The 125,699-nt window shown below is 42.9% G+C and overlaps 3 protein-coding genes and 1 pseudogene across 5 annotated transcripts; 1 reads left to right on the forward strand and 3 right to left on the reverse strand.

Moving 5' to 3' along the window:
- Positions 1-3,673: 3,673 nt before the first annotated feature.
- Positions 3,674-51,318, reverse strand: MAML1 (mastermind like transcriptional coactivator 1). The gene is made up of 5 exons (XM_061190062.1): positions 50,758-51,318; positions 12,856-14,268; positions 10,351-10,590; positions 8,753-8,849; positions 3,674-7,106 (listed from the first exon to the last, which is right to left on the reverse strand). The coding sequence occupies exons 1-5, from the start codon at positions 51,082-51,084 to the stop codon at positions 6,127-6,129; spliced, it is 3,057 nt and encodes a 1,018-aa protein (XP_061046045.1). The 5' UTR covers positions 51,085-51,318; the 3' UTR covers positions 3,674-6,126.
- A 1,738-nt stretch (positions 51,319-53,056) lies between these two features.
- Positions 53,057-85,460, reverse strand: CANX (calnexin). Of its 3 annotated transcripts, none has more exons than XM_061190065.1 (16): positions 85,277-85,460; positions 84,915-84,974; positions 68,019-68,195; positions 67,669-67,742; positions 67,158-67,216; positions 66,547-66,688; positions 66,026-66,107; positions 65,328-65,520; positions 63,706-63,895; positions 61,294-61,407; positions 60,831-60,987; positions 59,476-59,691; positions 58,456-58,575; positions 57,449-57,575; positions 57,187-57,266; positions 53,057-55,393 (listed from the first exon to the last, which is right to left on the reverse strand). In XM_061190065.1, exons 3-16 carry the CDS (start codon positions 68,190-68,192, stop codon positions 55,340-55,342), a joined length of 1,782 nt encoding a protein of 593 aa, XP_061046048.1. In that variant the 5' UTR covers positions 68,193-68,195; positions 84,915-84,974; positions 85,277-85,460; the 3' UTR covers positions 53,057-55,339. The 3 variants fall into 3 exon arrangements, with proteins under 3 accessions (XP_061046048.1, XP_061046047.1, XP_061046046.1); XM_061190064.1 differs by having other exon boundaries at positions 84,883-84,974; XM_061190063.1 differs by lacking the exon at positions 84,915-84,974.
- A 2,360-nt stretch (positions 85,461-87,820) lies between these two features.
- Positions 87,821-90,672, reverse strand: LOC133090619 (large ribosomal subunit protein uL30-like; annotated as a pseudogene).
- An 8,686-nt stretch (positions 90,673-99,358) lies between these two features.
- Positions 99,359-101,362, forward strand: CBY3 (chibby family member 3). Its single transcript, XM_061189009.1, has 2 exons — positions 99,359-99,408; positions 100,675-101,362. The coding sequence occupies exons 1-2, from the start codon at positions 99,359-99,361 to the stop codon at positions 101,360-101,362; spliced, it is 738 nt and encodes a 245-aa protein (XP_061044992.1).
- The last annotated feature ends 24,337 nt before the right edge of the window (positions 101,363-125,699 follow it).

Genomic DNA, 125,699 nt, shown 5'->3' on the forward strand with positions numbered 1-125,699 from the left:
TTGAGGAAAGGGGCTGGGCCTTTGTACCCCCATATTGGCCAGGCTCCAGATGTGGGCTGCCCCTGAGTAGGGGGCATAGCCACAGGCAAGGCAGCTCCTTTCCACTGAAGGCAATTCCCAGGCTCAGCTGAGAGCTGGCAGCAGCCAACATTCCTGGCATTTGGTGGAAGGAGCCCCTCGGTCCTGAAGAGGCAGCTGGGCTCACACCTTGTCTGTAGTGGCAGGATTGGGCTCAGACAAGCCTGTTCTCTTGTTCTAGTCTTCCTATAACACTATGGCAGGGCTAAAAAGTTGGATGGATGGAGAGAGGAGCCAACAGAGGAGGTTGGATAGGTTCAACAGAAAGAATGAGAGGCAGCAGCAGAGTTTAAGCGTCTTGTACTGCACAAGCAAGTATCAAAAAGAAGAAATGGCATGGGGGGGGAGATATAACTAATAAAGCAGATTTGGATTTTTTTTTTTACTACTTGGGTGCAAGGATTCTCTTGGGCCTCCAACTCCAAGGGTAACATGACATAGTAGGAAGGACGGCAACATTTGCAGCTCTGGACTTTGAAGATGACTGTATGTGGTTGGGCTTTGCCCTGCGTTAAAGAAGTGGGTACTTACAGTATACAACCTATCTAGAGCCTTAAAACTCAAGATGAGAGATGGTGGTGGTGTCAGTAGTGATAAATACAAAGGTAGGGCAGCAAGCACTCACCTCAGCTGCGTCAAGCGGAGCTAGATCCTTCACAACTTATTAAGAACATGTAACTCCAGCTTTTCTTCCCCGTAACCTCGAAAAATTCTGCTTTCCAGATACAAAGACAAATGGAGCCTTCTGCTTGGACTCCCGGCGCCGACCACCTAACAGCCCCGGAATGCACGGTGTGCCTGTCTGGCCAGGACCCGCCGTGTCACTTGCAGCAGAGGACTCTTCCCACCCAGCCCCACTAGACAGGAGAGGGAATCTTGAACCCCCTCACCCCACCCTCGGGCAGCTGTTGTATTTGTTGCCGTATCTGTTCTTGCAGCAGATATCTTTTTCTCAGATACCTTCCTATCTTTTTCTTGCACAGGTTACCTCTCTCAGAGTTTGCATTCCAGGACATTGATATCGAGGTGGAGCCGTGTGTTCTGTCCTTGCCATGCTGGATTCCACTTTGAGTGAGGGTCTGAAGCTATTTTTTCCAACTTCCATGAAATGGTCTGCAGGTACTGACTAGGGTCTGCAGCCCAGCTTACTGCAACCATTCAGAAGGCAAATTATCTTTGACACATAAGCAAAGCCTATCTGAAAAGTGGCCAGTGCATCACCAGCTTGAAGAACAAGAAGGAAAGGTCCAGTAAGGCAAATTGATCCCATGTGCAGAAGAGCTGACCTGTTTCCAAGACATCACCTACCATTCTTTGTGCTGGTCCCAGAGTACCTGGAACTTTTAGTTGACTAGCCTTGGACCAAGTTCACAGGCGACCACCATTTTGCATCTTTCAACACCTTTACCACTTCCACGTTGCCACTTACACGCCCTCATCAGCTGACTGGCCTTAAGGTTGACTAATTGATAAAGCTGCTAATGATGGCAGGAGCAGTCCAACCCCAGCGATGAACGTGGGACACCATCTTACCTTCAGCATCTCCTTGGGCTGGGCTGGCAGAGGCCCCCGAGTAGCGCAGGCCTGCACTGCGGATGCTGCAGTGCTGGGGTCACCTGGCAGAGAGGCAAGGGCCCACTCTCCTACTATATGCAACATATGTCCTTTGTGCTTTTAACTGAACATGTGTTGGGCATCTGTTGATTTTACTTTCTCAGCGTTCCTCCCCTCCTGTTAACAGCACCCTCTTCCTTTGGGGTATTTCCTCTCCCGTTCCATGTGGCTGTGAACTGCTCTTCCCCAGAGTTCTGGCCGGCTCCCTTCCAGTACTCGGCTTCAGTTAGGTGTCTCCTTAGAGGGGCCTACTCCGCCCACCACATCTAAAGTCTCTCAGGCCTCCCCTCCCCCACGGCAGCCTCTACCTTATGCACTGCTTTAGTCTCTTCCTGACACCATTTTGAAATCATCTGTCACCTGTTTATGACATCCCCTTCACATGAGACTGAAGGTCCACGGAGCAGGGCCCTGCTCTCCTATACTGCTGCTACTTTCCCTGCTCCTAATACAATGCCTGGACATAGTGGGCGCTCTATAAACATGAGCTGAGGGAGCTGTGCCTCAAGAAGCCTGCCTCCGTCACCACACGAGTCTGGCTTGTAGCTCTCGACAGACTCGGGAAGGTGGCCGGGCAGCAGAGACTGGAACTGCCTGACCCTTGGCACTCCTGAGGCCTGGCTTGTTAAACACCTCCTCTGATTCTGGGAATTAGCTGGTAACCTAAAATACAGACTGGGGGCAGGGAATGTTCAGGGTTTTATTAGCCAGTTTTTCTGTTGGCTCCCAGCAGAAGCCCAACAAAACCAGCATTCCAAGTTGCAATGTTCAAAACCTTCCTAAATATTTAAAGTAACTATATTGTACCTCATCAAGAGGAAGTACTGCAGTTTACTTAACCAATCCCCTCTGACAGCTCTTTAGATTCTCCTAGTTTTCTGCAGTTATAAATAGTGCTACTAGGAACACCACTGTGCTATATAACCTTTTTCTGCACTCAGAATTATTTTCAAGGATGGGTTCTCAGAATTGGAATTTCTGGGGTGGACAGACGGCACGAATATTTTAAGGCGCTTGCTACCTTTTTCAAAATTTCTTCCCACAAAAAAGTTGTACAGCAGCCTGCCTCATCACACTGCAGTCAGCACTGAGGATGACTGAGGTAATCTGACAAGCAGAATCATTTCCCTTTGGTTCTGTTTTGTACTTCCTTCACCACTAATGAGAGCGAGACCCCCACCCCACCCCAAACACCACACACATTCTGTGCATTCTCAGCCAAGACTTCATGAGTCTTGTGTTCTTCCTTTTACTGTGCCTTATATACATGGCTATGTTAGGCTTCATTAGAGTAATTAAACCTTTTAATTCCATCACATGACAGGCTTCCTCCCTGAAGGCTGCTCTTTCGTGCCCTTCTAAGAGCTCCAGCTTCTCTAGGTCTGACCTGCTTCCAGCCTATGGCTGAGCTGAGAGGTCACTGAGAAGACTTGCCTTCCAGGCTCCCGGTGTGGCTTCTGTCATCATTTGATGCCCCTTCACAGTGTGACACTGACAGGAGTGGGTGGGTGAACATGCCAGAGCACACACTTTCTTACAATAAAAAAGAAAACTAAACAAGACCTAGAGAACTGCACTGACGGTAAACCTAAGGGTTTAAGTAAAACATCTGAACTGCTAAGGATCTAAAGTATCCCTGAAGTCCAACTTCCCTCACATTAGACATAAGGGCATGGATGAGGTCTAGAGAGGGGAGAGACCGGTGGCCCTGGGCAATGTCAGTGCTAATTTCCTATCTATCACCAAAAAACAAACCAAACACCCCCACCACCAATGTGCATTAAGAAAGCAGCTAAATCACAAAAGGAAATCAACTACCAAACAAAGCAGCTGTATACTGGTCCACCTCCTACCTTGTGGCACAGCCATGTGAAGTGAAATACATGGGCAGTTTCCATACTAGCAAAATACTTTTATTATTTTATAATGATAAAACAGGAAAGTAAAGATTTCTTTTTGGTGTATACCAGAGTTAAGGGAAGTAGAAGAATACGGGAATAGGACTTTTATGTACTTTGATGACAGTAAAAAGTTAACAATACCAACTGTTTGACATAAAACTTATAGCCCCCAAAACACATATATAAAGGATCATAGTTTTAAAATCTATAAAAGTAAAAAATATACAGTCAGAAGCTCTAACGCTTATTCCATCTTTAATATAAAATTGTAAACATTTATTTACACAAAGCAAGTGTGTATAACAAAAGTCCAAGCACCCTTTTCTTTTGAGTCATGGCTCCTGGAAGATGGGGATTTGCACTGAAGTGGAGTTGTCTCCTTCCCTGACTACCCAAAAACCAGATTCATAAATAAAGCCACAGGCAGCTCCCTGGGGGGACTCCAAGCATCACATTTTATTGCTCTGACACTGCAGCAAGTGAGAAGCCTGCTGTCCGTCTAGGTGGCCCCAGGACTAAGGCAGGGGCAGCCCTCCCCACAAGGGGGAGGCAGAGGCGCGAGCGCCCGGGGATAGAGGTGAGCAGCAGCCAGAGGGAGACCAGGAGAGGAACAAGGACCCACCACCAGCCTTCGGCCTGCTATTTTTGGTAGTAAACCCGCTGAAGTCACCCTCTTCCCCTTCAGATCGGGGAACTCACTCAGAGGGTGGAGTCTTCACTGGCTTTATGATTCATTCCCTTCTTTGAGAGTTATATTCAGTAACTGGGGAAGGCAGGGAGGGTGTTTAAAGGGGAAATGGCCCAAACACCACCCGTGGTGGCAAATGGCTATTAGAGAAGAAGATCTGAGGGTCCAAGTACCCCCATGAAAGGCACTGCTGGTGCAAAATAATTACCAATGTGTGTACAACTCTTTGTCCCCTCAAAGCCACTCAAGCTGGTTGTGTGAATATTTTCCTTGGCTCAATTCTTTACATATGATACTCCTTGAATTATCCATTTTGAGGCTCCAGGGAAATAAAAATGGGGTTGCGGTTTTGCCAGAGACCACTCTGCATATACGCCACTCTTTTCAGTGTACTATTTTCTCTCTGACACCCCATTTAAAAGGGTCTCACCTTGTGCTTACCATATTGCTTTCGTTACATCGAAGTGCTGTCTTCATTTCCCACAAACAGCCCACAGGTTGTTGTGGACTCTTAGCTTAGTCAAGACCTAAAAAGTCATAGACCTTAAAAGAGAAATCCACTTGAATCTTTAGAAAGGATGTATTAGTGTTACAAAGCAATTCTCTTTAAAAAGTGCAAGTCATCTGACAAGGGAGTGGCAGAAGTAGTAAAACAAAGTGGAATTCCTTCCTCTGGCCCGGCCGGCGTCCTCCCTGCCAAACAGGGCACACCTATTTTTCTCCTTCCCACAAACCTTTGCTTTCTGGGTAAGGGATACCCAGCTCCTTACTATGCTAGGCTTCCCTAGGGAATTCTAATGACTCTTTCTTTTCCTCTCCAATCTAGTAAATCAGTGGCTTAAGGAGTTTTTCCATTTGGGCTGGAGAGAGAAAGAAGGGGAGGCAGAAAGAAAGGTTATGGGAAATGAAGACAGGGTGCAGGAAAGACATCTGTGCATAACTCAACAATGATCACCTTCCTAACACATTAAATATGAGTTTTCGGAGAAACTGCAAAAGGAGAAACAACAAAAGAGGACACAGGAATCCCAATTATTTCATTTCAGCATTTGGCCTGGGGGCCGCCTGGGGTCTTGCTACCAACACATGGGAGGAAGGGATTCCTCAGCCCACGTCCAGCCTGGAAGACCAGCATTCTGGGAGAAGGAGGAGCTGCTGGAAAGACCAGATCTGTGTCACTAACTCTGCTGTCTCATGGCATCCTGTTCCTTTTTGGCACATGCAGTCACAGCCTGCACTTACGGAAATGATTTTCCAGTGAGCCTCCCTTTGCCCTGAAAGCTGACAAAGAGCAGGAATAAAAAAGGCTCTTAATCAAAAGGAAACCCTAAGTTCCCAATGCCACTTATCAATTTAAACCACCACCTACCCTAATCTGTTTTAAAACCTTAAAAAAAATTTAAAATCTTTTCTATGCTACAAATTGCAAATAGTTCTGCTATAAAGTTTCAACAAAAATTTGTCCCAAAACTGGGGCAAGTGGAGAAATCTTGGATTAAGTCAACACGATAGCACAGATTTTTATAAGCCTGACATCGTGGGGTTTCACTGTTGGTTTTTTGGTCATTTGGATAGAAAACCACCTGCAGAACCCTGTCCTGCTGTCCCAACACCACATAACGATGCCAGCAGATGGGGTGGGGCCAGCCCAACATACCACAACTGCTGGCTGGGAGCCCTGGGTCCCACAGAGCCTGGGAGGACCAGGCCTCAGCCCCATGGCTCTAGCTCTACCTGCCCAGCTCCCTGGGCTGTGGGCTTTTGGTCCAAAGTAGTTGCTCTTTCTTGAATTTGAGAACAAAAATATAGGCTGTATGAACACTGAAAACACCACAAATCCTCCTGTTACTGAGGTCCTAGAAGGTCGTCCAAATCATTCATCCACTCCTCCGAAGTCCTGTTCTTCAGCAGGGAGTCGATCAGGTCGGCATCTCCGGCCATGCTGGCCAGCCCGCTGCTACCCGGCTGCCCACTGTAGGCAAAGGGCAGTTCTTGGCCTGCGGTCCGCACAGGGTAGGCTTGGGCACAGTGTAGCCCTGCCCGGCCGCTCACTGTTGGGGCGGGGCTCTGGCTGAAGGCCCCCAGCTCAGGCCCAGCTGGGCTCAGGCCCTGCAAGGCCTGCTGTGGGGCTCCCTGGGGAGGTGCTGGGGCAGGGGCACTGGTCCTCTGCTGTGTGCTCACAGGGGGCAGCAAGGACCCCGCTGCAGCTGCTGAGCTCATGGGGGCCATGGGCCTGCTGGGCATCGCCTGGGAGAACTGCGGGCTGGACATCTTCAGGTGGGCCTGCTGCATGTGGAAACCGGAAGCTGCAGTGAAGGGGCTTACGGAGTTGTTCCCTGGGGTTTGGCCACTCAGGTTCGGCATTCCCTGATGTTGCCATGTGGAATTCTGGCCTCCCATGGTTGCCGATACCCTTGGGACCTGTGGCTTAGTTAAACCAGAGTTCAGGGTCCCCTTATTGTGCTGTTGGGAGAGACCCGAGTTCCCCAGAGAGTTCTGCCCATAGGCAGCTGAAACCGAGGTGTTCGGGCCCACACCGGTCTGCCGTGGAATGTGGGCATGTCCATTGGTGGCCTGTGGCGGGGGCTGGGCAACTCTCTGGGTCATACCAGAAGCCATGCCATAGAGGCTGCCCTGTGGCATGCTTTGCGAGCCAGTGAACTGAGCCACACCCCGGTCCTGCTGGCCTGAGCTTGAAGGGAGAGAGGAAACCGAAGTGTGTCCAGGGCCCATTGGCATCAGATTCCCGGCCTGAGGGAACACTCGAGGACAGCTGGAGTTAGATGGACCCAAGTTGTTCATGCCAGGCATGGCAGAAGAGGACCCTAGAAGACAGAGAAAATTCTGTCAACTAAGCTAGCATTTCTTCACCACCACTATGGAGATACCTCCAAGACCCAAGCTGCAGCTGCTATCCCACAGGCCTGAAAGGCAAAATCAGAACACCAGATACCTCATGATCAGTGGAACCTCAAAGAGAGCCCTGGGGGCAAAGGTTTCCCACAGGGTGGAATGGAGGCCGGTCTGGAGCAAAAAGGAGATTAAGACAGGCACAGAGGAAGGGGCAAACTCTATGGCTAGAATGTGGGGAGAGTGTCTAGAGATAAAAGGAAGAGATGGTCCCGGCCAGATTCAGAAGAGCTGCAGCCACCACAGGAGGGGACAGGGTTGCAAAGCCAAAGGGGAGCTGGACTGTGACTCTGGTTTAGACCTAGCTCGGCAGGGACTGTCAGGATCACTTAGATGAGCCCACACAGTGTGGCACTGCAGGGTGGTGAAGGCAGGAAGGAATCTGGACTGAAATCAGAAGATATTTACTGAGCACCTGCTCTGTGGTGGGTTCTGTGTTGGGGAGACAGCACGGAATGGGACAGAGAGGTCCTGTCCTCAGGGAACTTGCTATTTGGGACTCTGTCTTAAGCAGTGGATGCATGGTGACAGCCCTGACTGAGATGTTTTTTTGTGGGTAGGTGAGCGATTGTTCAGAGGTTGGCCATAACTGAGTACACTTTGTTTCTCCTCTTCCTCTCTCCATCAGCACCTAACTAAAAACTGAGCTGAAGACAAAAGGGAAATGTTGAAACAGTCCACTTCTCTCCCACTGATAGCCCACAACAACATCAGATGGGATGAAGGCAGGAAAGCTGGCCAAGACCCAGGCTTCTGAGATGCCCACAGACTTCAACCCCTGGTCCCTGTTAGCACAAGCATAAAACCCCACTTAAGTCTCCTCTGGAATGCACAGCTGTGGTCAACTTCTCTGGGACACTTTATAGCGAGAATCACTGACCAAGAGAAGCACAGGTTTCGAAGATATTCCAAGAGCTAGGAAGGCAGGTATGGCCTAGATTTTACTGCATCTGTCAACTGAAATCTCTCTATATTTCTGGAGCAACAGCCTGAGCAATGGCGGTCAGGTTCCCTCACATATCTGAGACATGACAGCTGAGACCTCAGAATGCTTCCTGCCCCTTTCTGGTCAACTGTCTGCTGCTGATACTGCCATCCGTGACACCAATATGAGCAGACAGGAAGAAAGAAAAGAAGCAAAAGGCCATACAAGTGCATTAAGTCTCTCCTTATCTGGAAAATAGGAGAGGGTCATTTTTTGAACAGACACATAACGGTAGAAGCAAAGAACTTTCTTAAGAATTACAGAAGCCACTTCCTATTGATAAGCTATCTTCCAACTACAGATGATTTTGCCTCAAAAGATTATACAGCCAGGGACCCAGCCAAAGCACTTAGCCAAAGTAGTCTGCCTCTATGACTTTCTTCTCCTGACCTGTAGGGTAACCAGAACGCTAGGTTCCTTATGCAGAATGGAGTTACAGGAGCATATACATCCATTTGGCATCTATAGCATAAAGCTGGGCAGACAGCTGGAACTCAGCATGAGTGGAACAGACTACCTGCTCTGTCCAGTGTCTGCCTTCCCCTGCCCCACTCCACTGCCTCAGACACTCCTCACCTGTGAACTGTCCAACCTGTTGTGGGAAGGTGCTCTGTGTTGGGTCTTGGTACTGGGGTGGCGGGCGGGTCAGATGGCGCTGAAATTGTTGCTTCTCCTAGAAAATGCCAATAACAACAGAAAACAACAAGACCCACATAAAACAAAAACAAAGCAATTAGAGAAAAGTAAACTGTCCAAATTTGTTACTCAGAGGGACTCCTATGGAGATAATGCTCGTAATCTCATTTGGGGGACTCTTAATAAATTGCAGTACGAGACAGAAGGATGGGGCAATGATTTAAAAAAAAAAAAAAAAGGTGCTATATCAGTTAAAAGAAAAAAGAATGGCAGACCAGGGAAATGCAAATCAAAGCCACAATGAGATAGATACCACTTCACACCTACTAGGATGGCTAGAATCAAAAAGACAGATAAGTGTGTCAAGGATGTGGAGAAATTGGCCCCCTCACACACTGCTGTGGGAACGCAAAATGGTGCAGCTGCTTTGGAAAACAGTCTGGCAGTTTCCCAAAAGGTTAAAACTAAAGAGTTACCATATGACCCAACAATTCCATCCCTGGGTATATACTCAAGAGGACTGAAAACCTATGTCCACAAAAAGGGGAAATAACCCAAACGTCTATAAACTGATGAACAGATAAATAAAATGCAGCATATTCATATAATGGAATATTATTCAGCCACAGAAAGGAGTGAAGTACAGATACATGCTACAATATGGTTGAATCTTGAATGCATTTATATGAAATGTCCAGAATAGGTAAATCTATAGAGATAAAAAGTAGATTAGTGGTTCCCTAGGCTTGGGAAGATGGGGGAACAACTTTTAATGGGTACAGGGTTTCTTTTAGGTAATGTTCTAAAAGTGGCTGTGGTGATGGTTTGTATAACTCTGTGAATAAACTAAAAACTATTTGAATTATACACTTTAAATGGGTGGATTGTATGTCATGTGAATTACATCCCAATAAAGCTGTTATTTAAAAAATGGCAGAAACGAGGCAGTAATGTGGGTTTTAAAGTCATCCTCAATCAACTTTATCCTCTGGGTAGCTAGTTCTCTTATGTCTTAAGGATGTAATTTAAAATCCTGAGAACTCCTGTAACCTTGGTACCTGAACACTACATTTGGTGACCAAGTGGGTGAACTGCAGGACTGGGAGGGGGCTTGTCAGTCCTGATTCTTGAACCCCAGGACCTCAGGGATGTCTTCATTTCCCTGCTTTATGTTCTCTCTTATAGCAATCTCTACCTTTACAAAAAAGGTGGATCCCATAGCAAACTGGTGGACCAGTGAGCTCAGTGCTTTGGTAGCTGCTGACAAGGGACATGGAAAAATGTTCCTAACACATACAGTTTTAGCCACAGATTCGGCCTTCATTGATCCCCACTAAGTGACATAAAGCTGCTCTGACACAGGCTACCACTGTCTGAGAAACACCACACTCCTGTTTCCAGGAGTACTCTAATACCGAGCATACAAACAATCACAAATCCACATACATACACACTGGAGCTTGTAGCCACTGCAGTGACTTGGGAGGCAGCCAAACATGGGAAGGGATGGTGGGGTTTTCTTCCACCTTTCTCTTTACCTGTTCTGCCAGAAGGTGCTGTTGTCTTTGCAAAAACTGCTGTTGTTGCAAATGCTTTTGTTGCTGCTCCCTCTGTTTCTGTTGGTCCAAAAGCAACTGATGCTGCTTCATTACAGCTGCCTGCTGCTGGTTACTGAGAAAGGAGGTGCTACTGTGAGTGCTGGCCACGGACACGGCGGGTGGCTGAGTCCCCACACTGGCAGCCTGGGTTGGTACAGGGACGCTGGGAGGGTTCTGGTCCTGTCAACACAGAAAAGGGGGTCTCAAGTCAGGTGGGACACACTGAAGACTATAAGCCCTGATCAGAGAAGATGAGCTGCATCCAGTGAAAGCCTGGCTCAAGGCTCTCTCTTGAAGCCTCTTCTTCCCTGCAGGTGACTCCAGTGAAACCACCCTCTAGGGTGGGGCTGCAGACCAATAGCACTAACACCTGAGTATCCAGGCATGGCAATGAACAGTCACTAGCTGCATGTTAGGTTTGTTTCCTATGATTCACCAGTGGCAAAGGTGTGATTTTACATTTAAGCTCGTATATTTGTATACATAGTTCCAGTGGCTACTGTAGCTTATAAATGCTCCCTTACTGGAATGCATGGGTGTGGATAGGTCCCCAGAGGAGGAACTTCTGAGGGGCTCTGGTCGATGGAGATGCTACGTTCTGAGTGTGCAAACCTTGGGCCCCTGGTGGCAGGGCTGTCCCTGAACCTCCTGAAATTACATGGTTTGTCCACCTGTGTACAGCATTTTCCTGGGAAGAGACTGCTTGACTTTTGTCAGATACTCATGCTCAAAAAATACTGAGTACCAATGAGAACTTTAATGGATATTCTCTATTAATACCTGGACCTAAAGTGAGAGTCATGTCAAAGGTTACCACAATATTACCCCAACATCATTACTTACCTTTAAAAGAAAAGGAGAAATTTTAACTCATACAGGAAAAAGGCAAAAAGCAATTATCATTTAAACAAATTCAACTTTTTGAGCTTTTCCCCAGTCCTTATTTATTTGTATGTATGTATGTATGTATGTATGTATGTATGTATGTATGTATTTGGCTGCACCGGGTCTTAGTTGCGGCATGTGGGATCTAGTTCCCTGACCAGAGATCGAACCTGGGCCCCCTGCATTGGGAGCGTGGAGTCTTAACCAAACTGGACCACCAGGGAAGTCCCTCATTTGTATATTTAATCTTTTTACAAGATTCTAATCTTAGAGCAGACAGATTCTTAAGTAATCTCCTCACCCCAATCACCAGAAGCTTATGGACTACAAGGGTGCCTTGTGAGGTGCAAAGTACTACTGAAATGGCAGACATCACTGTGCAGCTCTTTCTTTAGGATGCTCTCAGTGGCTGTGTAGCAGTTTAGTGGCTGAAATAATTAGAAGTATGAACGTTTACACATGCATTCTTCTGCTGACAGATGCTCAGACTGCCTCCAGTTTTTGGCTATTAGAAATAATCATGCAATGAATATCTTGTATGTAACTTTCTTCTTTTTTTTGGATTATTTCTTGCAGGGGTATATAATGTGTCAATGCTTACGAACATTTTTATGGCTTATGAAAGATATGAAATGTCAAATTACTTTCCAAAAGCATTGTGCCCATTTACACACCCTCACTACTATCTGAACATGTCAATTTCCTCATAGTATTACTAGCATTGAGTTTTTTAATTTTTAATTTTTAAAATTTTAGAGTGTGCTACAAATAGACTGCAGGCTTACAGCAGTGAAAGAAAGGAGGCAATGCAATACACCCAACTACATGTGACACAACTATTGTCACACAAGCGTTAAAAAGTATCAATGGATCTATATATATATGTCTTCTATAGATATAGAAGACAATCCAGGACACACTGTGGCGTAAGAAAAGCAAGTGCTAACTTTGAGGAAGTCCGGGAACACTCTGTGTTTGTTTACTATACAAGCCCTAGCCATGAGAAGGCTTCCAGTGGGGAGACATTTTAGAACATATTTGAATGTGAGTAGAAGTGCAAATAATGATCATCATAGAATGGTACTTGACCATTCTCCACCCTACAAAGCCATGTGATTCTGCCAGGCTTGAATGTCTTGACTAAATAACCTGTTAGGAAGCAGCACTCACCTAAATGTTATAAGCTTACTAAAACTTATGGTATTTTGAAGACACGTCTGAAAAGTGGTATAAAAATAAAAAAGCAGAGCCTCTAAGGACATTAAATGTAATCTTGCCACAAATGACTTAAGTTGTATGGCATGAAAGAGACACCAGACCAAGTGCAGGGGATTCCTCAAACGGGTATACAGTTAAAACCAAGTTACACTAGGGAATTTTACCCTATTTTTGTTTATTAAGAATCAATCCTCATTTGCTTGGTCAATTTTCACTCCCAAGGGAGTCAAAGGACGAAAGTACCAGCTCCCTCCCTCCCTTTGTTCCGCAACTACCTGGGATCTGGTAACCACACTAGGATGGATGTGGATGCAGAGTAACAGAGTAAAGCCCTGTGCTCACCTGGCTAGGTGGAACCAGTGATCGGAAGGGCAAATTTCCTGGCTTTGGTTTCATTAGAAATAAGGAGTTCTGCTCGTTGTTCAGATGAGACAGCTGCTGGGGAAGATAAGCCATCAGGGTCGGCTTGCTCTGGCCAGCCCCAGGGCCGCCTTGCCCACAGTCTGCTTTGTAGTGAGAAAGGGGTTTGGTGTTGCCGTAGTCCAGCACTGATCCTTGGTTAGCCACGGGATTCTGATTCAAGTTACTTGGTGGCTGGTGACTCAGCAGGTTCACATGGCTGGGCTGGAGGTAGGGGCCTCCGGGCCGAGGGGAGCTCTTGTTCACACTGGGCATCATGAGCAGTTTGGAGCTAGTGAAGTCTTGCTTGTAACCGGGAGGGCTGGCAGGTTTTTCCATGGAATAAGGGACATTTAAGGGACTGTGGGAGGGGCCTGTCTGCTGCCACGTGGATATCTGGCCTGGAGCTGGTGCTGGGGCAGCCTGCTGTGGGTTCTGGAGCATCTGCTCACGCTTCTGCTTGGCAGCGATCTGCTGGAGTTGGTGGGCAGAGGAGAGCTCTGAGCTCCCGCCTGGGCCCTGGCTAGGCAACACCACACTGGAGAGGGCTCTTTGTGCATTCTGGGCCTGGGCTGATGCCGACATCAGGTTGGGACTGGGATTGTCCACCCCAGGCTGACCAGAGGTGTGGAACAGGGGCTGAGAGCCCCCTAGGCTGGGTGAATCTGTGCTCACAGGGCCAGATGAAGGCCCCATAAAGGTCTGTCCTGCAGACCCAGCCCTCACTTGAGGAGAGCCTAACTGTTCTTGTTCAAAGGCTGCTGGAGAGAATTCTGTTTTAATATTAATGTCCTGTGCCAAGGGGGTCTGTGTGGCAGAACCAGAAGACTCTGGATCCTTCTTCTCTTCAAAGTCCTCATTAAATAGATCCTTCATGTCTTCATCAGGCACTGACCTGTTCAGCTCCTCGATGAGCTCCTTCCACTCCTGCTCATTAAGGTTGAGGTCAGGCATGAGGTTGCTCTGAGATATGGAGCCTCCGGCCCCTGCGATCATGCAAGGCAGGTCATCCACGGGCTCCTGCTTCAGTTCTTTATTCAGGCTCAGGGGAAATGACTCACTGGGGTTGCTGCCTCCATTCAAGTGGAGGCTAGAGTCTGCCAGACACTTCTTGTTGATGGAGTCCAGCCCCAGTGAGTGCTTCCCGCTGGCCTGTAGGGCCTCTGTGCCAGGCTTGTCAGGCTGACCAAGGGGGGAGGCTGGAGGCAGGCCATTGGAAGAGACGGCAACTCCCAGAGGGGCCTCCCGGCGGGTCTTCTTATGCCCAGGAAAGAAGTCTCCATAGCCATTCTGTTGATCACCATTCTGAGGGGATGTGGCACTATCGAGATTCCTCTTCACTGTATCATGGAGATGCTGAAAAACAAGAAAAAGAGTGACTTATATATACACCACGTATGAGGCCCGTCTGCTTCTAATGGTGACTTAAACCAGGGGCCTGTATCCCTGCAGTGCTCTCCTGCCGATTTAGCTTGCCCAGTTTACAACCCTCACTTCTGGGAACACCTCCCCATTCCCCCTCCAGGGTTGTCTCTGCCTCTTCCTCTCCTGTGGCCTTGCCTGAGTGAAGACTAGCTCAGCTGTGGGAAAGTAATCCGGCTGCAGTCAATGCGTCAGTCCCTGGACTCTTGCAGCTGTTTTTGTAGGACACAAGCCTGATGCAGCCCACAGTCATCTAATCTGAGGGTGTGACTGAGAATGGAGCTAATGAGAAAGAGCCAAAGGATACATATATATTCTTGAGGACATCATTTGCATTCCGGATCTAGGTTATACACGAGACCAGCCATCCCCCTGGACTTTTCACTTATGGGAACCAATAAATTCCTCCTTGTGTTTAAGCTGGTTTAACCTGGATTTCTGTTGCTTTTAGCTAAAGGCGACTTGGCTAGTATAGGCTCTTTTTCGGGCCTTGTTGGGGGCTGATCACAAGCTCCAGGCCTCCATCTTGGTGCACAGGCATTTTCATGCCCTTCCTCATCTTTCTAGGTGCCCTTGCCCAGCTCCACCCCTTCTCTCCAGGTTAGGCTGCTTCCTCATATGCCTTACAGGCCTCTGCCTTTTGGCTTTTGTCCCACTCTGCTCCCCACCAACCGTGAGCATCTTCTAATCCCCTGCACCCAGTCACCAGCCCTCCCAAACCCTACCACTTCTTAACAAGACCATTAATTTGAACACAGTCATGTCTGTCTGGCAGTTACTTACTTCCCCATGTTCTCCTCAATTGGATTTGTTCAACTAACCTTATTAAGAGTCTACTGTGTGTCAGGGACAAGTGCTGTGGGGATATCAAGACAAATGAGGTGGTCCCTGCTCTTCATGGGCTTCCAATCTTCTAGGACATGGGACATACATGGACATGGCTACAGAATAAGACAAACACCATATGCAAGCCATAGAGCAATAAGCACCCTGAGAGTTCAAGGGCAGGAGTTTCATGGAGAGAACATGACAGGGAAGAGAAGAGGTGGTATCTTTCCGTTATTTCCCAGCCTCGTTTTCAGCTACCCGGACACAACTCCTCCACTAAAGAGGCACCTGCACTCAGCCTCTATACATGTCTGCTCCTTTCCTATGTTTACTTCTGTTACATTTTTGTTCTTTATCCCCCACTCTCAATTCCAACCTCCTCCCCAACCACTGGCCCTAAGCATTTATACTGTGCTATTTACAACATTCCAATTAACAGCTTTCATTATCATCTTCAAGCAGATTTCAGAGGAGTCAGAGAGTAGCACAGGACACTCTGTGCTGCTTTCTTCTGCTGCAGAGAAGGGCCACAGTGACTCACCACATCCACCCCAGGAGGCTGAGCACAGAAGTACCTGACCCCCTGGGTGGGGGGTGGAGGGAAGGAGGGGGCCAAGGTCACCAGCTCTCAGCAGCAAACTACCTGTAGACACAAATGTGCAATGAGCAAGAAAACAAGGAGGGCAATTTTATCAGTCTCTGAGTTCCAATTTTAATGTTCCATTCCCTCTCCTTCAAGATTTTCGTATTTCTTTTTTTTTAAATTTATATATATATATTTATTTTTGGCTGTGTTGGGTCTTCATTTCTGTGCGAGGGCTTTCTCCAGTTGCAGCGAGCGGGGGCCACTCTTCATCGCGGTGCGCGGGCCTCTCACCGTCGCGGCCTCTCTCGTTGCGGAGCACAGGCTCCAGACGCGCAGGCTCAGTAGTTGTGGCTCACAGGCTTAGTCGCTCCGCGGCATGTGGGATCTTCCCAGACCAGGGCTTGAACCCGTGTCCCCTGCATTGGCAGGCAGATTCTTAACCACTGCGCCACCAGGGAAGCCCCTATTTCTTAACTGTTAAAGCTGACTGTACAGTGTTCTATAAATCCTGGCTAAGTATTTCTTTAAATGCATATCTGGGTACTTAAGTTAGCTCAGAAAAGGTTAGGAATGCTCAATAAATGGAACTGTAGGGCAGCGGTATAAGCAAAACATGATCCTAGGACTCAAGAACACAGCCCCTACGTATAGAGGGAACATATCTCAAGATAATAAATTTATGACAAACCCACAGCCAATATAATATTCTGCGGTGAAAAGCTGAAAGCCTTCCTGCTAAATTCTGGGACAAGACAAGGATGCTCACTCTCACCTCTTCTATTCAACACAGTACTGGAAGTCCTAGCCACAGAAATCAGACAAGAAAAAGAAATAAAAGGTATTCAAATTGCAAGAGAAAAGGTAAAATTGTCATTATATGCAGATGATATGATACCATACGTAGAAAACCCTAAATACTCCACACAAAAACTACTAGAACTGATACACGAATTCAGCAAGGTAGCAGGATACAAGATTAACATACAGAAATCAGTTGCATTTCTTTACACCAACAATGAAATATCAGAAAAGGAATGTAAAAAAAAAAAAAAACCTTTTAAAATCGCACCCCCCAAAATAAAATACTTAGGAATAAACCTGACCAAGGAGGTGAAAGACTTATACACTGAGAACTATCAAACATTAATAAAGGAAACTGAAGATGATTCAAAGAAATGGAAAGATATCCCATGCTCTTGGATTGGAAGACTTAATACGTTAAAATGGCCATACTACCCAAAGCAATCGACAGATTTAATGCAATCCCTATCAAATTACCCATGACATTTTCCACAGAACTAATCTTTTTTTAAAACATTTTTTAAAAGATTTATTTATTTATTTATTTATTTAATTTATTTTTGGCTTGCGTTGGGTCTTGGTTGCGGCACGTGGGATCTTCATTGCAGCACATGGACTCTTCGTTGCAGCATGTGAGCTTCTATCTAGTTGTGGCATGTGGGTTTTCTCTTCTCTAGTTGTGGCACGTGAGTTCCAGGGCGTGTGGGCTCTGTAGTTTGCAGCATGCAGGCTCTCTAGTTGAGGCGTGTGAGCTCAGTAGTTGTGGCACATGGGCTTAGTTGCCCCGCAGCATGTGGCATCTCAGTTCCCTGACCAGGGATCAAACCCGTGTCCCCTGCATTGTAAGGCAGACGCTTTACCACTGGACCACCAGCGAAGTCCCTAGAACAAATAATCTTAAAATTCATATGGAACCATAAAAGACCCAGAATTGTGAAAGCAACCCTGAGGAAAAAGAACAAAGCTGGAGGCATAACCCTTCCAGACTTCAGACAATACTACAAAGCTAGCTATAGTAATCAAAACAGTGTGGTACTGGCACAAAAACAGACATATGGATCAATGGAACAGAGGGTCCAGAAATAAACCTACACACCTACAATCAATTAATCTTCAACAAAGGAGGTAAGAATATACAATGGGAAAAAGACAGCCTCTTCAGCAACTGGTGTTGGGAAAGTTGGACAGCTGCATGTAAATCAATGAAGTTAGAACACACCCTCTCACCATACACAAAAATAAACTCAAAATGGCTTAAAGACTTAAATGTAAGACATGACACCATAAAAATCCTAGAAGAGATCATAGGCAAAACATTCTCTGACATGAATTGTACCAATGTTTTCTTAGGTCAGTCTCCCAAGGTAATGGAAATATAAACCAAACCAAACAAAAAAACCAAATAGGACCTAATGAAACTTACAAGCTCTTGCACAGCAAAGGAAACCATCGACAAAATGAAAAGACAACCTATGGAATGCGAGAAAATATTTGCAAACGATGAGACTGACAAGGGCTTAATTTCCAAAATATACAGACAGCTCATACAACTCGACAACAAAAAATCAAACAACCCAATCAAAAAATGGGCAGAAGACCTAAATAGACATTTCTCCAAAGAAGACATACAGATGGCCAATAGGCATATGAAAAGATGCTCAACATGGCTAATTATCAGACAAATGCAAATCAAAACTACAGTGAGGTATCTATCACCTTACACCGGTCAGAATGGCCATCATCAAAAAATCTACAAACAATAAATGCTGGAGGGCTTCCCTGGTGGTGCAATGGCTGGGAATCCACCTGCCAATGCAGGGGACACGGGTTCGAGCTCTGGTCCGGGAAGATCCCACATGTTGTGGAGCAACTAAACCTGTGCACAACTACTGAGCCTGCACTCTAGAGCCCGCGAGCCACAAGTACTGAGCCCACATGCCACAACTACTTAAGTCCCTGTGCCTAGAGCCCATGCTCCGAAACAAAGAGAGGCCACTGCAATGAGAGGCTCACGCACCGCAATGAAGAGTAGCCCCCACTCGCTGCAACTAGAGAAAGCCTGTGTGCAGCAACTTAGACCCAACGCAGCCAAAAATAAAATAAATAAATTTATATAAAAATAAACCCTTTAAAAAATAAAATAAAATAAAATAAATGTTGGAGAGGGTGTGGAGAAAAGGGAACCCTCCTATACTGTTGGTGGGGATGTCAGTTAGTGCAGCCACTGTGGAAAACAGTATGGAGGTTCCTCAAGAAACTAAAAATAGAATTACCATATGATCCAGCAATCCCACTCCTGGGTATATATCCAGACAAAACTATAATTCAGAAAGATACATGCACTGCTATGTTCACAGCAGCACTATCCACAACAGCCAAGACCTGAAAACAACCTAAATGTCCATCGACAGATGAATGGATAAAGAAGATGTGGTACATATATACAATGGAATACTACTCAGCCATAGAAAAGAAGGAAATAATGCCATTAGCAGCAACATGGATGCAACTAGAGATTATCATACTAAGTAATGTAAGCCAGAAAGAGAAAGACAAATACCATGATGTATCACTTATATGTGAAATCTAAAATACGACACAAATGAACTTATCTATGAAATAAATAGAATCACGGACATAGAGAACAGACTGGTGGTTGCCAGCAGGGAGGGGTTGGAGTGGGAGGTTGGGGTTAGCAGATGTAAGTTTTTATATACAGAACGGATAAGCAATGTCCTACTGTATAGCGCAGAGAACTATATTTACTATCTTATGATAAACCATAATGGAAAAGAATATTAAAAAAAGAATGTATATATATATATGTATAACTGAATCTCTTTGCTGTACAGCAGTAATTAACACAACATTGTAAATCAACTATACTTCAATTAAAAAAAAAAATACTGGGACTTCCCCGGTGGTCCAATGGCTAAGACACCATGCTCCCAATGCAGGGGGCCCAGGTTGGATCCCTGGTCAGGGAACTAGATCCCACATGCCACAACTAAGAGTTCACGTGCCACAACTAAAGATCCCGCTTGCCGCAACAAAGATCCCGCGTGCTGCAACTAAGACCTGGCACAGCCAAATAAATAAATAAATAAATATTAAAACAAAACAAAACTAAGAACACAGCCCCTACAACACAAGGACATGTGTGCTTTACTTTCATGTAGGTTTTTCTGCTTCCTGCTGCCACCTAGGGGTGAGAGGGGGAAAGGAACCATAATCCTAAAATCGACCCTTTATAAGATCCTTTGTTTTAAAAGTTTCCTTCTGGGAAGGTAAATTCATACCCATTTAATCAGTCAGAAGGAAATAAAAATGAGTTGCTAATTTTCGGGGGGATTATTCTTTCTATTATTTCTTTTTTTTGGAAAATCATTTGTTCCTCAGTGTCAGGTTTGGGCTCTCTGTAAACCTGGGAGCTCAGTTTTCTATTTTCCTAAGGGGGAAGATGGACACCTAAGAGGTCAACGCACCTGATGAGTCAGCTGATTGTCCCAGATTAGAAACAGAATCCTTCTTTGCCATAACAGTTATAAAAGCTACCACGTCCTCTTTCAATATCCACATGTAAACAGCTACAGACAAGTTCCAAAGTAACAACTTAATTTTGCAATGCCAACTGCTTTTAGCCAAAGGAAACGCCAGGTCATTTTCTCAACTGTGCACAAAATTTAACTGGAATGATGTAGGTGGGTTTGGGAAGTGTGGAATACGGTGGCTCTGGCAGATTTCTGAGTCTTGAGCATTTGCAGTAGTGCCTGATATGTGCAGGGCACCGTAGAGGAAGACAAAGATGAGTAAACCATGGAGCCTGATCTCTAGGAATTTATAACAGAGATGGGAAAATGGTCTGAACTGATTATAAATTATTTAAGAACAAACACAGTAAGAGCTATAAAGCATACAAGACTGGCTGCCCTTGTGCTTGCCCTCAGTGTATCTGGTACTTCTGGGTACTCAGCTCAGAGGTTTCTGTTGTAACTACCTAATGGTCTCCTGATGCACAGGGTTTCAGGAGGATTCAGTTCTGGGATAATGTGATCTGGTGCTCATTTCCTCCACAAGGGGTTTTTTTTTTTTTTTTTTTTAAACTTTGGGTTTATTTATTTATTTATTTATTTATGGCTGTGTTGGGTCTTCGTTTCTGTGCGAGGGCTTTCTCTAGTTGTGGCAAGCGGGGGCCACTCTTCATCGCGGTGCGCGGGCCTCTCACTATCGTGGCCTCTCCTGTTGCGGAGCACAGGCTCCAGACGCGCAGGCTCAGCAATTGTGGCTCACGGGCCCAATTGCTCCACGGCATGTGGGATCCTCCCAGACCAGGGCCCGAACCCGTGTCCCCTGCATTGGCAGGCAGATTCTCAACCACTGCGCCACCAGGGAAGCCCCACAAGGGGGTTTTGTTGAAGAATACTTCATGCTTGATGGTAAACTGGAGGCCTTGCATGCTCACCCAGTCAGTCCTGACTCCTACCCTAGCCTGTGCCACCCATCATCTTCTACTCTGGGAGAGGGGCCCCAGGATATCAATGGTGAGTCAAGCTGGAGTTGCCACACCTTATGGACACCAAATCAGTATCCTGTCCCCATCCACCCACTAGTCCTCACTTAGTGAGGACAGTCCCTCACCTAGTCTCTACTTCCACCCTCTTCCACCACCCACCAATGAAATTCCAGTGTGCTTTGTGGTAGAACTCCCCCAAATGAGACTTCTCCCACTCTGAGTTAACAAACAGATGTGGCTGTTCAAGACAGGGGTGGCTCTCTCATCAATGTTCCTTATGCACTGACATGTAGATGAAAGTACAGGTTGACAGGGACTTCCCTGGCGGTCCAGTGGTTGGGACTCTGCACTTCCACTGCAGGGGGCACAGGTTCAATCCCTGGTCAGGGAACTAAGATCCGCATGCTGTGTGGCGCGGCCAAAAGAAGAAGGAAAAAAAAAAAAGTATAGGTTGACAATATAGAGGTTCCTCAAAAAACTAAAAATAGAGTTGTCATATGTTCCAGCAATCCCACTCCTGGGCCTATATCCAGACAATACTATAATTCAAAAAGACAGGGACTTCCCTGGTGGTACAGTGGTTAAGAATCCGCCTGCCAACGCAGGGGACACGGGTTCGAGCCCTGGTCCAGGAAGATCCCACATGCCGCAGAGCAACTAAGCCCGTGAGCCACAACTACTGAGCCGGCACTCTAGAGCCCGCGAGCCACAACTACTGAAGCCCGTGTGCCCTAGAGCCCATGCTCTGCAACAAGAGAAGCCACCGCAATGAGAAGCCCACATACCGCAACAAACAGTAGCCCCCGCTTGCTGCAACTAAAGAAAGCCTGCGCACAGCAACGAAGACCCAACGCAGCCAAAAATAAATAAAAAATAAATTTCTAAAAAATAAAATAAAATAAAATAAAAAAAGATACATGCACCCCTATGTTCACAGCAGCACTATTCACAATCTAAATGTCCATCAACAGATGAATGGATAATGAAGATGTGGTACGTTTATACAATGGAATACTACTCAGCCGTAAAAAAGAAGGAAATAATGCCATTTGCAGCAACATGGATGCAACTAGAGATTATCATACTAAGTAAAGTAATTCAGAAAGAGAAAGACAAATACCATATGATATCACTTATATGTGTAATCTAAAATATGACACAAATGAACCTATCTACAAAACAGAAACAGATTCACAGACATAGAGAACAGACTCGTGGTTGCCAAGGTGGGTGGGGGGTCGGGGAGGGATGGATTGGAAGTTTGGGGTTAGCAGATGCAAACTATTATATACAAAATGGATAAACAACAAGGCCCTACTGTATAGCACAGGGAACTACATTCAATATCCTATGATAAACAATAATGGAAAAGAATTTTTTTTTTTTTTTTTTTGGCCGCAGCACACAGCATGCAGAACTTCTCCGACCAGGGATCGAACCTGTGCCCCCTGCATTGGAAGTGTGGAGTCTTAACCACTGGACCACCAGGGAAGTCCAAAAAGGATTTTATAAAAAAACGTAATATATATGTATAACTGAATCACTGCTGTACAGAAATTAACACAACATTGTAAATCAACTATACTTCAAAAAAAAGTATAGGTTGAAACATATAAAATCATTTAACTCTTTAAGGTAATAGTAGTTAAATATTGGTAATTTCAACCTAATACCATGCTCACCTTTCTTCTCCCCATGAGCTCTTCTAGTACCCTGTATATACAGTGAGGACCCTCAGGAACCCCGACTGTTGTTGGAAAAGATCCTCTAAAGGTAAAGTGGATCTATTTTCATGCAACATTAAAGGTTTCAATGATTTGAGGAAAAATCAGTGAGGTCCAAAGTAGCAACTTTGATAAGGCACTAATTTGAGCCAAATGCTACAAGGACAAGTCATTACTTCCTTAGTGTGCCTCGAAGACCACTCAGCACCTGCACTTACTATTCCCCACTGATTCAGAATCTCACTCAATCTTCAAAGGTACCCTGAAGATGAGTATCACTGTTTCTGTTTTATAGCAGATGAAAGTTAGATTACATGAGGTTTCCTAAAGTTTGAGCATTCAGAGGTCTTGGGAAGGATCTGCAGCAGATCCCCACAGCCCTGCCCCTTCCCTGATCAATCTGAGATCGGTCCCAAATTAATCCCACCTCCACCTGTGAAGCTAAAAGAGTTTGGTAAAAAACAAGCAGCAGGGAGTGAGTCAGAGTTTCAAACTGTAAGGAGAACCTCCCTGAGACCAAGCACAAAGAGCCCTGTTAAGACGTTACCAGAAAAATGGGCTGTGCTGAAAAAAACCTCACACACCAAGGCTACAAAAGATTCTTTGTAAAATATTTAAAGAAAAAAATGTTACAGAACCTTCTATAATTTGCTACTAAAGATTCCCACTCTTAAGACATTATGTCTTAATAGTTTGGTATCATCACTGATTAGAAGCACACTGAGTACTAAGGAGATCTGTAAGCACCACTCCTTGCCACTAAATCTGCCTACAAGGATATACTGAAAATGGCAAGTTCTGAGAAATGTATTTTCCAGAAAACTTTATAGTTTCGTGCCTATTTTTATCATCACCTTAAAAAAAATTTTTTTTTATTTTGAAACAATTATAGATTCATAGGAAGTTGCAAAGAGTACAGAGGGTCCTGTGTACCCTTCACCCAGTTTCCCTCAACAGTTGTATTTTACATAATTATAGCAAAATATCAACCAGGAAGAAGATATGGGTAGAATGTGGGTATACAGTTCTATGTCATTTTAGCAAATGACTATCACCTTTTAAAAAAAAATTTATTTTACATTGGAGTATAGTTGATTAACAACGTTGTGTTAGTTTCAGGTGTACAGCAAAGTGATTCCGTTATACATATACATGTATCTATTCTTTTTAAAATTCTTTTCCCGTTTAGACTATCACCTTTTTTGATAAGAAAACTTTTAAAAAGCTTTTTTATAAAAAGCTATTTAAGAAAGCAAGACTATGTATTTAACACAATGTAGTCTCTTCCTGCAATGGTTATAAAGCAGAAAGTTAAAATTCACACTGTTTACTGAGAATCAAAATTGATAAACAGATTGGTTCTCATGCTTGGCAAGCAGTCCGCACATTGTCTTTGCTATAGAAAAACCTATTTGGGAAGCCACGTGAGGCTCAGAAGGTTGCATGGTGTACATGAAAACAAAGCAGGCTACTGCTAACTGGCTGTGTGATCTTAGTTAAGATGCAATTCTTCTAGGATCTGCTTTCATGCCCTATAAAATTAAGATCCTGGGTAAAATGACCTGAAGTTCCACTCAGCTTTAAAGGTCCACACTGCTGTCCTGTTAATATTGAGCAATGCCCTGTAGAGGGAGATACCCTCACGGGTTCATGCAGCGCTCGATCACCGAGATCCTACTATGTGACAGATAATGCCCTATACAGGCTGTGCACAAAGTAACAGTGAATTCAGATATTCACTAGGTTTTCACTATATGCTAGGCAGAGCACTAGGCACTGGGGATAAAAAGATAAACAAGACATGGGACTTCCCTGGCCGTCCAGTGGTTAAGACTCCGTGCTTCCACTGCAGGGGGCACAGGTTCCACCCCTGGTTGGGGAACTAAGATTCCACATGCAGCAAGGTGCAGCCAAAAAATTAAAAAATAAAAATATTTTCACTTAAAAAAAAAAAGGACAAGACATAGTTCCGGCTCCACCCCCAGAATCTGATGGAGAATCAATGAAGGCAAGCCCGAGTGTTATGGGAGGAAAGAGAACAGAACAGTGTGGGGATGGCATGCTAGACTTTCTGGAGAAGGGGATGCAGAGAAGTCATCCAGAAGAGGGGGAAGGCACTTCGGCTGAGAGGCAAAGGCAAGGATATACAAATGAGCACTGAATGGCAGTAGATGGAGGGAGGCAAGCAGAAAAAAAATGAGTTGTTTTTTTTTTTTAATTTTTATTTATTTATGGCTGTGTTGGGTCTTCGTTTCTGTGCGAGGGCTTTCTCCAGTTGTGGCAAGCGGGGGCCACTCTTCACCGCGGTGCGTGGGCCTCTCACTATCGTGGCCTCTGTTCTTGCGGAGCACAGGCTCCAGACGCGCACGCTCAGTAATTGTGGCTCACGGGCCCAGTTGCTCCGCGGCATGTGGGATCTTCCCAGACCAGGGCTCGAACCCGTGTCCCCTGCATTGGCAGGCAGATTCTCAACCACTGCGCCACCAGGGAAGCCCAAAAATGAGTTGTTTAATGTTGATGAAGCGTGAAGGGCACAACAGGGAGTGCTGAAAGGGAAAGGCTGGAATGGACTATGACTGTCCCAAATGTGATTTAATGGAAAATGTTAAAAAATACACAAAACTAGAGAGAACAGTATAATGAATCCCAAAATGCCCATCACTCAACTTAAACAACCATTAGTATTTGGGCATTTTGTTTCATTTCTATCTCCTTATCTTCCCCACCCACCCCCCCAAAAACTGGATAATTTAAAAAACAAATCCTAGGCATAACATCATTTAATCCACAAATACTTCACTATGTATCTCTAAAAAGTAAGAACTCTTAAACATATATGCATGTGTATAACAACACGATGTCATTATCACACCTACAACATTAATAATTCTTTATCATCACCACCTCAAACCCATTAGGATGGCTACCATCAAAAAGCCAGAAAGTAACAAGTGTTGGCAAGGATACAGAGAAACTGGAACCCTTGTGCACTACTGGTGGGAATGTAAAATGGTGCAGCCACTATGAAAACAGTATGGTGGTTCCTCAAAAAAAAAAAAAAAGACTTACTGTATTAGACAGCAATTTAATTTCTAAAAGAATTCCATTTCCAAAAGAACTGAAACCAAGGATTTGTACATCTATGTTCATAGTAGCGTTATCCACAATAGCCAAAAGGTAGAAGCAGCCCAAGGGTCCATCAATGGATGAATGGATAAACAAAATGTGGTATACCCACAGAAGCCTTAAAAAGGAAGGAAACTTGGATACATGTTATAACATGGATGAAACCTGAGGACATTGTTAAGTGAAATAAGCCAGCCACAAAAGGACAAATACTGTATGATTCTACTCATATGAGACACCTAAAGCAAATTCATTAAAGACAGAAAGTAGAATGGTGGTTACCAGAGGTTGGAGAGAGGAGAAAACGGGGACTTATTGTTTAATGGGTATAGTGTTTTCAGTTTTGCAAGATAAAAGAGTTCTGAAGAGGATGGATGGTGGTGTGGTTGCAGACAATGTGAACATACCTCATGCCACTGAACTGTACACTTAAAAATGGTTAAGATGGTAAATTTTTATGTTATATGTATTTTACCACAATTTAAAAATTTTAATTCTTTATTATTATCCTATATCCCATCAGTGCTCACATTTCCCTGTCTCATCAATATCTTTTGCAAACAAAACAAATAAAACAAAATTAAGCATAATAAATTATGGAAAATTTCAAACATACACTACAGTAGAAAGAAAGTACAATGACCCCCATGTATCCATTGTCCAGTTGAAACAACACATAGCCCATCTTGTCTTATTCACACCCTACCCATGCTCCCTGGGCTAACCTAGGAATCACACCATTTCTCCTTAAATACTTCAGCATGTATTGCTAAAATATAAAAGCTTTTTAAAAGACAATCAGCAAAGAACTCTCCAAGCACTTTAAAAATATGATCTAAAAAATGTTGGGACTTGCCTGGTGGTCCAGTGGTAAAGAATCCGCTTTCCAATGCAGGGGACGTGGGTTTGATCCCTGGTCAGAGAACTAAGATCCCACGTGTCTTGGGGAAACTAAGCCCACGCGCCACAACTACTGAGCTCCCGCACCTCAACTAGAGCCCCCATGCTGCCAACTACACAGCCCACACACTCTGGAACCCGCGTGCCACAACTACAGAGCCCACGCACCCTGGAGCCTGTGTGTCACAACTAGAGAAGAGGAAAAAAACCCCACACACTACAACTAGAGAGAGGCCCACACACCACAACGAAAGATCCCGTGTGCCGCAACTAAGACGCAACGCAGCCAAAAGTAAGTAAAATAAATAAATAATAAAAATCTTAAAAAAATAATAAAAATAAAAACGTTATTAGGGATAATCAAGCCACTTTACAGCTGGGGATATTAAGACTTGGAGAGAGAATGTATGTTGCTGAAGGTTGCACAGCAAAATTAATGGAAGATCTGGACTGCCTGATGTTTCAAAAAAATATGGTCCACACAAGGATGATTCTAGTTAACTGAACCTTAATCACTTGTAAGCAGCATGGTGTTAGATTTTTTAAAAATACAGGCTTTCAAATAATATAGACCTCATTTAAAATCCACCTCGGTCACTAACAAGCTATATGATCTTGGGCAATATGCTTTACCTTTTGAAACTCACTTCTTTCATTTATATGCAGGGACTAATAATACCCATTCCACAGCCTTGTGAAAAATAAAGTATGTTAGAAAAAAATTATGGTTAAGTACTTACCTTAAAATTTATGGCTAACTACCAAAAAAATAGAAATATGGTTTTTAGCTTTAGAACCAGCAATAGAACAAAAGGGATCACAGAAAACACTATCAATCTATCCAAAAGTAGGAAAGAAAAAAGGAAGAATCAAGAAAGGAGACAATAAACCAACAAGTACTGAAAGAACAGAAATAATTTTAAATGTCAGTGATTATATAAATGTAAATGAATTAAATTCTCCAATGAAAAGTTAGAGACAAAAAAAAAAAAGATAACCATAACACCATTACTGAATGTTAAAAAAAAAAATTGTTGCTACAGTTGGTTTATTCAAATCAGTATCCAACACACTGCACTTGGTTGACATGCTCTTAAGACTTTCAAAATGTAACAGTTCTCTCTCCCTTTCTTCCCTTTGTCATTTATTTGTCCAAGACGCTTAGTCACCTGTCCTGTAAAATTTTCCACTTCCATAGTTGGCTGACTGTGGCCCCACGGTGCCCTTTACAAGTTCTATCCTCTGTATTTTCTATAAACTGGCAGTTAGAAGCTCGATCAGATTCGGATTGGGGGGTGGGTGGGGCATAAATACTTATAGGTGATGTGTTGCATGTCATTTTAATAGGACCTTAGCAGATGAGGTCAGATTTGTCTTTTTATAAGCTCTCTATAATGACTGTGTGGTGAATGGATTTCAGGGAGGGAGGCTACAAGCCAGAGTAAACAAGTAGGTAATTGCAGAAATAGTTCATGAAAGAGATGAGGATCTGACCATGGGTATGGGAAAAAAGAAATGATTTCAAATTTAGGGTGGAAGAAAAGTCAGCAGATACTGGAAACCTATTTCATATTGAGGGTGAGGGAGAAAGGAGTTTCTATCTAGCTTGCATACATGGGTAAGATAGAGAACAAAGGAAAAGCAGGGTTTTTGGGGGGAGGGGGGGTTTGTTCAGTTTCAGCCACGAAGAAATGACTGGACCATCCAGGTAATGTCCATGAGGCAGTGAATAATATTGACTATGAGTTCCATGGAAAGACGGTCATCAGCAACACATGCAGCTAAAACCAAGAGCAGATCCATTCACTCAGAAAGAGTGAGAAGCCAGCCAAGGGGCAGATGAAGAGCCCATACTGAAGACAAGGGAGAGTGATGGGTTAAATGTATCCGAAAAGTACATTGGGTCTGGTCACTAAACGATCACCGATTTTGTTGCCCAGAACAGTTCCAGAAGAATGACTGGAGTAAAAACCCTTGACTTGAGACGTGAGTAAGTAGAGAGAATATGGATTGTTCTCTTCCAAGTTTAGTTTAAAAAGGGAGATATAGAGGACTTCCCTGGTGGCGCAGTGGTTGAGAATCCGCCTGCCAATGCAGGGGACACGGGTTCAAGCCCTGGTCCGGGAAGATCCCATATGCCGTGGAGCAACTAAGCCCGCGAGCCACAACTACTGAGCCCGTGTGCTGCAACTACTGAAGCCAGCGTGCCTAGAGCCTGTGCTCCGCAACAAGAGAAGCCACCGCAGTGAGAAGCCTGGGCACCACAACAAAGAGTAGCCCCCACTCGCCGCAATTAGACAAAGCCCGTGGGCAGCAACAAAGACCCAACACAGACAAAAATAAATAAATAAAACAAATAAATTTATTTTAAAAAAAGGGAGATATAGAGACAAATTAGATTAGTGGCTGCCTAGGGCTGGAAAGGAAGGGAGTGGGGGGATTGATAGGATAAGGGATGTATAGGTTTCTTTCTGGGGTGATAAAATGTTCTAAAATTAATTGTGCTGATGGTCACACAACTCTGAATATACTAAAAATGATTGAATTGTACACTTTAAATTTATGGTATGTAAATTGTATCTCATAAATTTGTTTTTAAAAAGTGGAGGGGACCAGTTGGTAGCCAGAGAGGGTTAAAGGAGGGTTATTTTGGAATGATACATGAGCTCACTTAAAGAACAGCAGATAATTACTTATTGATTAGATTAGATCTCTCTGAAATCCTCTGGAATTCTGTTATTCTATGAATGCAATCAGGCATAGGAATATGAATATGAAAAATGTATCATAACAACTACCTAAAGCATAAACACCATGATCTTCCTGTTTATGGGGAAATTCTGACTTAATTAGGGACTGTGTATATAAAAGCAATGCTATGCCCTTCCGAAGCCAAGCCCTCCTCCACTTGGGTTCTCTACCCCATTTGGCCTCCTCAAGGTTCTTGCTCATTCAATTACCACCTTTTTCTCTATTTCCCATTCATCTCCCTCTTTACCAGTTCCTTCCTCCCCTGAGCAATGACACATGCTCCGTACCTCCCATCTTTTAACCTCCATCCTACTCTCCATACCATTTAGCACAGTGTTAAGAGCACAGCTAGGCTGGGTTTGAATCCTGGTTCAGTTGCTTAACTGCTGTCTGCTCACAGAGAAATTGCTAAACATCTACAGAAGCTCTGGCTCCTCATCTAAAAAATAAGGGGTGGCGGTGGTAAGAAGAACCACTTCCAGGGGGTGGGGAGGAGGGGCTGTGAGGCGCATCACTACCACTTATTGAACAGCTAACGTTCTTACCATTCAGCTAATCCTCTTCCTTCGCTTCAGAGCTTCTTCAAAGAGCAGTCTCTACTTTGTCATACTCACCAAGGTGATCTCCTGGTTCTTAAATCCAAGGAACTCGTTTCAAACTGTATCTACTTGACCTTTTTCAGGCACTGAGCTCTGACCTTCTCCAAACGTCTTCCTCCCTTAAGGCCCATGCAACCACACTGGGCCTGCTCCTGCTTCCAAGGCCACTCTTTGCAGGCTGCTCCTTCTCATGCCTGCTCCTTCAGTGATGACACCTGCAGGGCATTCGTCCCTCTTCACTGCTGTCACCTCACCAGGCAACCCCATCCACGGCCTGACAACCTGGCACAGGCACGCACTCAAATATTTACTAAGTGAACATTTCCCAAATCATCACCTTTGGGCCCAGCCCTCTGTCCTGTGCTCTAGACAACTGTAAACTGGTAATCTCTAAGTGGATATCAGACAGGATATCCTCCAAACTCAGCTCTTTGCCTTCCTCCCCAAATCCGTTCCTTCCCCTTTCTCCCTGACTCGGTGCATGGCTCAATCCTTGACCTCTTGGATGATCAGGCATTGATTTCTGCTGATTCTACCTTTTTAATCGCTCTCCATTAAGATCCCTCCACACCACCTCCATCTTAGTTCAACTCTTCATTATTATTATTTTTTTAACCTAGATTACTGAAGTAATTTCATGCTGATCTATTCTCACTCTGTTCTAACCCACTCTTTATAATGCTTTCAACGTGATCTCTAAAAAACACACATATTTGAACCATTTAAAATTACTTACTTCCCCATCACTTACACATGAAGTTCCAATTCCTTAACCTGGCATGTACAGGCCTGTTTGATCTGATCTCAATAAACTCTGCTCAATCCTCTGCTGTTCCCTTGAAGCCTAGACTTAAATGAACTCCTTTCAGGACTGAGAATATATCTCTGGCCTGGCGACCTCCTACTAATCTTTTAAGATTTAGCTCAAACATCAACTCCTCTATAGCATTTTTTCCCTGGCCACTTACCCCAAACCTGGTCAAGTTCCTTATTCCATCCCTTAGTGCTCTAACAAACCTTTGTGCTTGTATTCCATGACCAGAGTCATACTGTAAATACTCACTGATCTATTTCTCTGCATCTCCCTCCATCCGTGGAGGGCAAGAGCCCTGCCCTTTTCACCCCCAGTACCAAGTCCAATGCTCAGCAAGTTACAAGCACCCAATGAACATTTCTAGAATTAACCCTCCCACCTTTCCCATCACTCCCTTTCACAGTCACTCTACTGTTCTTTAGCCCCGTGGATATTTGTCCTTCAGTTTTGTGGGATCTCTGCCCAATAATGGAGGCAGTACTGGTTCACCTAATCTCCACAACTACCTATGGGGTGGGCTTACAGTGAATGGAAAGTGAGTGCTGAACCAGGATATGAACACAGATCTATTTGATTCAGAGTCAATTCCCAAAGTTCAACTTCCGTGATTCCTTCAAATGTACCTCTTTTTCACCTCAAAACTTAATGTCTTTACTTATCAACTCTCTTTTTTCCCTCTTCTCTGAGAAGGAAACATCTCTCCTTGCAAAGATTAACTCCCTTCAGCTGCACCTTCTTATTCCCTCCGGACCTGCCTCATCTGAGACTTTTCCCCTTCAAATTCTTCCCCTCCCCACCTCAAAAAATAACTTCAACCTGTTTTGTTCTAGCGCAGTGGTTCTCAAAGTGTAGTCCCAGACCAGTAGCATCAGCATCACCTGGGAACCTATCAGAAATGCAAATTCTCAGGCATCAACTTGGGTTAATGAGACCCACTGAGTGAGAAACTTGGGGTTCGGCCAAGGAAACAGTTTTAACAAGCCCTCCAGGCGTAGTCACATCAAAAATAAACAGGTGAAGCTAATTTTAATAATTTATTTAACCCAATATATTCCATTTCAAATGTAATATTAAAAAAAGATTTTGCATTCTTTCTTGGTACTCAGTTTCAAAATCCAGTACGTATTTTACACTTTTGGCACAATTCAATTTGGACTAGACACACTTCAAGCACTGAACAGCCCTCCGTGGCTGGTGACTACAGTACTGGACAACGCAGCTCTAGAAATTAGCTGTGAACCTAAGTTTTCAGGACAGCACTAAGACGAAAGGGAGCGCCCCTAAACCTGCTGCCTGCTTCTGGCAGCAGGCTCCTTACTGCACACCAGGCTCCTCGTCACAGCCTGCCCTCCTGTGTCAGGAAAGCTGAACTTCAACATACCAGGACCCTTTGTGCCTCTGCATGGGTGGCTTCCTGGCTGGGAAGCCTCAACCTTGCCCCTTCTCACTTTCTCCCAAACTGCTTCTCATTATCTCATTCAGGGTATTCAACCAAAATCTACTTAGAGCTCATCAAGCCAGCAACTGTCTGGGCCTTGGGGATATAGCAGGGAAGGAAACAGACAAATCCCTTGCTCTCCTGGAGCCTACATTCCTATCAACTTGTGCTCCCAAGGAAATAAAGCACAGAAAGGGAGTTTGTGGGGGCTTATGATTTTTAAAATGTGCTCAGTAAAGGCCTCACTGAGTGTGAGAAGTCTGAGCCAAAATCTGTGAGAGATGAGTGAGAGGTGCCATCTCTGGAAGAGGGTCCAGGCCTAGGGAACAGTGATGCAGAGGCCGAGTGGGAGCGTGCCTAGTGGTGGTGGTGATGGGGAGCCTGAAGTGATGGTGCCAGAGGGGATCCAGGGGGAGGAGAGTGAGCGAGAGAAGGCAGGAAGGACAGGAGTACCAGACTGCACAGGGTCTGTGGGCCCTGGTTAAGGGTTGGTTTTATCCTCAGGTGACATGGAAAACCTGTGGCAGGGTCCAGCAGGGGAACAAGATCATTCTGGCTGCTGGGCAGAGACCAGATCATAGGAAGATTAGGGCAAACAGGAAGACTGATTAGGAGGCAATAATCCAGGTAAAAGAAACAATGGCTTAGACTGGGGTGGTAGTAGCAGAGGTGGTGAGATGTGGCCAATTCTGAATGTATGCTGAAGGCGGAGCTGCTGAGGTTTGCTGATAGGGTTTTGCCCAAGGGTCTCTGGGAAAAGAGTGTCCCTGGCAGGCTAGAGCACAGTGAGTGATGACAGGTGGCAGCAGAGAGGTCAGGTTCACTGGTGCTATTCTGATGGACTCTCAGGCTGGCAGTGGGGAGAGGTCATGGGTGTGTGGCGATAAGGATGGAGGTGAGCAGGCAGAAAAGTGGATGTGCCAGGAGCACAGGGAGCTGTGTGGGCATCCCCCTGCACTCAACAGTAAAGAGCATCTAGTGCCCACCTTAAAGTCTTCCTCAATTCCCAGAGGCGACTGCAGAGTTTGCCACTGGCTTTTCGTGCTACCCTATAATGTGGCACACATAACACAGCACAGTGATGTCCAGTCCAATCCCGCATCTGTCTCTGTCAGCTCCAAAGGCAGGGCCGCTCCCTCATCCACCTCTGTCTTTTCAGCACCAGAACGGGACCTGACTCATTAACACCGCTCAGTAAACAGACCCCTAAATTCTGTCTGTTAGTTGGGATTGGCTAGTTTGCCAAACCAGCTCATACCTGATTTGATGAAAAGAGGTAGGCAGGACATCAAAAACAACAAAATAAAAACAAACATTTAGGGCTTCCCTGGTGGCGCTGTGGTTGAGAATCTGCCTGCCAATGCAGGGGACACGGGTTCGAGCCCTGGTCTGGGAAGATCCCACATGCCGCGGAGCAACTAAGCCCGTGTGCCACAACTACTGAGCCTGCGCGTCTGGAGCCTGTGCTCCGCAACAAGAGAGGCCGCGATAGTGAGAGGTCCGCGCACCGTGGTGAAGAGTGGCCCCCGCTTGCCGCAACTAGAGAAAGCCCTCGCACAGAAACGAAGACCCAACACAGCCATAAATAAATAAGTTTATTAAAAAAAAAAAAAAAGTTAAAAAAAAAAACATTTAAAAAGAAATCTCCTAAACCAGTAAGAGCTACCATTTATTAAGCATCTATTCTGTGCTAGGCAGACCAACTCTGCAAAGCAGGTGTTACCACCATTTCACAGGGAAGGGAATTAAGGTTCGGAGAGGGTAAAGAGAGCAAAGAGGAAGAAGATCAGCAGTAATTGTAGCTCAGAAGCAGTATCAGAGTGTGTGTGTGGAGTGAACATGGGAGTGACAGCTGCTCACATCTTTTTTTTTTAAATTAATTAATTAATTAGTTTGTTTTTGGCTGCGTTGGGTCTTCGTTGCTGTGCGCGGGCTTTCTCTAGTTGCGGCAAGCGGGGGCTACTTACTCTTCGTTGTGGCGCGCAGGCTTCTCCTTGTGGTGGCTTCTCTTGTTGCAGAGCATGGGCTCTAGGTGCGCGATCTTCAGTAGTTGTGGCAGGCGGGCTCAGTAGTTGTGGCTCGCTGGCTGTAGAGCGCAGGCTCAGTAGCTGTAGCACGGGCTTAGTTGCTCCACGGCATGTGGGATCTTCCCGGACCAGGGCTCAAACCCATGTCCCCTGCATTGGCAGGCGGATTCTTAACCACTGCACCACCAGGGAAGTCCCCTGCTCACATCTTAATAATCCTTGAAGGCACAAGAGAGAACACTGGGGAACATGAGCTGCAAACATCCACCTGCAGCTTCATAACTCCCAGACATGGCTCACTGACTGCCATACTAGAGGCTGGTACCATACAGTACACAGAACACACAAATTCTTAACTCTCCACACAACGACTTATACAGACGGCACATGTGTGCTCAAGCTGTACAACAGAATCCAATTAATGACACAGATTGTAGACTTTCTAATAAAAATGTTTAGGACAAAAGTGTAAAAAGGTTATATTCTTTTTGCTTATTTCTTTGGTTTTCCATACATTTGTCAACCCCTGATTCTATGCCAGTGTTCTAGATGTCTCTCGAGATGTGCATTCACATAAGACATTGTCTCTTCATCTTCTGGTGGAGTCTGTCCAGGAGTCCTCTGACAAGCTCTTGTGTGGACTGGCTGCTGTCATCCTAAGGTCCCTCTTATCTCATATCTTCTTCCTTCTTGGTTCATTCCTTTGTTTTATGAAACACACTCTCCCATAGTTTCCTAAGAAAAAGCATGTAGATTAATTTTTCATACGTCTGAAGATGTCTTCCTTCTACATATGCCCTTGACTCGTATTTTGTCTGGACAGATAAGTCCAGTATGGAGATCATTCTTCAGAATTTGGAAGGAACTGTACCATTGTCTTTTAGCTCCCTGTGTTGCTGTTGAGAAATTCTAAGTCATTCAATTTCTTAACATTTGTTCATCAACCTGACTGGGCCATGGGGTGCCCAGATATTTGGTCAAACATTATTGTGGGTGTGGCTATGAAGGTGCTTCTGGATGAAATTAATACTTGCATCAGTAGACCGAATAAAGCAGATTGCCCTCCTGATTTGGATGGATCCAATCAAGTGGGATCCTGAACAGAATAAAAAGGCTAAGCAAGAAGGAACTCCTCCTGCCTGATTGCCTTGAGCTGAGACATCGTTTTCTTTTTTTTCCTGCCTGTGAACTCAAACTGGAACACTGGCTCTTCATGGGGTCTGGGGCATGCCAACATTCTGACTATGGAACTATAGCATTGGTTCTCCTGGGTCTCCAGCTTGCCGACTGCAGATCTTGGGACTTGTCAGCCTCTGTCACTGTGTGAGCCAATTCATTACAATAAAACCAATCAATACTCCCCTCCCCTCCATATGTATATGTCTCCTAATGGTTCTGTTTCTCTGGAGAACACTGACTAATATAATAAAGTAGGCAAGGCTTTTATGATTTGACATATTTACATCTCCAGGATTTTTGCTCAATACATCCTTCTCATATTTTTCCTTTGTAATTAAAACCTTTTTGTTGTGAAAGGTATCACACATACATGCATACATCAAGAGTAACAATAAAATGAACACTGTGCATCAACTGCTCAAATTAAGAAACAACAGTACCAGCACTTTAGAACGTTGGCACTCAAAGTATGGTCCCAGGACAGAACTAGCATCACCTGGAAGGTTTAAAAAATGCTGAATCTCAGCCTCCCCCTGCTCTGGCTTAGGATCTGCATTTTAACAGGGTCTCCAAGTGATTCACATGCACATTAAGTCTGAGAAGCTCTCCTTAGAAGCCCCTGTATCCCTTCTCTTCAACCCCTGACACAGATATCTAATATCTTGATTTTGGGTTAATTGCGTTTAATAATAGTTCTACCACCCTCATTTAATCTATCCCCAAACAACATACCACCTAGTCTTGAAAAGGGAGGGCAAGCAAACACCAGCCATGCAAGGAGAAGGCAGCACTGATCTCACTGGACAGAGGCTCCAGAATGAGGTGAGCAGAGCAGTCTTGGGTCATGGTCTGACTTCCGCTTCTATGGAAGCTGACAAGGTCCCCTCTGAGGAAGTTGCAAGCGAGGTCATGAGTGAGTCTTGGGAAACACAGGTTTCTCCACAGTTGGGCGCATGGCAAGACATGCAGCATGTAGACCAGGCGCTGGACATGCAGCAGAAGTCTGGTCAGTGAGAGTGGGCTGCTCTGTACTTCCGCTTCTGAGCCCAACGTGGCCTACCTCCCACTCTCAGGGAAAAGCTGAAAACTTGCATGAGTGTCCTTGGCAAAGCATGAAAGGAGAGACATGATCAAGACAAGCCATCCTGGTATCACTTATCATCCTCCTCCAAGTGAACCCTTGTCATTTTTTTTTGTTGTTGGGTCTCCTGTTTTCTGTATCTAATGTCTTACTCTTTCTTGATTTATTCTTTCAATATTGATGGAGTATTTCTTGCAGTAGCTTCTTAAAAACGGTGACAGTTAAAAATTTTTAAATCCTTAATTTCTGAAAATGACTTTATTCTATACTCATTCTTGTTGTATACTTTGCCTAGGTATAGAATTCTAGGTTGGTAATCGTTTTACTTCAGAATTTCAGCATTGTACTGTTGTCTTCTTGATTCCTATGGTGCCGCCAAGAAGTCCAAAGATACTCTGATTCTTGATATATGACCTAGTACCCTACCCTCCCCATGCTGGAAGTTTGTATCTCTTCTTTAAACTGAATGTTCAGAATTTATAACTGGCGTGGGTCTATTTTCTTCCCCAGTGCTGGGCACAGTGTGCCCTTTTAATCTGGCAACTCATGCCCTTAAATTCTCAAATTATTATTATTTTTAAAATATTTATTTAATTTATTTATTTTCCTTATTTTTTTGGCTGCGTCAGGTCTTAGTTGCGGCACACGAGATCTTCGTTGAGGCATGTGGGATCTTTTGTTACGGTGCGCAGGCTCTTCATTGCAGGGCTCGGGCTTCTCTCTAGTTGTGGCGCTCAGGTTACTTTCTAGCTGTGGTGTGCAGGTTTTCTCTCTCTAGTTGTGACGTGCAGGCTCCTGGGCACATGGACTCTGTAGTTGTGGTGCATGGGCTCCAGAGCACGTGGGCTCGGTAGTTTGCAGCATTCAGGCTCTCTCGTTGAGGCACGCGAGCTCAATATTGTGGTGTGTGGGCTTAGTTGCCCCACAGCATGTGGGACCTTAGTTCCCCGACCAGGGATGGAACCCACGTCCCCTGCATTGGAACGTGGATTCTTTACCACTGGACAACCAGGGAAGTCCCTCAAATTATTTTTTAAATCATTTCTTTCTTCTAGTAACCTCTGTTTTTCAGATGTTCAACCTCCTACACTGGTCCTCTAATTTTCTTCTCTATTTTCGGTTTTGTCTTCTTTTTCTTTACTTTTTGGGAAAATTACTCATATTTCATATGTATAGTTCACACATATATTTTGTATTTTTATAATATTTCCAAGATTTTGTTTTCTGAATTAAAAAATTATTGTTTCATAAATACAATATATTCTCTTATCCATCTCATTAACATCTCATTGGCCAAAGCAAGTCATATGTCCAAGCTCCAAATCAAGGAATGGGGACGTATTCTCTGACTGCTCTGAAACTATGGCAAGGGTGTAGGTGTATAATATGACCCAAAGAGTGAAGAATTGAGACCAAGCATTTAACCTACCTCCACACAACTAAGGGATATGACATATTCCCATGAATAACAGTGACTCATTTTAGCAGTGATAAGGGATGAAAGTCAGGGGAGAGGTGGAAAAGGGAGGGCATCAGTAGGCAAGAAGATATATAGTTAAAAAGTGCCCCAAGGGGCTTCCCTGGTGGCGCAGTGGTTGAGAGTCTGCCTGCCAATTCAGGGGACATGGGTTCGAGCCCTGGTCTGGGAAGATCCCACATGCCGCGGAGCGACTGGGCCCGTGAGCCACAACTACTGAGCCTGCGCGTCTGGAGCCTGTTCTCCGCAACAACAGAGGCCGCGATAGTGAGAGGCCCACACACCGCGAAGAAGAGTGGCCCCCGCTCGCTGCAACTAGAGAAAGCCCTTGCAGAGAAACGAAGACCCAACACAGCAAAATTCAATAAATTAATTAAAAAAAAAAAAAAGTGCCCCAAGTACAGTAGCTCCCCCTTATCCATGGGGTTGCACCCCCAGTGGATGCCTGAAACCGGGGATAGTACTGAAATCTATACATTTCACTTAAAGGAAGCACTTTACACTTTCTCTTTGGCATCTCTGAATTTCTGGCATCACCACTCCTGTGTTTTGGGGCCATTATTAAGTAAAATGAGGATTAGATGCACTTAAATACCGTGACTACTATCAATCTGATAACCCAGATGGCTACTAAGTGACTAAAGGGTGTGTAGGGTATACAGCGTAGATGTGCTAGACAAAGGGATGATTCATGTCCCCAGGGGGACAGAGCACAAGATTTCATCACACTACTCAGAATGGCACCTAATTTAAAACTTACGAATTATTTCTAAAATTTTCCACTTAATATTTTTGGACAATGGTTGACCTCAGGTAACTGGAACAGTGGAAAGCAAAACTGCAGATAAGTGGGGACTGCTCTAATTCTGATATACATGACACTCTGCCACAGAGTATCTTTTTTTAAATAAATTTATTTATTTATTTATTTGTTTATTTATTTTTGGCTGTGTTGGGTCTTCATTGCTGCGCACGGGCTTTCTCTAGTTGTGGCGAGTGGGGGCTACTCTTCGTTGTGGTGCATAGGCTTCTCATTGTGGTGGCTTCTCTTGTTGTGGAGCACGGGCTCCAGGCGCGCAGGGTTCAGTAGTTGTGGCACACGTGCTCAGTAGTTGTGGCTCACGGGCTCTTGAGCTCAGGCTCAGTAGTTGTGGCACATGGGCTTAGCTGCTCCACAGCATGTGGGATCTTCCTGGACCAGGGCTCAAACCCGTGTCCCCTGCACTGCCAGGTGGATTCTTAACCACTGAGCCTCCAGGGATGTCCCGATATGCCTTTATTAAGAAGCCCTTATTAGGGACTTCCCTGGTGGTCGAGTGGTTAAGACTCTGTGCTTCCAATGCAGGGGGCACTGGTTCGATCCCCGGTCATGGAACTAAGATCCCGCATGCCAGCAAGGTGTGGCCAATAAATAAATAACAAAAGCCCTTATAATTGCTAAAAATTTTCCAGGCATATGGTTTGGAAAAATCATAGTTTTTGTCTTGTAATTAATTTTTAAAAAATTGTGGTCACAAATGAACCTATCTATGAAACAGAAGTAGAATCAGGAACATAGGGAATAGATTGGTGGTTGCCAAGGGGTTGTGGGGAGAGGGTTGGATGGGGAGTTTGGGATTAGCAGATGCAAACTGATATATATAGAATGGATAAACAACAAGGTCCTACTGTACAGCACTGGGAACTATATTCAGTATCCTGTGATAAACCATAATGGAAAAGAATATGAAAAAGAATGTATATATCTATGTACAACTGAGTCACTGTGCAGTACAGCAATAAGTAACACACTAATTCAACTATACTTCAGAAATAATTTGTGGCCAAAAACCATATCATAAAAGTTACCATCTTTTTTATGTGTACAGTACAGTAGTGTTAACTATATGCACACTGTTGTGCAACAAATCTCTAGAACTTTTCATCTGGCAAAACTGAAACTCTACGTCCACTGAACAACTCCCACTCTCCCCTTCCCTCCAGCCCCTGGCAACTACCATTCTGCTTTGTGTTTCTAAGAGTTTCACTATTTTAGATATCTCAGATAAGTGGAATCATGCAGTATTTCTCTTTCTGCAATTGACTTATTTCATTTAGCATAATGTCCACAAGGTTCATCCATGTTTCAACATATGACAAGATTTCCTTCCTTTTTAAGGCTTAATAATAGTCCACTGTATGTATACACCACATTTTCTTCATCCATTCATATCTGTTGATGGAAACTCAGATTGCTTCCACCTCTTGGCTATTATGAACAAGGCTGCAATGAACATGGCAGTACAAATCAGGGCCTACTGTCTTACCTCTGTCAACTCCACCTCTGAAATGATCCCAGCCTAAAAACATACAGCTTCTGACTCCCAATTCAGAGCTCCTTCCACAATATCATTAACATTCGTTCAACAGATGCTTGCTGACTGCCAAATAGGTGGGAGGTACGGTGCTAAACTACTGGTCTTGCTCTCAGATTGCTCACAGTCTAATGCAGAGCGGCAAACATGCTAATTAAAGCTCACTGTGGTTGTTCTGGCAGAGGTTTAAGTACCCAGCCTGGCTAGAGGAGGGACTTAGGAAAGAGGTCCTAGAGGAGATGGCACATGAGCAGAGTTCTGAATGGTGAGCAGGTGTCAGGCATTATGAGACTAGGGAAGGGCATACGCGTAAAGACACCTAGAGAAATAAGGCCATTTTCAAAGAACTGCATTCAAAGTATTTTAGGGACCTTGGAGTGCTGCACATGGGTTTCATTCCCATGGTGCCAGATGCCACCCCAATGACATGCTGCTCCAAATGTTCACCGTATACCACAGTCTCTTCTGTTGCTCTGCTAGGCACAATAGTTCTTCACTGACTTAAGGGCCTTGAGCACTTAAATTGCCGAAGTTTGGCCTCCGAGTTGGGATGCTATGAATTAAGACTACCATAGAGTGGGCAGCAGGAGTAGTGATATTTTTCATTTAAAGACATCATTCTTCCATCCTCAACTAACCAAATAACGTATAGCTCTTCAAAAGAATGCTTAATATGAATAAAATACATGCAGGCAATGCACAGTATTTGATGCAGGCAACAAAACTCATGACGAGGCTCCATGCTCTTGAACTCTCCCTTAGAATTCAAAAGTGAGATGGTACTCACGGGGTTGTACAGTATTATTTGTATTTGAAAAATGACAGAAATGTTGTTTATCCATTCTATTTTTCTGACAGAAAGCTGATTAACTTGAAAATGGAGACTGATTTTGCCAATTAGGTAGACATTTTTCATACATTAAACAAGCTACAGTCACAGCTCTAAGGTTTCGATGAAAATATATCTAAAGCAGATAAAAATATTTTATCAAAAAATACTGTATTGGCAAAGGTGTATTGAAATGAACAGTATTTTGATTTTCCCAACCAATTTTGAGTATATTCGGTTAAACAAGTCCCTTCTAAGTGAAAGAATAACAGGTATAATCAACAATCAATTGATAAAGATTTGGTAAAGCCTTTGTGTTTCATTTCTCTGTAACTGAGAAAGTGAATGACTGATGACTAGATTATCCTTTTATAAGTCAAATGGTTTCTAATTCTCTGCTTTCATTAAAGTTGAAACTGTACCTAACCAAGCTGTCGTCTAATTGGTAAATTAATTTTGATGATACATATCACTGTGTGATTTTTGGCATACCAACTCAAATTTCAAAAACTTGATTAACATTGTATAATTAAATTTCTTCCTTTCTTTTATACTTATGTGAACAAGGATTACTGGAACTTAAATGTATAAAAACAAACAAAAAATAGGAAAAGAATTAAGAACTGTCATTTTGTCAACAAGTAATATTCATCCACAGTTATGTGAACAAATTGAGGTGGGAAAAGCCTCATCCATCTCATTAAGGGAGGCATGTATAATAAACCTGTACTTTTTTTGCTTAATTGTTTATAAAAATTTATAATGTGTTTGTTATTTGTTGTATACTAATTTACTGTAATTCCACTTACTGAAATAAGAAATATATATAACACACAGAACCCCATAAATGCTACATACATTCTTTTGTATAAATCGACTTTCTTTTTGGCCACGCTATGTGGCTTGTGGGATCCTAGTTCCATGACCAGGGATCAAACCCGGGCCCTCAGCAGTGAAAGCGTGGAGTCCCAACCACTGGACTGCCAGGGAAGTCCCTATAAATCAACTTTAAAAAGAGCAAAAAGGGAATTTACTGTATAGTAATAACCTATAAAAGAAAAGAATCTGAAAAAGGATATATATGTGTGTATGGCTGAATCACTTTGCTGTGTGCCTGAAACTAGCATAGCATTGTAAATCAACTATACTCCAATTAAAAAAAAAAAAAAAAAAGAAAGAAAAGGAAAAAGAAATGCAAGTTCCGGGACTTCCCTGGTGGCAGAGTGGTTAAGAATCCGCCTGCCAATGCAGGGGACACGGGTTCAAGCCCTGCTCCGGGAAGATCCCACATGCCGCGGAGCAACTAAGCCCGTGTGCCACAACTACTGAGCCTGCACTCTAGAGCCTGCAAGCCACAACTACTGATCCCACGTGCCACAACTACTGAAGCCCACGTGCCTAGACCCCGTGCTCCGCAACAAGAGAAGCCACTGCAACGAGAAGCCCGCGCACCGCAATGAAGAGTAGCCCCCGCTCACTGCAACTAGAGAAAGCCCGCGCGCAGCAACGAAGACCCAACACAGCCAAAAATAAATAAATTAATTAAAAAAAAAAAAAAAAAAGAAATGCAAGTTCCAAGAAAAAGGAATGTTTTAACATTTCTGTTAGAACTTCCCTGGCGGCACAATGCTTAGGAATCTGCCTGCCAATGCAGGGGACATGAGTTCGAGCCCTGGTCCGGGAAGATCCCACATGCCACGGAGCAACTAAGCCTGTGCGCTACAACTACTGAGCCTGCGTGCCACAACTAGTGAAGCCTGCAAGCCTAGAGCCCGTGCTCCGCAACAAGAGAAGCCACTGCAATGAGAAGCCTGAGCACCACAACGAAGAGTAGCCCCCGCTCACTGCAACTAGAGAAAGCCCTCACGCGCAGCAATGAAGACCCAACGCAGCCAAAAATAATAAATTAAAAAAATAGGGACTTCCCTGGTGGCGCAGTGGTTAAGAAACCGCCTGCCAATGCAGGGGACACGGGTTCGAGCCCTGGTCTGGGAAGATCCCACGTGCCACAGAGCAACTAAGCCCGTGTGCCACAACTACTAAGCCTGCACTCTAGAGCCCGCGAGCCACAACTACTGAGCCCGCGTGCCACAACTACTGAGCCCACGCGCCTAGAGCCAGTGCTCTGCAACAAGAGAAGCCACCGCAATGAGAAGCCCACGCACCGCAACAAAGAGTAGCCCCCGCTTGCCGCAACTAGAGAAAAGCCCGTGAGCAGTAAAATAAATAAATTAATTAAAAAAAATAAACAAACCTTCTTAAAATAAATAAATAAAATTTCTGTTAAAGAAAAGCATTCTTTAAACGGTTGACGAAAGCATATCACTAAGGTATTCAGATTCCACTGGCGACATTTTAAAAAATGATAACCATTTTATTTTTAAATGTTAATATTTATAATTCTCTGGAAGTTATATTCTCCACAACTATAAAGAGCATTTTGCCCTTTTTCTTTTCTCTTTTTAAAATAGTTGATTCACATTAAACATATGTAGCACTTATGTGTTACATAAGTTTCTTATTTCATATATTTCACTTAATAAACTGAGTTACAGTAATTTAATATACAATTGATTAACAACAAATGCATTATAATTTTTCATAAGCTTAAAAACTTAGGATGAAAAGTTCAAAATGTCAACATAAAAATGTGTGAGGCAGGGTTCACAATGTTTCAAAATTATTTAGTCCAAACACCCAGTATCAAACACAAAGCTTTTCGTGATATGACTCCTACCTTTCCAGTTTTATCTTCCAGCCTCTCTGGCACTTTAAGCCTTAAATTCAAAGATTTACTCACTGTCATAATTTTGTGCTTTTGCTTAGTTTTCCAAAGGAATCAAAATCCTATTAGATGCCCCCTGATAAGAGCTCATGTCCACATGCATATTAGCCTATTAAATGTTTGGAAATGTCCTAAATAAAGGAAACTTTAAATTTGTTTATCCCAGTGTCACCCAAATTTGCTCAACTCTAGAACTCTTATAACAGCCCATGAAATTAGCGTTTCATGTAACACCCTTTGGGAAAACATCTGGCAAAATATTAAGACCCATTTTAAAAGTCAGGTCTTTAAAGCTTTCCAAACTTCACCCAAGGGGCATCCCTTTCCTAGTATTCCCACAGGCTTTTCAGCCCTCAACAGGGCTTTGCAATGAACTGTTTACCATCTACTCCCCAACAGACTGCATGACACACAGGTCTGGCACCACCACAATTTCTGGCTCCCAGCAGGAGCTCTATGTTGGTTGAACAAATAACCAACTTAAAGACAGAAATAGAGACTTCCCTGGCGGTCCAAGTGTTTAAGACTCTGCTCTCCCAATGCAGAGGGCACTGGTTCAATCCCTGGTCGGGGAACTAAGATTCCGCTGCAGAGCGTGGCCAAAAAAAAAACAACAAAAAACACAAAAACCAAAAAAACAGGAAATGAAGAAAAGGAGTGGATAATTCCCAAGTTTCTACTTTGAATGACTGGACTAGGGAAAATACTCTGAAGAAACAAGACTGGCAAGAAAAAGGGAGAGTCCCTTTTGGACATGTGGGAAATCAAAGTGGAAATGTCCGGTAGACAGCTGGATCTGAACCTTGGCAGAGATATCTGGAGAATCTCATTATTATAGGTGATAGACGAAGCCATGAAAGAATCAATGACAGGGACTTCCCTGGTGGTCCAGCGGTTAAGAATCCGCCTTCCAATGCAGGGGATGCGGGTTCGATCACTGATCGGGGAACTAAGATCCCATATGCTGCGGGGCAACTAAGCCCGCAAGCCACAACTAGAGAGCCCACGTGCCACAACTACTGAGCTTGGGTGCCCTGGAGTCCACACACCACAACTAGAGAGAAGCCTGCGCACTGCAACGAAGAACCCGAGCGCCACAATGAAAGATCCCGCATGCCGCAACGAATATCCCACGTGCCACAACTAAGACCCGATGCAGCCAAATAAATAAATATTAAAAAAAAAAAAAATCAATGACATTAACCCAGGAAAAGAAAACTGAGTGAAAAAAGTAGAGAATATAGTTGGTTGGGGACCATGAATGTTTAAAAAGTGTGCAAAGAAAGTTTCTCAAGCCAAAAAAATTGGAATTCCCTTCAACTCCTCCCGTTTGCCCCCATCCAATCCATTTAGTCCATCAGCAACCTCTGTCACCTCTGCCTTCAGAAGCTGTCCAGAATCCATCTCCTCCTGTCCATCTGCACTACTACCACTAACCCCAGCTTAGACATTGCAAAAGCTTTAACTGCATCCACTCTTGCCCAGACCAATCCCAGACATCCTCCATCTAGCACCAGAATGGCCTTTAGAAAATGTTAGATCGTGTGATGTTTTTGCGTAAAATCCTGCTATTGCTTCTCACTGCACCTGATCTGATCCTTGCTTACTCATACCAGCTGCATACCTGCTGCTCTGGCCACACTGACCTCCTTTCTGTTCTTCATACAAGCTCAGAAGGTTCCTGCCTCAGAGACTTTGTGCTGGTGGTTCTCTCTAACTGGAATGTTCTTTTCTGAAACTTTCAGCTGATTCATAACCTCCTGTCATTCAGGCCAAATTAAGACAGAGCTGCTACTACCATATCTAAAGCTGCTGCTACAAATCACTCAGTATCATATAACTCTTTAAATTTTTTCTTAGCATTTATTATAACTTAAAATTAATTTAAAAAATTATTGATCTCTCTCCATGAGAGCAGAGTTTCAATCTGTCTTGTTCACTGCTGTATCCCTAGCAACTAAAATATGCTCTGGCCCATAGTAGGCACTCAAATATTTGTTGCATGAATTAATAAGGGAAAGCAGGAAGGAGACAGAAAAAAAGTCAGAAAGCTGGAAAGAAAATCAGAAGAGAGTAGAAGCTAAGAGAAGAGTCTTAGGAAGGAGGAAGTCAAAAAGAATGACTAAGAAGCCACTGAATTTGGTAATTCCATCTTTGGTGTCCTTTAAGGGGGCAGCTTCGGAAAAGTAGAAGAGGTAGAAGGCAGATTACAATGGGGCAATGAGTAAATGGGAAGTGCAGTGGAAAGCGCAAAGGGAAGGAAGGAGATAGAATACTATTTTGAGGGTGAGAAAAGACAAAAGAAAGGAGAATATGTGCTCCTGTTTCAAGCTAAAGGGAAGGACCCAGTGGGAAAGGGGATACTGAAGATAAAAAAGGAAAGATGGTACTATGACAAGGTCGCAAATGCTACAGGAAGAAATGGGATCCTAAAGCCACATTAGTCATCTTTTCTCTAAAATCATCCCACATGATTATAGAACAATGTCTGTTTTATGTTCAGAATATCTACTCCCTGAAAATAACTTGTTATTTACATAATTCCTACACAAGTTCGGTCTACAAAATCATTAAAATTTCTCACATCTTTCTTAACTCTTAGAAGGTACACACTGGGGTGTCTGGAGTAGAGAGCCATGTGTGCAGTGCTCTCACAGGTGGTTCAGAGAACCAAAGTTTTAGGGAGAAAGAGAGGAGAGAAAGAGGTATGTATGCAAATGATAAAGCAAATGGGGCATGATGATGACAATGGGTAGAATCTAAGAGGAGGGTATGCAGATGTTCTTTGTACTATTTGTGTAGTTATGTACAGATAAAAGTTAAAAAGAGAGAGAAGAAAGAAAAAGAGGAAAGAAGAGAGAAAGGAAGGAAATTACAGATTAACATTTTTCATGAACTTAAATGCAAAAAATCCTCGATAAAATATGAACATTTTGAATCTAGAGATGTATAAAAAGAGTTCTTAAACATAACACCAAAACGTAATTCATAAAATAAATGATTATAAACTGGATTTTATCAAAATTAAATTTTTCTGTCCTGTGAAAGATCTTATTAAAAGGATAAAAAGAAAAAGAAAAAAAAAAGAGAGACAGAGAGAGAGAAATACTGCATGCCTAAACTAAGCAGGAAAGGCAACTTCCATGAATGGTTGGCATGCAACCGTCAAATTTCTTGGTAGACTATCGCAATGACTTAAGGAGTAAGCAGCAAAAGTGTGACAATGGTGGATAAGGGGATGTGGCATAAACCTTTATAACATTTTACTAAAAGAGGGATTTCCCTGGTGGTCCAGTGGCTGAGGCTCTGCGCTCCCAATTCAGGGGGGCCAGGGTTCGAGCCCTGGTCAGGGAACTAGATCCCACATGCATGCTGCAACTAAGAAGTCCACATGTCATGGCAAGGATCCCGTGTGCTGCAACTAAGACCCGGTGCAGCCAAAATAAATAAATACTAAAAAAAAAAATTTTACTAAAAGAAAATGTTCAAGCTATTGTAGAAGACTATTTTCATGACAGAATGAATGTATAAAGTGAGTGGATAATTCTCTATTATCTGGCATCCTTAATACAAAGAAGTCAATCAGGACTTCCCTGGTGGCACAGTGGTTAAGAATCCGCCTGCCAATGCAGGGGACATGGGTTTGATCCCTGGTCCAGGAAGATCCCACATGCCGCGGAGCAACTAAGCCTGTGTGCCACAACTACTGAGCCCACGTGTCACAACTACTGAAGCCCGCATGCCTAGAACCCGTGCTCCGCAACAAGAGAAGCCACCGCAACGAGAAGCCCGCGCACCGCAATGAAGAGTAGCCCCCACTCGCCGCAACTAGAGAAAGCCCCCATGCAGCAATGACGACCCAACGCAGCCAAAAATAAATTAATTAAATAAATAAATTTTAAAAAAAAGTCAATCCTGTCATTAGAAAACTACTATTTGGTTTTTAATGAGCACACACAGTATGAAGAAAACCTAATGAGGTAATTCCTTGACAATTAGAGTAGAAAAAAGTCTGAAGCACTGTTTCTGATCCATCTCTAACAGTATCTACAGTAGGAAAATAGTGGTCAAGGTTTTGTTGTGGTGGAATATCCTAAGAAGGGGAAAAACATAAGCAGAAGGTGTACTCTACTATAATTTGACTTGATCCCTTTTCACTTGTACAAATGGTTTACCGATGGTAACTTTGCTATGAAACAACTGCCTAAGAGTACTACTACAGGACATTTGGAAAAAAATAGGAATAATATTCCTTATGTAAGGAATATTAATTAGATCATATACATACACAGAATTGTCAAAAATAACAATGACTAATAGGCACGTTCTCCCCTCCATTTCTCTGGCAAAGCTGTGCTCTCTCTCCAAGCCAAAATCCTACCAAGGCAAGGACTCTCCCCCTCTCTGAACTGAAGGAGCCACTAAAACGGAACAAGCCACTGTGTTCTTAGTGACACTGATCTTCCATTCCTAAAACCCCACTCCAAGGCCAAAGAGCTCACCTAGAATCACTTGGAGACTGATGTGAAAAGGGTCCCTCTTCCTAGTAAGGAGGCTGAAGAGCAATTCCATTCTAAAGTTTAACTCATGAAATCCATGGGTCAAGGTTTAATGTGATAAGACATCAACATAACATGGCACACCTAATCACCCAAAAGAATGACTGACAGGCCAGACTCAAGTTCTAACACACTCAGAATTAATTTCTCTTCAAACAGCATGTCCAATTTCTCTCTAGTAGTTTAGGACTAAAAATATCATAGAGGATCTAAATGCTTAGTCTCTTTAAACAAATTGAATCACTACTAATATACATTCTAGGGGGTGTTCAAGGTAACTATGTGTGTGTAAAATTGAGATTTTTATGAGCTTTCACTATTTACTTACACGGAATTACCACCCACAACTCTTTTTTAAAAATAATTAATTAATTAATTAATTAATTTTTGGCTGTGTTGGGTCTTGTTGCTGCGCGTGGGCTTTCTCTAGTTGCAGTGTGCGGGCTTCTCATTGTGGTGGCTTCTCTTGTTGCGGAGCACGGGCTCTAGGCGCACAGGCTTCAGTAGTTGTGGCACATGGGCTCAGTAGTTGTGGCTCGCAGGCTCTAGAGCTCAGGCTCAGTAGTTGTGGCACACAGGCTTAGTTGCTCCGCGGCATGTGGGATCTTCCCGGACCAGGGCTCCAACCCGTGTCCCCTGCATTGGCAGGCGGATTCTTAACCACTGCGTCACCAGGGAAGCCCACCCCCGTAACTCTTAAAAGTCTTTCCTTTGACTGTGAGCTGCACCCCTCCCTGTCTCCCAGGGCTTACAGTCTGTTTGCAAGACATGTCCTAAACTAGTATGTGACAATGTGCTTAAAATAAATAGCATAGACAATACATTTCGTAAATGTTTTGACAAAGGAGATTCTAACTGCTGTGGGGTAGGGTGGAAACTGGTTTTAAAGTGGAAGATGAGATAGACCTGAAGGATGTCAGGATTCTGAAAGGTGATGGGGGAGGGTCCTGCAGGCAGCCTTTCCATTTATGAAATATTTTTCACATCGACACTCATTTCTTTTGAGTCTTATAAAAATCCTACAGGAAACCAAACACATCCTCGGTTTACAGACAAGAAAAGTGAGGATGAGAAGACTTGACTATATAAGACTTGATAACAATAAGCAATGAGAGGTCCAGCAGCCCAAGCTAGTGTGGGAGAGAATAAGGAAAATAATTCAACCAGAGCATAGGGGCTGTGACAGACCTAGCATTTAAAGGGTGAAAGAGACTGAACACCTGGAGACTAATTAGGGAAGAGTACTGCAACAGCCCAGGTGAGACCTTAACAAAGGCATGAATTTAAAAACACACAGAAATTAAATTGGTAACATTTGTTCTAAACTTTAAATTACCAAGAAAACAACAGCAAGGAACCTTATAATCAGTCTCAGGACACAAAACCTCTAACCAACAAATTTCCCTAATATCTACTGAGAACCCAAAGGGCATAATAATTTACCAACAAACTCTAATATCATCAGAGGTTTTAAACAGGCTTATAATGAAAACTGGCTTTGTCAACAGTATTGCTGGAATCACAAATTCACAAATTTCAGGGTTGCCTAAATAAAGAATACCTTTGTACACCTCAATGAGCAGTACTATGTCTTTACTAAGATTTCCAAAGATTCTTGATTTTCCATGAAGAACAGTTTGGTCAACTAAAGGCCGTTTTATTTCCATATTTAAGCCCTGACCCTGCAAAGAGCAAGGACCCAATGAACACCTGCAGAATAAATGAAGCCACTATCACAGGCAACTTTAATGCCAGTCTGTTCCAAAATAAAGATCTCAAAATTTCGGAATCCAGTCTGGAAGAAAAACCTTTCACCGACAGTTCGCCAGCCTTTCCACCCGGGACCTTAATGTAAGGTCCTTAGGGTCATGTTTTCCCAAAGTAACGCCACAGTGCCATTTCCCGCAGATGACAACCGCTCAATCCCTGCCATGTTAGCCTCCCCCAAGCCAGACCAGAGAAGGTGCGGGCACTGGGGAAGTCTCAAAGGGTCCTGGGCGGCGTCAGGGGCAGCATCTCCCGGGAAGAGGCTGCTCCCCGAGCCCTACTCACCGCGACCGGGAGGCCGTGCTCTGGGCCATCGGCGGCGTCAAGGCGGGGGGCCGGGGCGGGCGCCGGGGCCGGGGCCTGAGCTGGGGCCGGGGCGGGCGGCTGCCGGTGCTTGCCGGCGCGCTTAGCCTTGGCCTGGATGCAGCGCTGGTGGAGGGCGAAGGTGTGCTGGCGCTCGAGCTCCAGGCGCTCGGGCGATACGGCCTCATAGCGGGCCTCGCAGGTGCTGTGGTGGCGCCGGCACAGCTCGATGCGCCGGCGGAGGCGCTCCATGACCGCGCTGTGTCGCGGCAGCGCGAACTCCGCCATGGGGCAGGTGGGCAGCACCATGGGCCGCGGGCTGCACGGGCCGGGCCCGAGGCGGGCCTCTCGGGGTTGGCTGGCACGGCAGGCTCCGCTCCCCGCCGGCTGCCCGGCTGCCTCACGGCCACGCCATGGCCCCGCGAGCTGCGGAGCGGGCTCGCGCGCGGCGGGGGTCTTCCTCTGGCCCCGCTCGGCCTAACCCAGGCAGTCGCTCGCTGCCCACCTCAGGCCTCGGCCTGTCCCCGCCGCCCCGGCCCCATTGTTTTCCGCGCCGCCGCCGCCGCCGCCATCTTAAAATTGTTTTCAGGGCTCTCGGAAAAGGGCGGGGCTCCGGCAGGCGAAAGCGGCGTCACAGCTGATGAACAGGCACTGCGGCCAATCAGAGAAGGAAGAGCGGGCCGCCCGAGGGGCGGGGCCTAGCACGCAAGAGGCGCGCTAGGGCTGCTCCCGTGCGCAGTTTAAAAGGAACTCTCAAGTGAGGCGGAGGGAAGCAGGTGGGCGGGCTTCAGTCCTCCTCACCCATGTTAAGTGACCGACGAGAGCCGGCTCTAAGCGCCGCCTCACGCGGACAGGCCCTTCCGGGTCCGCCGCGGAAAGACGGGCAGTCGGCGCGGCGTAACCCGCCAGATCCAGACGCTCGCCTGGCACCATCGCGCTTCATCACTTTATTCCTCCTGTAGCCTCTTAAATGTGGCTTTGATAAGCTAAAAAGTATCCACGGGTTTTCAGTGTCAGCTGTTTTCGTTCGACCTCACGGCTCACATTCAGCCTCACAATTGGTAAGAATTGTACACGGGTGAGGTGAAGGAAGGTTTCCTCTTGCGCTGTTCTGAATCATCGAGACTATATAATCTTCCCTTATATAAAAGTTTGAACAAATTTCAGAAGTTCAATTACTACAACAACAAAAGCCCTAGCAGACATGAAGAAGAGGATGTGAAGGAGTCTAGCTCCTTTTCTGGGGGTGGGGGTAGAACTGCAAAGGATGATGCCTCAGTAAAAAAACAGGGAGCCTGGCCTGCAAGCTTTACATTTAAAAGGTGGTCTGTTAGGTAAAACTGAGTCTCAACAAAATACAACTAAAGACAATTACACTCTAGTATTATACCTAGTACGCAAAGGGAGTGGGAGACTGTAGGGGAAAAAAACAGGAGCAATGAAACTACAGACCGTCTCTGTTGGGCCAAGAGAAACTAGAGACAGGTATTGGCACCCTAACTGCTAAAAAGTTAAACAGGAGGTGCCAAAAGGCTTCACAATGAGACACCATAAACAGCTCAAACTTTGGTACAGTAACTTATTACTAGGCCAATGAAAATGTTTTATTTTAAAATCAAGAAAAAATTGAGTCCTTATTCAAATAGTACTTTTTATACAAATGCAGTAAAAAATAAGTGGCCCACCAAGGCAAAAGTGCTTAGGGCTCATGAACGCCATAACATAGTCTTGCTTTTACCATTCTTCAAACATAAATTTTACACCAGAATTAAATAAATTTCTTTTCTAATGGGAAATAATCGTAACTAGGAGCAGTACATTTTGTGTACTCTTCAGTAAGCAATTCAAAAGCCTAATAATACTGCATAAAAAATAGTTATGGCCTAATGTTCAAAAATATCCCTGAAATATGTAGGAATATATAAAAGATGGAGTCTGATTCTGAACAAAGATTTATTTTCTAATAAATGTTTAAAAGTCGAATGGTTCCCATAAATCTCAAAGAATAATCTACAAATTACCCTTCCCTTTCTGAGCTGCTATACCTATTATAGAACTGAAACTACTGAACCCCAATCCAGAAGGAAAAGGATGCAAAGCCTACTTTGAATTATATTCAAATCCACGTGGTGAGACGTAGTAATTATTTCACCGTCCATAATAGTTTCTGCATATTAGCAAATTTCATGTAGTAGTCAATTAAAGGAAGATCAACCCAATATTGAACCAGTAAAACACACAAATTGAAGGTTATTATGAAAGAAGGTCAGTCAAAAGCAGATGCTTAACACAGGGCTTTAATGTAATACCATTTAGTAACGCAACAATTTGAGAAAAGTGAAGAGTATTTTATGGATGAGAGAAACTGAGGAACACATCTGATGGAGTGGGCATTTTACAACAATGGGACAAATAACCAGCATGTAAAATCATAATGTAAGTGCCTTTTAAAGAGCTGAATACTGCTGCTGGTCATTCATTAATGTGTCAGACTTCTAATCAGAAGGCTGCACCTTCAACAAAGAGTGAAAAGAAAACCAAGAAATGACTTTTTGTTTTGTCTGTCTTTTTTTGGACAAACGTTGCTAAATTACCCTTGGAAAGGCAAATGAACAGTCTACTGATTTACACTTGTTATTCCACAGCTCAGCTGGAAGAAACCGTAATGTCAATGGAGGGTGAAGAAGGCAGATTTCTGGAAATGCAATGATCCCACACACTTGCTTCAAGGAGAAACCTGCAGACATATTTTCAGGTCTTGCTAAGTAACTGTTTATTTGCACTCAATACATTTGGGAAAGTCTGCTACATAGCTAAGGTCACTGTGACCACAGAACAACAGATGAGAAGGATAAAGCACTCAACAGTAAGAAAAATGCATCCCACCCTCATAAGAATTTAAGTGAACCAGTAAAAAACTGAAGATAAACAAAATAAACAGATACAGCCTTCATCTTTTATGAATATACTTCCTCCCCAATATCTCCCCAATATAAACACTCTGGAGTGTTTATATATTCAGTGCAAGGAACAGTATCATCGGTACATTTGAAACACCTCTGAAGAAACAATAAAGCTAAAAAAAAATCTAATTCTGAATACATTTCAGTGTGGTGTAATAATGATGTTATTACACTATAGTGATGGGGGAGAGGCTCTGATAGCACCCATCTGCATTCCACATGAAAAAACAAACCTAAGATCATTTATTAAAAATTCTACAAGCCACATACTTAAAAAAAAATGTGAACAGGACTGCTTTATCATGTAATCTAAGACAGAACTGTTACATGAACTGCAAATAAAGACTTAAAAGATTTAGCAGCTACAAAAATCAGAAAACTCATGCTAAAAGTCACTCCTCCATAAATACTTTTAGCCTGTGTTCAATTACAGTCAATTCTGAATTGGCTCGCCTCTGGATTAGACTTCTAAAGTCTTTACACGGAGTAAAAGAAATGGTAAAGATGAAGGACACTATTCTATCGTGTACTTTGACCCTGGAAAGGTGTGGGTCTGCTTAATAAAGGAAAAAGAAACATACACATAATCACAGTAAAGCTTATCACTATGCAGAGCTCATAAGCATTTTCAGCAACGGACTGCAAGCTGCGCTGTGAAGACAATGCATAGCAGAGGAGAAAGCTGGGAATTTGGGGAAATTGAGAAGGTAAAAACAGTGTCAACACAGTGGAAGATGTGATGAAAACATCTGCATCTACTCTGGTAGCGTTCCTTAAGAAGCCACCTGCTTGAGAAGGCTGGAGCCCAGACACTCCCAGGGTGTGACGAATGAATGCCCGAGCGCCACATTATGCCACCTCCTCCACTAACTGCAAAGCTGTCTGGGAACTGAACTGTTCCAAAGGCAAAAGAACACACATACTTAATGGCCTAACCAACATCAAGTGAAAAATTTTTTTCTTTTTGTATGTCTATTTTTAATACAATTTTAACAGAACCTTTATATAAATTTGGGCTTCCATCCAATCACTCTCCTCAATTTCCTTAGGAGGAATTGAATAATGGAAGCAAGCAAAACAAGATTATAACCACAAATGACTGCACTTTAAACATGATTATCAATTTTAAGGGACAAAGACACGTGAATGTTTTGTAATACCAAACTTAAAAAACAAAATCAGTTACTTCAAATTCAGCCCCCTAGCATTTTTAAAGGTTGGTGTTATTTCTGCATGGACAGATTAATATATTAAATTAAGCCAAGATTTTTAAAGACTGACAAAGTTCTATCACTCTATTTTAAAAAACAAAGATGTTTAAAAACAAAAAAATACAAGTTAGTTGCTTCATGTTACATTTCACAACCATTATGTTAAATGCTTTCTTTCTACAGAAACAGGGTCCTTTATGTCACAACTGCAATTATTTACTGCTAGATGTTTAAAATTACACGGGCTAGTGTTCAACTGGAACCTGTTGATGGTGACTCTGAAGGTTTTCTGAGTTTCAACCTAAGATGTGCCAGGTCCTCTCCTAGGACCCACACTTTGCAGGGGAAGGGCAGGGAGAGGAAATCACAGATCAAGTTCTTAAGATTGTTTCACTCTCTTCGCGGCTTTCTGTTTCTTGGTGATCTGTTCAAAATTTCATCCTCCTGTTGGTTGAAAAAACAAGAAATTCACTATAATTAGCATATTTTTTAAAAAAGTAAAAGTTCACCAAGTTTTCAAATGGGCCAGGCTGAGTATAACCCATCTGAGGAAAAACAGAAAAAGAAAAATGATTAGATGAAAATGCATCAAAAACAATGTTGGCTCAAAGGTGGTGGGATTGTATAAGTGGGATTGAATTAGTCTTTGTTGTCTAAATCTAACCTATAAGCATTTTCTTTAAAAAGGACCAGACACCAGGCTTTCACATGTTATCCTGCTTAATCCTGAATAATCTACTGGCCTGTGGACACATTAGTCCCACTTTGAGGCTGAGAAAGCAAAGATTCATGAGGACTAAAGGCTATCAAAGCTAAGTCCCATATAAAACTCAAGACTACAAGCCCAGTGCTCTTTCTACTCTACACACACTTATTGTGTGAGGAAGTTTGGGGAATATAAAAATAGTCTGGTCCCTACCTGAAAGAACTCTGCATTCTAGTTGAGACAGAATACATCCACTGAAAATATAAACAGCATTGACCTTTATCAATAGAAGGGCAGAGTAGTGGTAGCTGTAAATGGAAACTGGGTAGTTTCCAGAAAGGATCAGAATGAAACAGCAGTGCTTAGAAAAGGGAGCTTGGTAAGAAAGGTGTGAACTATTCTCTTTCCCTCATACCTCATATCCAATCCACCAGAAAATCCAGATCAGAAGCTCACATCCTTCTCTCCTATCACCCTGCTCTGAGCCACCATATCTTGCCTGGATTATTACAGTAATCTCCTAACTAGGCTCCTTGATTCTCCCTGGTCTGTGAAAAACATAGCAGCCAGAGTAATCAGATCTGATCACTCCTTTGCCCCAAAGCCTGCAATGGCTGCCCATTTCACTAGGAGGAAAAGCCAAGCCCCTACAACAGCCTAGGAGGCCTCACCTAATCTGGAGCCTTCCCCATGTTCCTCTTCTCCACCCTCTTAATCTACTGACCGTACTGGCCATCTAGACTACCACTTCAGGCCCTTGTACCTGCTGTTCTCTCTGCCAGGAATGCTCTTCCCATGGACATCTCCATGGCAAAGTCCTTTATCTCTTTCAAGTCTTTGCTCAAATGTCACCTCTCCACTGAGGCCTACCTACCATCTTTAACATTACATACAACCCACCCCGCCTCCAGCATTTCCAATACCTTTTCCTGTACAACTTTTATTTTTCATAGCCCATTGCTTTTTAACATACTGTTCATTTACTTCGTTGTAACGTCTACTGCTTACTGTCTGTTTCCTTCCACTAGAATTTAAGTTCCCCAGAGGTAGCGTATCTTTGTCTGTCTTGTTCATTAACAATGCCTGGCACACAATGGGTACTCCACAAATGTTTATTGAATGAACGAAAGAATGACTCCATCAGCAAGAGGGACAAAAATTTTAGAATGCAGTGATTTGTCCAATAAATATTTTTAAGGGCACAGTGAGGAGAGGTAGATGATGAGACAGAACTCTAAAATAATAACCTGAAGTTGCCATCTTAGAAAGCATTTTGTTAGTCTTTCCTTACCTTCTGTTTATTACAGAACACCATTTTCAGCACAGAAAATACTTTTGAGATTCAGATGTAATTTGAAATTTAAAAATTTAATTTTCTAGTGCTAAGAATTCCACTTTTACAAAATTGGCTGTAATGGAATTTTTACTGCCACAGCCATTGAAAATTACCCTATGAAAATACTCTCTACTTAAATGTACCTTCACTGAGTTGCTTGAAAACATTAAGATATACTCTCCCCCTTTCTATTACCTCTGCTTTAGGTTTCCTATCTTCCTCCTCTTGACTGACAGTGCCACCATCTTCTTCAACATCACTTTTTTGCTTCTCTTCTAAGACAGAAGACAAAGTAAAACAACTGAGCAAAATCTTATACTTGTTTTTGGTAACTAGAAAATCAGCATTAGAACACACCTCTAGAGTCTGAAACAATCTTGACAGTAACTTGCTTATAAGGGTTTGAAACGTCTTAAGATGTTGGTTTAAAGCAGATATTTTGGGATCTACTTCTTACCAAGTTTCTCTTCACCTTCCTCCTCCTCATCTCCCTTTTCCTTTTCCTCTTCCTTTTCTTCTTCATCCTCCTTCACATCTGGTTGAAGAGCATCAGTCTTCTTGTACTCCACAGGACTGGCCTGTTTCTGAAATATTCCCCCAAAGCATGACAGTTTTGTTCACATTTTATGTATTACGTTACCATATAATTACTGAAGGCCCATGAGCAAAGTTCTGTACAAAGGCTATATGCTGGGGTAGATACAAAGAAATGAGTAAGGTGGAATTCCTGCTTGAGAGCTTCCTCTTCAGTGTATGGTTCAAGGTAGAAGGAACAGTAGAAGCAAAGGGGTCAGGCAGCAATGTGCAAGTCTAACTAGTCAAAGGTGACTGAGGTACAGATACGCAGAATAGTGGTGGGGGATAAGGCTGGAAAGGAAGATTGGGGATCAGGTTACAAAACATCTTGAATGCAAGGTGAAGCATAATCCTCATTTAGTAGCAGTAGAGGGCCTAAACAAAATTATCTTTCTTTTGATTGCATATAACAAAGGCTAAAGAATAAGGCTGTATCAGCCCTACATGTGTTTTGCGGGGGAAGGGAGGGTAGGGATGCTGAGGGAGAAATGGATAATGAGAAATCAAAGACTGAATTATAAAGAATATGAATAGAAACAGCTATGCCAGAAGGAAAAGCTAGTTTGTGCCCAGATGGCTCGGTTTTATATCTCTAAGTTGTTTTTTTCTTTTCTTTCAGAAAGCTTCTGCCAAATGTGAAGGAGAGTAATACAGTAGGCTAATACTATTAGAAACCGAGAGGCTAACAATCCTACTTCCATCTGGGCACAATCAATGGCCACTGAAAGTAGTGAACAAGGTTTCAGAAGTCAACACCAAATGTGGCCCAGTCACTACTGAGCTGCTACAAAGAAGAACCTCAGGCAACGTATCTTAGATATTTTTAACAATGTAAGAGTGAATCAAAATAAAAAAACAAAACAAAAACAAACCAACAACAACTCATACCTTTCCAGAACAGCAGAAGAGGATGACAAGAAATACGGGCAGAGCTACAGTCAAAATGTAGACCACCCAGAGCCATGGGCGCTCCTCGGCTGCCTCAATCATCTGCCCCACTACACCTGGCTGAAAAACAAGACAGGACTCATTTCAAGTTTTGGCTTTTGACCTAAATATAGGCTGTACTGTCCCACTGTTCAATTACCGCATGGCACTACTCAGGCACCTTTTTCAGAGGATTCAAGCCTAGATGTTCACACAATGTAAAAAGGAAATAAGAGAAAAACTTCAATTTTCCTGCTCTCTTTATCATCAAGGGGATTTCCCCTTCCTAGGTGTGAAAGCTGGCTTCTTAATCACCTACAAAGGTTTCCTTAACCTCAGGGACCAGTGAATGGAGAATTTCTTGATCTCAATGTCTCTCCAATTCCCATCTTGGCCTTATGACCAATTATTTGAAAATTCCATTTATTGGGTAAACCAAGATTCAGTATTTAAGAGTGCATTAACATATACCCTAATGGCAAATTTTGTTAAATATCTTTAAAAAAATTTTTTTTTAATTGGAGTATAGTTGATTTACAATGTTGTGTTAGTTTCTGCTGTACAACAAAGTGAGTTAATTATACATATATCCACTCTTTTTAGAGTCTATTCCCATATAGGTCATTACAGAATAGAATTGAATAGAGTTCCCTGTGCAATACAGTAGGTTCTTATTAGATATCTATTTTATACATAGTAGTGTGTATATGTCAATCCCTGTTAAATGTATCTTAACACAATTAAAAAAAAAAACAACCCTACACGTACCACAAATACAGACTCTAAAGCCATTATATTAGCCTAATGAAATCATGTCCAAAGTCCCAGTATTTTGTCTTTAGCAGACAAAGGTCACACTTTCTATCCCAACATCCCCAAATAAGGGAAAAGACAAATCTTAGAAGACAGCTTTTCACAACAGAAGCAATTAGTTACCTGTAATAAAAGACATAAATGCACAAGAAACAAGCAAGCACAAACCTCAGCAGCCCCGTCCGCAGCTTTCTTCAGACCCCATCCATCATTGGCCCAATCGTCAACTACTCTTCGATCACCAGAAATAATAAAGTTGTCAAAAAAAATGTCTGAGGTCATAGACCACAGTTCTAAACCAACAGCACTAAAAGGAGTCATCTTGAAAGGCTCCAGATCTTCAAAGAAATCTGGATTTGGTATTTTCCGGGGTTTCCAGATTCCCTAGAGAAAAATATTTTAAAAAATCATTTCAGATAATGATCACCACAAATTTATGGTGAACCTAAATAAGAATTAAGATGAATTCTGCATTACCTGCGAGTTAAGTGCTGACTTTGTAAAACTTAAGTAACAGGAAGAAAACAATAAATGCTACTGATGCCTCTAAGACATCTGGACTCCAACTACTTTCAATTTCAATCCATGACCTTGATCCAAACACCTTGCTCTACCTGGCACATTCCAACAGCCTCCACTCTTATCAACTAACAGCCTCCACTCTTATCAACTAACTGAGTGGGAGCATAAGTCAGTACAGACTCCTTCAGTGGTGATTTAAAATGTACACAATCTTCAAACAGATATTTCACCTCAGATAACTACCTAGAGAAATAGTTAACACATATACGCAGACATTTACAAGGAAAATTACTGCAGCAAGGACTCTAAAAGCAAAAATGGCAATTCACCTAAATGGCCATCAACAAAACAGCTAAAGGGCAATTTTTAACTTATCTTATTGATTGCACAAGTACATTTAAAAACAGAAAAGTATATACATAGTGGATACATAGAGATACAGACCTACACCTTACATTTTGAAGTGTGACAAAGTAGAAATTAATGATTTTAAATAATTTGACCAGAACAGAAACAGAAGTGAGACCAGGGTCTGAGTTGTTACATGTCCATAGTAAACTTGAAGCTTTAAAATATCACCACCTGTATTACCATCTCATTTGAGCCTCACAGTCTTTTTATAGTTGAAGATACTGAGGTCAAGCAATGAGCTGACTTGTGTTCCCTGACTTGTGGTCAGGGAACCAACTCCCATCATAATCCTCTATCCACCCTACCAGAGATTGCCAAGTTGGATCCACATGGCAGCAGGGTGCCCAAACCACAAGTTTTCCATTTTTTGTTTGCTTTTAAACACAAGTTACAAAGCAATTATGAAAGTTCTTTCCAGTTTCTAGGTTTACCTTTTCAACACTTAACATATAAGTTCTCTCTCAATTTTGAAGTTTACTTTGTTTTCAATTCAATAGGTTGAATACAGGGGATCAACCTGGCAGCCTCACTACAGACAAAACTTCTATCTGAACACAAAGAGATCTATGAAACCACAGAGAGGTACAAACCTGGTAGTTAGGATTGTCAATCATGGGCGGCTTCCATTTGCCCTTATAATTAGGGTTGTCAATCATAGGTCGCTGCCAGACACCACACCCAGGAGCCGACTCACACTTAGGGTTGGCAATCTGAGGAGCCTCCCATTCTCCATCCATATCTTCATCCCTGTGGAGATACAAACAAACTACAAATGGGTTCTGTGATGCAGGACTGTGAAAAGCTGCCCCAGGGCTTCCCTGAAATCCTGCAGAAATACTTTCACAATGTCGTACTACAGAGCATCATGTTATTTCCACATTTCCAGTAGTAAGGGTTTTTCATGACAGATGCGTTTTAAAAAAAGAGATGAAAATGTAATCAATTTAGTTTGTTGAGCTCTACACTTAAGTTTAAGCAGTTAGCTGTATTTAAGTATTAACTTTTACTTCAATAAAAAAGCAGGCAATTTCAAAAGTTAACTAAAGCTCATACCAATCCTCTGGCTTCTCTGCATCTGGATCAGGTACATATTCAGGCTCATCATCTAACCAGCCTTCAGGCTTTGTGGCTTCTTCATCTGGAATCTTAGCAGGGGCATCTTCATCCCTTAAACACAAAAGAAAAAGCCAATTACTGACAACATTGGCCAGAGAATCACAATGTGATCCCACTTTGTGAATCTTAAACAGGGCAATCTAAAAATATGTAGGCCTTACTTAATCAAAAAACTTAAAATAGTTCCTCCTAGAAATATCTAAAATCATATACAAGGGCCTAGTATGCAGAATATATAAAGAACTCTTACAACCTAATAATAAAAAGACAACTCAATTTAAAAACCAGCAAAGGATTTGAATAGACATTTCTTCAGACATAGAAATGCCCAATAAGCACATGAAAATATGTTCAACATCATTAGCCATCAGGGAAATGCAAATCAAAACCACAATAAGATACCACTTCATACTCAGTAGGATGGCTATAATAAAAAAACTGATAAAACTAAGTATTGGCAAGGATGTGGAGAAAATGAAACCCTCATACATTGATTGTGAGAAAGCAAAATGGTACAGCCACTTTGGAAAACAGTTTGGCAGTCCCTCAAAAAGTTAAACATCATTACCATATGACCCAGCAATTCCACTCCTAGGAATATACCCAAGAGAAATGAAAATGTATATTCACCCAAAAACCTATACATGAATGTTCATAGCAGCATTATTCATAACCATAGCCAAAAAAGGGAAACACCCTAAATGTCAATCAAATAAGGAATGGATAAATAAAATGTGGTATTATCCACACAATGGAACAGTCTTCAGTCATAAAAAGGAATGAAGTACTGATCCATGCTTCAACATGGATGAGTCTTAAAAACATTATGCTGAGCAAAAGAAGCTAGACACAAAAGACCACATATTATATTATTCTATATCCAGAATGGGCAAATCCACAGAGACAGAAGGCAGATTAGTGGTTGCCAGGCGCTGGTGGAAGGGAGAAATAGGGAGTAACTGCTTCATGGGTATGGGCTTCTTTTTGGGTGATAAAAATGTTCCGGAATTAGACAGTGGTGATGGCTGCACAACACTGCGAACATACTGTAAAACCACTGAACTGTACACTTTAAAGGGTGGATTTTAGCATGTGAATTATGACTCAAACAGTTACTCTTAAAAGTTCATCAAGAAGTACCTAATTTCAAAGCTTTATGCAGTTACTGTTAGAGCCACTTTAGCTGGTAAGCAGAGACATCTTCTATTCTTGGTCAGGATTATGCTTGTTTTGAACTTTGCTAGTTTAAAATTGTGTGAGAACTTAAACTTGTGTATCATTCAGCTGATCTTTCAAGCTGAACATTCACTTCTCCACCCCCAAAATAAAACAGCTAGTTAAGGAATACAATACTGAACAAGGCTGAGTCCAAATCTAATGTTCACCAAATATACAAATAAACTCACCCATTACACCAGTGCAGCATAAAAGTATCAACTAGAATTTAAGCCTAAGAGGATACTTACAAGTGGAAGATCAGTTTTATCACTTCTCTTTGTTCACTTCCTGACATTTCCAAAAGTCACCATACCAGAGTTCAAAGATGGTCACATACAAGAGTACAACCCACCTGTTTTCTTTTCTTACCACTCTCCAATTTGCACCCTATGTAAAAGGCTACTCAATTTCCCTCACACGTGTTAAGCTCACTCCTATTCCTCTACTTTTGCACATGATATTCTCCTTCAACCAGGGAATACCATTTCCCATCTTCACCAGTTAGTTAACTCTTGCCCACTTTCAGTTCTCAATTTGTTTTGCCCAACTCCAAGAAACTACTGAAGTTAGGTATACCTGGTGCTCTGGTCACAAGTAACACATATTAGACCATTCACCCCATGCATGCCAACTTCAAGTGCCTGTCTCACAACTAGACTGGGAGTTGTGTAGGCAGCTGGTGTGCTTGTGGTTTTGTATTCCAGTGCCCAACACAGAGCAGAGATCTCATGAGTATTGTTTAAATAGGAAAAAGGTTATTTTTCAAATCAAAATTTAAAATTTTAGGACTCCAGCTTTAAATGTGAATTCACAGAAGCATTGGAAAGGCCAGGCCAAAAGACCCGAGGTCTGCCACAAACCAACCGTGTCACCACAGGCTAACTCTATCATCAGTTTCAGCATTTGGTGGCTTGTAAAATGGTATGAGGCAGCCCAGATGATCATGATGGCCCTAGTGATCACTAGGTGGTCACTACTATTTTCAGCTATAGTAGTCTACATTTTTCCTAACATTTAGACTGCATCACAGATTATCCAAATTATCAGATTTCAACCACCATTCAATTGTTCAAGCCAAATGGAATGTATGAAATGCTCCACTGCATTCAAAGACAGGTCCCAAAGACTCACCAGTCATCTGGTTTGACAGCATCAGGATCTGGTATTTTTGGTCTTTCATCCCAATCTTCAGGCTTCTGGTCTTCTGGGTCCTCAATTTCACGTGAAGGATTTACAGGAGGAGTCATGTCATTTAACAGATTCCCACTGTTTACAACAGACTGGTCCACTAATATTTCAAAACTATTATCTGGATTCAAGACTGAAAAAATTAAATGCAATTTAAAAAAGTTAATTAGCCACTCATTCCCAAGCTCTCTTTACCACAACACAAACAATCATATTTCTAACAGAAAGCAGAGCATGGAGTAAAGACCTTGGGCGTTAGAACATGGTCATAGAGCCTTAGGCAAGTTAGTAAGCTTTTTCCTTATCTGTAAGTCGTAAATGTTAGTTCTTCAGGTTTTTAGGAATTAAAACAAATGACAGGTAAAATTTTTACACACCAAAAGATTCCATGTATGAACATGAAAAACATCAAAAAAAAACCAAAGGTACATAATAAACTAATGCAATATTGGTTTGACACAAATGGTTACACACCAGTCAACAGGCAAATAAGTTTATTTATTATAACTGTCCCCCAACAGAAAAGGCCCATTTCCTCATTTTTTGAGTTGGTATTACCACTATGTTGCCAAAATTTCAAATTACACAAAATTTCAATTACATGTGGTTTATTAAACCACGTGTCTACTCAGGTTGTACTTTTGGAATCCAGTGAAGAATGCAAACATAATTTTAAATCCATAAAGGTATCTTAAGTGTGAATTATGCTAAAGCCTGGATCCTGCATCTAAATGCCTAATAGGCAACTGACTAGGTCACAGCACATCCAGAATACTATGGAAAATGACAGAGTACTATGCTGCTATCCTCAATGACAATGAAGGTTATCAATGTTATCAATGGTATCTACTCTCACAGAAAGATTCTCATGCTTTTGTGAAGCGAAAAAGTGAAATATAGCACACTTAACTTTTAATAAAAATTACATGTGTGCCTATACATATATACATGTTTATTCACATATAGTCAAATACATATCACAGTGTTGATATTTCAGATAATTTTAAATGTCTTCTTTTTGCTTATTTTTTCCTTTTAAATTCCTATGCTGAATATATATTACTTTTGTTATAAAGAAGAAAGGTTATTGCACTCTTTAGGAAAACAGGCATGTCTATATGTGATCTCAAAGCAGCAGGAAAAACTTCATTAAATAAAAAGACCCATTCCAATGTCCAAATGATTAAACTCAACTGTCTAGGTGTTGGAGCATCCAAACAAGTTCAACTAGAAGATACTTTGAAAAAGACTGTACACATATTTCTACTGTATGTCCTATAACTTAACATCCCATCAACAATAAACAAAGGGAGGAAATGAAGGGTGAGGATCAAGCAAAGAAGCTCTTTATGGGACATACAAGCTTATTCTTAAAATTGTTGCAAACCCTAGCTCTCAATTCAACCTAAGGAAGAGATGTTTTAGTGCTGAGAAATTAAGTTCTTCTCACTACTAAGATACTAAGTCAACAGAGATTCTTACTTGCAGCCTTACAATCTTTAAATTAAACAGATGATAAATGTGTAGTGCCATAAAACCCAAAATTTATTAATAGTTTTTCTTACTTAATGTATAAAGATGTGTTTTCTTATCAGTAAAATAGGTCTTCAGATCTGCATCTGGCCTCTTAGCATGCTTTTCTTCATATACACCCGTTTTGGGGTTTTTGTGGCGAAAGATGAAGTGCAATTTATAGTCCTCTCCACATTTATCTGGACCAAACATAATCGTGTAAGGGGTCTTGTCGTGGAACTGATCCTTCAGAAACAAAAATGGATTAAGTAACTCAAAGTGTTGAAAAGCAACCTTTCAAAAGTGTGATATGTCCTCTTATAAAATCCCAAATAGTGTCCTATTAAAGGAAAAGTTTATTCATTTATGAGGTTTGTATAGATACCAGTGAAAAGGAATAACCAGAAATTACTGGGAAATTTTACATGAGAATGTATGAAAGTGCTTAAAAACACAAAATAATGCATATACCTAGATAGTTACTGCTTCTTTCATAAAACAAAGAAATAAGTTTGCTAAAACTAAAAATTACACAGGACAGAAACCAAGGATAAAACAAAACAGCTTTGAAATTTACATTTCAAATAAAAAGCACAGAAATGTCAAATTCAGTATTTCCAACCTCCAAAATATTTCAACAGCAGGAGAAACGGCCTTATTTTCACAGGTCTTAGAAAATTTTCTTTCTTTTTCTCTGAGATTCTTAAAAGGTAACTGTGGGTGGCCACATAAAGAAATAGGAAGTACCTACCAGGTTGAGCTCTGGGGTTTTGGAAAGTAGTTTCACATAGGCACCACCACATTCTATTCCATTTTGGAAATTAACCTCATACCTAATTTCAGAGAGAAAGGCAGAGACCATATGGCATTTGAAAGATCAAATTTCTTAATTTATTTCCCTTTCCCCCACTTTGGTCACATGTTTTATCACAGGTCATATGTGAAGATTCCATCTTCTACTGTCATACTTAACCAATCCCCCAAAATTAAATAAGTAAAAGAAAATTAAATCTTAATGCAGATTCCCAGTAAATACTGTTTGCAAAATCCAGAAGTTCATTTGCTATCAGCAGGAAAAATAGCTGATTTATTTCAAAATAATTTACTGAGCATGAAAAAAATGTTACATTACAGGATGCTTAAATACATCCTAAAATTCCTACTGTAGCATGTAATTATTCTCATAATTTTTTTTTACATAGAGTAATAGTTTTATAATATAATGTCTTCACTCTTCCTAGAAAGGGTCTATCAAGCAAGTGTTTCACTCACTGAACAATGAGAGGCTTGGTATCAAAGATGAAGGGCTTGTTCAGTTTAGCAGAGATAGCATGATGCTTGGCTCGAGACATCAATACAAGTCCTTTATCGCCTGGAAGTTTTGTTTCCTTCATTTCATCTACCTCCCATTTTCCTGCAAGACAACAAAAAAGGTCCCACTCCCTAATTACACCTCTGAAGATCCTGACATCGTAACAAACAAAACTCCAAGTTGTGCAAATCCATCATACTGACAAATGTTTAACATGTTCCATTTACCTCTGAGAGCTGGTCTATTAATATTAAACACACATAATTGACAAATATTAGGATATGGTTTTTAAAAACCTATAGCACATTCATTCTACCAATGCCTAGAAAAGACCTTCCATTTCCAAAATACAGCACCATGGGTAATAAATTTTCTTTCCATTTTATGGTGTAAAAATAAACATTAAACTGGTCTAACCCTATAAAATATAATGGGACACACAAAGAAAGCAAACTTCCAATGAAAAATCTTAAAATGTATACATACTCCTTTTAAACTAGTCTTGGGAGATACTATGGAAATACATCAAACCTCAATCTGCTATTATATTTAAATCAAATGCAACTCTTACCATCATATTTGGCAATTTCGTCATCAGTGTCATCTTTCTTGGCTTTGGATAAAATCCACCTGTAATTAAGACATACCCCTAAATTAAGATTCAAATTATAGTTGGCCTGTAAAAAGAAACAATGTAAACAATAATAAAAACAGGAACTATCCAGCTCTTCTTAGCCTACCTAACCACTCTACTTTTAACTTTTAAATGTGTCATTCAAGTAGTGATAATATATTGTACTCAACTCAAAAACCTGTAAGAAAAAGTACCAAACCCATGAAATAATTTCACCTTTTAAGACTCAAGAGAAAACAATTTTCTCAAAGAACAAAACACAGGGTGAAGGGAAAAGAAATGGAAGCAAAAACCACATGTTCTAAAACACTATTTTCCTAAATGGGACAAAGATATAAAATAGTTAGACATTTCACTATATAAAATAATATCCAAAAAGGAATACACTATTCCATCATATTTATATGATGTCTGCCTCTAAGATTTTTTTCCCCTAAGAAACACTTACCCTGACAGAGTTCCTCTGTCAAAGCAATCGGCAAAATACACTTCCCCTGTTGGAACTGGAGCTTTGTAGGTGACCTGTGTTAAATATAAAAATGAATTAAGAATTGAAATATTCAGCAACACTCCTTTCTCAGTAGGATCTATTCTCTTGGTTTGCTTTCAAACTTTCATAGCTGGCCCTTGAATTCAATCCATATAACTTATCTTTGGGACAATATAACAAAGGCTGACAGAGAGATCAATAAAAATTTTAGCAAATTTTGCTTTCCCTGTGATAAGGATCCAAAATTTACCTTCATTCTCTGATTATCTCAAGAGGCAAAATGAATAGATTCAAAGACCACTTCAAACCTTTGGAGATGGAGGAGTGCTGGTATCTGCTTTCGGTTTTGAGTCTTCTACCTCTTCAATGACATCATCAAGGTCATCCTCAATGTCAATCACATCATCGTCATGTCCATCATGAGCCTGAACAAGAGCAGTTCCAAGGACCAGTAACACACACAGCAACCACTTCCCTTCCATGATCTAAATATAAAAAAGGGTACAGTTAAATGTATCACCTCCTTTTAAAAATTTTGTAAGACCACTAACCCCTCTCTTATTTAAAATTAAGGCTTTCAAATCAGAACTTTATTGTATTTCATTTTACAGATAAAGAAAGTGAACCCAGAATGATAAAGCAGTTTTCCTAAAATCAGTTACTTAAAAGATTCAATTTCAATAAAAATTTCAAAATAAAACTCAAACATAAACAGGTGTCCCCATATAGAATATCATGTTGGCTACACAAATTTAGGGTGTTCAGATACAATTTCAAACTAACTTCCTGCATTTGTAAAGAGCTCTATAATGGACAAAGCCCCTTTTACAGGTTTAAATGAGTTAAAACATTACAATGAAGTAACAGAGCAGCTAACTAGCCTCACATTAAACAGTTAATTTAGATGCTGCTGCTCTTGTCCAAAGACCATCAAGTGTAGATATGGTTTTAAATTAGTGTTTTAAGGCTCAACAAAAAAATATATTAAACCACGGACCAGCTATCTTTACCTCTTATTTTCTAAGCCTGTAAGTGCCTTATGTATTGTATTAGACTGTCATGAATGGTAGTCGGTCCTTTTCCCAAAACCGCAGATCTAAAGATATAAAAACTGAGCCACATGGATGCACAAAAAGATTTGGTAGTAGGTAGTATAGTTTCAATTCTCCAAGACGAAAAGAGTTCTCTCTGGAGATGGATGGAGGTGAAAGCTGCACCACAATGAGAATGTACTTAATGCCACTGAACTTAATAATGATTAAGATGGTAAGTCTTCTTTTTAAAATTTTATTTATTTATTTATTTATTTTTGGCTGTGTTGGGTCTTCGTTTCTGTGCGAGGGCTTTCTCCAGTTGCGGCGAGCGGGGGCCACTCTTCATCACGGTGCGCGGGCCTCTCACTGTCGTGGCCTCTCCCGTTGCGGAGCACAGGCTCCAGACGCGCAGGCTCAGTAGTTGTGGCTCACGGGCGTAGTTGCTCCGCGGCATGTGGGATCTTCCCAGATCAGGGCTCGAACCCGTGTGCCCTGCATTGGCAGGCGGATTCTTAACCACTGCACCACCAGGGAAGCCCCGATGGTAAGTCTTATGATAAGCGTTTTTACTACAATAAAAAAGATTTTAGCGGCTTCCCTGGTGGCGCAGCGGTTAAGAATCCGCCTGCCAATGCAGGGGACATGGGTTTGAGCCCTGGTCTAGGAAGATCCCACATGCCGCGGAGCAACTAAGCCTGTGTGCCACAACTACTGAGCCTGCACTCTAGAGCCCGTGAGCCACAACTACTGAAGCCCACGCGTCTAGAGCCCATGTTCTGCAACAAGAGAAGCCACTGCAATGAGAAGCCCACGCACCACAACGAAGAGTAGCCCCTGCTTGCCGCAACTAGAGAAAGCCCGCGCGCAGCAACGAAGACCCAACACAGCCAAAAATAAATAAATAAAATAAATAAATTTTTTAAAAAATTTAAAAAAGAAAATAGCTTAATTTTTTTTTTTTGGTGTCTTGTAAATCAACTTATTCCAATGTTGAATTTGATGCCTAATTCCTTATAAACTCTATAATCCTTTAAAGTGAGTAACAATATGTAGAACTAGATTTTCACATATCATTTGGTGGTATTTCTTTTATTTACATATCTTGGGTACTGTTTTCACAAAATGAAAGAAGGTAAAGTTCACTGGATTCCTAAATGCTTAGCATTTAGGCAGTGCAGAAAGTAAAAGTGCTAAAAAAAAAAGTGCTAAATAAAATCACTGATAACGTTTCCTAGGACTGGTATTAGTTTTTAGGAGAAACTCTCAATGTCAACATTCTGCTCTAGTTTCTAATATATTAGGAATATCAGTAATTTCATTTATTCACTGGAAAGGCCTCTATTCTCTACTATCAAATAATATACAATGGCACAGCAACATTGCTTTGATTTACAACTACAAGGGATTCTCTAAAACTAAACAGGTTGATTCAACATTTTCATCTAAATCAACTCTATACAACTCCCAAGTCCTCACAGAAACAATGCTATAAATGGTAGCTGGGTTCCCAGGGATAAGCTACAAAACCAAATTAGCCCAAAACATAGCTAAAACAATATATGCATACAATTGTTAAAACTTTTTAAAAGACAAAATGTGGTAAGCCTAGTAGTAATTAAATGAAGCACAAAACCAGTGGATTAATCCGGACTAAGTACTGATGCTGGAACACCGTTGCTCAAGGAAAAGCTAATCAGGGAGATGTGCTAACTACTTACCTTTTAAAAAGGGAAGACTGATTTTTTTTTCTCAATAATTTTTAATTTGTTGATATATTGCTGTTGTGGGCTTAACTGTGCCCCCCTCCCCCGATTCACATGTTGAAGCCCTAACTCCCAATGTAATATTTGGAGATAGGACCTTTAGGGAAGTAATAAAGGTTAAAAGAGGTCATAAGGCTGGGGCCCTAATCTGATAGGCCTGCAATCTATATACGATGAAGAGAACCAGGAGTCCGTGTGCACAGAGGTAATAAGTCCATGTGAGAGGACACAACAAGATGGTGGCCCTCTGCAAGCCGAGGAGAAAGTCCACACCAGAAACCAACTCTGCCAATGCCCTGATTATGGACTTCCAGACTCCAGACTCTGAGAAAATAAATTTGTTGTTTAAGCCACCCAGCCTGTGGTACTGTTACGGCAGTCCAAGCAAACTAATACAACTGTCCTTAGGTTAAGCATAATTTTATATAAGGCAGTGCTTCTCAAACTTGAGCATGCATCAGGGGGCTTTTTAAAACAAATCACGGGCTTCCCTGGTGGCGCAGTGGTTAAGAATCTGCCTGCTGGGGGTGGGGTAGTGGGGGTGGTGGTGGTGGGATGAATTGGGAGATTGGGATTGACATATATACACTAATATGTATAAAATGGATAACTAATAAGAACCTGCTGTATAAAAAAATAAATAAAATTCAAAATAAAAAATCCGCCTGCCAATGCAGGGGACACGGGTTTGAGCCTTGGTCCAGGAAGATCCCACATGCCGTGGAGCAACTAAGCCCGTGCGCCACAACTACTGAGCCTGTGCCCTAGAGCCCGCGAGTCACAACTACTGAGCCAGCATACCACAACTACTGAAGCTTGCGCGCCTAGAGCCCTTGCTCCGCAACAAGAGAAGCCACCGCAATGAGAAGCCTGTGCACCGCAACGAAGAGTAGCCCCCGCTCGCTACAACTAGAGAAAGCCTGCACGCAGCGACAGAGACCCAACACCACCAAAAATAAATACAATAAATAAATTTATTTTAAAAATTAAAAATAAATTTAAAAAATTGCTGATTCAGTAGATGTGGGCTGGGACTTCACATTTCTAACAAGTTCCAGGGGATGCAAAGGCTGCTAGCTCAGGAATCACACTTTGAGAACCAATGATTAGGGTTTATGAATAATCAATTTGTGCTTTGTTTTCCAGTTAATAAAAGCACTTTCACACAGGCACACTGTTTCGCATAAACCTCCCTTGAGGTACTACTCTCATTTTACTTTACATATTAATAACTAAGACTTAGTAAAATGAAAATAACCCAATCATTTACTCATTATCACAACCAATAAGAGTCAAAGAATTCATATCCCATATTTCTATTACGCTAGACAAAATGTAGTTGAATACTGAAGAGGTGTGACAGAGACAGGACAGGAAGACTAGTCAGTAAGTGTACTAAAGGGAGTGGTCTGGAATAGGGGATTCAGGTAGGGTTTAGTGAGGGAAAGTGCAACTGCAGAACAGCTAGCCCTGGTTGGTGGACCAAAGATCCTGGGAAAGGAGGCATCTGTGTGGGGGAGGCAGAATGACCCAATGAAAGGAAAACAGTTTTCAGGTAGCAGAAGGCTACCATCCCTGTCAGGAACAACAAAGGGATAGGGAGTCTCCAGCAAACTTCAGGAAATGCACTTCTCTCCACCACCATTTCCCCTACACCCTGAGTTGCAGGACCCAGTTTTTCAGAAGTCTAAGGCACATATCTGTTAACTTTCACATTATCCAGAGGGTTGTTAAAGCTGTGGAGGAACCATTACTGCCAAACCATGGTAAACCGATTCTCATAGCTGTGCACTGATGATCCTAAGCCACTGCTAGTTTTACATATGCTATTTCAACATTTGTAATTTGCCAATACTCCCGAGAAATTGCTACAGCAAACAGGTCTAGTTCCAAGAGCCACTATGAAGCCAGCCCAAACATTTCAAGTTTTGTTAAAGACCTGGTCATACTTACAAATAATTCAAGACAATATATTTTAAGGTGATCTTAATTCTCTGCTTCATTAATGAAAATCCAATATTACCAAGAAACAAAATCCGCCCTCATTTCAATCCTCCTACCCACACTCCTTATATCAAATGGAGTCCAAAAAGAATGTTGCGCTATTACGCTTTCTAGATGAAAACATAGGAGAAATTTTAAGTGATCTTGGGCTTGACAATGAGTTTTCAATACAACATCAAAAGCAAGGTACATTATTTGCACAGTATATCTTTTCCAATTCTTTTACTTTCAACCTTTTTGTACCATTGTTTTGTTTTTTTAATAAATTTTTTAAAATTAAAAAAATAGCAAGATACGTGAAAGAAAAAGTTGGTTAAATTGAACTTTATTAAAATTTAAAACTTCAACTCTATGAAAGAAACTTAAGAGAATTAAAAAACAAAACAAGGTAGGAAAAAATATTTGCAAAATACATATCTAATAATGAACTGGTTTCCAAAATGTACAAAGAACACAACTCAACAATAAGAAAACAGGGACTTCCCTGGTGGTCCAGCGGTTAAGACTCCGCGCTCCCGGACTTCCCTGGTGGCGCAGTGGTTAAGGATCCGCCTGCCAAAGCAGGGGACACAGGTTTGAGCCCTGGTCCGGGAAGATCCCACATGCCGCAGAGCAACTAAGCCAGTGCGCCACAACTACTGAGCCTGCACTCTAGAGCCCGCAAGCCACAAATACTGAAGCCCACACACTTAGAGCCCGTGCTCCTCAACAAGAGAAGCTACCGCAAAGAGAAGGCCGTGCGCCACAACAAAGAGTAGCCCCCCACTCACTGCAACTAGAGAAAGCCCACGTGCAGTAACAAAGATCCAACTCAGCCAAAAAAAAAAAAAAAAAAAAAAAAAAAAAAAAAAGACCCCATGCTCCCAACGCAGGGGGCCTGGGTTCGATCCCTGGTCAGGGGACTAGATCCCACACACCACAACTAGGAGTCCGCATGCCGCAACTAAAGATCCCGCACGCCGCAACTAAAGATCCCGCATGTCACAACTAAGACCCAGCACAGCCAAATAAATTAAAAAATAAATATTTTTTAAAAATCAGAAAACAAACCCCTCAATTATAAAATGGGCAAAAGATCTGAACAGATACCTCACCAAAGAAGATATTCAGATGGCATATGAAAAGATCAAACATCATTTGCCATTAAGTAACTGCAAATTAAAACAACGAGGGCCTTCCCTGGTGGCGCAGTGGTTAAGAGTTTGCCTGCCCATGCAGGGGACAGGGGTTCAATCCCTGGTCCAGGAAGATCCCACATCCTGCAGAGCAACTAAGCCCATGCACCACAACTACTGAGCCTGTGCTCTAGAGCCCTTGAGCCACAGCTACTGAGCCCGCGTGCCACAACTACTGAAGCCCGCGAGCCTAGAGCCCGTGCTCTGCAACAAGAGAAGCCACCGCAATGAGAAGCCCGCACACTGCAACGAAGAATAACCCCCACTCGCCGCAACTAGAGAAAGCCCGCACGCAGCAACAAAGACCCAACACAGCCAAAGATAAATAAATTTAAAAAAATAATAAAATAAAACAAAACAGTGAGATACTAATATACACCTATTAGCATGGCTAAGATTAAAAAAACTGGCAAGGATGTGAAGTAACGGCAACTCTCATTTCACTGCTGGTGAAAATCCAAAATAGTACAGCCACTCTGGAACATAGTTTGGAAATTTCTTACAAAGCTAACTATAGACTTACCACAGGATTCAGCAATCATGCTCACAGGTACTTGCCCAACTGATCTGAAAGCTTACGAATGCACAAAAACTCGCACTCGCAATTAGCAGCTTTATCCATAAGCACCTAAAACTTGAAGAAACCAAAATGTTCTTCAGTAGGGGAATGAATAAACAAACTGTAGTACACCCATAGGATGGAACATTGTTCAGAAATTAAAAGATGAGCTATCTAAAATGAATCTCTTTGCCATACAGCAGAAATTAACAAAACATTGTAAATAAACTATAAACTATACTTCAATTAAAAAAAAAAGAGCTATCAAGCCAAAAATAGACTTGGATGAATCTTTAATGCCTACTGCTAACTGAAAGAAGCCAGTCTGAAAAGGTGACATGCTATAGAATTCCAATTAGATCACATTCTGAAAAAGGCAAAACTCTAGATACCAAAAACAAAAAAAAAAAGTCAGTGGTTGTCAGAGGTTCAGGGGAGGGGGTCAGGTTGAATAGATAAGCACAGGGGACTTTCTTAGGCAGTGAAACCATTCTGTATGATGCTATAATTATGGATACATGACACTATCCATCTTTCAAATCCCATAAAACTTTATAGCACAAAGAATGAATCTTCATGTATGAAAAAAAATTTTTTTTAATATTTTTTTTAAACTTATTTTATTTATTTATTTTTGGCTACATTGGGTCTTCGTTGCTGCGTGCAGGCTTTCTCTAGTTGCAGCGAGGGAGGTTACTCTTTGTTGCAGTGCGCAGGCTTCTCACTGTGGTGGCTTCTCTTGTGTGGAGCATGGGCCCTAGGTGTGCGGGCTTCAGTAATTGTGGCACGCAGGCTCAGTAGTTGTGGCTCGCGGGCTCTAGAGCACAGGCTCAGCAGTTGTGGCACACGGGCTTAGTTGCTCCGTGGCATGTGGGATCTTCCCAGACCAGGGCTCGAACCTGTGTCCCCTGCATTGGCAGGTGGATCCTTAACCACTGCGCCACCAGGGAAGCCCCATGTATGAAAATTTTTAAAAATCATTGAAGAGGTTGAGTGATCCAAGGATAGCACACAGGATGTGACAAAACAATCTAACTGTATTACAAATATACAAAACAACCTCACTGAACGGGGTGGAGGGAAAAGATGTTAACCTAAGTAACGCAGGAAAATGAGTGGAGTCTGTAAAACCAGACTGTACAAAAGCACTGTTCAAGTTGAGTAAGTTGTTTCACATGAATACACAGGTTAACAATTCGGATACTGCTATATATGTATATCAGAATTGAACAACTAAATAAATGGATTGTGGGAGCCACTTTCAGTGTTGGGTGTGTGAATTTTACAGATAAGCAAGGGAAAGAGACTAAAATAATCCTCATTGTAATGGGCGAGAGAGACTATAGTATGAATTCATGTTTATCTTAATATACAGAGGGTTACACAAAAAATTATTTATAGATATGTGCATATATACCAGTTAGTATACACACATATATTTCCTTGCTCTGTCAACTAAGAGGGCATACAAGAAACTGCTACACCCCAGTAGCAATAAATACACCTAGTAGCAAGGATCTTGGTTTCCAATATCATCTCCAATAAAAGGAAACAGTGTTCCTTGGCTGATTCTAGGATTAGGCAGGAAATATACAAGACGAGCCTGGAGCATCTTGTAGTGCCAGAAAGGAAAGTGTTCAAAACAAAAACAAAACACCCACAGTGATGGGGGCTATGTCAAAGGAACACAAGAAAAAGCAATGGCCAAAGCTGGAACAATACAAGCAACAAAGTAAGTGGTACTGGATTATACCTCAAAGTATAAAATAAATGCCCATGAATCTATACAATACAAATATATTACTGAGTAAATAAATAAATGAGGAAGAGACAAATTTCCCATGAAGAAATATTCCAAGTAACGGATGTAGATACTCCACTGTCAAGGAGGTGGAACATAACCCCCCACTCCTTACATGTGGGCTACACATAGTGATATTGATATCCTTCCAAAGAGCACAGTATGGAAAGGGGGAAAAACAAGAACTTTACAGTGGAGAAACCTAGCAAACACTACCTCAGCCAGGTGATCAAGGTCAACATCCAAAGTAATAGGTCATGTTGATAGTATGTACCCTTGATACAATGTGATGAAAACAGTACTTTAACCTCTGTGGTCTTCTTCCCAAAAATCCATATTCCCTCTCATCATGAGAAAAACATCAAAGAAATCCCAATAGAGGGACATGCTACAAAATAATCTGACCAGTAGTCCTCAAAATATGTCAAGGTCATCAAAAAACAAAGAAAATCTAAAAAACTGTCACAGCCAAGAGGAGCTTAAGGAGACATGATGACTAAATGTAATGTGGTATCATGGAACAGAAAAAGGGCAGCAAGTAAAAACAAAGGAAATCTGAATTACATATGAGCTTTAGTTGGTAATTATTTATCAATATTGGTTCATTAATTATAATAAACGTACTATACTAATGTTAAGTTGTTAATAATGGCAGAAACTGGGTATGGGTTATATGGGAATACTCTGTACTATCTTTATAATCTTCTTGTAGATCCAAAACTATTCTGTAAAAATTAGTTTATTTTTTTTTAAAAGATGTTCCATTATTATGCACCAAATGTGATTGATTTGCCAAAAACCAGTTACTGGCAGAATCAGGATCAGAGGCCAAGTTTCCTGTCTCCCAATACCTTACTTGGTAATTCTATACTGCTTTTGTCTTAGAAACACAAAATGATTTTTCACATTTTAGTGTCTAAAAAGATTTCAGAAGCTTTTTTCTCCCTTTAAAACCCTTCATTTGGGGACTTCCTTGGTGGCACATTGGTTAAGACTCCATGCTCCCAATGCAGGGGGCCCAGGTTCGATCCCTGGTCAGGGAACTAGATCCCACATGCATGCCACAACTAAGAGTTTGCATGCCACAACTAAGGAGCCCACCTGCTGCACATAAGACCCGGCACAACCAAATAAAAATAAATTAATATTAAAAAAAAAAAAAAACAAACCTCTTCATTTGTCTTAACATTTACAGACTCCTAAGCAAGGAGCGTATTTCTCTGTTGTCACCCACTATTTCTAAGATTATCAATAGGAAATACGTAACAAGTAGCTCAACAACAAAGCAATAATGCTTTTAAAAAACAAAGAGCACATCTCCCCCACCCCCAACTTGCCCAAAGCCACAGAGCAAGTGATTCCTAGATCCAGAATGCTCAGGAATAAAAGTGAATAAAGAAATTAGGTACCTTTAAACCGAGTAACTTTCCAGCAGTAAATAAACATTTACCACATTTTCTAAGTCTCTTCTACTTCACAGTTCATGCTCACTAAGCTACATTAGCTCTTCTAGTACAAGATTTCTCATATTCCTGAATGCCATTATAGCAGTTTCTCCCATACTTTTACTTTCTGCTTGAAAGCCATCATTTTCTTGGTGCACTTCATTTCCTGGTTTTCTTCCAAGAGCCATTTTCTCGCTCTAATTTTTTTATCACTGCAAGACTGTTACTCTACAGCAGTGCCCCTTTGAGCTAGGGTGCAAATGCTGGGTGGATGTCTAACTCATGACTAAGCTACTTAGTGCCACAAACTGTCTCACAGTAGGCCCATTTAAATTCCTGTCTTGGCCAAATTACAAATTACTTACAGGCATAGACCTCCAGGAGAGCCAGCAATTAAAAATCAAAACCACGAACAAGAAAATCTTTTAATATTTATGAGTCTACTGAAGTGAACTTTTCTTAAAAATACCCTTAAGTTATACGTAAATGTGAGTTTTGTGTGGCTTTATCTTACGATATCCCTTAACTAGAGCAAGGCTAAGTCAATAAAACCAATACTATGAGGGCCAACACTATACAGTCCAAGTTCTGATTTCTGTTGATCCAGAACTTGATCTACAAATACAACTTACAATTTCTAGGTTCTAGAGAAGTGAACAGATTGCACTTCCTTCAAATACTCATTAATAAATCTCTCAACTGGACTTATTTTTTTTGGCCCCACTGCACAACTTGCAGGACCTTTGTTCCCCCACCAGCGATCGAACCCAGGCCCCAGCAGTGAAAGCGCCGAGTCCTAACCACTGGACCACCAGTGAATTCTCTCAACTGGACTTTTAATAAATGCTGGGTGGCAGAGTTCAAGACTGTTTTCTGGCAGTCACGACTAAACTGTCGGAATTCTGCGTTACAAAGGGTTAAAGCAGAATATATCTGATGCCCATCAGAAAACCCAGCACATGTCAGAAACTAAATGAATGTTTGCTGATAGTGGTCAATTCCATGAGTGTCAACTAGTTACCAAGGATTTAAAAAAAAAAAAAAAAAAAGTCTCTAACCTTCAGGATCGATCTATATAGGGTGTCCTTAAAGTCTGGAAACATTGGGCTTCCCTGGTGGTGCAGTGGTTGAGAATCTGCCTGCCAATGCAGGGGACACGGGTTCGAGCCCTGGTCTGGGAAGATCCCAGGTGCCGCGGAGCAGCTGGGCCCGTGAGCCACAATTACTGAGCCTGCGTGTCTGGAGCCTGTGCTCCGCAACAAGAGAGGCCGCGATAGTGATAAGCCCGCGCACCGTGATGAAGAGTGGCCTCCGCTTGCCACAACTACAGAAAGCCCTCGCACAGAAACGAAGACCCAACACAGACATAAATAAATAAATACTTAAAAAAAAAAATCTATTAAAAAAAAAGTCTGGAAACATAAAAAGTATTTGCCCATGTTTTCAGAGTTTATGAATATTCTGTAGTATTAGTTCTATTAATCAAATGTTGGGGGTTTTGGGAGGATAATATCAAAATAAACTCATAACCTTTTATCTAACTAAGAAAAAAAAGTGCATAGGTATGTTAGTACCACTTAACGCTCTAGCTTGAGTATTTTCCTTCTATTAAAAAAGTGTCAAAAAAGTAAAAATTTCAAATATGAATTAGTGTCATGATAAAATTGCACATAACTATGTACACACAAGGGCATATAAAACCTGGAGAAATCTGAATAAGGTCTGTAGACTGTACCAGTGCAATTTTTTCCTAGTTTTGATATTTTACAATAGTTATCTATCTATACTACTATTGGGGGAAGCTGGGTGATGGGTACAAGAGACCTCTCTGTACTATTTTGCAACTTTCTGCGGGTCTATAATTATTTCAAAATTAAAAGCTTCTTTTAAAAAATTTATTACTGGATCAGTATAGATGGTTCTTTAGACTTGATCAAAGTTGTCTAGAAACCAGCTTTAAATTCTAAAGCATAGAAGTACAAAGGAAGACTCAGAAATGAGTTGGATTAGAAATGTGAACCTCTTACTCCCTTCCTTCCAGTTAATAAGTGTTTTGTTTTTAATAATAAAATATAATTATCAACCTATATCCAAGTCAGAGAAGCTCTACCCCCTGGGATCACACAGACAAATGTACACAAAGCCAAGAAAACAGGAGCTAAACATATGCACATTTGTAATATACATTTATAAATAATATAAATGACTTCTGACTTGCTTCTCAGTTTCCCAAGGACAGAGCAAAAAGCCCAGTTCTCAAAATCTGAGTCAGGATTCTTCAAGAGAAACTAATCTACTCACTTTTAATGTTTCAGTTCACTCTTTTAAATTTTCAAAGAGTGAATTTATCTTGAATTCTAGAGATGGAAGTTTTCTATTTTAAAAACTGATGATTCAGAAAATGAACTCCTTATACAAAAGGCAGTATGGTGTATGTGATGGTGTAAACTGTCAAGTCAGAGAAAGCTGGGTTCTAGACTTTCCTGATCCTCTTTGTGGCCTTGGTCAGCTTACTGAATTTCCATGAGTCTTTTTTCCCTATTTTATAATGTAGCTAGTAGTATTAGTGGCTCAAAGGCTTGCTGTGAAAATATAAAAAGATAATACAAAGTCTATCAGAGTCCAGTACCTCATAGGAGTTCCCAAATGGTTTGTTCTTTGACACAAAATTAGCACAACCACAGTGAATACATTTTCAATTCCCAGAATGGGCCAAAAGGTGTAACTGTGCCTGTACACCTCCTGTATTTCAACAAAGCTGAATGATTTTATGTAACAAGAAAAACTAGCTTTGCTCTGATTATATTCTATGATTTCGTCTTTAACTCTTCCTTGCAACGGGTGTATATACAATTATAGCATCTGGACAGAGAAATATCCCTGTTTATCTGTGATTTTCTTTTTTCCTGCTCTGCCACTAATTTTCTTTATGAATTCTCCCAAATTTAACTTATTTTTGGTTAATAATTCTGTTCTCAGCACACATTCTAAAAACAGTCCATATTATTTTACTATACACATTCAATAATGTACAAGACTTCAACTGAACACAAAATATTCTATTTAACAGAAACAGACACATTCTGCATTGAATTTTAACAAATCCAAAACTGATCAACTTTAGGAATGGGCAAATGCTAAAGAAATATTACATTTGTCACCTCTCATTGGCAGAATCTTTATGCTCAGTAAGGGTCCATTCAGAAAGAAAAATCTTTAAAACAAAGGGAGGCTCAAATTATTTTTAAATTAAATTTAAACTTTAATATTTTCAAGTTAGTCTAGTTTTGCATCTATTTTCTTAAAAGATATCGGTCTACGGTTTTATGAAGTCTTTGTCTGGTTTTGGTATCAGGGTAATGTTGGCCTCATAGAATGAGTTGGAAAGTGTTCTCTCTTGTATTTTTGGAAGAGTTTGTGAAGGACTAGTGTTAATTCTTCCCTAAGTATTTGGTAGAATTCACCAGTGAAGCCATTTGGTTCTGGGCTTTTCCTTGTGAGACTTTGTTCCTTAAAAGTAGTTAGGAAATTTCACCTCTAATTCCTTTAATCCATGAGAAATTAGAAAGAGGAACAGAAGGAATCCCACAGAAGGGATTATTTGTCTCTTAAGAGGGCTGAGGAAGTTCCTTTCTATTCCTAGTTTATTGAGTGCTTCTATCATGAAAGGGTGTTGCACTTTATCAACTGCAATGATCATGCGGTTTTTGTCCTTTATTAATGCAGTATATTACATTCTTTATTATAGTTTGGTGAACCAACCTTACAATTCTGGGATAAATCCCACTTGGTGGTGGTGTATAATTCTTTTTTTTTTTTTTTTAATTTTTAAATTTTATTTATTTACTTTTGGCTGCATTGGGTCTTCGTTGCTGCATGCGGGCTTTCTCTAGTTGCAGCAAGTGGAGGCTACTCTTTGTTGCAGTGCGCAGGCTTCTCATTGCAGTGGCTTCTCGTTGCAGAGCACAGGCTCTAGGTGCTCGGGCTTCAGCAGTTGTGGCACTCGGGCTCAGTAGTTGTGGCGCACGGACTTAGTTGCTCCGCGGCATGTGGGATCCTCCCAGACCAGGGCTCGAACCTGTGTCCCCCTGCATTGGCAGGCAGATTCTTAACCACTGCGCCACCAGGGAAGCCCTATAATTCTATATGTTGCTGGATCCCATTTGCTAGCATTTTGAGGATTTTTGCATCTATTTTCTTAAGGGATACTGTTCTATGTTTTTCTTTTCCTGTGAAGTCTGTCTGGTTTTGGTATCATGGTAAGATTGGCTTCATAGAATGAGTTGGGAAGTGTTCCCTCTTCTATTTTTTAGAAGAGTTTGTGAAGGATTGGTGTTAAAACCATTTGGTTCGGGGCTTTCCTTTGTGGAATTTTACCTCTTAAAAGTAGTTAGGAAATTTCACCTTTAATTCCTTTGATCCATGAGAAATTAGAAAGAAGAACAGGAGGAGTGACCTAGCTGGTGTTCTAGGTTTCTGGGGGGAATTTTTTTTTTTTGGCCACGCAGCACAGCTTGTGGGATCTTGGATCCCCAACCAGAGATCAAACCCCGGCCCCCTGCAGTGGAAGCGCTTAGTCCTAACCACTGGACTGCCAAGGAATTCCCAAAAGTGATTTTTTAAAAAAGGCAGTGTGTAATAAAAAATGAGGCAGTCTTTCTTTCATGTAGGCTATCCATTCATCTGTTAATATACCCTTTTTTTTTTTTAATATTTATTTATTTATTTTGGCTGTGCCAGGTCTTAGTTGCAGCACGCAGAATCTTCGCTGCGGCATGCGGGATCTTTTAGTTGCGGCATGCATGTGGGATCTAGTTCCCTGACCAGGGATCAAACCCGGGCTCCCTGCATTGGGAGCACAGAGTCTTAACCACTGGACCACCACAGAAGTCCCAACATACCCTTTAAAAAATGTTAAGTCTTACCTTAGATTGTCTAATTTAACCCTCAGAAGAACCCCGGGAAGTTCTATCATCTCCATGTGACACACGACAAAACTAAGGCTAAGAGAAGTTACATAAGCTGTCCAAGGTCACAGTTAAACACAGAATAGTGTTATGAGCAGGAACTCAGAAGTCACAATCCCTAATCGGCTACTTAATAACTTCAGGGTCTCAGTTTCTTCATCTCTAAAATGAGAATAACAACACTATGTACTTCTTAGGATTGCTATATAAACAAAATGCATGTTTAGTGTTTATGTCAGTACTTGGCTTACAGTAAATGCAACATTAGCAGTGATATCTACTATTACTAGGTATTGCCCAGTGACACCATTTAAGTTTTGATGGTTCTAAAACCCTGAGTTTTAAGGCAATAAGAAATTTGAAGTCTTACATTGAAAAGGAACCACTTAAAAGGAATTTGATTCCAGTCACAGATAACCATTTTAATACTACTACTTTCTGTCCCTCTGATATTACTACATGTGCATCTAGTCAAAATATAGAAGCACTTAAAGGGGGAAAAAAGTACATAAAATTCAAAGTGGTCTTTATTGTAAATGATCATCCACTTAAAAACAGATATATACTACTGCCTAGTTTACAGTTTTGAATTTTGCTTTTCACTGACAGGAACATTAAAATCTATTTTTCCATAGCACTTTCTTTTCTCCTATAAACTAAGTAGGTTGAAGATGTGGATACGCAAAACATTGCTGAAGATTCTAAATTATTTAAAAAACAAAATTCTCCAAATAATTTTCACAGCTCACAGTTAAGCTTAATTTAAAGGCACATCTGTTTTAGTTAACAAAGCATTCAACCTACACTTTACTGACAAAGTTCTACGGTAAGCTATACAGGTTATAACTATGTTCACGCACTTTTATTATTTCCTAGGAGTTGTTATGAGCTGCCAATTCTATTTGCACAGTTCATTATGCCATTCAAAGTAATTTCATGTTCACCATCTTATTTGTCCCTCCTGGTAAGGTATCCAGGGCACTCTTCATTCCCATTTTAAAGAGGTGAAAACCAATGTAGTTCATTAAGCTAGTTACCATGCTGGGCCTGGAATTCAAGTCTCTTGAGCCTGCATTTATGCTTACCAACTGTCACTTCATCCCCTTAAGCTATCTCTCAGGGCAAAGTGAACTCTGTAACTGAAAGGATGCAAGAGCATGACTGCCAAAACTGCAGCAACAACTTCCGTCAAAACGTTTACCCCTCGAGGTCCTTGAAAGATAATGTGCTAGTTGAAACTGCTGAGTTAAGATAGTAAGGTAGGAAGGGATGCTAACACCCATTATCAGATAGGTCAGAAAATTTGTTTGTTGTGCGACACATTTACTCCAATACAAAGTTCATTCTGGCCATCTCATAATCAGTTCCCCCGCTTATTTGCTTGTGTACCCTGGGTGGTGCACAGAACTCCCCACACCATCTTTTACCTCTGCTCTAACTATAGCAAATGTACAATTCAGCAGTGATTTTATTCATGGCCCTTGAACAGCACTGTCAAAAGACTGAGATACAGAATGATTTTAAGATCAATACAGTTCCTCCCTTAAAAAAAACTAAACCAAATCAAATCCTCCCCCCAACCCACCAACTCTACTTATTAATAAATTAAGCAAAATGTTCCATTTCCTAAATTAGACGTAAAGAGCCTAACTGTGGCTCACCTTTGTCCTCCCAACCTTTTAATATTCAGCTCAGTTTAACTTCCTTCAGCCAGCATTCACTTGTGTCATGCCCAGCAGTTAATCCACTAAATCAGTTTCTTCCTCCTATCTCCATAAATGTGACTTTAGGTCCCAGGACTTAACCAACTCAAAAAGTAGGATGCTGGTGTAGTGGACCAACATCATTCAGACGATAACAATTTATTTCAATCGTTTATCAAGCAGTTAAAGTACTTTTTTATACACAATTTAATTCTAACAACTCCACCAGGTATTATATCCATTATTTGGAGAGAACTGGGGCACAAAGGGGAAGTAAATTGTCCAAGTTCACATAGCAACAAATGGCTGATGAAGGACTTGAATCAGGGCTTAGCCTTAACAACTACACCAAATCTGCCTCAACAGTAATTCCAACGTGATCATAAAATTAATCGCATGACCTTGAGCCAATCATTCAGAGCTCTGGGCCTCAGTTTCCTCCACTATAAAACAACCTGCCCACAGAGAGCTTTTGGGAGCTTTCCTACTTTAAAAATCCTGTGAATTTACTAGCTTACTTACACCCCATCCCCGAATAGATGTAAATGTTAGGACTGAAATTTTTCAACCACTGAGTGTTCTAGCACATTCTCCATACTCGTCAGGCTACCAGAGTCCAGTCTTCACTTTGTGGTTTTAATTTTCAAATACTGAAGCTGTAATGCTAATCCTAAACATTCTCTCTCGGCCCACTATCACCCTTCCCCACTACTAGGCATACCAACGAGGCCCGGTCCTATTCCAGACCTTTACCCGGTTACACCAGAACACCTCGCAGCTTCACAAGCAGCCAACAACAGGTTTAAGAAAGCCCTAGAAGGAAAGCCAGAAGGAGCAGTTAGCTTTCCCAGAGGTCAAGAGAGGCTCTAGGGCACCTGCCACGCCTCCCGACCCCGCCGGCGCGGCTTGGGCCTGGCTCCCCAACTCAGGCGGCCCAGGTTCGGGCCTCGCCCCTCACGGCCCGAGCGTCCGCCTGGGCCTGAGCTCTCGAAACCCAGCCGGACCCCTCGGCCCCGGCCACGCCCGCCTCCTCGGGCCCTCGGCCGCGGCGCCGCGTACCCAGGCCCCCAGGGGTCCTCACAGGCCCGAGAACATGAGCAGGCCTCCCGTCTCACCTCGAGCCTCAGGGGGGACAGCCGGCGGCACCCGCGCCTCCTCCCGCCCGCACACCTGGCCCCGCGCTGCAGTAAAGACAACGGCTGAGGCAGCACAACCGTCACGTGCTGCAAAACCAAGAGGCCTTGACTGCCGCGACCGCCGCGACCGCCGCGCGAGCGAGCCTCACTGCACGAAGCCCGGCCCTGCGTCCGCCCCTCGCTCCTGAGTAGCTGCGGCCAGCGCTAAATCCCGCCCCCCCGCGCAAGCTCCGGGATTCGGTTGGTCGATGAGACCATCGCTCTCTGCACTTTCCCATACGCCCCCTAGGGCTATTCTTCGTGGAGTGTGGGGATTGGCTGGGAGTGAGGCAGGAAGTGGCCGTTGGTTGGGCGGGAGGGAAGGGGTCGGGCTGCGGCAGAATGGAGTACCGCCCAGGGCGCGCGCCCTGAGGCGGGGCCGGCCGGGCCGGCGTTCCCGCGCCCTGTTGCCCTTGTTCCTTACTGGGCTCGCTGCCCTGCGTTGCATCCTGGTCGCTGTGGTTCCGACCCCTCCTGGGCCTGGACCCGGGTCTCGGGGTCTGGCATCCCGTTTCCTTCTCTGGAGGGGCAAATGGTAGCTGGCAAGAAGGGGTGGGAAGTCCGGTGAGATATCGGGAAGGGCCTGGTCCCTAATGCAGCGAGTGCGCGGCGCTGACGGAACCCATCACGGCTCCCTAAGTCTGACCAGAGGTCGACTGCACCACGCTGTGTAACCAGGCGCCACTGTTCCTGCAGAGTCACTGCCCTGGGCCCAGCAGCCTGAGGCCACCCTGTTACCCAACATCAAATACAGTCCAGAACACTACCCTCCAAGGTTATTTCAACTTTCAATTTGTGATGTTTCCTTAAGTAACATTAGACATAGAGGGCACAAAAACACACCGACAACAGGATTGAAAGAAAAGGATGGTGCAATGGAAAAATTTCAAACACACCACAATTTTTGTAACTCACTTTTAGCACATCTTCAGTTTTCAGTGTACTGAGAACCTCAGAAAATGGAAGTGGTCTATGGTTTTTCTAGACCTTTATAGGTCCTGGTCTCTGTCTTCCATTTGTTTGGATACCCAAAGGCTGAATGCTAGGCTGGGAAAAACTAGAATCAGTAGGTGTATCAACTACCCCAGGAGCCAGCTTTATTCCCTCCTGCCATCTGGAAGGGAAAATGAAAAGTCAAGAGTTTGGTGTTTGCATGAGTTTAGTATTCTCCAACTCTCATCCCCCAAATTTGTGTTAAGAGCATTTGCTTCCTTTTTACGTGGGGAAGGTGGATATTCGAGGCAAAAGGATGTTCTGGATGTCACAGGTTCCAAACAATGAGCTTAAAATGTAGTTACAGGAACTGTATGTGAGCAAAAGAGCTACTGCAGCAAAGGTAACTGCTAAAAGATGGTGGTACTAAAGAGAATTTAATGGGATTTTGAGTTGGGAAGAACTGCTTTCATCTAGAATGGACAGGGAAATAGGTAAGACTTGAGCTGGGCCTGGTAGGATATGCAGGATTTCTATAGGTGGAGACTTGGAGAAAGGTTTCTTTGGATGAGAGAATGGCATATGCAAAGGCAGGAAAATGGGTATTGTGTTTGGGGACACCATGTACGAGAGTATTTTGGCTGGAGAAAGGTGTTCAAGAAAGTAACAGGAGATCGGTCAGCTCCAGAGTTGGGTTAGGACCTAGCCAAGGAGTCTGTAGGGAGATAGTTTAAATTCTAGGTTTGGGTTATGATTTAGATATTTAGAGAAGCTTTTTTTTTTTGGCCGCACCACGTGGTATGCAGGATCCTAGTTCCCCAATCAGGGATCAAACCCGGCCTGGCAGTGAAAAAGCCAAGTCCTAACCACTGGACCACCAGGGAATTCCCTAGGGAAGCATTATTTTAATATTATTCCAGGGCGCAGTGGATAAGAATCCGCCTGCCAATGCAGGGGACACAGGTTTGATCCCTGGTCCGGGAAGATCCCATATGCCGAGGAGCAACTAAGCCTGCGCACCACAACTACTGAAGCCCGCGTGCCTACAGCCCGTGCTCTGCAACAAGAGAAGCCACCGCGTGGAGAAGCCCGCACGCCGCCACTATGAGGCTGGTTAGGAAGCCACTTCTTGAAGTTGATTAAAGGGCAGAATTAGGGAATGACAGGGTGTATAGAAACAAAAGCATTAAATGTTGATACTGAAGAATGCTCCACTGGATTCAGGAGGCTAGGGAAAGAGAAGAACCAAAGGCAACGATGAGAGTATGAGCCTGAGTGACTGGTGGTAAAGTATAGAGCCCCTTAAAAAAAGGGAATTCAGGTTTAGCTGATCCTGGGAATCCTGGGTCTGGGCCCAAGACAGAGCAGGACTGTAGGACTTGTCCTGCCAAGAATCTTGCTAGGGGTTTTTCTGCTAAAGCATAATGTTCTTAAGAAGAAGTTGAGGACAAATCCCTGCAGAATGAGTTTTTGTTTTTTTATAGTCTGAAATCAGTCACTGTTTATTAACTGACCAGATTACAAAAATAATCATGGTAGACACACCTCAGTTCATCCATCTAATAAGCCTGTTAGATCTGTTGATCTGGGCCCTCCTGGAGAAGATAATTTGAAGGGCCACAGGAAGCTGTATTTTCCAACAGTATGGATCTCATGAATAAGATCCTCCATGTAGATGATGCCATATTTACCAAGGGATGGAGCAAAGTGTTATCTGTCAGGGCAATTCTCTTCTTGTTGATTTTGCCATAACAATAATTGTAGATGCATTCATTTTCTGACTTCAGGTTCAGGTACTCCCATGAAATATGTGGTTCCACAATCCTTAAGTGTTAACTGAAGCCTTGCTGAGCTTAACAAAGGTGCCGTTGATGATCCAGCGAAAACGAAGAAGCTGTAACACCTTTCAGATCTCTGGGCTCACACCATTGATACCTGTGATCCTGATGAGGAATGCCCATTTGGGTCCAGCAGGTACACCAAACTTGCCCGCTTTTCTTGTCAGCCTTGCCATCTGAATCTCAGCTCTATCTGCCTATATCCCTTGTGACAGTGATTAGCTTTTTCATAGATAAGCTTCTTCCTTGCCTTTTGAAGCACCTTTTGGGCAAACTTCTTTCTCAGGTACTCGATCTCAGGCTCTGTAAAATCCCTCCACTTGTTTCTTAAGGCTTTTCCTTCTCTTCTACACCCACCATGGTTCCAGCTGGAAAAAGGCATAAGATCTTTTCTTGATAATGCAAAAGGTACTTTGAGGTATTGGAGTATTTCTTTAAAAGAAATAATCATTTTATAATTCTTAGATGTCGAATGTGTGGGAGATTGGGTTGAATGTATTTTGACCTTATAATCTGCAAGATGATTTTCAAAATAAATTATTTATATTCATTTAAAAATGCACATATGGGGGCTTCCCTGGTGGCACAGTGGTTGAGAGTCTGCCTGCCAATGCAGGGGACACGGGTTCGAGCCCTGGTCTGGGAAGATCCCACATGACGCGGAGCAAATGGGCCCGTGAGCCACAACTACTGAGCCTGCGCGTCTGGAGCCTGTGCTCCGCAACAAGAGAGGCCGCGACAGTGAGAGGCCCGCGCACCGCGATGAAGAGTGGCCCCCGCTCGCCGCAACTAGAGAAAGCCCTCGCACAGAAACGAAGACCCAACGCACCCAAAAATTAAATAAGTAAATAAATTTATTTTTAAAAACATGCACATATGGGGACTTCCCTGGCGGTCCAGTGAGTAAGACTCTGCGCTCCCAATGCAGGGGGCCTGGGTTCGATCCCCGGCCGGGGAACTAGATCCCGCATGCATGCCACAACTAAGAGTTTGTGTGCTGCAACTAAGAGTTCAAATGCTGCAACTAAGAAGCCCACATGCCACAACTAAAGATCCTGCATGCTGCAACTAAGACCCAGAGCAACCAAAATGAATAAATTTTTTTAAAAACTTAAAAAAAAATAAAAATAAAATAAAAATGCACATATGCTTTGGCCCAGCAATTCTACTCCTGGGAATATATCTGTATCTATATCTAGGTTTGATAGAATATTCACATGATGTACTTGTGTTTAAAAATATACACAATGATGTGCATTGCAGCATTGTTTGTAGTATCCAAATCCTAGAAACAACCTAACCACCATCATAGAGAACTGGTTAAATAAAATATAGCTCATCCATATAATGGTTCTGCATTGGAAAGCATTCAGTGAACATCTATGTGTATAGATATGATTGCCAAGATTTAGTGTTATGTGAAAAAGCACTGAGAAAAGTATGTTTCCTTTCATGTTGCAAAGGGAGCTATATTCTCATGGATATAGCTTTCTGGAAAGATGCATGAGAAACTGCTTTCTGGAAAGATGCATGAGAAACTGCTAAGAGTGGTTGATGCCCAAGAGGTGGCTAAGACTTTGGAAATGGAAAGGAGATATTTTTATAATGTGTATGTTATTTTTTCAATAAGTAATCAAATTTCTGCTTTTGTGGTTAGATTTTCAAAAAAGATAGAATATATATTAAAAACCCACCATAGGGCTTCCCTGGTGGCGCAGTGGTTAAGAATCCGCCTGCCAATGCAGGGGACACGGGTTCGAGCCCTGGTCTGGGAAGATCCCACATGCCACAGAGCAACTAAGCCCGTGCACCACAACTACTGAGCCTGTGCTCTAGAGCCTGCGAGCCACAACTACTGAGCCCGCGAGCCTAGAACCCATTCTCCGCAACAAGAGAAGCCACCGCAGTGAGAAGCCTGAGCACCGCAACAAAAAGTAGCCCCCACACAGCCAAAAATAAATAAATAAAATAAATTTAAAAAAAAATAGTAATCTTTTGATCTTCCGACTACGTGGTTTTTGTTGCAAAACCCCCTATATATCTTGACTCCTACCTTACCTCTTTGGAGCAGTCCCTCCGAGCTATCTGAGAGGCTATCCCCTGGGCTTAAGTCCTCAGCAAGCCCACCAAATAAAACATAATTCTCAACTTTTAGGTTGTGCAATTTTTTTTTTTCAGTCAACAGACTGCTCTTCAGCCACTGTCGCTGGACCTCCTTGTACCTCCTCTTGGGTTCAGATCTCCTGTTTCCTCAACTCCTAGACCCCACATTCTAAAAATTCAACTTTATTGTACAGTTCACTGATTTTGGTAATGTACAGCACATACGATGTAACCACTACATAATGAAGATAAAGAACATTTCCATTACCCCATAAGTTTCCTCTGAAGTTCTTTCTTTTCCCCCTACACCAAATACGTGTTCTCTTCTGACACCACTTCTGTCAGTTCAATTCAATTTTGACACTAACTACCCGGTTAGTCTCAGACACCACAGGTTTAGAAGCTAAGACTGCCCCCACATCAGATGCCCAGCTGCAAATGATGTGCACAGGTTACCCACATGTCTGCTTGACCAGCTACAAATTTGGGGGTTCCCAAGACCCCCCCACTTCAGGTTCAGTAATTCAAGAGAATAACTCACAGAACTCAGGAAAGTGCTTTACTTGCTATCACAGGTTTACTAAAAAAGCTACAACTCAGGAACAAATGGAAAAATGCATAGGGCAAGGTATGGGTGTGTATGTGTGTGAATGTGCAGAGCTTCACCCTCTCTGGGCATGCAACCTCCCAGCACCTGCATGTGTTGACCAAGCTGCAAGCTCTCTGAACACCATTATTTAGGGGTTTTTATAGAGGTTCCATTAGTAGGCATGATTGATAAATCGTTGACCATTGGTGATTGTACTCAATCTCCAGTCCCTCTCCCCTTCCTAAAGGTCAGAAGTGGAGCTGAAAATCCTACTCCTCTAAATCACTTGGTTTGGTTTCTCTAGCACCCTTATCCTGAATTGATCAAGGGGCCCAGCAATAATCACCTGATTAGCATAAACTCAGGTGTTGTTGGAAGGGGACATCATCATAATGATATGAATGATATGATATTCATAATGATATGAATAACAAAAGGCACTCATCACTCAGGAAATGCCAAGGGTTTTAGAAGCTCTGTGCCAGGAACCCAGAATAAAGACCAAATGTATTTTTTATTATACTACAGTTTCCTCATATCCATTCCCATTCCGTCCCCACCACCAGCAACAGGCAAAAAATTGATCTGCTTTCTGTTACTATAGAAAAGACTGGTCATTTCTAGAGCTTAATATAAATGTAATTATATAGTATATAGTGTTTTGTATCTGGCTTATTTAACTCATATTGTTTTGAGATCCTCATCTGTGTTGTAAAATGTATCAGTAATTTGTTGCTTTTAATTGCTGAGTAGTAGTCTATTGTACAAGTATGCCACAGTTTGTTTATCCATTAACCAGGTAATAAGACAACTGGGCTGTTCCCAATTTTTGGCTATATGATATAAAACTGCTATGGACATGGTGTACCACTCTTTGTATAGACATATACTTTATTTTTCCCTTAAAACCCAACATTTTCACTTTTTCTTGGTTTACTACCTCAATTAATAGTTACATCTATCCCAAGAAAGACTGTGTAGTAATTTTTTTTGAAATCTTGCACATCTAAAAGTGTCTTTATTCTACCCTCACATAGTTTTTTTAACTTTATTGAAATATAATTTACATACTATAAAGTTTTCCCACTGTAAGTGAATGATTCGTTGATTTTTAGTAAATTTATAGAATTGTGCAACCATTACCACAATCCAATTTTAGAATAACTCCACCACCGGACTTCCCTGGTGGCGCAGTGGTTAAGAATCCGCCTGCCAATGCAGGGGACATGGGTTGGAGCCCTGGTCCGGGAAGATCCCACATGCCGCGGAGCAACTAAGCCCATGGGCCACAACTACTGAGCCTGTGCTCTAGAGCCCGTGAGCCACAACTACTGAGCCCGTGTGCCACAACTACTGAAGCCCACGTGCCTAGAGCCCGTGCTCCGCAACAAGAGAAGCCACTACAATGAGAAGCCCATGCACGGCAACGAAAAGTAGCCCCCGCTTGCCGCAACTAGAGAAAGCCTGAGCGCAGCAATGAATACCCTATGCAGCCAAATTAATTAATTTTTTTTTTTTTTTTAAAAGAGTAACTCCACCACCAAAAAGTTCCTTTGTGCCTATTTGTAGTCAACTCCCAACCAACCCAAGGCAACCATAGAACTGCTTTCTTCCGCTATTGATCTCCCTTTTCTAGCTATTTCACATAAATGGAATCATTATCTGACTTCTTTCACTTAGCATAATGTTTTTGCACTTCATTCATGTTGTAGCATGTATCAAGAATTGATTCTTTTTCCATTATTGAATAATATTACATTGCATAGATATACATTTTGTTTATCCATGGCCACGCCGTGCAGCTTCCAGGGACTGAACCCAGGCCAGGGCAGTGAAAGAGCCGACTCCTAACTACTGGACCATCAGGGAACTCCCTGTATACAAGTCTTCATATGGACATGTTTCCATTTGAGTAGTACATAGGAATAGAATTGCTGACTTGTATGCTAAGTTTATGTTTAACTGTTTGACACTACTAAATTGTTTTACAAATTGGCTGCTGATTTTACATTTCCCATGTAGGAGGATTTCAGTTTCTCCACATCATCACCAATAGCCATTTTAGTAGATATAGAGTAGTATCTCACTGTGGTTTGCTTCAGATTCAGTGAGCCCCCTCTGGCAGTGAAGCTGTTGGTTTGTGCAGCCTCCCCATTTCTGGGACAGCTAAGCTTGCTGACCAAGCTGGGGGAATGTTAGCAGCCTCAGACAAGAATGCCACAGACTCTCACTGTTCTAACCAGAGTTCAGAAGTTTTTCATGGATAAATGCTTCTCAATTTCTCATTTACTTTTGGTCAATTTCCAGAGCCCTAGATCTTTAAAAAAATCTTTTTTTCCAGTTTCATAATTGTTTTCTGGGGAGAAAATTTGCTGACTACTTTTGGTTGAAGATTTTTTTCTCTGTATGTTTTCTCTATTTCCTGTCAGCTGTTTTCTGTTTGCTTGCCTTGGTCTCTATGTTTTACATTGCAAGGGTTTTTTTGTTTTGTTTTGTTTTTGTTGTTTTTGTTTTTTGCCTTGTCCGTACATTGGAATTACCTGGAAAGCTTTTAAAATCCTAGTGCCCAAGCTGTACCCCCAGAACATTACATCAGAATCTCTGGGGGAGGGCCCAGCCATCTGAGAATCAAAATAATTAAATGAACTATAAACCACTGAAAAAGAGAACTGTAAACAAATTTAAAAAAGGAAAAGAAAAATAGAATAAGTCTATACCTGTAAAGAAAAAACTTACACTCCTCCTGTGTTTCTTTTTTTTAATAAATTTATTTATTTTTTATTTATTTATTTTTGGCTGCATTGGGTCTTTGTTGCTGCCCGTGGGCTTTTCTTTAGTTGCAGCGAGTGGGGGCTACTCTTGGTTGCGGTGCGCAGGCTTCTCATTGCAGTGGCTTCTCTTGTTGCAGAGCACGGGCTCTAGGCACGTGGGCTTCAGTAGTTGTGGCTCGCAGGCTCTAGAGCGCAGGCTCAGTAGTTGTGGTGCACGGGCTTAGTTGCTCTGCGGCATGTGGGCTCTTCCCGGACCAGGGCTCGAACCTGTGTGCCCTGTATTGACAGGCGGATTCTTAACCACTGCACCACCAGGGAAGTCCCCCTCCTGTGTTTCTTCTTTACTGTCACACTACTACCACATTCACATCACTTCCTACACCAGATGTGTGGGAGTTTTCCCCATGCCAAGCAATTCTGTGACACCAGCTGGGTGTCCTACAACTTGATTCTGACACTAGCTACCTGGAGATAGCTAGTGTCAGATCCCACAGGTTAAGGGCTTAGTTCTGTAAGACTGACCCCACTTCAGATGCTAATCGCAAGAATTGGATCCTCAGCTTACCCGCAATTTCTGTCCGACTTGGCTATAAATCAGAGGCTTCCATGACTTCCTCCCCCTTGGCTTCGATTATTTGCTAGAACAGCTCACAGAATTCAGAGAAACACTTACATGTATCAGTTTACTAAAGGATATGATAAAGGATACTGATGAGCAGCGAGATGAAGAGATACACAAGGCGAGGTCCGGGAGGGTCCCAAGCACGAACTTCTGTCCCCGTGGAGCTGGATGTGTCACCCTCCCAGTACATGGCTGTGTTCACCGATCTGGAAACTTTCTGAACCCAGTACTTCGGGGATTTTTATGGAAGCAGGATCAATCATTAACTCCATTTCCAACCCCTCTCGCCTTTGGAGAATGGGGGAGGGGAGGAGGGGCTGAAAGTCCCAAGTGTCCAATCATGGCTCTGTCTTTCTGGTGAACAGCTCCTATCCAGGAGCCCACCATGAGTCACTTCATTAGACCAAAAGACACTGCTATAACTCAGGAAATTCTGAGGGATTTAGAAACTGTCAGGAACAGGGGTCAAAGACCAAATATTAGAACAAAAGATGTGCCTAGTGCTCTTAACACCTAGGAAATTACAAGGGTTTTAGGAACTCTGTGCCAGGAACTGGTGGTGGAGATATATATATATATATATATATGTATATATATATATATATATATATATATATATATATATATATATAATTTTTTTTTCTCTATTATCTCACCATACCAGCAGAGGAGAAAGAAGATCTCTTGCTTAGAGTAGAATGCTGAGGGCCGACTGATAAGTATAAAGTGAGTGCTAGTGTTGGAAAAGCATAATTTGGCAATCATAAAGATTGGATCAGGCAAGAGTCACCAGTGGATGCTAACTTTAGGGGGAATTTTGAGGAACAGGACATTTAAATGGTCTTTAAAGTGTCTGCCCACAGTAGGGAAGGTTCCTTTGCAACACTTAAATACAATACCTATCCCTAGATGGGATCCTGTACTAGAGGGAAAAAATGCTATAAAGGACATTCTTAGTAAACTGACAAAACTGAAATATGGATGGTTGTATTATATCAACGTAAATTCATAAGGTTGATAACTGTACTGTGGTTACGTAAGAGAATACACATTGAAGTATTTAGGGCAAAGGACTATGATGTATGTAAAAGGTTCAGAAATGATCAAGGAAATAGGGTAAAATGTTGAGTGTAGGGGAATCTAGATAAAGGGTATACTGGTGTTCCTTGAACAATTTTTATTTAAAAAAAATTATTTTTCCTTGCACAATTTTAAAATTTACAACTTGAAAAAAAAAAAAAAAGCCAGGGGAGTTCCCTGGTGGTCTAGTAGTTAGGATTCGGCGCTTTCACTGCTGTGGCCAGGGTTCAATCCCTGGTCGGGGAACTGAACTGAGATCCTGCAAGCCACGCAGCGAGCGTGGCAAAAAAAAAAAAAAAAGGTCAGGCTCTCACAATTCAAGACAATTGTTCAGAGTTGTTCAGATCCTATAGAGCCTATTTTGGAAGTTAGAAGCCCCCAAATAATTCTGTTTTCTGCAGAAAGCCTCAGATTTTCATTTAAATGATAAAAGGTACCTGTATAAAAAGGAATATTCAGGACAACTATATATGGGCTAATCAAAATATTAGCCCACCACACATTCTTGTTTAAATGTCTATAAACATAAGCCTACCATACATTCATTTATTTACAGCTGTTATACAAATATAAAACCACAATAAATTTATAAATTACCTATAAAGCATTTAAATTAACATTTCAATAGGACAACAAAAAATGTTTTTCTGCTGAAAATAAGTGCTATTTGACCTGTGATCTGCTCCCAGTGCCCTGAGGCAGATGTTTCCAAATTCAGCTGGCACACACTCTGTACTGTGCCATGATGCACATTCTAAGTCCACTTTTCACTCTTCAGAAGACTTTGAAATCTTCCATTCTCAGGGGAACTCAGTGCTCTCATGCCTGTCTGCTTACCTCCCCCTCTGGTTAGCCACCACCACTCAAACCCAGGTGCAGACTCTTAGGTTCCAGGGCGCTTCCTGGTGGTTATCTAGAGCAGATAGAACATCATCAACACTTTTTTTCAGTTATTTTTTAAAACAAAATTTAAACATTTTCTATAGAGTATTGCAGATTCCAAAGAACATGCATATAACTAATTTTAAGGCAAAATGGCTTGGGAGCAGCATGGGTATGAGAGGAAGCAACAGCAACCCTTAGACCACCACTGTGGTCACCCCTCATGCTGCATCCCACCCCTGCTGAAACCACCAAGCCCAAGAGGAAGGCTGAAGGAGAAGCTAAAGAAGAAAAAGTCCAAGGGAAGGATGAACCACATAGGGGATGGGCATCCTTTCATGCATCCTAAAAAGGCACCGTGCAGAAAATGAAGTACCAGGTGAAGCGTGTGCATTTTGTATAACTATGTTCTTCTTGTGTTCCGTACTACTTGAATTACTGTTTTTATCAGGTCTTATACAAATGCAAATATTTGGCTTTTTAAAAAAACTGTATTAGCACAGAGAACCCCTCACTGTTTCAGGGAAGGGTAAATATCACTAACAGATTATCTTAGAAGCGGGATTGAAATGGTCATGAGGGTAAACAAGATTTTGCTTCCTTGGTTTCGGAACTATTCCTCTTGGTTGCCAAGAGAAGAGATCCACTGACATTTACAGCCACTATGGCTGTGAAGAAATGAAAATTCTTTTTTAAGTCCTCTCTCCTTTCCTCTGTGCCATCAGAATGAGCTTTATGTCCTTAAACTCAGACCTGTTGGGACCGGGCACTCCTTTCCTCACAGGCTCCAAATCTGGTCTTTTCAGTGACATTTAAACGGAGTCCCTCAAAGGAGCCAGGAACCATTGTTATTGACTGTGCATTTTAAAATTCTACAGTTTTGGGGGCTTCCCTGGCAGTCCAGTGGTTGGGACTCCGCGCTTCCACTTCAGGGGTCATGGGTTTGATCACTGTTAGGGGAACTGGGATCCCGCATGCTGCACCGTGCAGCAAAAAAAACACAAACTACAGTTTTCATTAAATTTCCTCAAAATCAAGGTCTGTTTGTGAAAGGGGTTAACATGTTAAGTGGGAATTATTCCTCCTCTAAACTTTTCCTTTTCAAATCATCAAAAAAGACTTCCTTGGTTTTTGTAGCTTTTCCTCTTTTGTAGACCATGGAAATAGGGAAATTGAAAGTTGCTGAATACCATTCCTGATGATCACTCAGGACCTTCCTGAAATGTCATGAGTGTTAATGAAAAGTAGCTTTAATAACACAGACACAATTGGGGGGGGGTGGTGGAAGAGGGAGTGAGGGAGAGAAGGCGAATGTGTGATTGGCTGGGTTAAAATATTCCTGGGCTCTGATTCCATGTCCATTAGACAACCTTCTGAGGGCTGATTCAAGCTTATCCTGATGATAAGAGAGAGCTTTGAACAGTGAGCATAAAGGTTTATTTGCGGAAACTGACATTCTAATTCTAAAATTAGGATAGAAATTCAATTACATGGAATTGAAATTATATGAAAATTCCAAGGACCTAGGAAACCAAAGCAGTCTTAAAAAAAATTGTTTGAAGATTTACATTACCAGATAAAGACTTACTGTAAGCTACAATAATTAAGAAAATATGGTATTGGTACAAGAATAAAAAGAACAATAAAGAGAATAGAGAGCCCAGAAACAGTCATACATACACAGTCACATGATGAACAATAAAGACACAACCGCAAATAGTGAGGAAAGGCTAGTCTTTATAAATGGTGCTGGGTCAACTTGACATCCATATGAAAAGAACACTATCAACAAAAATTGACTCAAAATACAACACAAAATGTAAAGCTAAAATGGTGAAACTTTTCGTTTGGCAAAGCGTTCTTTAATATGACATGAAAAGCATGACCTTTTGAGGGTCAGAGTAAAAATTGATAAATTGGACTTTATTAAAAACTTCTGCTTTAATAGGCAAGCCATAGACTGGGAAAAAAATATTTGCAAAACGTATCTGACAAAGGACTTTTATCTAGCATTAAAGAACTTACACTCAACAAGACAAACAATCCAGTTTTAAAAAAAAAGGTCAAAAGACAAGAACAACTTCAGCAACAAGGGTAACAAATAAGCACATGAAAAGACACTCAACATTATTAGCCAACAGAGAAATGAAATCAAAATCACAATTTAGACACACCCACTAGAATAACTAAAATTTTTTTTATTGGCTGCATTGGGTCTTCGTTGCTGTGCGCGGGCTTTCTCTAATTGCAGGAAGTGGGGGCTACTCTTCGTTGCGGTGTGCGCAGTCTTCTCGTTGCGGTGGCTTCGTTTGTTGCAGAGCATGGGCTCTAGGCGCGCGGGCTCAGGAGCACAGGCTCAGTAGTTGTGGCGCACAAGCTTAGTTGCTCTGCTCCAGGGTTCCTTCTCTTTTCACTCTCCATGGGATGTGGGATGTTCCTGGACCAGGGATTGAACCCGTGCCCCCTGCATTGGCAGGCGGATTCTCAACCACTGTGCCACCAGGGAAGCCCCATTTCCTTTCATTTTTATTATCTATTCTCTTCCTCCCTCTTTTATGCTGTTGACATCCTACAAACCCCTTTACTGGGGTGCACCCACCCCACAGGTGCCTTAAGTGTTGGCTGACAACTCACAGTTGCCCCTGACAATGACTGACTGAAATGAAGGCTGGGTGGGGGAGAAGAAGGGCACAAAAGATTGGCTCCCTTGCAGTAAGGAGACCTAACTCTGTGGCACAATTTCTACAGTTCCCCGTGGGATCTGTCTAGAGCTAGTCTCCACTTGAGGCCACATTCCTGCTTAGCTTTAGCTCTTTTCCCTGCCCTGTCCTGCTTCCCTTACTCCCTTCTCCCGAGAACACTTCCCCAGTAAATCCCTCAAAAATTCTCATCTGAGGCTCTGCTTCTAGGAAACCTGACCCATGACACCCTTGGTAAGCTTCATGAGGGACTATTTTGTTCAATCCCCTAGAACAAATTCCTATCTTAGGCTCTGCTTATGACCTTCTCCCCCCTAAGAATGATAGCTTGATGACGGAAGATCTTCGTCACGTTGGAAGAACAGTGTCTGGAACACAGAAGGCACTCAATAAGTGTGCTGAATGAATACAGGGGAGAGCCCAGGGGTCTGTTTTATAGCTTAGCTGATCTGGCCTAGAGGCATTGTGAGTCATAGCCAGTAGACAGCAACTGAGTGGTTCAGAGATGGGGCCAGGCCTGGGACAGCAGCTTGGCACCTCCAACACATCCTCCAGGTGAGGTACAACATGTGAGGATTACCAGGGAAGGATCCTCTGGAAAGATGCAACCTCAAGGGTGGGCCGGGTTCTAGCCTTGGGCTTCCAAGAGACATGTCCCTGAGCCAGATCTAGGGGATACTACTGCCCAGCTATGTGTGAGGAGTATGTGTGTGTTGAATTAATGAAGGCATGACAGAGGGAACCCTGCCCCAGGGTTCCTTCTCTTTTCACTCTCCATAGGGAGAAGAGGAATTCAAAAGAAAGCATACAGTCTTCTTTCTCACACAACAGAATCAGCACGTACAGGAATGGGGGAGAGGGAGTACGAGACATGTCTGTTATCTGGACTTTAGCTTCCTTGAGCATGTAGTCTGCTTGGGATAAACGTCATGTCCAGTCTGCACAACCCCTGTTGGCTCAAGCCCTAAGCATAGGTCCTAGCCCATGGCACATGCCCCTACTGGACTGACCACACCAGACTGTGATCTACACGCACACAACTGGTTCCCAGCTGGACCAGGAGCATCTTGAGGGCAGGCATAGGCTGTGCTGGGACCCTCCACCCAGACCAGGGCCTGGCACAAAGCAGGTGTCAGTCAGTTCAAGGTTGTAAAATAACTGAATGATGAGGGCAGTAATGCTGTTGGGTACGCTAGACATCCACCAGATACTTTTCAGAATGTAGATCCAGCCCTGGCTTTGCAATGCTTCAGTAGCGCCCTCTAACCCACAGAAGGAAGTCTAAACTTTTAAGCCTGCCTGTACAGCACCCTCATATAGTGCCCTGGTCCCCCTTTCCAGCTTCCTCTTCTGCTATTCCCAGCTCAATACCCTACACCAATCCTACCCCAAGCTCTTCCTCACATGTGCAACATTCGAGCCTTGCCTAGCTCTTCACTCTGCCTAGAGGCTCTCCCTTATCCACCCCCAATCTACCTGTCAAATTCCTGTGCATCTTTTAAGTACCTACTTGTCTCTGCTATCATTCCTTCCTCCCTTAAGGGCCTATTAACCCCTTCCAGCAGCCACCCAGCACTCAGAGAGCAAGGTTCTGGTCCTTCACCTGCCTATCTATCCCCAAAGCCTGACAGAGTAGTCTTTGGGGAAGGGGGTTTCAGGGAGACTGCTGCTAGTGCGAGTGTGCAGGGATGGACTCCCCAGTGGCCAGCAGCTGGTTAACCCTGAGCGCCAGCTGCGGGCCTGAGCCCTGCCCACCAGGCCTCGCGGTTTGAGGGGGCAGCTCGTCCAAGCAGGTTGCTCACCCAGATTCTTGCTCCCCAGCAGTGCCCCTGGCTCGCCTTTATCATTCTGGACATCGAGGCTTGCGAGGCAAGGGAGCAGCCTGGGTCGCCCGCGTCCTCGAGCCTCTGCTCCGGGTATCCGTGCGCCCGACGAGGCCCGCCCGGCCCTTGCCCTGGAGGCCTTCGGGTGCCCGGCCTCGGGCCACGCGAGCCGCCTGTGGGAGCAGCTGCGGCAGTTCTGGGCCCACCATTTCTCGCGGCGCTTCTCGCCGCGGCGCCCTCCGCTGCGCCGCATCTCCTCCATGTCCACCTTCTACCTGCTGGACCACAAGACGCGCCAGGCAGAGCTAGGCCTCAGCTACGGCACGCCGCGCACGCGTCTCAGCGACGAGGCCTTCGTGTTCCGCGGCGGCCGGTGGACCGCGGAGGGCCAGCCAGTGCGGTCGCGGCCGCAGCTGCCCTCGCCGACCACCCCGGGCTGGAAGGCGCAGGTGCAGCTGATCAAGAGCCAGGTGCTGCTGGAGGAGAACAACTACCTGAAGCTGCAGCAGGAACTGCTCATGGACATGCTGACGGAGACCACAGCGCGCATGCACCTATTGGAAAAGAAGATAGACCACGAGGCAAGCACTGCCGCTGCGGCGCGCCCCTGGCAGAGGAAGATGCGCAAGCGCGAAGGCGCGGGCGGCGTGCTCCTGATCGAGCCGCGGGCTCCAGAGTCGCGGTGACGCAATAAAACCCGTGCGGCGCATGCGCACCTCGCTCCTCACCTTAGGCCCGGGCGCGTTCCTGTGGCCCCTCGAGGGTCCGGCCAGGACTGGGCTCCGGGTGCGCGGCGGCTCGCTGCGCGCCTTCAGGGACCATCACTCCGGGCCTGGTGTGGAGGGGAGATTCAGCCAGCAACCCGTCTCGGGAGGGTGCGATAGGGCGGTGGAGGAAGATGTTTGCAGCCCGTTGGGAACGCGGAGTAGGAGCCAGGCTTGCAACAGTGCAGCAGGGGGCGGGGATGGCATGCGATGAGAGGTAGTGGCAGCAATGGCTTTCTTGGCCCAAGGGACGGAGGGCAAAGTCCGGGAGGCAGGGAAACCTGGGCCCAGGGATGGAGGGTGCGGTTGGGCGGGCGGGCGGGCGGGGTCGGTGACCTTACAGTTGGCCTTTCCCTCCCTGACGCGCTCCCGGGAGGGGTTTCAGCCTGAGTCCAGGATAGAAGTGTATTTTACGACCTGGAAACTGTTTCCCGAAAGAATCTCTCGAAACTTTGAGCTCTGCCTCCCCCTCCTGGCTGTGTGGCTTTTGGCGAGTCGCTTCTTCGTTACGGGTTTCCTTTTCCTCTCTCTAGAATTATGGGTCGGAGATAGAAACAAGCACTGTCCAGAGCTAATCCAGCGCACAGATAGGATTTGCTCGACCCACTTTATTTTACAGTTTTGCATGAGTTGCCAACATTTAAGAATTTGGAGATTTCACATTAAAAATCCAGATTTCCCGTCTTCTCCTGAAAACCCGGAAGACTCAGCCATGCTGGACCTTGGTTTTGCCCAGCAGCAGTTGCCTGAATTGTGGCTGTCAGCTCCTGCTCAGCTTCACTCCTTTCCTCCTATAGGTGTCTGATTTTGGATCTCCTTCTATATCCGTTCTAGATCGATGTTCTCTCCTGGGGCATGGGGAGCCCTGTGCCCAAGGTATCATATAAAGTGCTTTTGGTGAGGGTGTTGTGAGTGATGTGGCTGCATAACAAAGGTGATGACACTGGTCCTTGCAATCTGCAACCTTTCCTTGGAATGTAGACAGGCCCTTTCAGCACCTAGTGAAACTTAAGTCCGGTAGGATTCCAACACATTTTCCTAGAGCCATGTGAAAACTTTGAGAGAGGTGGGTGTCCTTCTTCAGCCTAACTTGCTTTCAGGAGAAAGACTAGGGATTACTAAACCACTACTTTGTATAAAAATGTGGCCTAATTAAATCAGCAAAACAACACAAAACGTCATTAGACACTATGCTTAAAAACATTTCTTTTGAGCAGTGCTCTTTTGTATTTTAATAATTCTATATTTATATTAACATGGATTAAAATATTTTTAAATAGTTGTAAAATATAATTTCCTTTTAGATTAACTTAGAAAATAAAAAATATACAGAAAAGGAAATGAGAAGGGAATCAAAACAATACCTAGAAAAAAACACAAAATAAGGCACTGATGGAGAAATTATACTAAGTGAAAGAAGTCAGATGCAAACGACCACATATTGTATCATTTTGTTTATATAAAATATCCAGAATAGACAAATCCACAGCTGGGGGATGTGGGGAGGAAGGAGTGACTACTTAACAGGAGCAGGGTTTCCTTTTGGTTTGATGAAAAATGTTTTGGAGCTATAGTGGTAATGGTTGTACAACACTGTGAATGTTCTAAAAGCCACTGAATTGTATACTTTAAAATAGTGAGTTTTATGTGAATTTTACCACAATAAAAAAAGATTTTTTTTTTAAGGAGGAAAGTGCTTTACATTAAAACATGAGATAAAAACTATGTGGTATGGGGAAATAGCAAAAATCATAAAGGTGATCCAAGAGTGCCTAAAGTTCAGGGAATATTGCTTTGGCCAGAGCACTTGCAAACAAATAGTTTATTTTCTAGAACAGAGAAAAGTATCTGCCCTGCCAGATCAGCAGCAGATGGGGAGCCCCATGTTTAGGGACGGGTATCCAAATGGATAAAGGACCCAGATCAAATGGGGCAGAATGATATTTTAAGATATGTGACTTTGTTCTTTCTGCTCTGGAATTTCACCCCCTGACTGAGGCAGCAAGCTCATTGCTCCTGGGGTGGGGTGGGGCTGTGTGTGTGTGACAGAGCAGAAAGTAGGAACAAAGAACTCTTTGTGGCTTTCATCTTCTACAGCTCAGAACCCTCTGGGGAACAGAGCTTTGAAAAAATATTTTTTGGGCTTGAGGAGGGAGGTCAAAAAGGCTATAGAAAAAAAAAAAAAAAAAAAAAAAAAAGGCTATAGATTTGTCTACAGCAAGAGGAAAGATGAAGAGAAATGGAAGTAGAGATCCTGGTAGGTCTTCCATCTTGGAAAAAAGTCCTTTCTTGACCCTACATTACTTTCCAGCTACTGCCCCATTTCTCTGCTTCCCTGTATAACTAAGCTCCAAAAAGTTGCTTATATTCACTGTCTTCAATTCCTCCCCTCCCTCTTTGCTCTTAGTTCCCCTCAGCTTTGGATTTCTCACCTCCGAGTCTCCCCAGCCTGCTGTTGTCAAGGATGAAATTGACTCCAGTGTTAAGTCCTTTGGCTAATTCTCCATCCTCATCTTGGCCCATCAGCAGCATTTCATGCAGTTGACACCTCCTCATCTTCACTTGTCTTCTAGGACACTACACTCTTCTGATTTCTCTCCTACCTCACAGTTGCTCCTTCTCAGTGTCTTGCTGATTTTACTTCCTTCAGGTGTCTACTTAAATGTCACCTTTTCAGTGAAGTTTTCCCTAATGACTTTATTTAAAAGAGCGTGCATTCTCTCCACACCCAACCAAACCAGCACAACTTATCCTCCTTTCCTGCTTTGTTTTCTAGCATCTGTCACCATTGGACATGCTATGTATTTTGTCAGTCTCCCTCCACCCCCTCTGCCCCAACTAGAGTGTAAGTTCCATAGGGTTTTTTTTTTTTTTTTCTGTATCTTAGTTAGAAAAGTGCTTAACACTTACTAGGCTCTCTCCAGATATTTCTAGAATGAACAAAGGTCTATAAGAGACAGGCACCTGAATCCCAGGAGCAGATGGTGTTTGGCCTTTGGTATTGTCATAGGTATCTAATCCTCTAGGAGGCAGGGAAGGTGTACCAGATGCTTTTGGAACTTTTGGTTGCATCTGATAAGTCCACCTCTGATTTTCGCCGCAACTATGGTGGATGGCTCTGCGTATACTGTCAGTGCCTCATTTCAAGTGTCTACTGTGGGTTTCTCTGCCTTTCTGCTTCAGGGCTTTCTCCTAAGCCTCAGGAGCTCTCTCAACCCACAGACATAGCCTGGGAGTGCAGGAGAGTTAATGCCTTCTGGGGCAACCTCCAGTAGAGGACAGAAACCAAAACACACTTTGTTGAATTTTCCTTCTACCATTTTCCTCACTCCGCCTCTCTCAGTTCGTGGAATCATCTACCAGATAAACTGCACCCAAGTTCTAAGCTCAGGCTCTGCTTTTATGGGGATTCAAGCTAAGGCAGTTAGTAGGAAGTAGCACTAGAAGGCAGGCCATAGGGAAAGGAATCTAGAACTAGATCACCCCCCCATTCAGAAGGCAACAAAGACCTCTCACCACTGTTGGTGAGAAGGATGGTAGTAACCCCTAGTGTCCTGAAGCATAAGACTCTTACCTTTGGTGGATTGGAATGAGATAGAAATTGAAGGGAAAGTTTGGCTTATGTAGTAGCTTTGGCACTTGAAAGATATGGAGGCAGCTGTAATTACAAGGATTATGGAGGTGGTTAACTTTTCTAAACTGTCTTAGAAGCTTTGAAGAAAGAATGAAAGGCTCTTCTTAGCCCACTCAACTCAGGGCATGATGTGAAAGCTGGAAAGTCTCCCAAGGCAACATGTAAAGAACTGCTCACTTCTGTGGCCAGGAAGCAGAGTGTGCTGAAAATAAGGCTCAACATTTAATCAAGGGCAGTAGAGCTGCAGAGAAGACCCGTGCATCCTTAACAATTTTCCTGTACTAAAGTCAAGCATTTTAAGGGGAAGGAATGGGACCCCAAGGCCTGGCATGGGGATGTTTGGGTGGATATACCTAAGAACCTTGAGCCCCCAGAGCCCCTGAACCCTTCTGGCCAGCAGCAGCTGCTCCTTCCCTTGATAGAGAAGAACAGCTTTATTTTTCCTGGAGACAATGCAGCGATCTCACCTGAGGTAGATGTCGTAAAATGATGCTAATCTTTCTGAAGCTCCACCTCTCATTGCCTCTAGACCAATAACTAGGATCGAGTCTCAGCATAGCCCAAGCAGTGAAGCACAGTCCCTACTCTAGAAGGAAATAGCTTGATCGTCCAAAAGCCTGCAGGACATGTCTAACCGCAGGACCTCTGGGGGAACAGACGTGGGAGTGGATCTAGAGGGTGGGGGGGTATATAAGAGTGGGTAGGAAGTTGATTGCAATGGAACATTTCCCATGACTCAAGACTAGAGTTCTGCCAAGAACACCCGGAGCTTCTCCTAATGTGCTACCAGATGACTCTGGAAAATTGGACACGATGGTGGCCTAAGGTCAATGAGGTGGAGACGCCAGAATTGCCTTGGCTGAGTTTAAAGAAGGGTCTGAAGGCTACAGGGAAGTGGAAATATTAGAATGGGTTTATTACATGAGACCAGAAGATTCACCATTTGACTCTGTTCTCTGGGAGCTGCCCAGAGGATGCTCCTTTGGCTAAAGCAGTAGGGAATATGACAGTGAGGGGGGGCATTGCATCATTGAGAAGGTGTTGATGGCTGTCCCCGGTAGGCCAGGGTTGACAGCAGGAGATGCTGCCATGGAACTGGGCTCCCTAGTGTCATTGGGGATGATGGGATTCGGGAATGGCATTTAACCATTCTGGATGGTGACATTTACAGATCAGAAGCCAGGAGGGCATTCTTATCGTTACTTTGCAGCAAGAGTGGAATGGCAACTTGGGGGGCCTCGCTTCTCAGAGACCTGTGGTAATGATGATAATAGGCCACAGTGTTCTTAGGGGCAAAGTAAATGGGCAGCCAATGGAGGCAGAGAATAAGTGATAGAAAGGGTTGGGGAACAAGGATGAGAGACATGCCAGCAAAGACAGTCTTGCTATTAAAATGCCTTACTTAGTATTAGGTCAGTATTTAGATACATCCTAGGAAAGGTAGGTGAGGAATGCTCCAAATAGACTGAAGTTAAGTTTCCACCACTGCAGCAGAGTGGCAGGTTTGACATACAAATTGAGTTATTGAAAAGCAGTTAAAAACCATGTTTCTTGAACACCCAAGAACGTGGAGCAACATCTGTACCAGCCACAAATACCAACAAGGAGACAAGGCAGTGTGAGATGCTGATGTATGGCATGCAGAGAAATGAATGTGACAGTGACTAACCAAATTCAGACCTTTTGTGGATGTCTTAGTTCAGGCTGCTGTAACAAAACATCATAGACTGGAGGACTTATAAACAACCGGAATTAGTTCCTCACAGTTTTAGAGGGTGGAAATCTTAGGTCAGGGTGCCAGCATGGTCAAGTCAGGGCCCTCCTGCCGATGGCTAACTTCTTGTGTCCTCACATGGCAGAGAGCAGAGGTGGGAAGCCAGCTCTCTTGTGACTCTTATAAAGGCACTAATCCCATCATGAGGGGTCCATGTCATGATCTCATCTAATCCTAATCATCTCCCAAGGCCCCACCTTCTAATACCATCACATTGCAGGGTAGGGTTTTGACATATGTTATGGACACATTCAGTCCATAACAGGAGGCAAATCCCAGAACTGGAATCAGGCTCAGCAGGCAGCAGGGATGAGACCAGGACCTCTACCTGCAGCCACAGTGCTCTGCACTTAACTCACCCCACCAGTCCAGGTGATAAATGGCAGCTGGGACAGTAACATGGGCCAGTAAAAATGGTCAGTGGTTTCGCTTTTGCAAGATGAAGAGAGTTATGGGGATGGATGGTGGTGATGATTGTACAACAATGTGAATGTGTTTAATACCACTAAACAGTACACTGAAAAATGATTAAGATAGTAAATTTTATGTCATGTGTATTTTACCATAATAAAAAAAAAAAAGAAAAAAATGGTTAGTGGTGACTGTGTAGAGATTGGGGTCTAGAATAGAATATTAGCCAGAGGAGCATAAGAAGCAGCACAGCTCTTAAGAGGAAAAGCAGACTGTATCTGAAAAACAGTATGTGTCCACAAAACAACCTGCAAATCCCAGGACAGAAGTGCTTTCGAAGATACATGTAGGATAAAAGGGGAGAGGAACAGGATGTGACTGCCGAACGGGTGTAGACAATGGTCATGTGTCCAGGAGAGCCAATGCATTGGCCTTGCATTGGTTAGGTTGGGGCTGTGCCCTCCTGCCTTTTGTAGGGGACCCAGCTGTCTGGTGGTAGCTGATGTGGGGTGTCTCCCAGAAAATCACCTGCTTCCCCTGTGTCTGGCCAGGAGGAAAGTGTTCACAGCCTCACCCCATTTCTCTACTTTTCCTTTCCCCATCTAGCTTAGCTCTGAACAGCTTCCTCTTGTCACTTACCATTGCTCCTGCCTCACCCACCAGTTCCAACACATGTGTGTCTCCTCCCTCGTACTCCTGGGGCCACTCCTACCAGGACCGACCTCCTCACCTGGTCAGTCTGGGAGGCTGTCTGTGCATGGCCTTGCCTGCCTTCGATTCTCAGACGTGTCTAGCACAGGGGCCAGATCACTCAGAAGCCTGTGCCCATGGTGTTCCATGTGCATCTGCACACGTGTGGGATGGGATTACCACAGAAGTCCGTGGCGACCAGAGAGGATGGGCAAGGACCAAAGGTCCACAGAGCCTGCTTGGTCACCGGGAACAGTGCTGACAGGGAGGAAGGGGGCCTTGCCTGGGATCCTGGGAGCAGGAGTGGCCTAGGGCTGGGACCAGCACCAGCTGCCTCTGGAGCACAGTTCAGGAGCTTTGGCTCCTGCCCCCTTGGGAGCCAACGCCAGTGGTGTGTCTGCTGCTTTCTGTCCTCTCCTAATATATTGCACCTACAAAAGTTTAATAAAACTGTAGTATCAATATCTTCAAATACTCAGTCTGTTTTAACTGGTCTATGTCCAACCTAGCTCTAATCAGCCAGAGCTGACATGAAGTAAGGGAAGCAGGGTCATGGGGCCTCTGTGCATTCAACAGGGGCTGGGGATGGGTTTGGACTCTTGAGATCCATGTCCTGGGGTCATACCAGCGGTCCCACAGCTCTCCAGAGAGAAAGCACAAGGCCAGTCAATGGCTTGAGGTGCGGCCTGTGTGTAGCCTAAGAAGTGAAAGGCAGGTGGGAGAGTGGAGCCTAACCCTCGAGCCGTGAGCAGACCTATAAAGAGACTTAAGAGATGTATCAGCTAGTTACAATGCATGGACATTATTTGGCTCCTGATTTTCAAGCAAACAAACTACAGACAAAACAACAACAGGACTTTCCTGGTGGTGTAGTGGTTAAGAATCCGCCTGCCAATGCAGGGGACACGGGTTCGAGCCCTGGTCCAGGAAGATACCACATGCCGCGGGACAACTAAGCCCGTGTGCCACAACTACTGAAGCCCGTGCGCCTAAGAGCCTGTGCTCCGAGACAAGAGAAACCACTGCAATGAGAAGCCCGCACACCGCAACGAAGAGTAGCCCCCGCTCGCCGCAACTTAGAGAAAGCCCGTGCGCAGCAACGAAGGCCCAATGCAGCCAAAAATAAATAAAATAAATAAATTTAAAAAAAAGAAAGAAATTTCTAATTAGATAGATGTCCTCCCAAAACTTACAACATCCATTGTTTTTAAATTTTTAAGTATTGTTTATTATCTCATCCATTTTTTGTAAACAATTAATTGCACATATTTAAAGTGTATAATTGGATGAGTTTTGACTTAGGTATATACCCATGAAACCAACAACACAATCAAGTAATGAACATATTCATCACCCCCAAAAGTTCCTTGTGTTCCTTAGTAATTCTTCCCTCCTACCCCTGCCCCAGGACAACACTGATCTACTTTTTGTCATTATAGATTAGTTTTCATTTTTTTAGAAATTTCTGCAAATGGAATTATTCAGTATGTACTAAAAAACAAAAACAAAAACAAAACCCTAGTTTCTTTTGCTCTGCATTATTATTTTGAGATTCATCTATGTTGTTGTATACATCATTTCCATTGTATGGAAACACCACAATTTGTTTATCTACTCACCTTTTGGTAGAAATTTGGGTTGTTCCTAGTTTTTGGCTATTATAAATAAAGCTGCTATGAACATTTGTGTACGAGCCTTTGTGTGGACGTGTGTTTTCATTTCTCTTGGATATGCTAATTCTGTGTTTACATTTTTGAGGAAGTCAGGCTATTTTCCAAAGCAGTCATTTTACATTCCCACCAGTAGTGTATGAGCTCCAATTTCTCCACATTCTCATCAATACTTGTTATTTTCTGTGTTTTTTTTTATACCCACCCTAGTGGAAGAAATCTCAAAAATTACCATCCATACCCCTCTCACGCTATGCTTACTAAGACTGCAGAGAAATCAATTCAACTAACTCTATATTGATTAAACTAAAAAAAAAATTGTGGGGGCTTCCCTGGTGGTGCAGTGGTTGAGAATCTGCCTGCCAATGCAGGGGACACGGGTTCGAGCCCTGGTCTGGGAAGATCCCACATGCCGCGGAGCAAGTAAGCCCGTGAGCCACAGCTACTGAGCCTGTGCGTCTGGAGCCTGTACTCCGCAACAGGAGAGGCCGCAATAGTGAGAGGCCCGCGCACTGCGATGAAGAGTGGCCCCCGCTCGCCGCAACTAGAGAAAGCCCTCGCACAGAAACGAAGACCCAACACAGACAAATATAAAAATAAATAAATAAATAAATAAATAAATAAACTTCTTAAAAAAAAAAATTGTGCACACATTTACGTGTTTCCAGAGAAAAAACCATGAAGCAAGGTGCGTACAGATATGTCTAGCTTCACCCCTGTGCCTTCTACCCTGATCATTCCTCCCCACCTAGGTAAATGTTTATATTAAATTTTTAAATTTAAATTGTTTCTATTGAAAAATATAAAGCACATATATTTGCATTTCCTCCCTTTCTTGGTTACTGCAGCATACAGTAAAACCTGTAAACTCTTTTGTATGGTCAGGCCACTCAAGATGGCTGTTCTCTTGCTCTCTGTACATTCCCTCCTCGACCAGTCCCTGCTTCACATACATCCTACTCACATGACTATCCAATCCGCTTAATCATAGGGCTTCATTAGTAACTGCCTAGTGCTTGCCCCTTGCCCCATCCACTGGTTTCCCTGGTAACTGATGAGCCAACCTAACGTCAACTCCCCCTTATAAATGGTATCCTCCTCCCCCCGCCCAGGAGTGAAGATTGCTGCCCTGTCTTGCCTGCCATCTGCCACCCACAGTGGGGTGCCACTCCAGGACTCTGCTTCAGACTTGTAAGATTCCCTATCCAATAAATTGTTGATGTCTCTGGGCTCTTTCTTTAGTCTCACAGCTGGGCAATTACAAGGCTTGCAGTCCTGTGGGTTACAGTCCAACACCCTTACTTTCTTCACTGAATGACATATCCTGCAGGTCGCACCTCAGCAGGACATAGAGATACTCCTTATTCCTTTTTATAGCTGCAATGTATCCCACTGGGTGAGTGTAGCACAATCTATTTCACTATTCAATGTTTGGATTGTTTCTTGTCCCTTTTAAAATTGTGATGAAATACATGTAAAATTTATCATCTTAACCAATTTTAAGTGTACAATTCAGTGGCATGAAGTACATTCACCTTCTTGTGCAACCGTAACCACCATCCATTTCCAGAACTCTTTTCATCTTGCAAAACTGAAATTCTGTACCCATTAGATGACTTTCCATTTCTCCCTCCCACCGATCCCCAGCCCTTGGTAATTCTACTTTCTGTTTCTATGAATTTGACTAAGTACCTCATATATAGTATTTGTCCTTTCGTGACTGGCTGATTTCACGCAGCACGATATCCTCAAGATTTGTCTATGTTGTAGCACGTGTAAGAATTTCCTTGCTTTTTAAGGTTGAATAATATTCCATTGTATGGCTGCACCACATTTTGTTTATCCATTCATCTGTCAATGGATATGTGGGTTGCTTCCACCTTTCGGCTATTGTGAATAATGCTGCTGTGAACATGGGTGTGCAAATATCTCTTTGAAACTCTGCTTCTAATTCTTTAGGGTGCACACCCAGTGGAATTGCTGGATCATATGGTAATCCCATGCTAAATTTTTAAAGGAACCACCATACTGTTTTTCACAGTGGTTGTATGATTTTACATTCCCACCAACACTGTACAAGGGCTCCAATTTCTCCACATCCTCACCAATACTTGCTATTTTCTGTTTTTGCTTTGTTTAATAGTCGTTATCCTAATGGGTGTGAGGTGATCTCTCATTGTGGTTTTGTATTTCCTGTAATTAGCTAATATAATTAATATTGCAATGAAGAGCCTAGTGCCATGAAAATCCTTGTGCATAAGCTGGGTGCTCAATCTTGCTCATAATAACAGAAATACAAAATGAAAGTGTACTAAGATGTCATTTCTCACCTGTCAGATCAGCAAAAACCCAAGTTTTTCCAACATATTTCGTTGGCAAGGCTGTGGGGAAGCTGGCACTCACATGAATTGTTGGGGAAAATGCAAAAATGGTACAACCTGCTGGGTATGAAGATTTGACATGTAGTAAGATTGCATGTGCCTTTACCCTTTAGCCAGGCAATCCCACTTCCCGGAATCTATTCCAAACTCACACCAACTTCCCCCTAGTATAAAGGGCCCTGAGATGAAGAGCTTGGTAGTTATTGTGAGTGGTTCCCTTAGGGTCTTCTTGCTTCCTTTAGGTCCCTTTCTCAGGTGGGGTTCTGAGCGCATGTGCATCTCTTCAGACTCTCTTACCCTCGCTCACCTTTATTCCAGCCCCCACTGGGAGAACTTCCTGGGCAGGCTTTACACAGGTACAACTGGACAGAAGCTCCCTTTAGACCTGTGCTGGAAGAGGGGGTCAGGAGCCAATGGATAAATTCCTTTTCTCCTTCCCAGCAGGATGGTATGGAGACATTTCATGATGTGCCCCAGAATGTCCTGGGGGACTGAGTGCAGAGACCAGTTTGGTAATGAGGGGTTATTTTGGTGCTCTCTCCTCTACTGCTCACATTCCTTATGGTCACCTGCTAAATCAATACCCCATAGGCTCTGCTTTCAGGGGCACCCAGGCCAAGTCAGATACAGAACATACACTCTATCAAAATGATACAAGCTTATAAATGTGTCAAACAGTATGTTTAGTATTTAAGGAGCAGAGGTCCTTATCCTAACCCAGTGCAATTCCACAATGGTAACCAGGGATAATAGTTTCCAACCATTTTCAATGCACTAACAGGGAAAGGACTTCCCTGGGCTGAATCAAGTCCCCAGGCCCAGCCTAGCTTCAGGCTTTGGGTGGGAGCGTGGGGATGGGGCACCCCCTGCTGGTTACATGGAGTCTGGAGTGGCTTCTGCCTCCTAGAGGGGCGGCACCTTTCCGGCTCTGGGTAGGGCTCTGGATTGGTTTGCACGTTGCTGCTCCTGAAACTTCTTTGAGATTCTGGGAGACTCCTCTTCCTGGGGTCCACCAGAGGCCCGAGACTTCTCCCTCAGAGCAGTCCTGGAGTGTAGTCGCACCTTCTTCACAAGGGCTCACAACTCCTCAAGTATTCCTTTTGGCCAGGTGCCCTTGGCTCTCTCACTGCTTGGAGTGGAGGAAGGGGCACAGGCTTTGGACGTGTCCTGGAGTCTAGTTCCACTCCACCCACTCACTGGATCTCTGACTATGCACATCTCTGAGCCTGTTTCTTGGAGACTTGGGATTGTTGAGAGGCCCAATGAGACAGAGATGGTGAAGTACCCAGCAATGAGGTCTGGCCCTGAAATATTCATTGAACCCAACTGCCTGAACTTTCGTAACCTCCCTCTGGTCTTTCCCAACCGTGGCCCCCCAGCTTGTGACTAGCCCTCGAACATTGGTTCCTCTGCTCAACTGGAAACGCCCGACCCACTCCCTGTCATACCACTCCAAGTGACTTTGTGTAGCCCTTGGGCCTGACCATGGGCTTCGCTTTTCTTTTATAGTAGCCCAGGGTCATAGGGAAGTCTTACATTTCTCAGACTCATGTGACTCAGAAGTAACTCAACACTAAAATAATTATTTATCAAATTCTAGGCCAAAACACTAGAGTCTTATCAGTTGGGAGACTTAGCCCTGAATGGGGAAAACCCAGCGGGGAGGGTATGGAAAGTGAGAAATACAAGGGCTTTAGTGTAATGTGGCTGTTATTGACAAGGCCATGCTCTCTGGGGATGCTGCCTTGTCTCCTGACTGATTGATTGATTGGGACAGGGTATTGACTGAGGTGAATGGTTCAAAGGCTAAATGAAACTTAGCAATGCCACCAAGCACATGCTCTGTTTTTACTGCAAGAGGCATTTCCTCTTCCATGTGTGTTTATAAACACAGACACCCCACCTAGGGTGGTCATACTAATTGTTCACTGATACTTCTGGTTCTTCTCTTTCCAGGCTCATAAGATTTCATTCCTGGTGTCAACCGGGAAAAAAAAAAAAAACCCACCATACAAAAACAGTGAGTTTCAGTTTTATTTAGGGACCCTTACTGAGGACTATAGCCTGGGAGATAGCCTCTCAGACAGCTCTGAGGAACTTCTCAGAAGAGGTAGGGGAGGAACTAGTATATATATGAGATTTTTGACTGGGAAATATAGTCATGCATACATCTTTTTTAAAAAAACTTATTTATTTATTTATTTGGCTGCACCAGGTCTTAGTTGTGGCACACGGGATATTTAGTTGCATCATGCGGGCTCTTAGTTGTGGCATTTGAACTCTTAGTTGCGGCATGCATGTGGGATCTAGTTCCTTGACCAGGGATTGAACCCGGGCCCCCTGCATTGGGAGTGGGGGAGTCTTAACCACTGGACAACCAGGGAAGTTCTCAAGTTAAGAATTTTAGTGCTTTTCTATGTATGGGAAGATGCAAGAATCCGGGGTCATTGAAATTCCTCCTTAGATATGCATCTTAATTGTCTAGGAGTCATATATCCAAGACACAGAATTCTTCACCCTATTTTTCTCCATCCTGAATTCTCCTCAGTGCACACTGTTGGTGGGTGACTGCAGTGGGTTGTGACTTAACCCTTTTTATAAGTGGATGTTGGGCAAGACTCTTTGTTCTTTTATGTTTACATTGGCCTCCTGAGGAAAGGTTTGTCCATGTGACTTATTTGGTTAATGAACTGTTGGTAGAAGTATACGTGTCATTTCTGGGCAGAAGCCTCTAAGGGCCAGAGTGGTGGTTCTGGATGGTGGAGGCTCCCTCAGCCTAAGTCCTTGAAAGAGGCAAAATGGAGCAGAACCCCCGATCTAAGATGGACATGTAGTATGAGCAATGAGAAATCAACTTTTCTGTGTTGAGCCACTGATATTTTGGGTTGTTATTGCAGGATAACCTAGCACGTCTCGACTAATGCATTCTAAATCCTTTCTGAAACAAAACAGTACAAACTAGAAATCCAGCAGATTATTTCCCTTGAGATTGTGAGCCCTGAGAATACAGAATTCATTCTTGAACAATGGATGGCAGGTCAAAGTATCCTCAAATCCAAGCACATCTTTTTCTGAGCCCCATTCCTACTAGAGGGAAACCGAGCAAACTTGCTCTTTAATGGTGACAGTCTCTCTGGATTTAATTTAGTCTTTGGGGTAATTCCTCAGTCGTTCAATTTTTCTTCCTTTCCCCCTTCTCATTCTGTAGCAGACACTGGGTTGCCTGCATTATCTCTATTCCCTGCTTCTTTGCCTACAGAATTGTGACGGTTTGGGTTCCACCCTTGGAGAAGGTGCCCCTTATCCTGGTTCAGGGATAAATCCTGACTTGTCTAAGCCAATTATGGCAGAGCCATTTTCCCGCCCTTGGTTGGTTGGGGCTGAGAATGTGACCAAGTTCTGACTGTGGAGAGAGACAGGGGAGGTTTTGCCTTGGGGCTTGTTTTTAAAAAGAGACATAGGTTAAGAAACTGATTTTGTTATCCAAACATTCTCCCAAAGAAAAATCCAGGCTCAGATGATTTCACTGGTCAATTTTATTAAAGTAGAAATAAACACCAATCTCATACAAACACTTGCAGAAAATAGAGTAGTGAGGAACACTGAAGAAACTCTTTTTCTGAGGCCAGCATTACCTAGGACAGAAACCTATGAAGTCATTACAAAAAGAAAATTGCAGACCAATAGCCCTCATGAATACAGACTTAAATATCCTTATAAAATATTAGCAAATCAAATCCAACATTATATAAAAATATAACACATTATGACCAAGTAGGATTTATCCCAGGGATGCAAGGTTGTTTTAATATTTGAAAATCAGTCAGTGCATGCTTCTTTCACTCTGCATCCTTGCCAGCCCTGGAGATTACAGATCTATAAGCTCTTATTCAAAATCCTCACATATGTTTCAGAATGCAGAATTTTTTGGATTTTAGGAAATTCTATGACACTCCCAGCAGGCTCTGAATCAGTATCTCCCAATCAAACTCATTAATTAATGGTTTTGTAGCAGAATGTAAGAAATATTCTCACCAAGCAAGATGAGTCAATGCTGCAAAGAGCCTCATATTAGCTCAGGTTAAATCTTGCTGCTAAATGAACTGGCCTCAAATTTACCATCTTTCTGGTTTCCAGGACTTTATGAATTTTGGTTTGGGGATAAGGGATTGTGGACACAAATCGCTCTTTAATTTTAGCCAATCCTGCTGCTGCTTTACTTTGCATTTCTCTGACCACTTGTTAGGTTGAACCCCTATTCGTAATCTTTAGACCATTTACATATCCTGCTTTCTTATTGGTCTGTTAGAAATTGTAGGTACTTTTGACTTAGGGCTTTTGAATTTTTGTCTTTCACATATTTTATAAATATTTTCTCAGCCTATCATTTGTTTATATATTTTATCTTCTACTAGGAAAACTAAAAATTTGCGTGCAGTCAAATGTATCTTTTTTTTGGCTTTTTGGTTTCCAGACTTAGGGAGGATTTTCCACCCCAAAGTTTTATAAATATGCTTGTTTTTTTCTTCTGCTATCTGGTTTTATATTTAAATATTTAGTATGAAATCTTTAACACGTCAGAAAAGTATTTTGGTGTTTCGTGTTATTTCAGAGCAAGGTTTCTAAACCACGGCACTACTGACATTTGGAGTCAGATAATTCTTTGGTGTGGGGGACTATCCTGTGCATTGTAGGATGTTTAGCAGCATCCCTGGCCTCTACTCACTACATGCAATAGCACCCTCCAGTTGTGACAACCAAAATGTCACCAGACATTGCCAAATGTCTGTTGGGGGTAAAGTCCCCCCTAGTTGAGAAAGACTGGGTTGCAGCCCAGCTTTTGTTTCTTTTCCCCATAATCATGGCCAATGATGTCAGCACCAGTCATCAAATTAATCACCTCTTTTTCCATTCAACAGTAATGCCGTCTTAGCCATATGTTAATTTCCAACATATAGCTGCAGCTATTTCTGAATTCTTCTTGTCCTTTTCTTGGCCAGTTCCACTCCACTACCATTCTTCTATTCACAGTATTCTGGGATCTACTCAGGCATTTGTTCTTCCAATTGAACTTTAAAATCATTTAAACCAGCTCTAATTGCACAGTATAGCTAGACTCTCCAACACAGTCTTAAGAAGTAGTGGGCATCCTTGTCTTGATCTGGATTTTAGTGGAAACGACTTTGACATTTCCATTTCGTTTACTTTATACTTTTGGGTTTTGATAAATAGTATTTTCATATTTAAGTATTTTACTTCTATTCCTATTTAACTTATGATTTTATTAGGGATAGAGATCTATCCATCAATTCTATCTAGTGAGTGTTTATGGATATTGGTAATCATATGATTTTTCTTCTTAATTTGCAAGAAAATGAACGATCCTTTTTATTTCCTGGACTAAACCCTGTATTAGTTTCCTGATACTGCTATAAAAAATTACCACAAATTTAGTGGCTTAAATCAACACACGTTTATTATATTAGGTTCTAAGAAGTGTAGGCTGGTATTGCATTTGCCCTCAATCTTCTCTGCATTTCTAGTCTTGCTTCCACCCTTTCTGCTCAACCTAAACTGCTCTTGCTAAAGGCACCAGAGACCTAAATTCTGGGGCCTCGGTTCCTCTATCTTCTGAGTCCTCTCACCATAATTTGATGCTGTTGACCACACTGTTTCACCTGAAACCCTGTCCTTTTTTTCCTTTGTTACCCTAATGATTCCCAGGTTTGCCCATCTTTCTGGCCACTCCCTTTCAGCCTCCTTTGCTGTTTTCTCCCATTCATTCACTCATTCTTTCATTGTCACAACCTTCCAATCTGTAATGTGTGTGATACCTTGTGTTGGAATCTCTAAGAGCCTCTTCTCAAAGGTCAGCCCCTTTATTCATTCCTAAGGTTTTAAATATCATCTGTATCCTGTGACATCCAGATTTTATATCCGGCTTAGATTACTCTTTTTAGCTTTAAACTCATAAAACGCCAGCTGTTTATATGACATCTCCACTTGGATATCTTGGAGGCATTTCAAATTTAACATGTTTAAAATGGATCTACTGACATGCCCCTTCCTTTCTGCCTGCCTGCAGCTCTCCCCACCTTCACCCGCTCCAGTGCACTGACCTTCACATGTCCTTCTGCCTCCTCTCCCTAATCCATCTCTCATCCAACACTTACTTGTTCATGCCTACTACACGCCAGGCACTCCATCCAGTGTTAGCAATATAACCAACATTCTAGTGTGGGGAACAGGCAATAAAAAGTAATTACATAGGGCTTCCCTGGTGGCGCAGTGGTTGAGAATCCGCCTGCCATGCAGGGGACACGGGTTCGAGCCCTGGTCTGGGAAGATCCCACATGCCGTGGAGCAACTAGGCCCGTGAATCACAACTACTGAGCCTGCGCGTCTGGAGCTTGTGCTCCGCAACAAGAGAGGCCGCAACAGTGAGAGGCCCGCGCACCGCGATGAAGAGTGGCCCCACTCGCCGCAACTAGAGAAAGCCCTCACACAGAAACGAAGACCCAACACAGCTAAAAATAAATAAATAAATAAATAAAATTAAAAAAAAAAAGTAATTACATAATAAATAAGATAATCACAGAGTGCAGAAACACTGTGAAGGAAATGAATAGAGGAATTTGATAGAGAAAGACCTGAAGAAGGAGCTAGTGAGGATGAGCATTTGGGGAGAGAGCTCCAGGCAGAGGAGACACCATCTGCAAAGGCCTACAGGTGGAAAAGAGCAGAAAGGAGGTCAGTGTGGCTGGGGAGTAAAAAAGGGGGTGGAAAAGTAATGAGGTGCTGGAGAGGTACACAGCATCACATCATGCAGGACCCTGAAGACCACAGCAAAGAAAGGACTTAACTTGAAGTGCAGTGAGAGCCACCGAGGATTTAAAGCAGGGGAGTTACCTGATATGATTTGCAGTTTTGAAAGATGACTCTGGATAATGGTTATGGGGTTTCTTTATGGGGTGATGAAAATGTTCTAAACTTAGAATGTGATGGTTGGACAACTCTGTGAATATACTAAAAAAAAATTGTATGGTATGTGAATTATATCTCAGAAAAGCTGTTGGCAGGAAAAAAAATCATTCTGACTGTGGTGAGGGTGACCAGACAAATGCCAAGAGTATAGCCAGGGAGATCAACTGCATTCATCAGATGACAGAGGGATGATGGAACCCGGGCCAGAGTGGTGCCCATGGGTACAAGGCAGGGTGTGGTGAATGTCATATGGGGTGGGGGGAGGAAGGAGGATTCCTTATGAAACTATTCCCAGCACAGAAGCAAGAATAATCTTTGAAGGATATAAATTGGGTCGTGCCACTGTGCACCTTGACCCTTCAGTGGTTTCCTTCTGCAGGTAGAAGCAACCCCTCCCTGCCCATCTGGCCTTGGGGCTGCCATTCCTGCCTTGGAGTCTCCCAGCCTCAAAGCCTCCCCTCTGCCAAATCACTCTCTTCTAACCAGGCCCTGTCACCTGTCAAATCCCAGTTTAAGTGCCACATTCCAGAAACTTTCTCATCCCCCAAATTACATTAGGGGCTCCTGCACAGCGCTTGCCAAAATCTGTAGTCATGGACTGAATTGCATATTTCTTAATTTTTTGTTCATCTCCCCCTCTAGATTGGAAGTTCCTAGGGCAGGGATATTTTCTCCTGTGACCATGCCTCTAGGGCTCATCCCAGAGCATGGCGTAGGAATTGTACTGGAACATTTGTTGGGTGAGTGAATTCATGAATAGAATGCATATGTGAAAGCTAGTAAGCAGTGGGTAAAGGAAGCTTCCAAAAGGAGAATGAAATTACAAAGACTCAAAAATGTAAGGGGCAACCCACAGAGTGAGAGAAAATATTTGCAAATCATATATCTGATACCCCTATCAGATATATCCAGAGTATATAAAGAACCCCTAAAACTCAACAACAAAAAAACAAACAACCCAATTCAAATATAGATAAAGGACATGAATAGACATTCTCCAAATGAGATATACAAATGGCCAATAAGCACATGAAAAAAAATGCTCAATGTCTCTAATCATTAGGGAAATGCAAATCAAAACCACAGTGAGATACTGCTTCACACTTTTTAGGACAGCTACTGTCAAAAAACAAAAACAAAGCCAGAAAATAGCAAGTGTTGGTGAGGATGAGGAAAGACTTGGAAGCCGCGTGAATTGCTGGGAGGAATGTAAAATAGTTAAGGTACATATCTAGGAATGGAATTGCTGAATCATATGGTAATTCTATGTTTAACTTTTTGAAGAACTGCCAAAACGTTTTCCATACAGGCTGAAAGAATGGAAAGCAGGAAATCAAACAGATAGTTGCACACCAAAGTTCAAAGCAGCACTATTTACAATAGCTAAAAGGTGGAACCAACCCATTAATGAATTAATGGGTAAGCAAAATGTATTATATACATACAACAGAACTTTATTCAGCTTTAAAAGGAAGGAAACTGAGGACATGGATAGACCTTGAAAACATTATGTTAAGTTAAATAAACCATACACAAAAGGACAATTATTGTATGATTCCACTTATATCAGGTACTAGAATAGGCAAATTCCTAGAGACAGATAGTAGAATAGAGGTTACCAGGGTCTGGGGGAGCAGGACTGGGGAGTTAAGTGTTTAAATGGTACAGAGTTTCAGTTGGAGAAGATGAAAAAGTTCTAGAGATGGAGAGTGGAAATATTTGCACAACATTGTAAATGTACTTAATACCACTGAACTGTACGCTTAAAAATGGTTAAAATGGGGCTTCCCTGCTGGCGCAGTGGTTAAGAATCTGCCTGCCAATGCCGGGGACACGGGTTTGATCCCTCCTCCGGGAAGATCCCACATGCCGCGGAGCAACTAAGCCCGCGTGCCACAACTACTGAACCCACATGCCACAACTACTGAAGCCCGCGCGCCTAGAGCCCATGCTCCTCAACAAGAAAAGCCACTGCAATGAGAAGCCCGCGCACCTCAACAAAGAGTAGCCCCGGCTCGACGCAACTAGAGAAAGCCCACGCGCAGCAACGAACACCCAACAGATCCAAAAATAAATAAATAAAACATTTTAAAAGGTAAGTAATGACATTAGTCATCAGTACATTTTGAACACATGGCCGAAGGATTCAACCACAGTGAGTGTACCAGCTGAAGCTTTGGGAAATCAGGGCCAATACCTTGAAGGTTCAAAACCAATGGTTGTCACACTCTGCCTAAAGGAGATGCGCTGAGAGAACCGAAGAGGGCGTGCTAGGATCCCCTTTCCAGGCCACCCCAGCAGCTGACCTCACTCCATCAGGAGCGCCAGCCCCTCCCCTCAGCCGCGACGCTGGGCTGGCTGCGGGGACGCCTTTGTTTTTCTATCGCACTTAGGAAAAGTACGTATCAGAATTCACACTGAGCGGTTTAAATGGTTTCGGAGCCCTCAGCAGGCGTCGGAGGAGCTCTTATTTAAGACAACCATGACTATGTAGCTGAAAGGGCCGAGCCATGCTGCACCGGGTTGGGATGGGTTTGGGACTCTGTACCCAGGTTCTAACCACTGAGCCACCGTCGCTATGCTTCCAGTCTCCAGCTTCAAAGTGGGGTTCCCCGGTCCTCAGCACGATCCGGAGGCAGCTGATGCCGCGGTGCTAGGATGATGGGAGGAAACTCACATTCAAACGTTCTCAATCCTTACTACTCAGAAAATTTTAAAGTTTTATAGCTACAAGTAATGTGTTCAGCATTAAAACAATTTAAAATACAGAGAAGAGTGAGTTCCCTGGCAGTCCAGGGCTTAAGAGCCCGCGCTTCCACTGCAGGGCACAGGGGCCCAATCCCTGGCTGGGGAACTAAGATCCCGCGAGTGGTGTATGGCCAAAAAAAAAAGAAGAAAGAAAAAGAAGAAAGAGAAAATACAGAGAAGAAAAAAAAATTTTTTTTTATATATGTATAAGATTATACATATATCTTTTCCATATATGTATTTTTCTTTATGCATGTGTGTAATTATATTTCCAGGAAGTTGAGCCATACTGTATTATTGCTTCATAATAATGCATAATAATTATTGTTTCATTGTTCTTTTTTTACTCAACGAATATTGTAAACATCTTTCCAAAAATATAATTCTAGTCACCATTTTTAAAAACTGCAAAGTATTGCATTATATAGATCAGTTTTTCTCAACTTTTTTTTCCTATGATTGTCACCCAAAGGAACCTTTTTAGACAATTTTTTTTCCTAATTCTCCCCCATGTGAAATGTTAATAGCATAGATATACTGTATATCTTTTTAGGTACTGTGGCTAAAAACCATTGTAATAGCCTAGATGTATTCACTCTTCTCCCCACAATCAAGAACCAATTTTGCCCCTTTGGGAGGCTATATTGACCCCGGTGACAATGCATGATAAAGTTGTACTATAATTTATTCAATACACCATTAGACATTTAAGTTGCTTTTAAAATTTACCTATTTCACGCTGTGATGAACATCCTTACAAATTTAAATCTGTGCAAAAGTAGATGCGGAATGTATGGGTCCAAGGTAATGCATATTTTTAAGACCTTGAATATACATTGCCAGTAGCCCTCTAGTGTACCGATTTACAGTCCAATGGGCATGGCACTTCCCTGCATTCTTTCCAGCTCTATTATGACTCTTTTTAGTGGTCATTACTTTTTTTGTGGCAGAGCCACGTGGCTTGTTGGACCTTTGTTCCCTAGTTGTGGTGTGCAGGCTTAGCTGCCCCGTGGCATGTGGGACCTTAGTTCCCTGACCAGGGATCAAACCCGCGTCCCCTGCATTGGAAGGCGGATTCTTTACCACTGGACCACCAGGGATGTCCCGAGGTCATCAATTTTAAGACACACCATGTTTTATGTACCACTTATAAAAAAATTCCGCCAATTAAACTAGGACGCGCCACTGGTTCTTAAGGCACATCCCTATTTTGAGAGGTTAAACTGAAAAAAATGTGTGAATTGGTGAAAAAAGATAATGAATAAATGTGCTTCATCTCTGTATAGGAAAGGGCTTGCTAAGCTTAAAGACAAACTCAAAGTATCCATGGCTTTGACTTCACCAAAATGAAAAACCTCTGTATGTCTAAACATTAAAAACAACAACAATTAAAAGGTAATCAAACAGAAAAATGTTTGGGGCAATTATGGCCAAGGTAATAGTCTTAATAAAGACCAAAAGAGCACTGGAGAAAGAAGCTGAACTGACAATTTATATGAGGGAATCAGCATTAATTGTATATAATTTATTCTATTTTACTAATAATCAAACATGCAAATTAGAGATACAGTTTTTCTCAGTATTAAATTAGCAAAGATTAGAGGAAAGGAAAATTTCAATGCCAGCAAAACAAAGGGATACGGAACCCTCACCTGCTGCTGAGAGTGTTGTCAAGTGTGATAACCTTTTACTATAAGTAGCCCTAAAAATATTCAGATTCTTTCATTGAATAATTTTACTCCTAGAAATCTATCCTGAGGAAATGATCTAATATTTCTATGATGATTATACATTACATCTACTTATTATGGAAGAAAATCCTAGAAAACTTTAGGAAAAATAAACATCTTAGGTACTTCCCTGGCGGTCCAGTGGTTAGGACTCTGCGCTTTCACTGCTGAGGGCACGGGTTTGATCCCTGGTCGGGGAACTAAGATCCCGCAAGCCAGGCTGCCAAAAAACAAACAAACAAATCTTAGAAGTGTAGCCGTGTTGTTAAAAGGCGAAAACATGATATACTGTGTATCTCTTTTTTTTTTTAATTTTTATTTATTTATTATTATTTATTTATTATTTATTTTTGGCTGTGTTGGGTCTTCGTTTCTGTGCGAGGGCTTTCTCTAGTTGTGGCAAGTGGGGGCCACTCTTCATCGCGGTGCGCAGGCCTCTCACCATCGCGGCCTCTCCTGTTGCGGAGCACAGGCTCCAGATGCGCAGGCTCAGTAGTTGTGGCTCACGGCATGTGGGATCTTCCCAGACCAGGGCTCGAACCCGTGTCCCCTGCATTGGCAGGCGGATTCTCAACCACTGCGCCACCAGGGAAGCCCACTGTATATCTTTTTAGGGTTTTTTTTTGGCGGCGCAGCTTGCGGGATCTTAGTTCCAGGACCAGGGATTCAACCCAGGCCACGGCAGCGAAAGCGCCAAGTCCTAACCACTGGACTACAAGGGAATTCCCGAAAACATGATTTTATAATGCACTACCAAGGGGATCAGGGCTTTTCCCTCATCTAATCAGAAACTAGTGTTCTTAGGTCATTTTTTTTTTTTTGCCCTCGCCCTGCGGTTTCCGGAATCCTAGTTCCCTGAACAGGGATGGAAACCAGGCCCTCGGCATGGCGTCCAACCACTGGACCGCCAGGGAACTCCCTTCTTAAGTCATTTAATTAGACCAGAGCTCTCAAATGCTGTAACCTATTAAGAAACCTTGAGAGATATCCTAGTGATGTCCTGGAGAGATAGCACCCAAGAGCAAAAACTGTTCTTGCTTTTGAATCACTCAGAGATAGACCTTCAATCTGGAAGACTTGGGAATCCCACATCTTGGTGACTTCAGCCGAAATGCCCTCTATTTCCTCTAGTTCTTTTTGCAATTGAGGGCAAGGAGCATCATTCACCATGCTTGTCCCGTCTGAGTCCCCTTCACACCCAGCAACAGAGTTTTCCATTTCAAACAGGTCCTATCGCGCCCTGCTGAAGACCTGCCAAAGCCTTCTCGTGTGCTTGGAGTTATCACCCTTGCCAAGGCCTAAATGGCCTTTCAGGATCGGGCCTCGCCTACCTCTGGGACCTTATCTTGGATCATCTTCTCCCTGTTCCATTGATGTCCTCTCCAGTTTTCTCAAACCTGTTAAAACCGGATACGACCTCCAGACCATTGTAGGGGCAAAAACGTGCTTTACTTGCATCTTCCCGTGGTGGCACTCAGAGAGGCCTTCGCTGTGGTACCCCTGTGTTTATTGCATGTGTCCACCAGGCCGAGGTGGGGAGGACAGCCGGCATCACACAAGGGGAGGACTGGAAGGCTACGGGAATGGTCCCAGTTTCCGCAGTGCTGCCGGAAATCACGAACATCACTAGTCTCGGGCCATATGCGCACATGGGGTGACCCTAGAGTCTTGCCGAACTGAACGCCTCCACCTGGGGAATGGACATAACGGTATCTACTTAGCTTTGGGAGAATTAAGGGGGAAGCTGCTCGGGAGAGCGAAGTCCGGCGTGCACCGGCGGCTCACCCTGCGCTCACGAGGCGCGACGGGACGCGCATCCGGCGCCCCCCTCTCGTGCGAGCACCCAGCCGGCCGACCCCGGGGCGAGGCAGCGGGGGTCGCAGGGTGGGAGTTCGTTAGGGCAAAAGCGGGGTACGGGACTGGGGTCCGGGCCGCAGGCGCAACGGCGGCAGGTAAGGGGCAGTGGCGGCACGAAGGACTTGGACATGCTCCCGGCGCCGCGGGAGTGGCTTCGGGTGCAGGAAGTATGCAGTCCCGCAGCCCCCAGTTTGTCACGGGATGGCTCTAGGGAGAAAAGGAGTATAGGCGGCGCGAGGGAGGGGAGCGCTTGTACTTTCAGGTCAGCTAGGACTGCGGATAATAGGCTAGGGACACCTCATCACAACCCAGAGCCCGGTACGGTTCCTGTAAGGAACTAATTGCCGCCATACCCCTCCCCCTTCTGGCGGGTAAGTCGA

Source organism: Eubalaena glacialis, chromosome 4, assembly GCF_028564815.1.
Source record: "Eubalaena glacialis isolate mEubGla1 chromosome 4, mEubGla1.1.hap2.+ XY, whole genome shotgun sequence".
Taxonomy (NCBI): Eukaryota; Metazoa; Chordata; class Mammalia; order Artiodactyla; family Balaenidae; genus Eubalaena; species Eubalaena glacialis.

Bases quoted from the DNA above. Each gene is read 5' to 3' on its own strand.
- MAML1 (XM_061190062.1), bottom strand. From the start codon at position 51,084: ATGGTGCTGCCCACCTGCCCCATGGCGGAGTTCGCGCTGCCGCGACAC. The intron at 10,591-12,855 runs GTGAGCACAGGG...CTGTGTTGACAG, and splicing joins CACTGGTTCCACCTAGCCAG to GACCAGAACCCTCCCAGCGT. The intron at 7,107-8,752 runs GTGAGGAGTGTC...TCTGTCTTCTAG, and splicing joins ACAGGTTGGACAGTTCACAG to GGTCCTCTTCTGCCATGCCT.
- CBY3 (XM_061189009.1), top strand. From the start codon at position 99,359: ATGGGGCCAGGCCTGGGACAGCAGCTTGGCACCTCCAACACATCCTCC. The intron at 99,409-100,674 runs GTGAGGTACAAC...CTTGCTCCCCAG, and splicing joins ACCTCCAACACATCCTCCAG to CAGTGCCCCTGGCTCGCCTT.
- CANX (XM_061190063.1), bottom strand. From the start codon at position 68,192: ATGGAAGGGAAGTGGTTGCTGTGTGTGTTACTGGTCCTTGGAACTGCT. The intron at 58,576-59,475 runs GTTTGTGCTTGC...CTTGTTTTTCAG, and splicing joins CTGCGGACGGGGCTGCTGAG to CCAGGTGTAGTGGGGCAGAT. The intron at 57,267-57,448 runs GTAAGAAGTAGA...CTTCTGTCTTAG, and splicing joins GGAAGGTGAAGAGAAACTTG to AAGAGAAGCAAAAAAGTGAT.